The 144179-nt window shown below is 42.3% G+C and overlaps 4 protein-coding genes across 5 annotated transcripts in view; 1 reads left to right on the forward strand and 3 right to left on the reverse strand.

Moving 5' to 3' along the window:
• Nucleotides 1–12973: 12973 nt before the first annotated feature.
• On the reverse strand, nucleotides 12974–51952 carry LOC139381932 (beta-1,3-N-acetylglucosaminyltransferase radical fringe-like). Its single transcript, XM_071125805.1, has 10 exons — nucleotides 51548–51952; nucleotides 50823–50972; nucleotides 49491–50107; nucleotides 25064–25112; nucleotides 24782–24884; nucleotides 20821–20974; nucleotides 20606–20691; nucleotides 17666–17831; nucleotides 17475–17560; nucleotides 12974–17173 (listed from the first exon to the last, which is right to left on the reverse strand). Exons 3-10 carry the CDS (start codon nucleotides 50004–50006, stop codon nucleotides 17107–17109), a joined length of 1227 nt encoding a protein of 408 aa, XP_070981906.1. The 5' UTR covers nucleotides 50007–50107; nucleotides 50823–50972; nucleotides 51548–51952; the 3' UTR covers nucleotides 12974–17106.
• Nucleotides 51953–52577: 625 nt separating this feature from the next.
• LOC139381931 (COP9 signalosome complex subunit 1-like) lies at nucleotides 52578–71387 on the forward strand. Its single transcript, XM_071125803.1, has 14 exons — nucleotides 52578–52661; nucleotides 55981–56073; nucleotides 56265–56446; nucleotides 56564–56731; nucleotides 57212–57347; nucleotides 57701–57778; nucleotides 57893–57953; nucleotides 63696–63781; nucleotides 64132–64226; nucleotides 64322–64427; nucleotides 64667–64747; nucleotides 65853–65990; nucleotides 67153–67287; nucleotides 70257–71387. The coding sequence occupies exons 1-14, from the start codon at nucleotides 52629–52631 to the stop codon at nucleotides 70329–70331; spliced, it is 1467 nt and encodes a 488-aa protein (XP_070981904.1). The 5' UTR covers nucleotides 52578–52628; the 3' UTR covers nucleotides 70332–71387.
• Nucleotides 71388–93805: 22418 nt separating this feature from the next.
• On the reverse strand, nucleotides 93806–95119 carry LOC139381156 (galanin receptor 2a-like). The gene has a single exon (XM_071124506.1). It carries the CDS (start codon nucleotides 95117–95119, stop codon nucleotides 93806–93808), a length of 1314 nt encoding a protein of 437 aa, XP_070980607.1.
• A 46997-nt stretch (nucleotides 95120–142116) lies between these two features.
• Nucleotides 142117–144179, reverse strand: part of LOC139381950 (fatty acid synthase-like) — a 42970-nt gene continuing 40907 nt past the window's right edge. For both annotated transcript variants that reach the window (XM_071125831.1, XM_071125832.1), the window contains one exon: nucleotides 142117–144138. In XM_071125831.1, the coding sequence (XP_070981932.1) occupies nucleotides 144001–144138 (138 nt within the window). In that variant the 3' untranslated portion in view covers nucleotides 142117–144000. The remainder of the gene's footprint in view (nucleotides 144139–144179) is intronic.

Genomic DNA, 144179 nt, shown 5'->3' on the forward strand with positions numbered 1-144179 from the left:
CATGCTGTTTAATCAACTTCTTGATATGCCACGTCTGTCAGGCTGATGGATTATCTTGACAAAGGAGAAATGCTCACTAAGAGGGATGTAAAACAAATTTGTGCAAAACAAATTGAGAGAAATACACTTTTTGTGCGTATGGAACATTTCTGGGATCTTTATTTTAGCTCATAAAACATGAGACCCATGCCTTACATGTTGCGTTTATATTTTTGTTCAGTATATATTTGCTGATACCCCACAGTCAAATTTTGGAAGTTGTAGATCAGCTAGCTACATAAACCACGCTACTCTGAAAACACGCGTTCTCCAATTTTGGTTACAACATTTAAATTAGGCAAGAGAATATAGTTTTACCATTTGGTGTGTTAATTAAAATGAGAGTTGATATCACCATATTAATAATGAATCCAAGTTTTTTCCATTGGGGATGGGACCAGTAACTTTATGATAAACCTTTATCAATGTAGAAGCAACAGTCATTTTCATACTTTGGTCACCATACTTTGATCTAGTTTTACTCAAATATCATCCAATTTCATGAAAAACATGATTTTGACTGTACATGACCTTGAAAATGGCAGAAGAATGGTGAAAGTCCTCAACGGCAATGTCCATGCTAAAACGGGCTGTATCTCTTAGAATATAAATGTTGATCTATGATCAGGTCCCCCACCTGTTTTATTCATTATTCAGGCTAAACTGATCCTAGATCAGCAATCCTACTCTGACATGTTTTGTGAATACGAGCAATCGTCTCACTAATCACGTCTTTATCCAGTTATAAAAGAAATCACTACAGCTTTTATGGAAACAGGAAGTTTCGGTACAATTTTATAAATGTGTTTTGTGTGGTGTTTATTCTATATCAGAGCAAGGTCATTGTGATTATAAAGTCATCAGAGCTGCAGCTGAACATTGTATTCTGGAAAACACTCAGTTTATAATTTTTGATTAAAACTAAACCGCTATTCATTAAATACGAATACTGAACTTGTTTTTATGTGGACTCCGCAACGTGGTAAACTTTTCACAGCTAGGACCACTACAGTGGCTTGCAAAAGTATTCACCCCCTTGGCATTTTTCCTATTTTGTTGCCTTACAACCTGGAATTAAAATAGATTTTTTGGGGGGGGTGTATCATTTGATTTACACAACATGCCTACCACTTTGAAGATGCAAATGTTGTTTTATTGCGAAACACAAATAAGATAAAAAAAATTACAAAAATTGAGCGTGCATAACTATTTACCCCCCTCAAAGTCAATACTTTGTAGATCCACTTTTTGCAGCAATTACAGATGCAAGTCTCTTGGGGTATGTCTCTATAAGCTTGGCACATTTAGCCACTGGGATTTTTTCCCATTCTTCAAGGCAAAACTGCTCCAGCTCCTTCAAGTTGGATGTGTTCCGCTAGTGTAATGCAATCTTTAAGTCATACAACAGATTCTCAATTGGATTGAGGTCTGGGCTTTGACTAGGCCATTCCAAGACATTTAAATGGTTCCCCTTAAACCATTTGAGTGTTGCTTTAGCAGTATGCCTAGGGTCATTGTCCTGCTGGACGGTGAACCCCTGTCCCAGTCTAGAATCTCTGGGAGACTGAAACAGGTTTCCCTCAAGAATTTCCCTGTATTTAGCGCCATCCATCATTCCTTCAATTCTGACCAGCTTCTCAGTCCCTGCCGATGAAAAACAACCCCACAGCATGATGCTGCCACTACCATGATTCACTGTGGGGATGGTGTTCTCGGGGTGATGAGAGGTGTTGGGTTTGCGCCAAACATAGCGTTTTCCTTGATGGCCAAAAAGCTAAATTTTAGTCTCATCTATCCAGAGTACCTTCTTCCATATGTTTCGGGAGTCTCCCACATGCCTTTTGGCGAACACCAAACATGTTTGCTTATTTTTTTCTTTAAGCAATGGCTTTTTTTCTGGCCCTCTTCCATAAAGCCCAGCTCTGTGGAGTGTATGGCTTAAAATGGTCCTATGGATAGATACTCCAATCTCCGCTGTGGAGCTCCTTCAAGGTTATCTTTGGTCTCTTTGTTGCCTCTCTGATTAATGCCCTCCTTGCCTGATCTGTGAGTTTTGGTGGACGGCCCTCTTTTGGCAGGTTTGTTGTTTAATAATGGATTTAATGATGCTCCGTGGGATGTTCAAAGTTTCTGATATTTTTTTATAACCCAACCCTGATTTGTACTTCTCCACAACTTTGCCTGTTTAGAGAGCTCCTTGGTCTTCATGGTGCTGCTTGCTTAGTGGTGCCCCTTGCTTAATGGTGTAGCATACTCTGTGGCCTTTCAGAACAGGTGTGTGTATATATACTGAGATCATGTGACAGATCATGTGATACTTAGACTGCACACAGGTGGACTTTATTTAACTAATTATGTGACTTCTGAAGGTAATTGGCTGCACCAGATCTTTTTAGGGGCTTAATAGCAAAGGGGATGAATACATACGCACGCACAACTTTTCCATTTGACTTTTTTTTTCTTGTTTTTAAACAAGTAATATTTTTCATTTCCCTTCACCAATTTGGAATATTTTGTGTATGTCCATTACATGAAATCCAAATAAAAATCTATTTAAATTACAGGTTGTAATGCAACAAAATATGAACAAGGGGGATGAATGCTTTTCCAAGGCACTATATTTGTTGTCCCGGAGTCCCGCATAATAGACAGGTTGAAGCCTTCTTGACCGTGAGGCTAAGCTGCTAGCCATCAATCTAACGAAGTTGGTAGCAGATGAGTTTTGCAATGGAGTCATCTTTGTCTGGAGAAATAAATTAACGGTTCCTGCGCTGTAGGAGCAGTATATACTACGCTTTGTTTAGGGACAAACCGGATCACTCAGAGTTCCAATGCGGCAATTGTTTACCTGCCGAGGATCTTAGGCTTGAGGTGGCTTCCTTGATTACGCAGGTCACCAGCCTATGAAAGAAACTGGGGAAAAAGCAGAGTGGAATATTTACATTTTCTATGCCGGTGGCTGGATGGAGTTTGAGCTTGTTGGATGCATCTCTGCCTTGTTGTTTGTCATTATCCGACTGGCCTGTGTTGCCTGGAGCTCCCCCATCTGATAGTTGAGTCGAAGGAGCACAGCAAGAGGAGCAAGGCAATCAACGATGGTCGCATGTCACAAGCCGTGGAAGCCGAAGACAGTGGCCTCCCGCAAAACAGTCTACACTCCCACCGAGAGGTCAGGGGGCGGATACAAACAAATAGTTTTGCCGTCCTGGAGCCTGATCTTCCTGCACCTTCGTCTCTGGGGGTGCCTGTGTCTGCAGCCGCAGTGCCTTCTACTACGATTTTGAAGTCGACGTAGACAACCTTCCATCCCTTCTCTGAATTGAGCGGGACCTCTCCATCTGTCGGAAGCCTGCACCAGGCACCGGGAGCAAAGGGCTCAAGTTATCCTGCCTCTCGCCCGTCCATAAAGGGTTCTCTGACATTATCGATCATAGTCTGCTTCTGGACATTTTTTTATGTGTTATGGCTTTACACCCACTGCTATATTGTGGATAAAGAGTTACAGTGCCCTCCACTAATTTTGCCACCCTTGGTAAATATGAGCTAAACGGGCTGTGAAATTATTATTTTTTATCCTCTTGGTCTTTCATTCAAAATATACACAAAAATCAAATGTACTGTATTTGTGCCACAATCATTGGCACTCGTTAATTCAGTACTCTGTGAAACCTCCTGCCAAGGTAACAGCTCTGAGTCTTCTCCTATAATGCGTAATGAGGTTGGAGAACAAATGACAAGGGATCTGAGACCATTCCTCCATACAGAATCTCTCCTGATCCTTCAGATTCCGAGGTCCACTGTTGTGGACTCTTTTCTTCAGCTCATGCCACAGATTTTCTATGGGGTTTAGATCAGGAGACTGGGATGGCCAGGGCAAAACCTTTATTCTGTGGTCAGTGAAACATTTTTGTGTTGATTTTGAGGTGTGCTTTGGATCATTGTCCTGCTGGAAGATCCAACCATGGCCCAGTTTAAGCTTCCTAGCAGAGGCAGTCAGGTTTTGATTTAATATCTGCTGGTACTTGATGGAGTCCATGATACCTTGTACTGCTGTTCAGTCGTGTGGTCAGGTGCCACAAAATGGGACTTTGCAATTGGCTCAGAACAGGGCAGCACGGCTGGCCCTTGGATGTACACAGAGAGCTAATATTAATAATATGCATATCGATCTCTCCTGGCTGAAGTGGGGAGTGATTGGCTTCATCACTACTTGTATTTATGAAAGGTATTGACATGTTGAATGCATCGAGCTGTCTGTTTGAACTACTGGCACACAGCTCGGACACCCATGCATACCCCACAAGACATACCAGAAGAGGTCTCTTCACAGTCCCCAAGTCCAGAATAGACTATGGTAGGCACACAGTGCGACAAAGAGCCATGACTACATGGAACTCTATTCCACATCAAGTTTATTTTTGTTAAAAAAATATTTAACCTTTTCTTAACTAGGCAAGTCAGTTAATGATAAAATAATGTATATGTTTAGAGATAATGATTAAATAATTCTACCCTGAAACTTAACCATTAGGGATTATAGTTATGTAGCATATATAAGGAATAATTAAACTATTAAACATACGTCCAACTAGGTTGGACTGGGAGGGAGATAAATGTGTGTGTATGTGTGTGTGAACCGCTCTCTTGAGATCATGCCACAGCATCTCAATCAGGTTGAGGTCAGGACTCTGACTGGCATATTTCCTTCTGTTGAATCCGTTCTGTTGTTGATTTACTTCTGTGTTTTGGGTTGTTGTCCTGTTGCATCACCCAACTTCTGTTGAGCTTCAATTGGCAGACAGATAGCCTAACATTCTCCTGCAAAATGTCTTGATAAACTTGGGAATTAATTTTTCCGTCGATGATAGCAAGCTGTCCAGGACCTGAACAGCAAAGTGTCTGGAGTATCTCACACGCGGCCTGATATTTGTCCTGGTTCTGGTGTGTCTCTGAGTTATATTTTCAGGCAGTGGGGCTGCTTCCATATCAGCAGCGTGTTGTTCACCACCTGCTTGGATGGCAGGTTCGGTCGATGGTCCCCAGTCATCCTCATCCATGTTTGTTTGGTAGTCGTTCGGGGGGGATGCTGAGTTGTTAAATCACTGGATTAATGTCTTTTCTGTTTCTGCTGTATTTTTTACTGTTCAATAGTACTTCATACTGAGTTGATCAGTGCATATGTCCAGCGTCCAAGTGCTGGCTGAGTTGTTGGGTGGAGAGGAACCCTTACTGTTTTTCCTTGGGTGTTGTTGGGCATGTCACAGGCATGTGTGTCATAGGTGGTGTTTTGCTTTCAGCCCTTTGGCTTGTTTTCTTGGAATTACATGGGGTTTGAGCAGTTTCTTCATGGTGGGTAGGATTGTGTGCATCTGGACATGAGTCGCTGTACAGGAGAACTGTTAAGTCCCTCTGTTGGAGTATTCCGCCATGCCAACACTGTTTTCCATGGGTCCATCCATCGCAGCCTTTTTAAGGAGCGTTTTGGCAATTTTCACCGCTGATTCCGCTTTTCAATTGCTTTGGCTGTGATACGGTGATGACGTCACTTGTTTAAAGTTCCACTCATCAGCAAATGTTTCAGTCCATTCTGGAGGGTTGGCCATTATCAGAAACAACCGTGTGGACAACGCCATGTCTGCTGAACTGCTTTTTGCAGCATTCAATGATGGTGTCTGATGTGGTGTCAGTCAGCTCGTCGAGCTCCCAGTTATAATCGACCATGATGAGGTGGTTGCTTTTGTTGACTGTAGGTAAGTCCATCCCGATCTTGGACCATGGGAGTGGAAGGATTTGGTGGGGGACGAGTGTCTCCTTTTGTTGTCTCTTCTGGATGGAGTTGCATGTTGTGCATATGCTGATAAAGATCTTTATGTCCTCCGTAATCAATGGCCAGAAAATAGCATTCTGAGACTGGACTCTATGCCTGAGTGGCCTGAGTGTATTTTGTGTAGAAAGTCAGCACGTAACATGTTAGGGATGAAGACCCTGTTTCCTTTCTACGATGAGCTCCTCTTTGTACGTCCGTTTCAGTGTGTGACTCACAGCCTGTTTGGTTCCAGGCCAACCGTTGTTGATTGTGAGTACAGAGCCTGAAACAGTGGGTCCTGGGAACAGTGTGCTTTGATTGACTCCATTGTCTTAGTTGAGATGTTGACATCACTGGTGTGACCCACTTGTTCCAGGTCTGTTGTGGCTAAACTGGGGTGGCAGGGTAGCCTAGTGGTTAGAGCGTTGGACTAGTAACCAAAAGGTTGCAAGATCAAATCCCCGAGCTGACAAGGTTGAAATCTGTCTTTCTGCCTTTGAACAAGGCTGTTCCTAGGCTGTCATTGTAAAAAATAATTTGTTCTTAACTGACTTGCCTAGTTAAATAACATTTAAAAAAAGACTCTGTGGCTGGTGTTTACATTTGTCTGTGCTCTGTGGTTGATTGAGCTGTACTGGACAGGAAGTCAGCTACAGGTACTTCTTTGCCAAGTTTGTATTGCACGTGGTATTGGTATCTTTGTAACCTTAGCAGCATTCTCTGCAGTCGCTTAGGTGCTGTGAGTTGGGATTTCTTAAAAATTGGCGTTTGTGGTCGCTGTGTATTGTGATGAACTCTCTGCCATGCAGGTACTGGTCAAACTTATCACATGCAAAAAAATGGAGAGATATTCTTTCTCAATCTGTGCATATCTGAGTCAATGCTCTGAAGGCAAATGCAACAGGTTGTCCTTTCTGTAGAAGGGCTGCCCCCAAACCTGTCTCACTGGCATCACACTGCAGTATAACTGCATCATTCAGATCACAGTATTTGAGCACTGGGTGTTGTGTGACTAACTGTTTGGTAGTCTCAACTGCTGCGTCATGCTGTGGTAGCCATGTTGATTCAATGTCCTTGTTAGTCTTCTAAGCGGCTCACACACATCAGATAGGCAGGGCATGAACTTTGCAGAACGGTGTACCCATGCTCCGACTGGCTGTTATTTTCTCTGGGTCAGGGCAAAGGCCCTCTGTTGTGAGAAGATGACCCATGTATGTCACACTAGGTAGCTTTAACCAGAGTTTATTTTTGTTCAGCTTCAGGTAGACATCTCTTGCTCTCTGAAGGAGCGCTGTGAGGTTTCTGTCATGATCTGCCATCGCTTCTTCGTGTGTGTCACCACATCTATAGGGTAGAATGGCATCTGTGATCACATTCACTCCTTTAAGTCCCTGTAGTTCTTCACACTGTTTGCGCTGGTATTCTCCAGCTGCTGGCTTGATTCCAAATGGCATTCTCAGCCATCTATACATTCCTATAGGTGTCCAGAAATGTTTTAGATAGCTGCTCACTTAATCAAGTTTGATTTGTCAATATCCATCTTTGGCATCGAGTACTGAGAATACCCTTGCGTTGGACCCTGTCTGAGTCTGTAATACCAACATGTTCAAAGCAACATGCTGCTACTTAATTATTTGTTACTTTTATTTGTTATTCTTTTTTGGGGTATTTTTGTCTTAAAACTGCATTGTTGGTTAAGGGCTTGTAAGTAAGCATTTCACTGTTGTATTCGGCGCATGTGACAAATACAATTTGATTTGATATCTCTGGTAGAATCTCTTCTATTGTGGGCATCCCCATAGCGACCGTACGTACATATCCCAACCAGAAGTCATGGATGACTAGCGCCCTGTAGTACTCACGATGGTAGCCATGAAATGCTTTGAAAGGCTGGTCATGGCTCACATCAACACCATCATCCCGGAAACCCTAGACCCACTCCAATTCTTATACCGCCCCAACAGATTCACAGATGATGCAACCTCAATCGCACTCCATACTGCCCTTTCTCACCTGGACACAAGGAACACCGATGTGAGAACGTTGTTCATTAACTACAGCTCAGCGTTCAACACCATAGTGCCCACAAAGCTCATCACTAAGCTAAGGACCCTGGGACTAAACACCTCCCTCTGCAACTGGATCATGGACCTCCTGACGGGCCACCACTAGGTGGTAAGGGTAGGCAACGACACATCTGGCACACTGATCCTCAACAACGGGGCCCTTCAGGGCTGCATGCTTAGTCCCCTCCTGTACTCCCTGTTCACTCATGACTGAGTGGCCTAGCACGACTCCAATACCATCATTAAGTTTGTTGACGATACAACAGTGGTAGGCCTGATCACCGACAATGATGAGACAGCCTATAGGGAGGAAGTCAGAGATCTGGCAGTGTGGTGCCAGGACAACAACTTCTCCCTCAATATGAGCAAGACAAAGGAGATGATTGTGGACTACAGGAAAAGAAGGGCCGAACAGGCCCCCATTAACATTGATGGGGCTATAGTGGAGCGGGTCGAGAGTTTCAAGTTCCTTGGTATCCACATCACCAACAAACTATCATGGTCCAAATACATCAAGACAGTCGTGAAGAGGGCATGACTTCCTGCCATCCAGGACCTACAGTTGAAGTCAGAAGTTTACATGCACCTTTGCCAAATACATTTCAACTCAGTTTTTCACAATTCCTGACATTTAATCCAAGTAAAAATCCCTGTTTTAGGTCGGTTAGGATCACCACTTTATTTTAAGAATGTGAAATGTCAGAATAATTGTAGAGAATTATTGTAGAGAATTATTTATTTCAGCTATTCTTTATTTCAGCACATTCCCAGTGGGTCAGAAGTTTACATACACTCAATTCGTATTTGGTAGCATTGCATTGCCTTTAAAATTGTTTAACTTGGGTCAAACGTTTCGGGTAGCCTTCCACAAGCTTCCCACAATAAGTTGGGTGAATTTTGGCCCATTCCTCCTGACAGAGCTGGTGTAACTGAGTCAGGTTTGTAGGCCTCTCCACGCTTTTTCAGTTCTGCCCATAAATTTTCTATAGGATTGAGGTCAGGGCTTTCAGATGGCCACTCCAATACCTTGACTTTGTTGTCCTTAAGCCATTTTGCCACAACTTTAGAAGTATGCTTGGGGTCATTGTCCATTTGGAAGACCCATTTGCGACCAAGCTTTAACTTCCTGACTGATGTCTTGAGGTGTTGCTTCAATAAATCTGCATAATGTTCCTCCTCATGATGCCATCTATTTTGTGACGTGCACCAGTCCCTCCTGCAGCAAAGCACCCCCACAACATGATGCTGTCACCCCCGTGCTTCACGGTTGGGATGGTGTCTTCGGCTTGCAAGCCTCCCCCTTTTTCCTCCAAACGTAACAATGGTCATTAAAGCCAAACAGTTCTATTTTTGTTTCATCAGACCAGAGGACATTTCTCCAAAAAGTATGATCTTTGTCCTCATGTGCAGTTACAAACCATAGTCTGACTTTTGTATGGCGGTTTTGGAGCAGTGGCTTCTTCCTTGCTGAGCGGACTTTCAGATTATTTCGATATAGGACTCGTTTTACTGTGGATATAGATACTTTTGTACCCGTTTCTTCCAGCATCTTCACAAGGTCCTTTGCTGTTGTTCTGTGATTGATTTGCACTTTTCGCACTAAAGTACATTCATCTCTAGGAGACAGAACACATCTCCTTCCTGAGCGGTATGACGGTTGCGTGGTCCCACGGTGTTTATACTTGCCTACGATTGTTTGAACAGATGTACGTTGTACCTTCAGGTGTTTGGAAAGGTCTTGGCTCATTTCTTTAGATTTTCCCATAATGTCAAGCAAAGAGGCACTGAGTTTGAAGATAGGCCTTGAAATACATCCACAGGTACACTTCCAATTGACTCAAATTATGTTAATTAGCCTATCAGAAGCTTCTAAAGCCATGCTATAACTTTCTAGAATTTTCCAAGCTGTTTAAAGGCACAGTCAACTTAGTGTATGTAAACTTCTGACCCAGTGGAATTGTGATACAGTGTGAAATAATCTGTCTGTAAACAATTTTTGGAAACATTTATTGTGTCATGCACAAAGTTTGAGTTTGAGTTTATTTTATTTTTACAGGGACAGTGCACATTAATCAACGTTTCAGTAAAAGTGCCGGTTTTAGCCAGCAGGCTAATTTTCAACCGCAGTCCCTGGTTAGGTTATTAAAAACAATTACAATATAGACAATAGCAACATAGGACAAGCAATACATAGCATATAGACAGAGCAACATAGGACAAGCATGACGTAGCATACAGACATAGCAACATAGAACAAAAAGCAGCAAGACAAAATTTATAAAAGCAACAGTGTTTCCACACCTCACAAGCTACAGACAACAGACAACATGGAAAGCGGCAACACACAGCTAGGAACCATTTTCACAAATCTGATTGATTTGAAGTAGATGAAGTAGATGTCCTAACCAACTTGCCAAAACTATAGATTGTTAACAAGAAATTTGTGAGTTTTAATGACTCCAACCTAAGTGTATGTAAACTTCCGACTACAAATGCACAGTATATACTAGACAGTATCAGAGGAAGGCCCAAAAATGTGTCAAAGACTCCAGTCACCCAAGTTATAGACTGTTCTCTCTGATACCGCACAGCAAGCAGTACCAGAGTGCCAAGTCTTGGTCCAAAAGGCTCCTTAACAGCTTCTACCCCCAAGCTATAAGACTGCTGAACAATTAATCAAATGGACACCGAGACTATTTACATTGACCCCCCTTTGTTTTTACACTGCTGCTACTCGCTGTTTATTATCTAAGCATAGTCACTTTACTCCTACCTACATGTACAAATTACCTTGACTAGCCAGCACAGTGACTCGGTACCTGTACCCCCTGTATATAGCCTTGTTATTGTTATGTTATTTTATTGTGGTACTTTTTATAAAAAATTTTACTTTATCTTATTTAGTAAATGTTTTCATAACTCTATTTCTTGAACTGCATTGTTGGTTAAAGGGGTTGTAAGTAAGCATTTCACAGTAAGGTACCTGTACCTGTTGTATTCGTTGCATGTGACAAATAAAATTAGATTTGAACTGGATGTGCAATCTCATTAAGGCTTTGTTGAGTGCACTGTGGGTCATGCATATTCATGGTTTATCAGGTTTTTCAGTGACAACCATGTTGGTGATCCACGGTGTTGTCTCTGACTTTCGTCATGATGTCTGCATTGTCCATTGAATGTATGGCCTTTGTGATCCTTTCCTTCAGTAAAATAGGTATCTGTCTACTTCTAGGTGTAGCTCTCCAGGAAGGCAGCCGAGTCCATCGAACACTTCCTTGTCCTTGGAGATGATCTCCTCAGTTGTCATGATGACCTCAGTGGATGTGGTGCTTGGGGTGTCGACGTGATGTAACACATGGCTGTGGTTCACATGTAGTAGGCTGAGTCTTTCACACGTGTCAGCTGACAGCAGAGGAAGCTGGGATGTCTCCATGACCTAAAATTTGATGTTACATTTTTTACATCATGATCTGCTTTGAGATTGCGTTCTCCTGTTGGCTTTATCAGTGTGCCTTCATATAGTTTGAGTGGAGCTTTCCTGGGTAGGAGAACTGGATTGTTATCTTGCATGACTCGCTGGAGGTCCCCATAGTTGATGACATTCATTGTTGATCCTGTGTCTAGTTGCCATGTAATTGTATGGCTGGGGTCAAATGTCAATGGCTCATCACTGCGTGGAGCTAGCTTAAAGTTAATGAACCATTTTTCTGCCTTGTCTTCCACAGAATTATCCTGTGAGACTTTTCATCTGTTGTTTAGTCATCTGACTCATTCTTCCTCTAATAGATTGAGTTTAGGTTTGTGTTGTGCTTGTTTACACATTCTGGCTAAGTGGTTTTGTTTGCCACATGATTTACAGGTGACACCATATGCTGGGCACAGCAATAACATGCCAAGTCATTTGGCATTCTATTTTTATTTATCTCCTGTAAACTCTGTCTGTTATATGTTTGGCGTTTTGATTCGGAATGTTGCTCACAGGAGGTATAATGTACAGTCTCTGGTTCACCTCCACCAATTTTCCTGATTTGCCTTTGTGCTAGTTCACTTGAACTACACGTCAATGGCTTTGTTCAGTGTGAGTGTCGATTCTCTGAACATTCGCAATCGTGCAACTTTATCTTTAGTGCCTATGACAAGCCTGTCACGAACTAGTTCCTCTTGTAATGCGCAAAACTTACGTCTGCTAGCTTCCTCAGATTTTGCAATGTACTGCTCTGATGTTTCACACTGACTTTGTTGACAAGCATTAAATCACGTTCCTGGATGGCGCAAACTGTTTCTGTAGCGCCTCTTTCATTTTTACCGGGTCAGTTTTCTCTGCTTCGGGCATATGAAGATGCCGCTGTAAGAGATGTCATTCCTTTCCCATCACAGTTAGCAGAGTTACTATGCAGACTTTGTATTCCTTTTTGTCCAGACTGGCAGCTATCTCATAGTTTTCCCGTTGCGCTGGAAAGAATGTCCAGTTATTGTATGAATCGCCTTGAATCATGCCTTGAATCATGCCCATAGGCTCTGGTACTGGAATTAGCTAGTTGGCACGTCCCTTCCTACTGTGCATTTATCCCTGTGTTGTTTTGATATTTTGATTCGTCAAGGATATACCTATGTGGTTCTGACACCATGTTTTGTATGGTGTTTAGTCTATACAAGAGCAAGGTAATGTTGATTATAAAGTCTTTATGCTTAACTTGGCTCAATAGTACTATATAGTATCACATTCAGATATACATAACAGCAGCGTCATCTATTGGCTTGGCGACATCTCGTAAGAAAATGCAGACAGATCATTTGTTTGTTCGACATGATGGGATCTTTTTTTCTGTCAAATTAATTATGTGAAAATGGTGGTGGAAACGCATTAATGTGCAATTACTGATATACTAACCATCATAAAAGTACATTTGGAAGTCACAAAATGATATTGTGTTTAGTCCTCCACGTTAGACTCAGCTGTTGGCAAGAGTGCATGTGTCAATACCAGAGTGGGCGCACTCGCTATAGAACGCAACATCTTTTGAGAGAAAACCATAGAAAATACAACAGAAGCCCATTTTACTTGTATTTTTTATTCGGTACACGTGTAACTGCAAAATGTATTTTGATGTAAACATCTCTGGTGGGAAATTGTGCATATTTCTTTATGCCGATTTTAGAATATTCACATGAAAATCTGTCGTCAATTGGATGGAAACATAGCTCGTGAGAGAGAAATTACTACCCCAGTGCATAAAGCAATTATCTCAGAGTAATCGTCCACTCTGCTGAAAATGAGGTTGTATTGATGGCAGTTTGTGATAGGGTAAAGTGGAGTGTGACGTAATCAGGCATACATCTAATGCCATCTGGACAATTATGTTCCAGTCAAACATTACATAGGCCTCAATGCATTAACTCAGTTTTTCCCAACTCCAGTTCTCAAGAACCCCCAACAGCACACATTTTTGTTGTCGCCCTGGACAAACACACTTGAATCCCTCAATGAATTGAATCAAGTTTCAATGTCACATGCACAAGTACAGTGAAATGCCTTTCTTTCAAGCGCTAAACCCAACAATGCAGTAATTAATAAATGTAATACAAAAAAATTACATAAGGTAAAACAAAAACACAAACAAATAAGAACATGAGAAAGTAAGTAAGCATACTATAAACAGGGCCAGTTCCAGTACCATATTTACAATGTGCAGGGATATTGGTGTGATAGAGGTAGATATGTATAGAGGTAAGGCTTGATGGTTAGTTGACAAGTGGAATCATGTGTTTGTCAGAGCTAAAATGTGAATGTGTACTGTTGGGAAACACTGGATTAGCTCACTGACAAACTTTATGGGCCAAGAACATGTTGTTCCAAAGGGTGAGAACCAAGCTGATTATGCTACCTCAAACAGATCTGCCTCTTTCATTAGTTCTTTCTGTAATAAGAACAGTAAGTACACCAGCATTGTTCCACTGTCCTGTTGTGCATCACTGTGTATGTACTTGAGATTGTCTTAATAATTATGATAAAAACAACTATGAATCTGAAGCAAAGGGACGAGAGAGAGTAGTGGTGTTGTTTTGTAATGCTGCAAAACATGCTTTATTCAACACAAAACAATACATCAACGGTAAAAAGGAGGACAAAAGATGAGGAAAAATCACATCCTGACTGGAGTCTGAGTCAGACTCCTATCTCCCTCTCTGACACTGACCTGCAGCGGGGAAAGAGATTCTGGTTTTGGATTCTAGTGTTTTTGTGCAAAAAGGGAGAACGTGAGCCATCAGGAAAAGACATGTACTTCCAGCTCAAGCTCACACATTACAACACTACCGTAACTTTTAATACACAGAAATATTATACACAGGAATTGAGATGAGTGCAAAACCTGTCTTTTTGACAGAGAAATAACTTGTAACATGCATTGTGGGAAACACTTAGAGGCAACAACAAATATCTCATGAATGATCTTTAAGATAGTGTGCTCATGTTCAGAGTCTGTTTTGGTTACGGCAGGGCTGTGTGTGTGTGTGTGGTGCACACATTTTTATTCATACAGTACGATCACAGTTTCATTTGTTTAAAACATTTGTCATGTGCATTTCCAAAGTCTAGTTGACTGAAACATAAGGCACTGGCATCATCTTTGGCTATAAGACGTTAAAATCATTCTGACTGAGTAGTTAGGTTGCACACACACATGTACAGACACCAGTTTGAAACCTCTTCTGGTAAGAAATTAACTTCAGGACATGAGGGGCACATCAAGGGTTGTCTAAAGTGAACCTCAATATGCTGCTAACAGTATGGCTTCCTCCACTGTCCCTGTCCCCATACCAGGGGACTAGTGATCCTCTGCTCGCAAACACACGTTTGACCTATACAAAAGGATCATTTCAAGCAAGCTGTGGAGTGAGCTTCTTGACTCCGTTAAACAATCACAAACGGCTCTCAGGCATTACCAAATGTAACACTGATATCAGATATTCACCTCTGATGATTTCTGGTCATCAGCCCTCATAATAAAACACCAGTCCAGTAAATTTTTGGGACCAAAAAGCAAATACATTTACATTTCACCATGTTCAGCTTCTTAAGGTACCTTTTCAACAATCTAAATACATTAATACTTCTTCAAAGATACAGTGGGGCAAAAAAGTATTTAGTCAGCCACCAATTGTGCAAGTTCTCCCACTTAAAAAGATGAGAGGCCTGTAATTATCATCAGAGGTACACTTCAACTGACAGATAAAATGAGAAAAAAAAAATACAGAAAATCACATTGTAGGATTTTTAATGAATTTATTTGCAAATTATGGTGGGAAATAAACTTTTGTTATTGACCAAATACATATCTCAATACTTTGTTATATACCATTTGTTGGCAATGACAGAGGTCAAACGTTTTCTGTAAGTCTTCACAAGGTTTTCACACACTGTTGCTGGTATTTTGGCCCATTCCTCCTTGCAGATCTCCTCTAGAGCAGTGATGTTTTGGGGCTGTTGCTGGGCAACACGGACTTTCAACTCCCTCCAAAGATTTTATATGGGGTTGAGATCTGGAGACTGGCTAGGCCACTCCAGGACCTGGAAATGCTTCTTACGAAGCCACTCCTTCGTTGCCCGGGTGGTGTGTTTGGGATCATTGTCATGCTGAAAGACCCAGCCACGTTTCATCTTCAATGCCCTTGCTGATGGAAGGAGATTTTTACTCAAAATCTTACGATACATGGCCCCATTCATTCTTTCCTTTACACGGATCAGTCGTCCTGGTCCCTTTGCAGAAAAACAGCCCCAAAGCATGATGTTTCCACCCCCATGCTTCACAGTAGGTATGGTGTTCTTTGGATGCAACTCAGCATTCTTTGTCCTCCAAACACGACGAGTTGAGTTTTTACCAAAAAGTTATATTTTGGTTTAATCTGACCATATGACATTCTCCCAATCTTCTTCTGGATCATCCAAATGTTCTCTAGCAAACTTCAGACGGACCTGGACATGTACTGGCTTAAGCAGGGGGACACGTCTGGCACTGCAGGATTTGAGTCCCTGGCGGCGTAGTGTGTTACTGATGGTAGGCTTTGTTACTTTGGTCCCAGCTCTCTGCAGGTCATTCACTAGGTCCCCCCGTGTGGTTCTGGGATTTTTTCTCATCGTTCTTGTGATCATTTTGACCCCACGGGGTGAGATCTTGTGTGGAGCCCCAGATCGAGGGAGATTATCAGTGGTCTTGTATGTCTTCCATTTCCTAATAATTGCTCCCACAGTTGATTTCTTCAAACCAAGCTGCTTACCTATTGCAGATTCAGTCTTCCCAGCCTGGTGCAGGTCTACAATTTTGTTTCTGGTGTCCTTTGACAGGTCTTTGGTCTTGGCCATAGTGGAGTTTGGAGTGTGACTGTTTGAGGTTGTGGACAGATGTCTTTTATACTGATAAGTTCAAACAGGTGCCATTAATACAGATAACGAGTGGAGGACAGAGGAGCCTCTTCAAGAAGAAGTTACATGTCTGTGAGAGCCAGAAATCTTGCTTGTTTGTAGGTGACCAAATACTTATTTTCCACCATAATTTGCAAATAAATTCATTAAAAATCCTACAATGTGATTTTCTGGATTTTGTTTCTAATTTTGTCTGTCATAGTTGAAGTGTACCTATGATGAAAATTACAGGCCTCTCTCATCTTTTTAAGTGGGAGAACTTGCACAATTGGTGGCTGACTAAATACTTTTTTGCCCCACTGTATATCTGGACCACAATAGTATTTTTGGGATTCAAAGCTACAACAAAAGCAATGAGTGGTGAATCATCGCTATGCCAACAGCCAACAGTGGCAACTTCCTGTGTTGACTGGAGGGTACACTAGTGATAATAAAGAGTAGTGGGGTGTTTCTTCATCATCCCACCATGACCAAAGCGATCCTCATCTTCTCTCGCCTCATGTCCTCTCAAAGACCCACAGACGTCTAGCCATTTGATCTGAGTGAAGTGGTTCTGTAGGGTTAGCCTGGGTGCCAGTGAACCTGTTTGGCCTTGTCATAATTTTGCCATGGCAATGATATTGCTAGCATACACAGGGACACCAGTCAACCAGGCCGGTAGGAAGTATTGTAGATATGCTGTACTGTAGTGGTCATCAATGGTGACCCATACTAGGACACCAGTCAACCAGGCCGGTAGGAAGTATTGTAGATATGCTGTACTGTAGTGGTCATCAATGGTGACCCAAACTAGGACACCAGTCAGTTTCTGGGTAGAGGAGGCAGTGGACAGTCTTAAACCTAGAGAGAGAGACCGAGAGGGCAGACGGAGGGAGAGAGGAGAGATGGAGGCAGAAAGAGATTGAGGGGAGGGAGAAAGAGCGAGAGAGGCCAGATGGAAGTAGAGAGAGGGGATACGGAGGGGGGGAGAGAGGGAAATGGTAAGACAAAGAAAAGTGTTGGTGGAGAGAGAGGGGATAACCATTTACATGTCACTCACAATTCAGCAGAGGTTAAGCAAACCAGTGTCATGTAATTTTCTAGTGCCTGACAATGTTGGGTAAATGTTGGATGGATGTTGGGAGAATGTTTGTCTGTTTACCGTGACGGGTCCTCCACCAGAGAGAAGGCTCCTCCAATGCTGATCACATTCCTCCTGTTCTCCAAACCTCCGTAGCTCAAAGTGACCTAGACACAGACACACAATTTTTCTTTGATAGCTGAAATCAATTGGGATCTGTTGTATTTCTTTCTCTCTCAGTCTCCCTCTATTTCTCTCCTCCCCACCCCTACCTGCTCCAGCACGGTGTCTGTGGGAAGCCTCTGCAGGTTCTCCAGGTGAGAGTGGAAGAGGTGTGTGTGTGTCAGTGTCACCTCCAACAGCGCCTCGATGATGTAACCCATGGTGCAGTCGTCAGGGAGACGGATCTTCTCCGCCGTGCTGATGAAGTTGCCCAGACTGGGGGGAGGAGGAGGGGAGAGGATGAGAGGAAAAGAAAGGAGAGAGAAGAAGAGGTAGAGTGAACTGCTCAAAACAGTTTGGCATTATAGCTTAAAGGAAAGATTCCCCCATTTTGAATGTTCTCGTATTTGTGTATCTCTGAGTGATGTTCTATCGATTCCCGAGGTCTTTTCATGTGTACTGTATCTCTACAGTATATGTAGCAACGGTTTTAACAACAATTCTAATGAATGCAACAGTTGGAAACTACCCAACAGGGGGGTAAAAATATGACAAAACCAGGTATACCAAGAAAGTTGCTTTGGAGGAAATGTTTTGAGAGTCAGACACAGATGCTGAGGGCGACCTGGACCAAGATGACTGACTCGGCAGAAAAAAAGGTAGAAGGATTGGAGTCCGTTTTATATCTGTAGGTAGATTATTTTGTAAACTTTCTATACTATATGTATTTAGTATGCTTTATATAGTTGTGGTCTTGTTCTTTGTATTTACAGTATAGCTGTGTCCAGTCCTGTGTATCCTATATTCTGTCTATCATTCCAAAGTACTTACATATTTTATATACACTACCGCTCAAAAGTTTGGGGTCACTTAGAAATGTCCTTGTTTTTGAAAGAAAAGCAATTTTTTTGTCCATTAAAATAACTTCAAATTGGTCAGAAATACAGTGTACACATTGCTGATTTTGTAAATTTTTATAATTTTTTATTTTACCTTTATTTAACTGGGCAAGTCAGTTAAGAACAAATTCTTATTTTCAATGACGGTCTAGGAACAGTGGGTTAACTGCCTTGTTCAGGGGCAGAACGACAGATTTTTACCTTGTCAGCTCGGGGATTCCATCTTGCGACCTTTCGGTTACAAGTCCAACGCTCTAACCACTAGGCTACCTGCCGCCACAAAATGACTATTGTAGCTGGAAATGGCAGATTTTTTAATGGAATATCTACATAGGCGTACAGAGGCCCATTATCAGCAACCATCACTCCTGTGTTCCAACGGCATGTTGTGTTAGCTAATCCAAGTTTATAATTTTAAAAGGCTAATTGATCATTAGAAAACCCTTTTGCAATTATGTTAGCACAGCTGAAAACTGTTGTTATGATTAAAGAAGCAATAAAACTTGCCTTCTTTAGACTAGTTGAGTATCTGGAGCATCAGCATTTGTGGGTTCGAGTACAGGCTCAAAATGGTCAGAAACAAAGACATTTCTTCTGAAACTCATCAGTCTATTCTTGTTCTGAGAAAGGAAGGCTATTCCATGCAAGAAATTGCCAAGAAACTGAAAATCTCGTACAACACTGTGTACTACTCCCTTCACGGAACAGCGCAAACTGGCCCAAACCAGAATAGAAAGAGGAATGGGAGGCCCCAGTGCACAACTGAGCAAGAGGACAAGTACATTAGACTGTCTAATTTGAGAAACGTATGCCTCACAAGTCCTCAACTGGCAGCTTCATAAATAGTACCCACAAAACACCAGTCTCAATGCCAACAAGAGGCGACTCCGGGATGCTGGCCTTCTAGGCTGCTAAAAGTTGTATATATTCTGTGTAACCAAATTCTCATGGCCTTTGTTACTTTGTTTCTAAAGGTAGGCTACCTGTGTCCCACTGTTTGCTTTCTATATGCTAGTATATGGCTTTTACATAACAGTATTGTTGTTTTGTATAGGCCTTTGTAACTGTGTCCTGTTTGTGCAATATAATTCAAATGAGTTTTCCACTAGGAGGCAGGGGAGTACTGTGCCCACCCACTGGGGAGCCAGTCCCTGCCAGGCCCACCCAAACAGAGTGAACAAAAACACCACATTATTGATGGCTGATGCCTCCCTCCCCACTATTTGCATTGTGTCTGCATGTGTTTCACACCTCTGTCTGAGGCACTTTCCAGACAACGTCCAAATAATCTTATTCATTATGATCTAAAAAGATCAGCACTCCTACTCAGAAATGCTTTGTGGACAGAGGTGAGCTTGCTGCACTCACCTGGCCAGTTGTGAAGGGCCAGTCTACAATCCCCCTGGCCAGCTATGTCCAGTGGGGAGGGGAGCCTACTGGAGAAGTTAGACATTTAGAGTTAGTCTCTGAGATGCCACAAGTCACCAGCAGGGAATGTGTAACACAGTTTAGGCTGGGTGTTATCTTTTAGTATATTGCTTTTATATTAGAATAATGCAGTTTTGTAAAATTTGTCAAGTGCAATATTGATCCTATTATATTCCTGCATTTTATTCCCCATAGAGAAGATGATGATGTTTGGGAGGTTGAAAGGACACTTGGATGTTCCCTGACACCACCACAATGTTTGGAAGAAGTTGATATTGTAGAAATTGTGTTTTTATACCTCTTACTAAAACATCTGTAAAGTTAGAGCTGTTGTTTCTATAAATCACATTTGTTTCCCAGAAGTGTTTGACTTGTTGTGGAAGGCATCTGATGAGTTTCCAACTCTATTCATCAATCATCTACTTACAGCTTGTCCATGAAAGATCACATTAAAAAACACTAAAAAAAACAGTTACTTTGTGTGTGCTTGATCTTCTGTGATCTGAACTGTGCCATTCCTATGTTCTGACCATGTCCTTATCAGATGTGATACCAAGTTCAATGCATGTCCTTATTTAACTGCTCCTTAAAATCAGTTACTTTTGGGTGTGTCTATTTAGGCAGAAATCTACATTTTTGCCTTTACATTTAATTAACCTTGAACAGCCACAATAATATGTGCATCTGAAGAACATTGAAAAACGTTGAACTGTTAAAACTCACCTAGCCCATGGACTCATCTTGAGGGCCAGACCACGACTGATACAGAACCCTGCTCCTCCTGTAGCAAACCAGAACTTCACTGACACCTGGGAGAAGAAAACAAGGGTCAGAGAGAACAAGAGAAGGTTAGAGAGAGACAGGAAGGGAGGTATAGACAGAACGACAGATGGAGGGATGGAGAAAGAGACAAACAGACTGACACTGGATGTACTCACAGATCCGTCACTCTTGACCCTCTCTGCGGCCTCTATGGGGTGGTCGAGGCTGGGCCGGCCCAGATAAACATCCTGCGTATGGTGGTAGGAGGACAGCAGCTTCAGCAGACTGGGTACAATCACATAGTTATCATCATCCATATGGCAGAACCACCTGGGGGGGGTAGATGCAAGCTATTACATAAACAGTTATACAAGTGTTACTGAGAAGTTGTTGATGGTGTTCATCAAGTAACAAATACAGGACATGGGACTGGAAGAAATGTGTCCATCTTTTCAAATAATGCCTGTGATTAGCAGAGGTATGTGGAGACATATAGTCCTATTAATCTGTTGACCTCCTTAACCAACCACACAGAGAATCTAAGATATACACTACATGACCAAAAGTATGTGGACACCTGTTTGTCGAACATCTCATTGCAAAATCATGGGCATTAATATGGTTAGTCCCCCCTTTGCTTCTATAACAGCCTCCACTCTTCTGGGAAGGCTTTCCATTAGATTGTAAAACATTGCTGCGGGGACTTCCATTCAGCCAAAAGATCATTAGAGCACGGATGTTGGGCGATTGGGCCTGGCTCACAGTCGGTGTTACAATTCATCCTAAAGGTGTTTGACGGGGTTGAGGTCAGGGCTCTGTGCGGGTAAAGTTCTTCCACACCTATTTGTATGGACCTCGCATTGCATTGTCATGCTGAAACAGGAAAGGGCCTTCCCCAAACTGTTGTCACAAAGTTGGAAGTCTAGAACAGCACAGAATGTCATTGTATGCTATAGCGTTAACATTTCCCTTCACTGGAACTAAGGGGCCTAGTCCAAACCATGAAAAACAGCCCCCAGACCATTATTCCTCCTCCACCAAACTCTACAGTTGGCAATATGCATTGGGGCAGGTAGTGTTCTCCTGTCATCCGCTAAACCCAGTTTCCACTGCTCCAGAATCCAATGGCGTCAAGCTTTACATCACTCCAGCCGACGCTTGGCATTGCGCATGGTGAACTTAGGCTTGTGTGCAGCTGCTCGGCCATTGAAACCCATTTCATGAAGCTGCTAACAAACAATTATTGTGCTGACGCTGCTTCCAGAAGCAGTTTGGAACACAGTAGAGTGTTGCAACCGAGGACAGACAAATGTTATGCATTAAGCACTACAGCACTTGGCAGTCCTGTTCTGTGAGCTTGTGTGGCCTACCACTTTGCGGCTGATCCGTTGTTGCTCCTAGACGTTTCCACTTCACAATAACAGCACGTACAGTTGACCGGGGAAGCTCTAGCAGGGCAGAAATTTGACGAACTGACTTGTTAGAAAGGTGGCATCCTATGATGGTGCCATGTTGAAAATCACTGAGCTCCTCAGTATGGCCATTCTACTGCCAATGTTTGTCAATGGAGATTGCATGGCTGTGTGCTCTATTTTATACACCTGTCAGCAACGGATCTGGCTGAAATATCCAAATCAACTAATTTGCAGGGGTGTCCACATACTTTTCTATATACAGTACCAGTCAAAGGTTTGGAAACACCAACTCATTCAAGGGTTTTTCTTTAGTTTTGCTATTTTGTACAGTTTAGAAATAGTGAAGACAAACCCTATTAAATAACATAATTGAAATCATGTAGTAACCAAAAAAGTGTTAAATAAAAATATATTTTATATTTGAGATTCTTCAAAGTAGCCAGCCATCCTTTGCCTTTGACAGCTTTGGACACTCTCGGCATTCTCTCAACCAGCTTTACCTTTAATGCTTTTCCAACAGTCTTGGAGTTCCCACATTTGATTTGATATGCTGAGCACTTGGCTGCTTTTCCTTCACTCTGCAGTCCAACTCATCCCAAACCATCTCAATTGGGTTGAGGTCAGGTTATTGTGGAGGCCAGGTCATCTGATGCAGCACTCCATCACTCTCCTTCTTGGTCAAATAGCTCTTCACAGCCTGGAGGTGTGTTGGGTCATTGTCCTGTTGAAAAACAAATTATAGTCCCACTAAGCGCAAACCAGATGGAATGGCGTGTCGCTGCAGAATGCTGTGGTAGCCATGCTGGTTAAGTGTGTTTTGAATTCTTAATACAATCACAGACAGTGTCACCAGCAAAGCAACCCCACACCATCACACCACCTCCTCCATGCTTCATGATTTCATGATGGGAACCACACGTGGAGATCATCCGTACTCAGCGTCTCACAAAGACACAGTGGTTAGAACCAAAATTCTCATATTTGGACTCATCAGACCAAAGGACAGATTTCCACCAGTCTAATGTCCATTACTCATGTTTGTTGGCCCAAGTCTCTTCTTATTATTGGTGTCCTTTAGTAGTGGTTTCTTTGCAGCAATTCAATCACGAAGGCCTGATTCACACTCTCCTCTGAACAGTTGATGTTGAGATGTGTCTGTTGCTTGAACTCTGTGAAGCATTTATTTGGGCTGCAATTTCTGAGGCTGGTAACTCTAATGAACTTATCCTCTGCAGCAGAGGTAACTCTGGGTCTCCCTTTCCTGTGGCAGTCCTCATGAGAGCCAGTTTCATCATAGTGCTTGATGGTTTTTGTGTTTGCACTTGAAGAAACTTTCAAATTTGTTCAAATTTTGCAGATTGACTGACCTTCATGTCTTAAAGTAATGATGGACTGTAATTTCTCTTTGCTTGTTTGAGCTGTTCTTGCCATAATATGGACTTGGTCTTTTACCAAATAGGGCTATCGTCTTTATTCCAACCCTACCTCGTCACAACACAACTGATTGGCTCAAATGCATTGAGAAGTAAAGAAAATCCACATATTAACTTTTATCAAGGCACACCTGTTAATTGAAATGAATTCCAGGTGACTACCTCATAAAGCTGGTTGAGAGAATGCCAAGAGTGGGCAAAGCTGTCATCAAGGCAAAGGGTGGATACTTTGAAGAAATACATTTTGATTTGCTTAACATTTTTTTAGTTACTACATTATTCCATATGTGTTAATTCATAGTTTGATGTCTTCACTATTATTCTATAATGTAGAAAATAGTCGAAATAAAGAAAAACCCTGGAATGAGTAGGTGTGTCCAAACTGAAAATAGGCCTTTTCTCAGCATTAAAGAAAGAGACGTATTTCTTTACAGTCTCCTGAAACTGGGGGGGGGGCTCAGTACTCTTGACAAAGGCAGCAGGGTTGAAGGTCCAATGCAGCCGTTTCCCAATATTAAATCTTACTGTGATTGTTCTCAATTCAAATCGTCAAAAGGAAACAAGAATAGCTTCTTACCAAGGAGCCATTTCTCAAGCAAGAATGTTTCTAGGACTGTCTGGAAGTGGTCAGAGTGGGGAGAGGAAAACTGAAGTTGTTATTGGCGGCAGGTAGCCTAGTGGTTAGAGCATTGGGCCAGTAACCGAAAGGTTGCTTGATCGAATCCCCGAGCTGACAAGGTAAAAATCTGTCGTTCTGCCCCTGAACAAGGCACTGTTCCTAGGCCGTCATTGAAAACAAGAATTTGTTCTTTAACTAATCTACTGCCTGGAATGTCACCAATCAGGCCAAAACTCCATCTCTCCAAAACAAGCTGAAACTTCAGGTGGTCTTTTCAAACAACTCATCATTTTACAATTCAACAGTATTATTCCAACCTCATAGTATGGAAATACATGTCATGTTTTGACTGCAATGGGGTTTAAACACAGAGCAAGTGGGACTTCGTAAACATGAACTTCCTCTGAATTGGCTTCTTATTGGCCAATTATAATAAATAACTTAATCTATAGTTAAGTTCTTAGCATGTAATGTGATGGGAAATAACAGGTGTAGCAGACATGGCTACTCATGATCACGTGATGAGGTAGCCTCGCCTGCGAGATCAAAATCAGTGTCACCAATTTCCTCTTGGTGTTATGGTCAAGACCTGGGTTTCTCCCGTGGGAGACCTGTGTTCAAATCCCACCGGTTACACAGGCAGTAAGGTAAAGTGTGACTGAACACTCACTTCCTCTGTGACTCGATGAACTTGTCGTATTCCACAGACATCTTACAGCACAGGGCCTGCCGTGTGTGTGCTGCTGAACAGTTGGTGTTGATGATGTTAGCCCCTGACAGAGAGAATAAGAAAGGGTGTTGAGACAGTTATAATGGAGTATCAAATACACATATTCCTGATAACATATTATGAGCCTCTCTAAGAACATCAATCACAAAGTTACAGTGACACAATAATTGCTCTCCTATTTGTACTTCCATTGTCCACCTTTGGAAGAGTGTATTGTCTTACCTGCTCTCCTCCTCAGCTCCTGATCCTCCCCATCTGTGAATATAAAGGTCTTAAGGACACAAACACAGAGAAAGAGAGATGGTGTTAAAGGAACTCAATATAAAGGTCTTGAGGACACAGCCATAGACAGACAGACACAGACGTAACGGAACTCAAACGTGCAACCTGAATTTGGACAGAAACACCTGGAAAGGATTTTTACTGCTAAAGACTGCCGAGGACTACCCAGCAACACAACAACCAGCAGGTAAAGACTGCCAAGGACTACCCAGCAACACAACAACCAGCAGGTAAAGACTGCCAAGGACTACCCAGCAACACAACAACCAGGAGGTAAAGACTGCCAAGGACTACCCAGCAACACAACAACCAGCAGGTAACGACTGCCAAGGACTACCCAGCAACACAACAACCAGCAGGTAACGACTGCCAAGGACTACCCAGCAACACAACAACCAGTAGGTAAAGACTGCCAAGGACTACCCAGCAACACAACAACCAGCAGGCAACGACTGCCAAGGACTACCCAGCAACACAACAACCAGCAGGTAACGACTGCCAAGGACTACCCAGCAACACAACAACCAGTAGGTAAAGACTGCCAAGGACTACCCAGCAACACAACAACCAGCAGGTAAAGACTGCCAAGGACTACCCAGCAACACAACAACCAGCAGGTAAAGACTGCCAAGGACTACCCAGCAACCAGGAGGTAAAGACTGCCAAGGACTACCCAGCAACCAGGAGGTAAAGACTGCCAAGGACCACCCAGCAACACAACAACCAGCAGGTAAAGACGGCTAAGGACTACCCAACAACCAGGAGGTAAAGACTGCCAAGGACTACCCAGCAACACAACAACCAGCAGGTAAAGACTGCCAAGGACTACCCAGCAACACAACAACCAGCAGGTAAAGACTGCCAAGGGCTACCCAGCAACACAACAACCAGCAGGTAAAGACTGCCAAGGACTACCCAGCAACACAACAACCAGCAGGTAAAGACTGCCAATGACTACCCAGCAACACAACAACCAGCAGGTAAAGACTGCCAAGGACTACCCAGCAACACAACAACCAGGAGGTAAAGACTGCCAAGGACCTACAGCAACACAACAACCAGCAGGTAAAGACTGCAAAGGACTACCCAGCAACCAGGAGGTAAAGACTGCCAAGGACTACCCAGAAACCAGGAGGTAAAGACTGCCAAGGACCAACCAGCAACACAACAACCAGCAGGTAAAGACGGCTAAGGACTACCCAACAACCAGGAGGTAAAGACTGCCAAGGACTACCCAGCAACACAACAACCAGCAGGTAACGACTGCCAAGGACTACCCAGCAACACAACAACCAGCAGGTAACGACTGCCAAGGACTACCCAGCAACACAACAACCAGTAGGTAAAGACTGCCAAGGACTACCTAGCAACACAACAACCAGCAGGTAAAGACTGCCAAGGACTACCCAGCAACACAACAACCAGCAGGTAAAGACTGCCAAGGACTACCCAGCAACCAGGAGGTAAAGACTGCCAAGGACTACCCAGCAACCATGAGGTAAAGACTGCCAAGGACTACCCAGCAACACAACAACCAGCAGGTAAAGACTGCCAAGGACTACCCAGCAACCAGGAGGTAAAGACTGCCAAGGACTACCCTGCAACCAGGAGGCAAAGACTGCCAAGGACTACCCAGCAACACAACAACCAGCAGGTAAAGACGGCTAAGGACTACCCAGCAAAACAACAACCAGGAGGTAAAGACTGCCAAGGACTACCCAGCAACACAACAACCAGCAGGTAACGACTGCCAAGGACTACCCAGCAACACAACAACCAGCAGGTAACGACTGCCAAGGACTACCCAGCAACACAACAATCAGGAGGTAAAGACTGCCAAGGACTAACCAGCAACACAACAACCAGGAGGTAAAGACTGCCAAGGACTACCCAGCAACACAACAACCAGTAGGTAAAGACTGCCAAGGACTACCCAGCAACACAACAACCAGCAGGTAAAGACTGCCAAGGACTACCCAGCAACCAGGAGGTAAAGACTGCCAAGGACTACCCAGCAGCACAACAACCAGTAGGTAAAGACTGCCAAGGACTACCCAGCAACACAACAACCAGTAGGTAAAGACAGCCAAGGACTACCCAGCAACCAGGAGGTAAAGACTGCCAAGGACCACCCAGCAACACAACAACCAGCAGGTAAAGACGGCTAAGGACTACCCAACAACCAGGAGGTAAAGACTGCCAAGGACTACCCAGCAACACAACAACCAGCAGGTAAAGACTGCCAAGGACTACCCAGCAACACAACAACCAGCAGGTAAAGACTGCCAAGGGCTACCCAGCAACACAACAACCAGCAGGTAAAGACTGCCAAGGACTACCCAGCAACACAACAACCAGCAGGTAAAGACTGCCAATGACTACCCAGCAACACAACAACCAGCAGGTAAAGACTGCCAAGGACTACCCAGCAACACAACAACCAGGAGGTAAAGACTGCCAAGGACCTACAGCAACACAACAACCAGCAGGTAAAGACTGCAAAGGACTACCCAGCAACCAGGAGGTAAAGACTGCCAAGGACTACCCAGAAACCAGGAGGTAAAGACTGCCAAGGACCAACCAGCAACACAACAACCAGCAGGTAAAGACGGCTAAGGACTACCCAACAACCAGGAGGTAAAGACTGCCAAGGACTACCCAGCAACACAACAACCAGCAGGTAACGACTGCCAAGGACTACCCAGCAACACAACAACCAGCAGGTAACGACTGCCAAGGACTACCCAGCAACACAACAACCAGTAGGTAAAGACTGCCAAGGACTACCTAGCAACACAACAACCAGCAGGTAAAGACTGCCAAGGACTACCCAGCAACACAACAACCAGCAGGTAAAGACTGCCAAGGACTACCCAGCAACCAGGAGGTAAAGACTGCCAAGGACTACCCAGCAACCATGAGGTAAAGACTGCCAAGGACTACCTAGCAACACAACAACCAGCAGGTAAAGACTGCCAAGGACTACCCAGCAACACAACAACCAGCAGGTAAAGACTGCCAAGGACTACCCAGCAACCAGGAGGTAAAGACTGCCAAGGACTACCCTGCAACCAGGAGGCAAAGACTGCCAAGGACTACCCAGCAACACAACAACCAGCAGGTAAAGACGGCTAAGGACTACCCAGCAAAACAACAACCAGGAGGTAAAGACTGCCAAGGACTACCCAGCAACACAACAACCAGCAGGTAACGACTGCCAAGGACTACCCAGCAACACAACAACCAGCAGGTAACGACTGCCAAGGACTACCCAGCAACACAACAATCAGGAGGTAAAGACTGCCAAGGACTAACCAGCAACACAACAACCAGGAGGTAAAGACTGCCAAGGACTACCCAGCAACACAACAACCAGTAGGTAAAGACTGCCAAGGACTACCCAGCAACACAACAACCAGCAGGTAAAGACTGCCAAGGACTACCCAGCAACCAGGAGGTAAAGACTGCCAAGGACTACCCAGCAGCACAACAACCAGTAGGTAAAGACAGCCATGGACTACCCAGCAACACAACAACCAGCAGGTAAAGACTGCCAAGGACTACCCAGCAACGAGCAGAAAAAGCACAGCAAAAACCTAAATACCGCCCAACCTACAACTATTTGAGTAGATTTCCAATCTGTAGCTACTTCCCAGGCCGAGAATTAATTGAACGATGTTACAATAATCTCTAGAGATTTTACTATAAGATACGGTATTTTACTATATGAAGGCTCAAATGCTTAGTTAGGACAGATGTCCCGGCAGCAAATTCAATTTACACGGAGGTGTGAAGTGAGAGGTGTGAATTTCCTTGAATACAACAATGGCAGCAGAGCACCACAGCCTCCTCAACCCAAATTAACAGGCCTCACACTCCTATGCAGAGGCCACATCCCTATGCAGAGGCAATCAAAGTACAGTTCACCCCAGAATGTTAAAATTATCCTGTATGTAAAAAGTACAAATAGAAGCTCCACAAGGAATATCCAGAGACACTATTTGCTAAACAACCTCATCTTCCACACCGACCAGTCCCCTGGCACGGCACAGGGCCATAAGAACACACTACCCCTCTGTCAGGAGAGAGGGTATTAATTCAGGGTGGAAACTCAGAATACTGGACATTGAGGACACCGAGACAGCCTGTTTCAACATGTACACGTCTGGAACAGTTATGGTGCAGGGAAACCTCATACCGTTTCAGCAGGACTTTCACAGGATTAAAGAGAGAGAACAGCAGGAGAAGCTCAATTGTGGTGACGAACCCACCATCCTGAGCGAGTCGAATCACACCCACTCAGCCCCACAGACGAGCAGCCCCAAGAGGAGAGCTAAAACATGCAAGCTGAGGTCAACCACTCAGATTTTTTTTAAATTTTTACATAACTTAAAAAAACATAAGCCTATGCAACATTAACCAATTAAAACAAGTTCTGTAGCAATATCACTGCATATTGGCTATGCTTGAACTGCCATGCCTATGTTTCTTTTAGGAGATAGTGGTCAGCTTAAGATATTTTGATTGACCGTTCTGGTTGCCTAGTGATGGACTTAAATCCTGCTTCAGAAGTTCTTTACAGACAAGTAAAATGTCAGTTAATATCACAAGAGAAGGTTTTGTGTCGGCATTTAAAAAAACAAAACAGAACAGACAGACAAACAAACATGCCGTAGCTGAGGCGCTTTCAAGGGGCCACATTCCATTATGTCTGAAAACCGTAATTGATACAGGCTACCGGTAGCCTACTGTAATTTCATACGATGCTAAAATGAGGGTCACAATTCCAGCAGCTGTCACACGCTGGGTCTGTACATAGTCAATGGTAGGCTTCAATAGGACTCATACAGTAGGTACACCAGACTATAGCTCATCTTTTGGCAGTAGTGCTGGAGACTACTTTATCACTGACCATAACCCAGAGACTCAGAGCGTTCACGGCCAAGCAACTGACACACCTATCAGACCACAGCAAAATCACAACCCACCAAAAAACTATTGGCCAACAACAAATCCAATCCCTCCTAGACAACTTCCTGGACAAAATGTTTCCCTGCTATAGTGAAGGAGTAAACTTAGCAGTAGGAAGCCTGAACAGTATATTTAACATATCACATTTAAATATTCAGCAGAAAACCTAAGAAAACTAACAACAATTAAAAATGGTTTGATGAAGAATGCATCAAACAAAAAATTGAGAAAACTATCCAACAAACTACCCAGAAAAACATAGCTTAGTCCTTCATTATGGTGAAGCACTAGAACAGTCCAGAAATACACTATGAAAAAAGAAGGACCAGCATGACAGATAACAGCTCAATGTGACTGAAGAATCCATAGAATCAAATCACTCATGTGAAGAAAAAAAACTACGAAGTGCTACCTATCCAAAATGGAGATGTACGGATAAACCCCTTCTCCAACCCTTTCAGCCACATAACAAAGAACCAAGAACAAAAGCATATAAATGATAATTTACTAAACTTAGAATCAGTTATTAAAGACTACGAAAACAAACTGGTTTCTCTAGTTACATTGAATGAGTTACAGGACAAAATACAAACCCTCCAACCCCAAAAGTCCTGTGGTGTTGATGGTAACCTAAACAAAATGAGAAAATAGAGACCACAAATTCAAATGGGCTATTCTTAAACTCTTCAACATTATCCTCAGCTCTGGCATCTTCTCCAATATTTGAACCAAGGTCTGGTCACCCCAATGAGGAAATGTTGGAGGATGCTGTTGATGATACTGCAAAGGATTATTCCGAGATTGGAATCTGTATCAACTGCACTGTCATTATTGGGATCAAATTTGTCTCAACTTTTGTTTGGAATTTGTGGTCTGTATATTTTCCTATTTAATTTAGGTTACCATCAACACCACAGGCCTTTTTGGGTTGGAGAGTTTGTATTTTGTCTTGTTGCTCATCCAATGTAATTACTGAGTTGGGTTATCTTTTGAGTTGATTATTTTTTGTTCATCATCCTGTTTATTTGTTTTTGTAAAAACTGTGTTGGTACACACAGGAAACTGTTGAGTGTCAAAAACCCAGCAGCGTTGCAGTTCTTGACACATTCAAACCAGTGCGCCTGGCACCTACTACCATACCCCATTCAAAGGCACTTAAATATTTTGTCTTGTCCATTCACCCTCTGAATGACACACATACACAATCCATGTCTCAATTGTCTCAAGGATTAAAATCCTTCAATAACCTGTCTCTTCCCCTTCATCTACACTGACCTCAATAAGGGATAATAGCTTTCACCTGCTCAGTCTGTCATGTTTTGTACACTCAGTGTATATCAATGAATTGGCAAGGGCACAAGAGCAGTCCTCAGCATCTGGCCTCACCCTACTGGACTCGGAAATCACATGTCTACTGTTTGCAGATGATCTGGTGCTTCTGTCCCCAACCAAGGAGGACCTACAGCAGCACCTAGATCTTCTGTACAGATTCTGTCAGACCTGGGCCCTGAAAGTAAATCTCAGTAAGACAAAAATAATGGTGTTCCAAAGAAGGTCCAGTGGCCAGGACCACAAACACAAATTATATCGAGACACCGTTGCCCTAGAGCACACAAAGAATTATACCTACCTCAACACCACAGGTAACTGTGAACGATCTAAGAGACAAGGCAAGAAGGGCCTTCTTCTATGCCATCACAAGGAACATAAAACTCAACATCCCAATTAGGAACTGGCAAAAAAATGACTTCAATCAGTTATAGAACCCATTGCCCTTTATGGTTGTGAGGTCTGGGGTCCGCTCACCAACCAATAATTCACAAAATAGGAAAAACACCCAATTGAGACTCTACATGGAGAATATACAAAAAATATACTTTGTGTACAGAATTAGGACTCTATGCCCCCTTGTTATCAAAATCCAGAAAAGTCGTTAAATTCTACAACCAGGAAGAAAGTCCCAAACCTTCCATAACAAAGCCATCACCTACAGAGAGATGAACCTAGAGAACAGTCCCCTCAGCCATCTGGTTTTGGGGCTCAGTTCTAGGGCTCACAAAAACAAACAGACCCCACAGAGCCCCAGGACAGCAACATAATTACACCCAACCAAATCATGAGAAAACAAAAAGACAACTATTTTACAAACTGGAAAGGGTCAACTAAAATAACAAAGAAAACATGAATGCTATTTGGCCCTAAACAGACAGTACACAGTGGCAGAATACCTGACCACTGTGACTGACACACAATTAAAAAATCCTTGATGTACAGACTCAGTGAGCATAGCCTTGCTCTTGAGAGAGGTCGCCGTAGGCAGACCTGGCTCAAGAGAAGACAGGATATGTGTCCACTGTCCACAAAATGAGGTGGAAACTGAGCTGCACTTCCTGACCTCCTACCAAATGTATGACCACATTACAGACACACTTCCCACAGATCCACAAAGAATTTGAAAACAAATCAAACACTAATAAATTCCCATATCTGTTTGGTTAAATACCACAATGTGCAATCACAACAGCACGATCTATGGCCTGTTGCAATGAGGAAAGGGCAACTACTGGAGCACAAACAACACTATAAATACCGCCAATATCTATCTGTTTATCTTCCCCCACAAATCGTACTACAGCTATTTGCACATTGCTAAAACACTGTATATAGCTGATAATAGAACACTTGAAATGGCTATATTTTTCAACCTTTTAGAGAGAGAGAGAGGAGAGGGGGTGAGAGAGGAGAAATGTGGCTTGCACAACCATGTCCTAGACCTGCTGATTCATGGATCAAACAATAACCAGACTATTCTAAGTCAGACAACACTGGCCCCTTTCTCTCTATCTTTCCTTTACCCTGCTCACCTCAACCATGGCTTTCTCTCTCTCTCTCTCTCTCTCTCCTTTACCCTGCTCACCTCAACCATGGCTTTCTCTCTCTCTCTCTCCTTTACCCTGCTCGCCTCAACCATGGCTTTCTCTCTCGCTCTCCTTTACCCTGATAGAGAGAGAAAGCCATGGTTGAGGCTATCAGGGTAAAGGAGAGAGAGAGAGAAAGCCTTGGTTGAGGCGAGCAGGGTAAAGGAGAGAGAGAGAGAGAAAGCCATGGTTGAGGTGAGCAGGGTAAAGGAGAGAGAGGGAGAGAGAGAAAGCCATGGTTGAGGCGAGCAGGGTAAAGGAGAGAGAGAGAGAGAAAGCCATGGTTGAGGTGAGCAGGGTAAAGGAGAGAGAGAGAGAGAGAAAGCCATGGTTGAGGTGAGCAGGGTAAAGGAGAGAGAGGGAGAGAGAGAGAAAGCCATGGTTGAGGCTATCAGGGTAAAGGAGAGCGAGAGAGAAAGCCATGGTTGAGGCGAGCAGGGTAAAGGAGAGAGAGAGAGAGAGAAAGCCATGGTTGAGGCTCTCTCTCCTTTACCCTGCTCACCTCAACCATGGCTTTCTCTCTCTCTCTCTCCTTTACCCTGCTCGCCTCAACCATGGCTTTCTCTCTCGCTCTCCTTTACCCTGATAGCCTCAACCATGGCTTTCTCTCTCTCTCTCTCTCCTTTACCCTGCTAGCCTCAACCATGGCTTTCTCTCTCTCCTTTACCCTGCTAGCCTCAACCATGGCTTTCTCTCTCTCTCTCCTTTACCCTGCTCGCCTCAGCCTTGGCTTTCTCTCTCTCCTTTACCCTGCTAGCCTCAACCATGGCTTTCTCTCTCTCTCTCCTTTACCCTGCTCGCCTCAACCATGGCTTTCTCTCTCTCTCTCCTTTACCCTGCTCGCCTCAACCATGGCTTTCTCTCTCTCTCTGCTTTACCCTGCTAGCCTCAACCATGGCTTTCTCGCTCTCCTTTACCCTGCTCGCCTCAACCATGGCTTTCTCTCTCTCCTTTACCCTGCTCGCCTCAACCATGGCTTTCTCTCTTTCTCTCCTTTACCCTGCTTGATTCAACCATGGTTCCTCTTTCCTTTCCTCCTCCCTCTCTCTCCTTATTGTCTCTTACCCCTTCCTACTGTCATTTATTCTTCCCTCCCTCCCCTCAGTCATCCTCCCTCCATCCTGTCCCTCATCCCCCCATGATTCAGTTGTCTCATCCCTGCCTCGGCCCAGAGGCATGCCCTCTTTTTCTTCTGTGCCCTGGGAGACGCCGGGCATTCCTGCCAGAAAACTACACAGGACACCACAGGCATGTGACACACACACACACACACAAACAAATAGCCTACCAGGCAGAGCCAGGCCATGCCAGGCAAACAAATGGATTTCACCATGAGGACAATGGGGGTTTTAAAACAGTTAAAAGTTTAATGGCTGTCATAGGAAAAAAACTGAAGATGGATCAACAGTGGAGTTACTCCACAATACTAACCTAATTGACAGAGTGACCGGAAGAAAGCCTGTACAGAATACAATGACTCCAAAAGATGCATCCTGTTTGCAACAAGGCACTAAAGTAATACTGAAAAAAAAAGTAAAAGCAATTCACTTTTTGTCCTGATACAAATGTTATGTTTGGGGCAAATCCAATACAACACATTACTGAGTACCACTCTCCATATTTTCAAGCATAGTGGTGGCTGAATCATGTTATGGGTATGCTTGTAATCGTTAAGGACTGGGGAGTTAGCAAGAATACAGTGACTATTCCCACATAAAATTGAAATACTTTTTTAAAGCTATCATTATGGGGTATTGTGTGGAGATGGGTGATATACATTTATTTTTTTAAATCCTTTCTGAATTCAGGCTGTAATAAAATGTGGAATAAGGGGTATGAATACTTTCTGAAGGCACTGTACATTGTCTGACAGGCTGTTGAAACAACGCACATGCACGCACCCACACACACACACACACACACACACACACGACAAAAGTGATAACATCTTGTATAAACATTTCAAAATACCATGGTTCTACTCTAGTTGTTTAAAAGTTGCTTTACCGTGCAGGTGAAGGCTTCCAATCCCTTCATTCTACAGTAACTTTCATCCTTCCCTCAAGTCCTTTTCCACCAACTTTATTATGAACACTGTAGAAGGATTCCTAGAAGAAGTTTCCACATTTGAAAGACCCAGAGAGTAAAGCTGTGACTCAGTGTGGTTCCATTTCTCTCATTTCTTCAGAGAAACCCTCCCACTTATACAGAGACAAGGTTAGCCTTGAGATTGTGTTCACTCAGCAAGATAGGGCCTGAAGAGAAATGGCTGCTCTCTCATACGGTTTTAACAGGCCCAAATAAACACAGCAGGCATCCTTTAAATGCTCTAGGTAGATATTGCCCATAGTCACAGATCTAGGATCAGCTTACCCACCATAAATTCTAACTTTAACCATTAGTGAGGAGAAACACAAAACAGACCTTAGATCAGTGTCTTGTAGCAACTTCATACTACTCCATAAACCCTGCATGAGCCAGACTGACTGTTTGAAAGCTCCATTCCATCGAACCTCAGACACCAATCAGAGCCCTGTCCCTCTATAGATCCCACTACTCTTCAAACCATCTGGGTTTCCTAACAGTAAAACAACTGAAGAGTCTGACACATCCACATGATCTACAAATTAGTAGAACAACCCAGCTGCTGCTCTTAACAGATGCTCCTAAAATTGTCTGTTGAGTGGCTCAACCTTGTTGACCTAAAGCCTATGAGAGCTACAACAGTCTGAGCCAACAGTTAAAATTATAGGTAGGTTGTCACACTTGGACAACAAGACTTTTAGTCAATAGTTGTGCAGGTGGTTAGTAGACTGTAGACACACATTGGGCCTTTGGCACAACGCAGTCTTTGAACAGTCATCTTCTGGGCTGTCCCAAATGGCATCCCTATGGTCCTGGTCAAAAGTAGTGCACTATAAAGGGAATAGGGTGCCATTTGGGACACACTGCTGGAGCAGCCTGGGAGGTAGAACATTTTTATGTCAACACAAAAAAAGCTGGTTAGAAACGGTGGTCCAACATCTGCGACGTTAGTTACTGAGCAAATTGGGCCAGTGTGTTTGGTCCTGTTAATGTGCAGCTGAACACTGGAACTCTTTGTGTTGTAGGGCCTCACTGCTGATCTGTTTTATAGGCTCAGAACAGACCGGTGATATTAACCACAGTCACATTCTCTCTCTGACTCAAATGGTACCCTATTTCCTATATAGCGCACATGTAGTACATCAGGGTCCATACGGTGCTATTTGGGACGCACATCAGTTTCTGGTTGGTCCCTAAACTTCAGTGGCTGAGCTAACCCCCCTGCTGTTTACTCAAGCAGTGCAAAGGTGTGCTGGCATAAAAAAGTTGCATAGGTGTGAGGCAGAGTACTTTATGTGCGTTTCAAGATGCGTTTCAAGATGCAGTGTGTTTAAAGTATTCTGAGTGTGAAATAACCATAAGTGTGAAAGTGTTTTAATGTGACTATGTTGGCTATGGAAAGAGTATGAAGTAGCCCTTCACTCCTTTCTCTTCAAGTTAATCAAAACTGACAAATGGGAACCCATTCCAACTTTAAACACACTATTTGACACATGGGAATCTTTCATTAAGGGAAAACTTCAGGATCTACCCCATGACACAGTTCAGGATCTACCCCATGACACAGTTCAGGATCTACCCCATGACACAGTTCTGGATCTACCCCATGACACAGTTCTGGATCTACCCCATGACACAGTTCAGGATCTACCCCATGACACAGTTCAGGATCTACCCCATGACACAGTTCAGGATCTACCCCATGACACAGTTCAGGATCTACCCCATGACACAGTTCTGGTCCTACCCCATGACACAGTTCTGGTCCTACTCCATGACACAGTTCTGTTCCTACCCCATGACACAGTTCTGTTCCTACCCCATGACACAGTTCTGTTCCTACCCCATGACACAGTTCTGGTCCTACCCCATGACACAGTTCTGGTCCTACCCCATGACACAGTTCTGGTCCTACTCCATGACACAGTTCTGGTCCTACTCCATGACACAGTTATGTTCCTACCCCATGACACAGTTCTGTTCCTACCCCATGACACAGTTCTGGTCCTACCCCATGACACAGTTCTGGTCCTACTCCATGACACAGTTCTGGTCCTACCCCATGACACAGTTCTGGTCCTACCCCATGACACAGTTCTGGTCCTACCCCATGACACAGTTCTGGTCCTACCCCATGACACAGTTCTGGTCCTACCCCATGACACAGTTCTGTTCCTACCCCATGACACAGTTCTGGTCCTACCCCATGACACAGTTCTGGTCCTACCCCATGACACAGTTCTGGTCCTACCCCATGACACAGTTCTGGTCCTACTCCATGACACAGTTCTCCCCAGCTGTGCTCTTTAGCCTGTTGACATACACACCTATGCAACCTACATGTACAAATGACCTTGACTAACCTGCACCCCTGCACATTTACTCAGTAGCGGGACCCTTGTATATAGCCTCGTTATTGTTATGTAATTCTACTGTGTCACTTTTACTTTATTTAGTAAATATTTTCTTAACTATTTATTGAACTGCACTGTTGGATAAGGGCTTGTATAAGTAAGCACTTCACAGTTGTATTCCTGTTGTATTCGGCGCATGTGACAAATACAATTTGATACAGTACCAGTCAAAAGTTTTAGAACACCTACTCATTCAAGGGTTTTTCTTAATTTGTACTATTTTCTACATTGTAGAATAATAGTGAAGACATCAAAACCATGAAATAACACATATGGAATCATGTAGTAACCAAAAAAGTGTTAACCAATTCAAAATATATTTTATATTTCAGATTCTTCAAAGTAGCCACCCTTTGCCTTGATGACAGCTTTGCACACTCTTGGCATTCTCTCAACCAGCTTCACCTGGAATGCTTTTCCAACAAGGAGTTCCCACATATGCCGAGCACTTGTTGGCTGCTTTTCCTCCACTCTGCGGTCCAACTCATCCCAAACCATCTCAATTGGGTTTAGGTCAGGTGATTGTGGAGGCCAGATCATTTGATGCAGCCTCCTATAGATCCCTGGCTGGGGACCGCTGATATATAATATATTCTACAGCCTCCTATAGATCCCTGGGTTGGGACTGGGGAGCCCCTGTGTTTGGAGAGGGATTACACCAGAGAATTCTCCCCCTTTCTCCCTCCCTTGTTATTCACCCTGACTTATCCACTAAACACATTTCTCCTGACCCCCAGCCCCTGCTCATTCTTCCTGCTCCTATCCCAACCCCTTTACCTAAAGACATGTCCCCTCTCCCCAACCGGCCCAGCACCCTCTCCCCCTTCCTTCCCAGTTCACCCACCCAACCCTTCTCCCACAGATTCCCAATGCACCCCTGCCATCTAAAGGGGAGGTGGGGGTGGTGGAGGAGGAGGGGGGCAGATTCCTGTAGAGTGAACGAACAAACACAGCAGTGTGTTCCTCCTACTCATGTCTCCTGCTCTCCTCTAGTTGCTCAGGAACTTCCTCCCTCTGGGAACCCTGGGTCTACCACCACACACACACATGCTTCCCAACCCTACTGAGACACCCAGGGCATACAACCAGCAGCTGCCATGCCTTTACACCACATACACAAGCTGTCATGTGCTTAACCATTCCATATCCCCTGCCAGCCATGGTTCCACACACACACACACACACACACACACACACACACACACACACACACACACACACCAGATCCTATGGCCACTGAGCCACCGTTCAGTAGAACATCCGTCCTTCTATACCATCTCTACTCAGACATCTGTTCTGTCCTTCTATACCATCTCTACTACTGTCTACTCCAACATCTGTTCCGTCCTTCTATACCATCTCTACTACTGTCTACTCCAACATCTGTTCCGTCCTTCTATACCATCTCTACTACTGTCTACTCCAACATCTGTTCCGTCCTTCTATACCATCTCTACTACTGTCTACTCCAACATCTGTTCCGTCCTTCTATACCATCTCTACTACTGTCTACTCCAACATCTGTTCCGTCCTTCTATACCATCTCTACTACTGTCTACTCCAACATCTGTTCCGTCTTTCTATACCATCTCTACTACTGTCTACTCCAACATCTGTTCCGTCCTTCTATACCATCTCTACTACTGCCTACTCCAACATCTGTTCCGTCCTTCTATACCATCTCTACCCATCTCTACTACTGTCTACTCCAACATCTGTTCCGTCCTTCTATACCACCTCTACTACTGTCTACTCCAACATCTGTTCTGTCCTTCTGTACCACCTCTACTCCAACATCTGTTCCGTCCTTCTATACCATCTCTACTACTGCCTACTCCAACATCTGTTCCGTCCTTCTATACCATCTCTACCCATCTCTACTACTGTCTACTCCAACATCTGTTCCGTCCTTCTATACCACCTCTACTACTGTCTACTCCAACATCTGTTCTGTCCTTCTGTACCATCTCTACTCCAACATCTGTTCTGTCCTTCTGTACCATCATGTGGTTTGCTAGAAGAGTTATAGAACCAGATCCAAAGAGTCAATTGATTCCAAATGACCTCTATGCTCTTGACGCGCTTATTTTCATTCTGAACCACATGAGCTGATACTCTTGGCAATGGGCAAGTCCATGTCAACAGAATTACGCTGGCTATTTTTCACTTAAAAATGTATGCCAAACAAAAATAATAAAATAATAAAATAATAGAGGCTATATGATATGTTCTACATGATATGTTCAATATGATACGGTATGTTCTATATGATGTGTTCTATATAATACAGTATGTTCTAAATGATACAGTATGTTCTATATGATACAGTATGTTCTATATGATGTGTTCTATATAATACAGTATGTTCTAAATTATACAGTATGTTCTATATGATGTGTTCTATATAATACAGTATGTTCTAAATGATATAGAACATACTGTATCATATATTCTATATGATACAGTATGTTCTATGTGATATGTTCTATATTATACAGTATGTTCTATATGATTTCTTCTATATAATACATTGTTCTAAATGATACAGTATGTTCTTTATAATACAGTATGTTCTTTATAATACAGTATGTTCTATATTCTACATGATATGTTCTATATGATACAGTATGTTCTTTATAATACCGTATGTTCTATGTTCTATATAATACAGTATGTTCTAAATGATACAGTATGCTCTTTATAATACAGTATGTGCTATATGATACGTTATAAATGATGTGTTCTATATGATCCAGTATGTTCTATATGTTCTATATGCTACAATATGATATGTTCTATATGATACAGTGTGTTCTATATGATACAGTATGTTCTTTATAATACAGTATGTTCTATAATCTATATGATGTGTTCTATATGATACGTTATAAATGATGTGTTCTATATGATCCAGTATGTTCTATATGTTCTATATGCTACAATATGATATGTTCTATATGATACAGTATGTTCTTTATAATACAGTATGTTCTATATTCTATATGATATGTTCTATATGATATAGTATGTTCTATATGATACAGTATGCTCTTTATAATACAGTATGTTCTATATGATATGTTCTGTATGATACAGTATGTTCTATATGGTATGTTCTATATGATAGTATGTTCTATATGACATGTTCTATATGATACAGCATGTTCTATATATGTTCTATATGATACAGCATGTTCTATATATGTTCTATATGACATGTTCTATATGATACAGCATGTTCTATATGATATGTTCTATATGCTACAATATGATACAGCATGTTCTATATGATACAGTGTGTTCTATATAATATGTTCTATATGACACAGTATGTTCTATATGATTTGTTCATATGATATGCTCTATATAATAAAGTGTGTTCTATATGATGTGTTTTATATAATACAGTGTTCTATATGTGTTCTATATGATACAGTGTGTTCTATATGATACAGTATGTTCTATATGATATGCTCTATATAATACAGTGTGTTCTATATGATACAGTATGTTCTATATGATGTGTTCTATATGATACAGTGTGTTCTATATGATACAGTATGTTATATATGATATGCTCTATATGATACAGTGTGTTCTATATTATATGCTCTATATGATAGTGTGTTCTATATGATGTGTTCTATATGATACAGTGTGTTCTATATGATGTGTTCTATATGATACAGTGTGTTCTATATGATGTGTTCTATATGATACAGTATGTGTTCTATATGATACAGTGTGTTCTATATGATATGTTCTATATGATACAGTATGTTCTATATGATGTGTTCTATATGATACAGTGTGTTCTATATGATGTGTTCTATATGATACAGTATGTGTTCTATATGATACAGTGTGTTCTATATGATATGTTCTATATGATACAGTATGTTCTATATGATACAGTGTGTTCTATATGATACAGTGTGTTCTATATGATATGCTCTATATAATACAGTGTGTTCTATATGATACAGTATGTGTTCTATATGATACAGTATGTTCTATATGATGTGTTCTATATGATACAGTATGTGTTCAATATGATACAGTGTGTTCTATATGATGTGTTCTATATGATACAGTGTGTTCTATATGATATGCTCTATATAATACAGTGTGTTCTATATGATACAGTATGTGTTATATATGATACAGTATGTTCTATATGATGTGTTCTATATGATACAGTATGTGTTCTATATGATACAGTGTGTTCTATATGATGTGTTCTATATGATACAGTGTGTTCTATATGATATGCTCTATATAATACAGTGTGTTCTATATGATACAGTGTGTTCTATATGATGTGTTCTATATGATAGTGTGTTCTATATGATTTGTTAATATGATACAGTATGTATGTTCTATATGATTTGTTCATATGATATGCTCTATATAATACAGTGTGTTCTATATGATACAGTAAGTTCTATATGATGTGTTCTATATGATACAGTGTGTTCTATATGATACAGTATGTTCTATATGATGTGTTCTATATGATACAGTGTGTTCTATATGATATGCTCTATATGATACAGTGTGTTCTATATGATATGCTCTATATGATACAGTGTGTTCTATATTATATGCTCTATATGATAGTGTGTTCTATATGATGTGTTCTATATGATACAGTGTGTTCTATATGATGTGTTCTATATGATACAGTATGTGTTCTATATGATACAGTGTGTTCTATATGATATGTTCTATATGATACAGTATGTTCTATATGATGTGTTCTATATGATACAGTGTGTTCTATATGATGTGTTCTATATGATACAGTATGTGTTCTATATGATACAGTGTGTTCTATATGATATGTTCTATATGATACAGTATGTTCTATATGATACAGTGTGTTCTATATGATACAGTGTGTTCTATATGATATGCTCTATATAATACAGTGTGTTCTATATGATACAGTATGTGTTCTATATGATACAGTATGTTCTATATGATGTGTTCTATATGATACAGTATGTGTTCAATATGATACAGTGTGTTCTATATGATGTGTTCTATATGATACAGTGTGTTCTATATGATATGCTCTATATAATACAGTGTGTTCTATATGATACAGTATGTGTTATATATGATACAGTATGTTCTATATGATGTGTTCTATATGATACAGTATGTGTTCTATATGATACAGTGTGTTCTATATGATGTGTTCTATATGATACAGTGTGTTCTATATGATATGCTCTATATAATACAGTGTGTTCTATATGATACAGTGTGTTCTATATGATGTGTTCTATATGATAGTGTGTTCTATATGATTTGTTAATATGATACAGTATGTATGTTCTATATGATTTGTTCATATGATATGCTCTATATAATACAGTGTGTTCTATATGATACAGTAAGTTCTATATGATGTGTTCTATATGATACAGTGTGTTCTATATGATACAGTATGTTCTATATGATGTGTTCTATATGATACAGTGTGTTCTATATGATATGCTCTATATGATACAGTGTGTTCTATATGATATGCTCTATATGATACAGTGTGTTCTATATGATGTGTTCTATATGATACAGTGTGTTCTATATGATGTGTTCTATATGATACAGTATGTGTTCTATATGATACAGTGTGTTCTATATGATGTGTTCTATATGATACAGTGTGTTCTATATGATATGCTCTATATAATGCAGTGTGTTCTATATGATACAGTGTGTTCTATATGATGTGTTCTATATGATACAGTATGTGTTCTATATGATAGTGTGTTCTATATGATTTGTTCATATGATATGCTCTATATAATACAGTGTGTTCTATATGATATATGATACAGTATGTATGTTCTATATGATTTGTTTATATGATATGCTCTATATATATATATAATACAGTATGTTCTATATATGTGTGTGTTCTATATGATACAGTATGTATGTTCTATATGATATGCTCTATATAATACAGTATGTTCTATATATGTGTTCTATATGATTTGTTCATATGATAGTGTGTTCTATATGATGTGCTCTATTTAATACAGTGTGTTCTATAGGATGTGTTCTATATGATACAGTATGTTCTATATTATATGTTCTACATTATGTGTTTTATGATGTGTTCACTATGATACAGTAGGTTCTATAATATAGTGTTTTATACGTGGTATTTTTTTAATGTAACCTTTATATGATATGCTCTATATAATACAGTGTGTTCTATATGATACAGTATGTTCTATATGATGTGTTCTATATGATACAGTGTGTTCTATATGATACAGTATGTTATATATGATATGCTCTATATTATACAGTGTGTTCTATATTATATGCTCTATATGATACAGTGTGTTCTATATGATGTGTTCTATATGATACAGTGTGTTCTATATGATGTGTTCTATATGATACAGTGTGTTCTATATGATGTGTTCTATATGATACAGTATGTGTTCTATATGATACAGTGTGTTCTATATGATATGTTCTATATGATACAGTATGTTCTATATGATGTGTTCTATATGATACAGTGTGTTCTATATGATGTGTTCTATATGATACAGTATGTGTTCTATATGATACAGTGTGTTCTATATGATATGTTCTATATGATACAGTATGTTCTATATGATACAGTGTGTTCTATATGATACAGTGTGTTCTATATGATATGCTCTATATAATACAGTGTGTTCTATATGATACAGTATGTGTTCTATATGATACAGTATGTTCTATATGATGTGTTCTATATGATACAGTATGTGTTCAATATGATACAGTGTGTTCTATATGATGTGTTTTATATGATACAGTGTGTTCTATATGATATGCTCTATATAATACAGTGTGTTCTATATGATACAGTATGTGTTCTATATGATACAGTATGTGTTCTATATGATGTGTTCTATATGATACAGTGTGTTCTATATGATATGCTCTATATAATACAGTGTGTTCTATATGATACAGTGTGTTCTATATGATGTGTTCTATATGATAGTGTGTTCTATATGATTTGTTAATATGATACAGTATGTATGTTCTATATGATTTGTTCATATGATATGCTCTATATAATACAGTGTGTTCTATATGATACAGTAAGTTCTATATGATGTGTTCTATATGATACAGTGTGTTCTATATGATACAGTATGTTCTATATGATGTGTTCTATATGATACAGTGTGTTCTATATGATATGCTCTATATGATACAGTGTGTTCTATATGATATGCTCTATATGATACAGTGTGTTCTATATGATGTGTTCTATATGATACAGTGTGTTCTATATGATGTGTTCTATATGATACAGTATGTGTTCTATATGATACAGTGTGTTCTATATGATGTGTTCTATATGATACAGTGTGTTCTATATGATATGCTCTATATAATGCAGTGTGTTCTATATGATACAGTGTGTTCTATATGATGTGTTCTATATGATACAGTATGTGTTCTATATGATAGTGTGTTCTATATGATTTGTTCATATGATATGCTCTATATAATACAGTGTGTTCTATATGATATATGATACAGTATGTATGTTCTATATGATATGCTCTATATAATACAGTATGTTCTATATATGTGTGTGTTCTATATGATACAGTATGTATGTTCTATATGATGTGCTCTATTTAATACAGTGTGTTCTATAGGATGTGTTCTATATGATACAGTATGTTCTATATTATATGTTCTACATTATGTGTTTTATGATGTGTTCTCTATGATACAGTAGGTTCTATAATATAGTGTTTTATACGTGGTATTTTTTTAATGTAACCTTTATTTAACTAGGTAAGTCAGTTAAGAACAAATTCTTATTTTCAATGACGACCTAGGAACAGTGGGTTAACTGTTTTGTTCTGGGGCAGAACGACAGATTTTTTATCTCGTCAGCTCGGGGATTCGATCTTGCAACCTTTCGGTTACTAGTCCAAAGCTCAAACCATTAGGCTACCTGCCGACCCATGATACAGTATATTCCATATGATGTGTTCTATATGATACAGTATGTTCTATATAATATCATCTATATGGTAGAGTATGTTCTATATGATATGTTCTATATGACGATTTCTATATGATACAGTATGTTCTATATGATACAGTATGTTCTTTATGATACGCCATATTTTACAGTTCAGGTCAGAAGTCTGCATACACTTAGGTTGGAGTCATTAAAACTAGTTTTTCAACCACTCCACAAATGTCTTGTTAACAAACTATATTTTTGGCAAGTCGGTTAGGAGATCTACGTTGTGCATGACACAAGTAATTTTTCCAACAATTATTTAACTTATAATTCACTGTATCACAATTCAAGGGGGTCAGAAGTTTACATACACTAAATTGACGGTGCCTTTAAACAGCATGGACATAACCTGAAAGGCCGCTCAGCAAGGAAGAAGACACTACTCCAAAACCGCCATAAAATAGCCAGACTACGGTTTGCAACTGCACATGGGGACAAAGATCGTACTTTTGGAGAAATATCCTCTGGTCTGATGAAACAAAAATAGAACTGTTTGGCCATAATGACCATTATGTTTGGAGGAAAAAGGGTGAGGCTTGCAAGCCAAAGAACACCATCCCAATTGTGAAGCATGGGGTTGGCAGCATCATGTTGTGGGGGTGCTTTGCTGCAGGAGGGACTGATGCACTTCACAAAATAGATGGCATCATGAGGTAGGAAAATGATGTATTGAGATGTTGCTTCAATATATCTACATCAATCGGGAAGTTAAAGCTTGGTCACAAATGGGTCTTCTAATTGGACAATGACTCCAAGCATACTTCCAAAGTTGTGGCAAAATGGCTTAAGGACAACAAAGTCAAGGTATTGGAGTGTCCATCAGAAAGGCCTGACCTCAATCCTATAGAAAATGTGTAGGCAGAACTGAAAAAGTGTGTGTGAGCAAGGAGGCCTACAAACCTGACTCAGTTACACCAGCTCTGTCAGGAGGAATGGGCCAAAATTCACCCAACTTATTGTGGGAAGCTTGTGGAAGGCTACCCGAAACGTTTGACCCAAGTTAAACTATTTAAAGGCAATGCTACCAAATACGAATTGAGTGTATGTAAACTTCTGACCCACTGGGAATGTGAAGAAGGAAATAAAAGCTTAAATAAATCACTCCCTCTACTATTATTCTGACATTTCACATTCTTAAAATAAAGTGGTGATCCTAACTGACCTAAGACAGGGCATTTTTACTAGGATTAAATGTCAGGAAGTATGAAAAACTGAGTTTAAATGTATTTGGCTAAGGTGCATGTAAACTTCCGACTTCAACCTGTATATGATACAGCCACAACTGTCATGATTGAGTCTTTGAATGAAGAGAATGAGATAAAACTGTCCAGTTTGAGTGGTTTTTGCAGCTCGTTCCAGTCGAGAGCTGCAGTGAACTGAAAAGACAAGCAATCCAGGGATGTGTGTGCTTTGGGAACCTTTAACAGAATGTGACTGATAGAACCGGTATTGGATGTGGAGGATGAGGGCTGCAGTAGATATTTCAGCTAGGGGGGAGTGAGGCCTAAGAGGGTTTTATAAATAAGCATCAACCAATGGGTCTTGCGAGATGACCAGTTTAAAGAGGAGTATAGAGTGCAGTGACAGTGTCTAGCCATACTCCCAAGTACTTGTATGAGGTGACAACCTCAAGCTCTAAACCCTCAGAGGTAGTAATAACACCTGTGGGAAGAGGGGCATTCTTCTTACCAAACCACATGACCTTTGTTTTGGAGGTGTTCAGGACAAGGCAGAGAAAGCTTGTTGGGCACTAAGAAAGCTTTGTTGTAGAGCGTTTTACACAAAATCCAGGGATGGGCCAGCTGAGTATAAGACTACCATCTGCATATAAATGTTTGAGAGAATATATATGATATATTCTATATTATAAACTGGGTGGTTCGAGCCCTGAAGGCTGATTGGCTGACAGCTGTGGTATATCAGACCGCATACCACGGGTATGACAATACATTTATTTTTACTGCTCTAATTACGTTGGTAACCAGTTTATAATAGCAATAAGGCAACTCGGGGGTTTGGGGTATATGGCCAATATCCAGGCACTCTGTGATGCGTTGTGCATAAGAACATCCCTTAGCCATGGTATATTGGCCATATACAGTGCCTTGCGAAAGTATTCGGCCCCCTTGAACTTTGCGACCTTTTGCCACATTTCAGGCTTCAAACATAAAGATATAAAACTGTATTTTTTTGTGAAGAATCAACAACAAGTGGGACACAATCATGAAGTGGAACGACATTTATTGGATATTTCAAACTTTTTTAACAAATCAAAAACTGAAAAATTGGGCGTGCAAAATTATTCAGCCCCCTTAAGTTAATACTTTGTAGCGCCACCTTTTGCTGCGATTACAGCTGTAAGTCGCTTGGGGTATGTCTCTATCAGTTTTGCACATCGAGAGACTGAAATGTTTTCCCATTCCTCCTTGCAAAACAGCTCGAGCTCAGTGAGGTTGGATGGAGAGCATTTGTGAACAGCAGTTTTCAGTTCTTTCCACAGATTCTCGATTGGATTCAGGTCTGGACTTTGACTTGGCCATTCTAACACCTGGATATGTTTATTTTTGAACCATTCCATTGTAGATTTTGCTTTATGTTTTGGATCATTGTCTTGTTGGAAGACAAATCTCCATCCCAGTCTCAGGTCTTTTGCAGACTCCATCAGGTTTTCTTCCAGAATGGTCCTGTATTTGGCTCCATCCATCTTCCCATCAATTTTAACCATCTTCCCTGTCCCTGCTGAAGAAAAGCAGGCCCAAACCATGATGCTGCCACCACCATGTTTGACAGTGGGGATGGTGTATTCAGCTGTGTTGCTTTTACGCCAAACATAACGTTTTGCATTGTTGCCAAAAAGTTCAATTTTGGTTTCATCTGACCAGAGCACCTTCTTCCACATGTTTGGTGTGTCTCCCAGGTGGCTTGTGGCAAACTTTAAACGACACTTTTTATGGATATCTTTAAGAAACGTCTTTCTTCTTGCCACTCTTCCATAAAGGCCAGATTTGTGCAATATACGACTGATTGTTGTCCTATGGACAGAGTCTCCCACCTCAGCTGTAGATCTCTGCAGTTCATCCAGAGAGATCATGGGCCTCTTGGCTGCATCTCTGATCAGTCTTCTCCTTGTATGAGCTGAAAGTTTAGAGGGACGGCCAGGTCTTGGTAGATTTGCAGTGGTCTGATACTCCTTCCATTTCAATATTATCGCTGGCACAGTGCTCCTTGGGATGTTTAAAGCTTGGGAAATGTTTTGGTATCCAAATCCGGCATTAAACTTCTTCACAACAGTATCTCGGACCTGCCTGGTGCGTTCCTTGTTCTTCATGATGCTCTCTGCGCTTTTAACGGACCTCTGAGACTATCACAGTGCAGGTGCATTTATACGGAGACTTGATTACACACAGGTGGATTGTATTTATCATCATTAGTCATTTAGGTCAACATTGGATCATTCAGAGATCCTCACTGAACTTCTGGAGAGAGTTTGCTGCACTGTAAGTAAAGGGGCTGAATAATTTTGCACGCCCAATTTTTCAATTTTTGATTTGTTAAAAAAGTTTGAAATATCCAATAAATGTCGTTCCACTTCATGATTGTGTCCCACTTGTTGATTCTTCACAAAAAAATACAGTTTTATATCTTTATGTTTGAAGCCTGAAATGTGGCAAAAGGTTGCAAAGTTCAAGGGGGCCGAATACTTTCGCAAGGCACTGTACCACACCCCCTCGTGCCTCATTGCTTAATTAATGATATGTTCTATATGAGACAGTATGTTCTATATGATATTTTAAGAGAGAGAAAGAGAAAGAGAGAAAGGTGTCCTGGAGGACTTTGTAACAGTACAAGACAAATCTACCCTGTGGACAAAATGTGTGTGTATGCCTATGTGTGTTCCTCCCTACCTGTTCTTTGGCTTTGGACACCCAGGTCTGGAACAGCAGATCCAATCTGGACTTGTGGTACTTCCTGGTGGTCTTCACCGCTATGAAAATGTCTTTCAGCTCCAGAGGGTTCCTGGGCCGAGACCCTCCAGCCCCCATCACACCCCCAGTTCTGTGGAGGAAGTCCCCGTCTGACCCTGTCTGAGAGTCTATATGCTTCCCAGCGCCCTGGGTGTCAGCTCGACGAGCTGTATACACCCAGTCCCCATCCACAGTCCTCTTGGTCTCTCTTGGTGTACTCTGCCCCATAGAGTCACCATCAATCCCATTATGCCCCACTGTCACTTTCCCCATATCTGCCTGGAGAGGAACCACCAGACGTCCAGGGTGCCGGGCAGGCTTGTTGTGGGCCCGGGGCCGGGGAAGGTCCCCCTGATGCTGTGAGGGCTGGAGGGTGGGGATGAGGAGCAACAGGGCACAGAGAGCCAGGGAGAACAGGAAGCAGAGCTTGCTGACACCCATTGAGGAGACATGCATCCTGATTGGCCACTGGAGGGGCCTGTCAGCCGCCAGCGCCAGCTTTGCTCCCCACACCGCCGTGTCCCATCTTTATGACCTCACACGGGAACCTGAAGAGACTTCGACACACAACATCATCATTATCATCATCACCCTCACCCCCAAGCCATTAGACTGATTCATAAAAATCGGCACCGGACAATTTACATTGACGACCCCTCCCCCTGTACACTGCTGCTACTCTATGTTTGTTTGCTACCTATGCATAGTCACTTCGCCCCCACCTACATGTACAGATTACCTCAACTAGTCTGTACCCCTGCACACTGACTCGGTACCGGTGCCCCCTGTATATAGCCTCGTTATTCTTATTCTGTTACTTTTTGTTATGGCCTACTTGGTAAATATTTTCTTATTTTTGAACTGCACTGTTGGTTAAGGACTTGTAATTAAGCATTTCACTGTAAAGTCTACACTTGTTGTATTCAGCGCATATGGCAAATGAAGGTTGATTTGATTTGATCATAAAATGACAGTGACACACTTGAGAACATAATCTAGCTGGAAACTGGCTCCTGCACTGGGTTTACTATAGCCTGGGTGACAGACAGACCAGACTGTTTCTACGTAAAAGGACCAAGTTTTCACTGTACAACTGTATAAATATTCTGTCCATCTCAAATGGCAGAAACTCTCTCTTCTGTCTGACGACTAACTTTTGCTGAATTGGCAAAGACAGGCATGTAGAGTCTGGAAGTTCTCCTCTTGGCACATCATCACTCACGCCCTGCAATTTGTCAGTTTATAAGTGTCACATTAAATAGCAAGACTTACCTTCAGTGTGTGAGCAATTTCCTGTTTGCTGCTATTTTCAGAGGGAATGATACTTCAACTGGTAACAGATGTCTGTTGTAGGAAGCAGAGGGATGAAATCCAACCCTTTTTTTCTTTACTAAAATTAGCCTCCTTAGAGAAATATGAGCTCTTAGCACATATAGATATGTGGATATAGCATGAAGGAGAAAGAATGGTTTATGAATTAGATATGAATCATTTACAGGATGGATGTAAATAAATAATCCTAATGCATAAAATAAATGTTAACTTGCCTAGTTTGGGATTATCTAAAACAGTCAAAAATAGAAATAGTTTTTTTCCTCTGAAGATTATGCATCGCAAATCTGGCAGATTGGGGCACTGCCAATAGAAACAGGTCTGACTGCTGTGGGCTTGGTGATTTAAAAAATGTATGAATGCAAAAACAATGCGATTTAGCAACATTATCGGCTCTTAAAAAGTCCATTTAAAGTTTAAAAAGATGTTTAGGAGTTGTTTTGTGTCCATTTCGTGCATGTAGGCTGTCCTACGGTAAACAAGAGAGGCAAGAGTCTGTGGTCTAATAAATTATTTTGAATTAGGCTACATTATATGAAAATGTAGCACTTCCTAATCGATATTGTGGCAATAATGTACAATAACCCTAAGTATGCCGATTTACTTAAAACGCGTATTCTGTGATGAAGAAAATAGCTACATTGTAGGCCTAATAACTTACTTACATGGAAAGAAAATAAACCACATGGCTGTGGATTTACATCTTGTACATTTTGTAAAACAAAACACCAGGGAACTGGTCACCAATAATGAATTAAGTGAGCAGAATCTGACCAAAGAAGAGATAAATAAAGGTTTCCGGGCGCTTTTAATCCTCTTCAACGATCGTCTCTTTTTTGTCTCATCGTCTTGATTTTGATTCGATCGGTCTCAAACTTTAACCATCGCTTTCAGCAGCTCGCTTATACGACCGCGATTCAAAGTAGCCAAGCTGTGCACTCCGCAAGTCAAATGCAAGTGAATTAAACAACATCATGTGTTTCCATTGCGATTATAAACGGTTTATGTTTCTCCGATTCCTCTCAAACCACCTATTAACTTCCTCTCCAAAATAAAAATCATCTGAAACTGAGCGCCCTCTGGCTGGTGATGCTGACCTGGCCCTTGCTACAATATGTAACTTTTTGGGAGAATCGAACACATTCACATAGAAATATGAGTTATAGATATTTCATTCATATTGAAAGCACGTATAGGAAGCGGTACTTCTGTTCTATGTGTGCTACTTCTTTGCTTCCCGTGCTGAAGTTTCGTTTTGTGTCTTTTACATTCGGTTTTACACGCCAGCTTCAAACAGATGAATATACAATATTATTGGTTATGGAAATATACATCCCACAGCGGTTTAGATCGTACACTGATTCTCTATCCAATGACTGCTTGTTTTGTCACAAACTGAAATTAGGCGAAGCGAACTATCAGGATTTTTGCAACCAGGAAATGGCGGATCGATTTCCGCATAATGAATCTGTCCCTGTAGCATAGTAGCCTAAGGGTGTATTCATTACGCCAATTCTGTTGCAAAACTTTTCTTAAACGGAAGCAAACTGTTTGGAGAAATGATTACACCCCAGGCTACAGCTAGGCTACCTATCAGTTTTCGACCATGTCGAGTTTCATCTTTTTTTCGTCTGCATCCGACACATCTGGAGCGGAGCAGACGTCGTTACGTAACGATCCCTGCTGTGAACCCATGCGCCGGATGTGATAACCGCTGTTGATGCAGAACGACAGCAACGGGAAAAGATGCCGTTGCCTGTGCAAGTATTCAACTTTCAGGTAATTAATAATCGATTTTAATGCATTTTTACCCAGCAACGGTGTGGCGGGGATGCACGTGGAGAAGGCTGTGCCCGCGTTTACTTTGGAGCGAGGAAAATTCGATAAGCACGAGAGCCTCCTTGCAATGATCAATTGAGTAGCTAGTTAGGGCCGCTAGCCGTACTGGCAAGCTAGGCTAACTTTCGCAAGTTCATATAGCTAAATATACAGCGTTATATTTCCATTCATTGTTATTCCATACCAACTAAGTGTTAGAATGATCTACTCGTTTTTGAGAAAGGTGCCTATGCATTTCAGGAAGCTGTTCGCTGGTAATTTATGGCTTCAGTTCAGACACTTGACAGTCATGGGGTATTTAACTAGCTAGCTAAGTCAGCTAGTAGTTTAGCAAGCCCTTTTTTAAATTTTACATTGTGTCTCCAATGTAAATATCCAGTAGGACATGCGCGATCTGGCCACTGTGGGAGTGTAACGTTAGTGTATGACTATTGATTACCTTGTTAACCTGGTTGCAGACTAGGGCTGACCCCTCGATTGTTTGGTCAATAGGCTGTTGGTCGACCGTGATCTCTTTTAGTCAACTCGACTTTTGGTCGAGCAGCAGCAGCAGCAAAAAAATATATATATACATACATACATACAGTACCAGTCAAAAGTTTGGACACACCTCATTCCAGGATTTTTCTTTACTTGTACTATTTTCTACATTGTAGAATAATAGTGAAGACATCACAACTATGAAATAACACATATGGAATCATGTAGTAACCAAAAAAGTTAAACAAATCCAAATATATTTTATATTTGAGATTCTTCAAAGTAGCCACCCTTTGCCTTTGACAGCTTTGCACACTCTTGGGATTCTCTCAACCAGCTTCACCTGGAATGCTTTTCCAGCAGTCTTGAAGGAGTTCCCACCTATGCAGAACACTTGTTGGCTGCTCTTCCTTCACTCTGCAGTCCAACTCATCCCAAACCATCTCAATTGGGTGATTGTGGAGGCCAGGTCATATGATACAGCAATCCATCACGCTCCTTGATCAGCCTGGAGGTGTGTTTTGAGTCAGTCTTGTTGAAAAACAAATGATAGTCCCACTAAGCGCAAACCAGATGGGATGGCGTATTGCTGCAAAATACTGTGGTAGCCATGCTGGTTAAATATGCCTTGAATTTTAAATAAATCACAGACAGTGTCACCAGCAAAGCACCATCACACTTCCTCCTCTGTGCTTCACGGTGGGCATTACACATGCGGCGATCATCCGTTCACCTACTCTGTGTCACAAAGACATGGCGGTTGGAACCAAAATTCTCAAATTTGGACTAATCAGACAAAGGGACAGATTTCCACCGGTCTAATGTCCATTGCTCGTGTTTCTTGCCCCAAACAAGTCTCTTCTTCTTATTGGTGTCCTTTAGTGGTCTTTGCAGCAATTTGACCATGAAGGCCTGATTCATGCAGTCCTCTGAACAAACAGTTGATGTTGAGATGTCTGTTAAACTATGTGAAGCATTTATTTGGGCTGCAATCTGAGGTGTAGTTAACTCTAATGAACTTATCTTCTGCAGCAGAGGTAACTCTGGGTCTTCCTTTCCTGTGGCGGTCCTCTTGCGAGCCAGTTTCTTCATAGTGCTTGATGGTTTTTGCAAAATTTTCCCCATGGACTGACCTTCATGTCTTAAAGTAATGATACAATGTCATTTCTATTTGCTTGTTTGAGCTGTTCTTGTCATAATATGGACTTGGTCTTTCACCAGATAGGGCTTTCTTCTGTATACCACCCCTACCCTGTCACAACACAACTGATTGGCTCAAACGCATTAAGAAGGAAAGAAATTCCACAAATTAACTTTGAACAAGGCACACCTGTTAACTGAAATGCATTCCAGGTGACTACCTCATGAAGCTGTTTGAGAGAATGCCAAGAGTGGGCAAAACTGTCATCAAGGCAAAGGGTGGCTACTTTGAAGAATCTAAAATATAATATATTTTGATTTGTTTAACACTTTTTTTGGTTACTACATGATTCCATGTGGTATATCATAGTTTTGGTGACTTCATTATTCTACAGTGTAGAAAAATGTCAAAAATAAAGAAAAACCCTTGTCCAAACATTTCACTGGTACTGTATATGTACAGAAATAAGACCGATCCTGCTTCTGTTGCCTGTTTGAGTGTTTGTTTAATAGCCTACTTATTCTGTGAGCACCAAGCCTGACTCAATGACATGTTAAGTAAACAAGTTCCCAAATTTTGTGAATTCTTTGCTTTGCTGTAATAAAGGCTTTTCACTTTTCTCTGGTATTATTTATAATTTAGTTAGTGTTTACACTGTTCCAAATGGTCGGAAAAATAATGCAAGTAGTAACACGCCTTTTACTTGTCCTCTTATTGTCATTTATATTATTATCATCATTTCTAATAAGTAATATCATTAGTAGGCTTAATATAGCAGCCTTGTATAACCACCATCAAGCTGTAGGCCAAAGAGTACATCCTGTTTAGTCTTAATACCGTAACTTACTTAGGCCTGTATTTCAATACTTTATATAGGCTACTGTATCATTTATTCATTCATGTCATCACACAGCATACGAAACATTCATGCTTTGAAATGCAATCAAGCATTCTAGTTTTAAAATAAAGCAAGCCTTGAATAATTAGCTTAAACAATAAACTGTTCCATTTTGGAAATTGCATTCATGAATGAATGCGACTGTTTTTAGTCTTTGCTGTAATAAAGGCTTCTCAAAAAAAATGTTACAACACACTCTCTGGTATGCTTATAATTTGTTTTGTTTACATTGTTCCAAACGGTCAGAAAAATGATATTGTAATCTAACCGCACCTGTTTGGAGCACCACATTGGAACACATAATATGTAAGCAGTGCCTGCTCCTTACCTTGAATTTTTTGATCTCCAGTATTTTCCACAACTAGTGAAATTTATTCCACACATCTGACTTCCCCATTTACCTCATTAGCAACCAGTAAACATACCCCTGTTTCAAGTTTGTCTTGTCCTCTGCTTCCATTTTGCTGTTCCCAACACGATAAACACTGGTGGTGACTGCAGCAGGGAGGAAAGAGTGACAACAGGTGCTAGTCACACAGTCACTCGCTGTCTTTTAAAAAAAAAACAGAGCAACAAGTCTGAGCCCAGATGGGCACAATCAAATCAATTGCTTATCGGACTCCCTCTAGGTCAACCAATATTTTGTTTAGCCGGGGACAGGCCTATTGCAGTCAGTATTCCCCTTGTTGATTGTTCCACACTGTTATATGACACTTCAGTGTATGTCCTCTCTTCTTCAGGGGGTTGTGGAGCCCATGCAGATAGATGCTGACCCACAAGAGGACCAGCACAATGCACCAGATGTCAACTATGTGGTGGAAAACCCCACACTGGTATGAATCTATCCAGGGTTTTCCCCTATTAATTTTCTAAAAGCCCACTTGTTTCCTGTAGACTGGACTCCAATACCACACAAATTACACATTCTACTGAGATCAAATTAATCTATAGAATCGGTATGTGTAATATTGAGTGAAAAATCTCACTCACTGAGGTGTGTGTGTCTCTGTCTTTCTCTCTCTAGGACCTGGAGCAGTATGCGTCCAGCTACAGTGGTCTGATGCGCATTGAGAGGCTGCAGTTCATAGCAGAGCACTGTCCCCAGCTCCGGGCAGAAGCCTTGAAGATGGCCCTGTCCTTCATCCACAGGACCTTCAACGTTGACGTGTACGAGGAGATCCACCGCAAACTCACAGAGGCCACCAGGTACGTGTAGCTGTCGCTCGGGCCTAGCTTAGCCTGTTGTTGGAAAGTGTCTTCAGTTGTTTTCGTTGAGTGTTTGATTCATTTGAGGTGTGTGTGTGTGTGTGTGTGTGTGTTCAGAGAGGTCCAGGTGGCTACAGATGCCGTTGTGGAGGGCGGGGCAGTCGATCCCCCTCCTCTAGACACAGCGTGGGCTGAGTCGACCAGGAAAAAAGCCCTGCTCAAACTGGAGAAACTGGACACTGACCTGAAGAACTACAAAGGCAACTCCATCAAAGAGAGCATCAGGTGGATTGGAGAAGCTACGATTGTTAGCACCAAGTAGATAATAAACCCGATTTGAATAATCCTCACCTCCAAGAGGATCGGCCTGAGTAAGGTGCTGGATTGATTTTTAAATATTGATCACTTAGAAGTAATCACTGAGTAGTTGACAAGTAGTACTCGTTTTTAATGTAAGGTAATTTGCAATGAAAAGTTGTAAAGTTCATTTGTAGATCAGTCATTCTGCATAGTGTTTTGTTCAGGCCAAAGGGGGAGAAACAGACATTTTCCGTTCCTGCCTATATTTGACATTTCAGTCATTTTGCATATGTTCTAATCCAGAGTGATTTACAGGAGCAATTAGGGTTAAGTGCTACGTTCGAGTGCACATCGACAGATTTTCCACCTAGTTGGTTACTGGCCCGACGCCCTTAATGGCTAGGCTACCTTCCACCCCTCTGGTATTGACCCGAACCCTCTCCATGCTATTTATTTTCACTTCAGGCGGGGTCATGATGATCTTGGGGACCACTACTTGGACTGCGGTGACCTCAGCAACGCCCTCAAGTGCTACTCCAGAGCCCGAGACTACTGCACTAGCGCCAAGCATGTAATAAACATGTGTCTTAATGTCATCAAGGTATGTCACCATTATAGTTAGTGGTCAATGTTCTGATGTATTATTTTTTGTCCAGAGAGCAGAAGGGATATTTTTTTTAAGGGCGCCAATAGAGACGGCAGCCGAGCTTCTAGCCCCAAGGCAATTTCTTTTACAAGCATTTCGCTACACAGTTCGCTGCAATAACATCTGCTAACCACTGTATGTGACCAATATGATTTTATATTCCTCTCTCTTTCATTCTCTCTCCCTTACTCGCTTGAACTCTTGCTTTCTCTGTTATCTGATTAACTCCACTGACAAACACTAGAGGGCAGTCTTGAAATGTGTGTCCTGTAGGCTTTCTTACTGAAATGTGTGTTTTCATCTATCAGGTTAGCGTCTACCTCCAGAACTGGTCCCACGTCCTTAGTTATGTGAGCAAAGCTGAATCCACTCCAGAGATAGCAGAGGTAAGTTATTGGTTCCTCTGAGAGAGAAAGCTTAAGTCTTCTACTGTCTTCTAAAAGACAAACCCAGAAGTGTTCTTCTTTACTGAGGAAATATCTTTGTTCTTTTTGTTTCAGCAACGAGGGGAGAGAGATTGCCAGAGTCAGTCAGTCCTCACCAAATTAAAATGTGCTGCAGGTAATTCACTCTTTGTTGTGCTACAAAGAGATGTACAGAGCAAGGAGGGTTAGTGTATACTATTGATAAGCTATATTCAGTGGATAGGACAAACATCCATGCCTCCTGCCAAAGCTCTTAGGCCTACGTGTGCACACAGTGCCTTATGCTCATGGCACAGGATATGTGATTTATGACATCATGCTTCTGACACGATCCTATTTAGAAATATTGTTGTTAATTTAAAAGACGGATTGTTTTTGTTTAATTTGATTAATTAACTTATTAGAAAGATTTACCATCCATGGGTTTATGGTGAGGACATACATGGCTCAAATGCAATGCTATTTCTGTAGCAGTGCAAATGTGATCGCCAAGATGGTTCCATGATGTTTATAAAACATGACATTTATAGCAGTATAATGGTGAGTGGATATTCCCCCGCTCTCTGTATATTGGCACTTTATCCAGCTCCTGTGAAAAGTTTGGCTGTGCATAAAACCCTTCATAGTCTGCCTTTATGGTGTCTAAATACAGTTTCAGGCATTACCTTTTTAAAACAAGTAAAATATTTATTAGAATTTGATTATAATTGTACACTGTATTTTTTTAGGCCTTATCAATAGCCTAGTGAATTTAATCTTACTTATTGACTATGTTTACCATGTCCAGACTACAATTTACAACAGGCCCTTATATCAGTGTGAATGCAATTAGAACAATGTGGACTGCAAACATGTTCAAAATATTTTGCAAATATGGGGCAGGCTATTTAATGGACTAACATTTGAATTGGAGTTGATAACAACGCAATACATAAAAGACTGTAAATGCACAACTTGAAGCAACCACATATTTAGCCATGGAGCACTTTCTGATTGGCCACTGAGGGGCCAAACCTCGACACACCTACAACAACTTGTTTATTCATCAAAACCCAGCATTTTCGCACGACCGCCAGCTTACCTGCCCAGAATTCCGGTTGCAAAAATAGCAAAAATATTTGGGTATCTGTACTTCACTATTTACATTTCTGACAACTTTTACTCTTACTTTACTACATTCTTAAGTAAAATAATGTACTTTTTACTCCATACATTTTCCCTGACACCCAAAAATACTCATTACATTTTTAATGCTTAGCAGGATAGAAAAGTGTCCAATTCACATACTTATCAAGAGAACATCCCTGCCCATCCCTACTGCCTCTGATCTGGTGGACTCACTAAATACAAATGTTTCATTTGTAAATTATGTCTGACTGTTGGAATGTGCCCCTGGCTATCTGTAAATTTAAAACAAAAACTAAAAATTGTGCCTACGGTTTTCTTAATATAAGGAATTTGAAATTATTCATACTTTACTTTAATACTTAAGTATATTTTAGCAATTACATTTACTTTTGATACTTAAGTATATTTAAAACCAAATACTTTTATACTTTTACTCAATTAGTATTTTACTTGGTGACATTTACTTGAGTAATTTTCTATTCAGGTGTCTTTGCTTTTACTCAAGTATGACATTTGGGTACTTTTTCCACCACTGACCAAGTCCGATCCTAAGCTATTATGTCAACCTTAAAATGCTATTCTTTAAAAGCCCAATGCAACCATTTGTATATCAAATCATTTCTAGATAACAATGAAATACCTTACTGTAATAGTTTTCCATTTAAAATGGACAAAAATCGCTTGTTAGCAAAAAAAAAAGATTGCTCAGGCAAGAATTTTGCCAGGACTGTCTGAGGTAGGGAAGGGAACTTATACTGGGTGTTATTGGGAGAGAGCTCTTTATATATATATTTTGAACTCTATGTTTATTTGTATTTATTTTTTATTACATTTCAAATTACAATAATAGCAAATAGAAATAGGACATCACTACAAGTATATATTTTTCTTAAACATACAATAACATTAAAATAAAGCAAGTAAATAAAAATCACTACGTGTTTCAAAAGTTAAAGTACCTCAAATAAAATAAATATAATCAAGTCAGGGATTACAGTGGTATACACCTATGATAGAGTTGTAAGAATACGTAGATGTTTTGTTGTTATTGACTAATTCTGGAGATTTGACTAAATATTTGATTTCAAGTAAAAATATATTGCATTTCGGGACAGATATCAAATGTTTGTTTTTGTGTATGTAAAATTTACCAGAGAGAATGAAGAACATAATGACGAATTGAGTAGCTTTATTGTCATTTGAATAATAACACATTACAAATTCTATTTATTCACCAATTTACCGCCTGGTGGTGTCACCAGGCAAGCCGAAACTCCCGCCCATGCAAACAGGCTGATTAGAAGGTTCTCAAGAACCTTTCTCAGGAAATAACACTGATCTAATCTTTTCACACTTTTTAAAGTGTTAGTTTCATCAGCTGTTGCACAATTTTATACAAAACACAGGAAAAACTGGGCCTTTAACACAATATAATACTTATTTAATATGCCTTAATTTTAGGTCCTAGTTTTACCCTAATAAAGTGGCCTGAAACTAATGTCTTACAGGCCACAGCATGCCTGCAAGTCACATTATGCTGGTTTGCAAATTGATGTGTAATTCCTATTGAAATCCAGCCAGTGTGGGGATATCCAAACTTTGGCAAAAAATCACCCACAACCTGCATTCACAATGACTGCCAGGGTAGGCTAAGACTAAGATTTGAGACTACCTAAAGCATCTAAACTGGAGCAACCATTTCAGTAGTAAGTACTAAATTGGATTAGTTTAGAAATATGTCCTTTTTATATTTGAGAAGCATAAGATTAATTACTCAATCAATGTACACAAACATAGATATTGAAACAAGCAATTTGAAAAAATCTGCCTGCAAAACAGCATACTGGGAAATATGACAATGATGCGTGTGGTTTTGATTCAACTCTAGTATTAACAACAAAACTGGGGTTATTTTACACCAATGAGTGTTCATTTAACACACTGAAAAATCAACATGTAGGTAACAATGGCCAATTTGCTGTGTACAACAGTTGAAGTCGGAAATGTACATACACTTAGGTTGGAGTCATTAAAACTTGTTTTTCAACCACTCCACAAATTTCTTGTGAACAAACTATAGTTTTTGCAAATCGGTTAGGACATCTACTTTGTGCATGACACAAGTAATTTTTCCAACAATTGTTTACAGACAGATTATTTCACTTATAATTCACTGTATTACAATTCCAGTGGGTCAGAAGTTTACATACACTAAGTTGACTGTGCCTTTAAACAGCTTGGAAAATACCAGAAAAAGATGTCATGGCTTTAGAAGCTTCTGACAAGATAATTGACATAATTTGAGTCAATTGGAGGTGTACCTGTGGATGTATTTCAAGGCCTACCTTCAAACTCAGTGCCTCTTTGCTTGACATCATGGGAAAATCAAAAGAAATCAGCCAAGACCTCAGAATATTGTAGACCTCCACAAGTCTGGTTCATCCTTGGGAGCAATTTCCAAAAGCCTGAAGGTACCACGCTCATCTGTACAAACAATAGTACGCAAGTATAAACACCATGGGACCACTCAGCCGTCATACCGCTCAGGAAGGAGATGCATTCTGTCTCTTAGCAATGAACATACTTTGGTGCAAAAAGTGCAAATCAATCCCAAAACAACAGCAGAGGACCTTGTGAAGATGCTGGAGGAAACGGGTACAAAAGTATCTATATCCACAGTAAAACGAGTCCTATATCGACATAACTGAACGGCCGCTACGCAAGCAAGAAGACACTGCTCCAAAACCGCCATAAAATAGCCAGACTACGGCACATGGGGACAAAGATCGTACTTTTTGGAGAAATATCCTCTGGTCTGGTGAAACAAAAATAGAACTGTTTGGCCATAATGACCATTGTTATGTTTGGAGGAAAAAGGGGGAGGCTTGCAAGCCAAAGAACACCATCCCAACTGTGAAGCACGGAGGTGGCAGCATCATGTTGTGGGGGTGCTTTGCTGCAGGAGGAACTGATGCACTTCACAAAATAGATGGCATCATGAGGTAGGAAAATGATGTTGCTTCAATATATCTACATCTTAAGACATCAATCAGGAAGTTAAAGCTTGGTCACAAATGGGTCTTCCAAATGGACAATGACTCCAAGCATACTTCCAAAGTTGTGGGATCATTTTCGTCAACATCCGCTGAATTGCAGAGCGCCAAATTCAAATTAAATTACTAAAAATATTTAATTTTCATGAAATCACAAGTGCAATATAGCAAAACACAGTTTAGCTTGTTGTTAATCCACCTGGCGTGTCAGATTTCAAAAAGCTTTTCGGCGAAAGCTATCCAAGCGTTTATGTTAGGACATCTCTCTCAGCAGACAAAACATTACAAACAGCTAGCAGCAAAGTAGATTGCTTTTCTGACTTTCGTGACCAATCAAATGAATTTCTTGCCTTTGATGATCTTCGGATGTTTGCACTCACAAGACTCCCAGTTACACAATAAATGTTATTTTTGTTCCATAAAGATTATTTTTAAATCGCGTTATGTTCAGAAATCCACAGGCTCGAGCGGTCACGATGGGGCAGATGAAAATTCCAAATAGTATCCTTAAAGTTCGTAGAAACATGTCAAACGTTTTTTATAATCAATCCTCAGGTTGTTTTTACAATAAATAATCGTTAATATTTCAACCGGACCGTAGCTTTTTCAATAGGAGTGAGAGAGAAAATGTCTGCTCCAAGCCGGTCACGCATGCAAAACTCTGCTGGCACCCAGCCATCCAATGACGCGATGTGATCTTTCTCGCTAATTTTTCAGAATAAAAGCCTGAAACTATGTCTAAAGACTGTTCACACCATGTGGAAGCCATAGGAAAAGGAATCTGGTTGATATCCCTTTAATTGGAGGGAAAGCATGCAATGGAACAGAGAGGTTTCATCATGGTTGGATTTTCCTCAGGTTTTCGTCTGCAATATCAGTTCTGTTATACTCACAGACAATATTTTGACAGTGTTTTCTATCCTAATATGACAATTATATGCATATTCTAGATTCTGGGCCTCAGAAATAGGCAGTTTCATTTGGTTTAAGGACAACAAAGTCAAGGTATTGGAGTGGCCATCACAAAGGCCTGACCTCAATCCTATAGAAAATATGTGGGCAGAACTGAAAAAGCATGTGTGAGCAAGGAGGCCTACAAACTGACTCAGTTACACCAGCTCTGTCAGGAGGAATGGGCCATAATTCACCCAACTTATTGTGGGAAGCTTGTGGAAGGCTACCCGAAACGTTTGACCCAAGTTAAACTATTTAAAGGCAATGCTACCAAATACTAATTGAGTGTATGTAAACTTCTGACCCACTGGGAATGTGATGAGACATAAAAGCTGAAATAATTATTATTCCTACATTTCACATTCTTAAAATAAAGTGGTGATCCTAACTGACCTAAAACAGGGAATTTTTAATAGGATTAAATGTCAGGAATTGTGAAAAACAGAGTTTTTAAATGTATTTGGCTAAGGTGTATGTTAACTTCCAACTTCAACTGTAAGTGTTTTCACCCGTTCTCTAGAAGGTATAAAAACACTAACAGATGCCAACCTTCAACAAACACGCTAACAACAGATGCCAACCTTTAAAGGGTGCAGACGCTCATGCTAATACTTTGTTTAAATGAAAATGGATTAGTTTTAAACCGACTAATCCATTGTGCTTTTACCGGGTTTTCTCCCCAGTTTAATTTGACCTCTCGTTGTTGTTCCTCCTCCCCGTCTGTCTGTGGTTCTGTCCCCCAGGCCTAGCAGAGCTGGCCTCCAGAAAGTACAAACAAGCAGCCAAGTGCTTCCTGCTGGCCTCCTTCGACCACTGTGACTTCGCTGAGGTTAGTCTGCCTGTCTGTGACTTCACTGAGGCCTGTCGGCTTGCCTGTCTGTCGGCTTGCCTGTCTGCCTGTCTTTCTGTCTGTGTAGTATCTTAAAGGTGAAGTCTGTGACTTCCCTGAGTTGCCTTTTTAAAAGTGAACTCTGTACTTTCGCAGTCCCCTGTTACCAGAGAAAGTAAGAACATATTTAAAAAAACTAAATGTTGCTGTTGATGAATGGAGAGTTCTCCATAATGTGTTATTGTTTATCAACAATTGCTACTAGACAAATGCTAATTATTGTTTCTGTTGATGTTCCAATGTCCTGTACTTTATGGCGCTATTGATTGCGTGTGTGCGTGCGTCTCCAGCTCCTGTCCACCAGTAATGTAGCTGTGTATGGAGGGATGTGTGCCCTCGCCACCTTTGACAGACAGGAGCTGCAGAAAAACGTCATCTCAAGCAGGTGTGTACGCCTGTGTTCTGCTGTATAAACTGTGTGTGTTCATGTATCGTAATTGAGATGTCCAACAGTCTACCGTCATGTCTTTGTCGTCCCAGCTCCTTTAAATTATTCCTAGAGTTGGAACCTCAGGTCCGTGACATCATCTTTAAGTTCTACGAGTCAAAGTACGCTTCCTGTCTCAAAATGCTGGACGAGATCAAGGTGAGATTGATGTTTTAAAGATGTAAGATCAGTAATCAATACTAATGATGCATTGGTGTGAATACCACAAAACTGGTAGAGTAGAAGTTGGAAACGGGAATGAAACAAAGTAACTAAAGCAAGTAACATGATTTGATACGTTGAAAACAATGATGCGTTTTCATTATGTTGATGATGATGTTGATAACACGTGTTTGAAAGCTGTCCTAAATTCAGACTGCCACCCTCTTTTCTCTCAGGATAACCTGCTGTTAGACATGTACCTGGCCCCCCACGTACAGACGCTCTACACACTGATCAGGAACAGAGCTCTCATACAGGTGAGACAGATGGGACAGAAAAAAAATTCTCCAGTACTCCATATAATACTGAACATCACCATTGGGTATTCTGTTGTCTTCATTGAACACTCACAACTACGGTTGAGTTCTAATAATCAATTTGTCAATCAAGGGTTCCCCCATCGACTTAAATAATAGGCAATCATGCGTCTGGAGGGAAAGAATCAGATACAAAACTTCTCTCTCTGTCATACTTATAGCTCAGGCAGCGATCAAAACTACATTTAGCTGAGGATTCTGAATAACTCTGACCCCTAGCGGCAAACATCTACAGGGGATAAGTCCCAAACGGCACCCTATTCCCAATATGGTGCACTACTTTTGACCATAGCTCTAGGGTGTCAATTGGCTGCCACTTTGGACAACCAGGGTTAACTGTACCAGCAGGTAGTGGATGGACAACCAGGGTTAACTGGACCAGCAGGTAGTGGATGGACAACCAGGGTTAACTGGACCAGCAGGTAGTGGATGGACAACCAGGGTTAACTGGACCAGCTGGTAGTGGATGGACAACCAGGGTTAACTGGACCAGCAGGTAGTGGATGGACAACCAGGGTTATCTGGACCAGCTGGTAGTGGATGGACAACCAGGGTTAACTGGACCAGCAGGTAGTGGATGGACAACCAGGGTTAACTGGACCAGCAGGTAGTGGATGTACAACCAGGGTTAACTGGACCAGCAGGTAGTGGATGGACAACCAGGGTTAACTGGACCAGCAGGTAGTGGATGGCACCAAAATGGTGGTTCTGCTAATGTTATTTAATCTATGCACTAAATTAGTTCTACTTAACATCTTGGTGTGCCTTTTCTGTTTTACCACAGTGGGATGATTGTGTGAGTTACGCTGGTGTAATGTTATAAATATGTAGTCAAAAAATGAACATGAAACATTCAGCAGTTCCTGTCCCCTGCTCCCATGGCCAGTATTATTGGGTGTGTTTGCAGGAAGGTCTGCTCTAATCTATACTGTTGTTTTGTTTAGGTGTAGTGGGTATAGTGGTGTGGGTGAGGGGCATGTGTGTGCGTGCCGACAGTATCTCTGTACTTTTCATGCGGGTGTGTGTGTGTGTGTGTGTGTGTCAGTACTTCAGCCCGTACGTGTCTGCAGACATGACTAAGATGTCCCAGTCCTTCAACACCACAGTGTTATCTCTGGAGGATGAACTGACCCAGCTCATATTGGAGGGACTGATCAACGCACGTATAGACTCTCACAGCAAGGTAACACACACAGAAAGGTAACACACACACACCCATATAGACTCTCACAGCAAGGTAACACACACACACGTATAGACTCTCACAGCAAGGTAACACACACACACACATGTATAGACTCTCACAGCAAGGTAACACACACACACACACATGTATAGACTCTCACAGCAAGGTAACACACACACACACGTATAGACTCTCACAGCAAGGTAACACACACACACACGTATAGACTCACAGCAAGGTAACACACACACACATGTATAGACTCTCACAGCAAGGTAACACACACACACGTATAGACTCTCACAGCAAGAACACACACACACAAGTATATACTCTCATAGCAAGGTAACACATACGTATAGACTCTCACAGCAAGGTAATACACACACACACGTATAGACTCTCACAGCAAGGTAACACACACAGCAAGGTAACACACACACACGTCTAGACTCTCACATCAAGGTAACACACACACACACATGTATAGACTCTCACAGCAAGGTAACACACACACACACGTATAGACTCTCACAGCAAGGTAACACACACACACACGTATAGACTCTGACAGCAAGGTAACACACACACACACATATAGACTCTCACAGCAAGGTAACACACACACACGTATAGACTCTCACAGCAGGGTAACACACACACACATATAGACTCTCACATCAAGGTAACACACACATGTATAGACTCTCACAGCAAGGTAACACACACACACGTATAGACTCTCACAGCAAGGTAACACACACACACGTATAGACTCTCACAGCAAGGTAACACACACGTATAGACTCTCACAGCAAGGACACACACACACACACACACAAGTATATACTCTCATAGCAAGGTAACACACATACGTATAGACTCTCACAGCAAGGTAACCCACACTCAAGAGTCAAGACACATATCCACCCCCATCTCTCTCACACACACATGCACACAAAATGAGCTCAGATCACTCTTTCATTGTCTTGTAATGCAAGACTTGTAATGCAACATGGTATATTGATTTGACAGTGATCCAAATGGTTTGTCACATCACTCTTATCCCCAGCATGTCTCTCTCCTCCCTTCTCTCTTTGAGATGCCAAGCACGTTTCTCTACAGACAGACGATGAAGTACTCTCTTTCCTCATCTTAGATCCTGTATGCGCGGGATGTCGATCAGCGGAGCCACACGTTTGAGAAGTCAATCCACATGGGCAAAGAGTTCCAGAGGCGAGCCAAAGCCATGATCCTACGAGCTGCTGTGCTGCGCAACCAGATACACGTCAAGGTACCGCTGTGCATGGGATCTCCCAGGGGTTTTATGGCAGCCTTCTCTTTGCTCTTCTCCCTCTGGGATATGGACATCCCTCACAACAGCCTCAAACAGCCTCCCTTTCAGTGTTCAGTGTATCTCTCTTCTTTCGGTCTCTTTCCCATCTCTGCTTGTCTTCCTTTCATTTTCTCTCTCGTTGCCCTCTGGTCCACCCCGTCTTCTCTCCAGGCTGTCCCCCCCCTCTCCTCTCAGCCACCCACCACAGCTCATTTCCACACGTCAGGGGTTTTGAAATAAAATACCTTAGATTCAGTGGAGTCTCTATCCCTCTCCCCCACAGTCGCTCCAAAAATTTGCACAAGTTATAGTCAGTCACCTTCCATCGAGGCTGCTAGCTAAATATGCTAACGAGCGTTTTGTAAACGGATCTGAAATCCTTATTGTAATTTCTGCTCGGCATCAGACTAATTTTGTGCTTCTGTTGCACTTCTCCACTCTGAGAATTCACAAACGGACATTCTATCAGCTGCCGCCTGATGTACAGGATGAACAAGGGTTTAGTGCCATTTTCACTGCATAGGAACCATTTACCGGTGCTGCCTGTATATAGCTTTGTTATTATTATTCTTATGTTACTTTTAATTATCACTTTTTATTTTAGTCTACTTGGTAAATGTTATCTTAACTCCTCTTGAACTGCGCTGTTGGTTAAGGGCTTGGAGGTAAGCATTTCACTGTAAAATCTACACTTGTTGTATTCGGCGCATGTGACAAATACATTTTGATTTGGATTGCCTCAGATATATACTGTATTAAATCAATGGCAAAAATGTAGGCTATTTTGGGGCATAATCAATATTTATCTACTTAAATTGTAAATTATTAGGTGTATCACTTTGCGTCATCCTCAATTATGTAAATGCATTAAATCAACTTGGCTGTATTGTTTTTAAATTGGCAAATACGTTTAATCAAATTAAAATCACAACAAATGTAAGGTGTTTATAGAAACAACAAAAACAGCTCTGAGTGGAGGCTACGCCAGAGATGCAAAAGCAGCCTGCCGAGGGCTTAGCAGTCCACTGAATGGGGGCTACCCAGAGATGCAAAAGCAGCCTGCCGAGGGCTTAGCAGTCCACTGAATGGGGGCTACCCAGAGATGCAAAAGCAGCCTGCCGAGGGCATAGCAGTCCACTGAATGGGGGCTACCCAGAGATGCAAAAGCAGCCTGCCGAGGGCATAGCAGTCCACTGAATGGGGGCTACCCAGAGATGCAAAAGCAGCCTGCCGAGGGCTTAGCAGTCCACTGAATGGGGGCTACCCAGAGATGCAAAAGCAGCCTGCCGAGGGCATAGCAGTCCACTGAATGGGGGCTACCCAGAGATGCAAAAGCAGCCTGCCGAGGGCTTAGCAGTCCACTGAATGGGGGCTACCCAGAGATGCAAAAGCAGCCTGCCGAGGGCTTAGCAGTCCACTGAATGGGGGCTACCCAGAGATGCAAAAGCAGCCTGCCGAGGGCATAGCAGTCCACTGAATGGGGGCTACCCAGAGATGCAAATCACGTCTTGAACGGCAAACTGCACTCACTTGCTGGCGGTAGGGATTAATAGCCTTGGGCATAGCAACAGCGGAAAATAGCAAGCGCGGGTTAACTTTAAAAAATATATATATATCTGGGTAGCTACACTGAACAAAAATAAAAGTGCCACATGTAAAGTGTTGGTCCCATGTTTTATGACCTGAAATAAAAGATCCCAGACATTTTCCAGATGTACATAAACATTATTTTTCTATACTTTTGTGCAGAAATGTGTTTGCATCCCTGTTTGTGAGCATTTCTCCTTGCCAAGATAATCCAACCACCTGACATTTGTGGCATATCAAGTAGCCGATTAAACAGCATGATCATTACACAGGTGCACCTTGTGCTGGGAACAATAAAAGGCCAATCTATAATGTGCATTTTTGTCACACAATGTCACACAAACAGATGTCTCAAGTTTTGCTGAGAAGTATATCTGTCTGTAATAAAGCCCTTTTGTGGGGAAAGACTAATTCTGATTAACTGGGCCTGGCTCCCCAGTGGGTGGGCCTGGCTGCCAAGTGGGTGGGTCTATGCCTTCCCAGGCCGACTCATGGCTGCACCCCTGCCCAGTCATGTGAAATCAATAGATTAGGGCCTATTTACTTTTATTTCAATTGACTGATTTCCTTATGAACTGTAACTCAGTAAAATCTTAGAAATTGTTGCATGTTGCGTTTTATTTTTGTTCAGTATATTTTCTGCCGAATGTGTTGCACTAATGTATTTTCTGTGAAGGAAAACGCCCCTCATAACTGTATTATGAAAAAAAAAACACTGACTTTCAATATAAAACGCGACCCCTGTCAATACACAGCTGGACTCATCAGCTCCTGCGTTCTCCCGTTGTGCTATTTACAAACACGTGACTGGCTCAACTGTTCTGGGGAACTATGGAAAGCTTCATAATGTGACAGGTGAAATGAAGAACACAATCTGCTTTATCTCCTAACGTTTTGCCCAAGTTGACTGCAGGTATTTACTTAAAAAGTAGCTATTAATATGATTATTTTTTTGGGGGGGGAAACATCAAAGAAATAGTTTCAGCGGTTTTGACGGTATTGAAAAACCATCCCGTGGCTATTTCCAAATACCCAAGCCTAATAACCATGGTAGCCAAAATAATGGCTAATGATGAGATGTTTATTACTTAACTCAGGAACAACACCTCTGTGGAAGCACCTGCTTTCAATATACTTTGTATCCCTCATTTCCTCAAGTGTTTCTATTATTTTGGCAGTTAACTGTATGTGTTCTTACGTCTGAAAACTGGTACACATCAGCATGCAGGATGAGAATTAAGATATATTTTTCCCTACTTAGCTTATAGAGAACGTCCACCAGAACGTCCACCACTCAACCTTGTTTTTCCCTCCTTCTCTCCCTCTCGATCTCCCTCCAGTCTCCTCCCAGAGAGGGAAGCCAAGGCGAACTTAACTCTGCCAACAGCCAATCACGAATGAGCACCAACATGTGAACATTCCCCTGAGACCTCTGTCTTACAGGAAGTTACCATGTCAGTGGGTTCCGCCAGGGGGACCTAGCACCCCTCCACCCCATCCCTCCATCTCTGAGGCTCCTCCTCCGACTCAGTGCTGCATCTGCCTGCTGAAAGAAACATACAAACTGAAACGTCAACTTTCATAGCTTGCAACTCAAATGGCACCTTTTATTCAATATATAGTGCACCATGTTTGGCCCATAGAGCTCTGGTCAACCGTAGTGCACTATATAGTGAATAAGGGTGCCATTTTGGATGCAGCCTAGGACTTTGTTCATGTGAGAAGTGATCGTCTGTGTAGACTGAAGACTTGATGAGCAATCTCTGTGTTAATGTTATAGCGGGAAGGCTGCGTGTGTCTGTGTGTGTGGCGCTCTCTTCTTAGTAGTGTCCTCTTTTTGTCCTTTGTATGAGATGCACCTTTCTTCCCTCGCTTTCATTTTTCTTTCTGATGATGACAGACTTTGAATTCACCCACTGAAGATTAAACAGAACACACACATACCTAAGAACCAATGTCCACAAGATCTGATTTGAAAATAAATATGTATGATAATCAGAAGCTTGGTCAGGACATTTTTGTCTTCTCTCAATATGTGTTTTTTACAAGTTGCACAATAAGCCGATTTCACACACACACACACACAGACCCCTCCTTAACATTGTTTATTTATGACTACTAAATCACAGAATGCTGATACTAATAAAACATTATTTTTGAGGAAGATTGCAATGACTTTCAATGTTATGATTTGATTAGTTTTATTCGGATCCCCATAGTGACGCCTAGTCTTACTGGGGTCCGACATATAAAGAAAAAGACATTACAGTCAAAAGGCTTTACAATTTGCATACATTTAAAAAGCATGAACATGTAGTGAGTGTGCATCTATCAGTTGCCGGTGCTTAATTTGAGCCGAATCCCGCACTGTTTTGTTCTGGGACATATTTGGCTGGATCTGGTACCTCTTGGTTTGAAAAATAATTTAGACTTTCTGCAATGTAAAAATTCTAATAAAAGTGATCAAAGTTAATTTCGAGTAGCCTCTTTGTTAATTTGTTTTAAAAAATGCATATAAAAAAGTAGATTTTTCAGCCCGGGACTGCTATTTTAAGGCAGCGTTTCAAACTCAAAGTAGACAGCCATCGGCACTAAACCCTCAGCCCTTGAATGATGTTTTACATGGTCAAATCTGAATGTATCTCAAATGTCCCTTACCCAAGCAAAGGAGAGCGACGATCACAGAGGAAACGTCCTTGGTGGAAATCTTTGAAGTTGAGCTTAAAAAACAACCAACCTAAAGCTATTAATGTACCTTGTAAGTTAATGTAACTAGCTAGCATTCCTGTCAGGTAGCTAGCTACAGTTACCCATAGCTGGCTAGCTAGTTTTATAGTTTAGTCATTTATTCCAATACATTTCAGAATTCCAAAAAACATGTTTATGACCTAACCATGTTTTATAGGCTCCTCACTATGAGACTAAGCCAATTTGCCTAAGCTAAAATGAATGTCCATATATATATTTTTAATCAAGATAGTTTCATACTTTTTTATAACATGCCAAAAATGGAGCTAAATCGAGGGCCGAGGTATGGCGCCAAATACCTGCCAAAAGGTTGAACTTACAGTGGGGAGAACAAGTATTTGATACACTGCTGATTTTGCAGGTTTTCCTACTTACAAAGCATGTAGAGGTCTGTAATTGCTTTTATCATAGGTGCACTTCAACTGTGAGAGACGGAATCTAAAACAAAAATCCAGAAAATAACATTATGATTTTTAAGTAATTAATTTGCATTTTATTGCATGACATAAGTATTTGATCACCTACCAACAATTAAGAATTCCGGCTCTCACAGACCTGTTAGTTTTTCTTTTTCTCCACTCATTACCTGTATTAACTGCACCTGTTTGAACTCGTTACCTGTATAAAAGACACCTGTCCACACACTCAATCAAACAGACTCCAACCTCTCCACAATGGCCAGGACCAGAGAGCTGTGTAAGGACATCAGGGATAAAATTGTAGACCTGCACAAGGCTGGGATGGGCTACAGGACAATAGGCAAGCAGCTTGGTGAGAAGGCAACAACTGTTGGCGCAATTATTAGAAAATGGAAGAAGTTCAAGATGACGGTCAATCACCCTCGGTCTGGGGCTCCATGCAAGATCTCACCTCGTGGGGCATCAATGATCATGAGGAAGGTGAGGGATCAGCCCAGAACTGTACGGCAGGACCTGGTCAATGATCTGAAGAGAGCTGGGAACACAGTCTCAAAGAAAACCATTAGTAACACACTACGCCGTCATGGATTAAAATCCTGCAGCGCACGCAAGGTCCCCCTGCTCAAGCCAGTGCATGTCCAGGCCCGTCTGAAGTTTACCAATGACAATCTGGATGATCCAGGAATGGGAGAATGGGAGGAATGGGAGAAGGTCATGTGGTCTGATGAGTCAAAAATAGAGCTTTTTGGTCTAAACTCCACTCGCCGTGTTTGGAGAAAGAAGAAGGATGAGTACAACCCCAAGAACACCATCCCAACCGTGAAGCATGGAGGTGGAAACATCATTCTTTGGGGATGCTTTTCTGCAAAGGGGACAGGACGACTGCACCGTATTGAGGGGAGGATGGATGGGGCCATGTATCGCCTAGCCAGTCTCCAGACCTGAACCCAATAGAAAATCTTTGGAGGGAGCTGAAAGTCCGTATTGCCCAGCGACAGCCCCGAAACCTGAAGGATCTGGAGAAGGTCTGTATGGAGGAGTGGGCCAAAATACCTGCTGCAGTGTGTGCAAACCTGGTCAAGAACTACAGGAAACGTATGATCTCTGTAATTGCAAACAAAGGTTTCCGTACCAAATATTAAGTTCTGCTTTTCTGATGTATCAAATACGTATGTCATGCAATAAAATGCAAATTAATTACTTAAAAATCATACAATGTGATTTTCTGGGTTTTTGTTTTAGATTCCGTCTCTCACAGTTGAAGTGTACCTATGATAAATTACAGACCTCTACATGCTTTGTAAGTAGGAAACTTGCTCTCCCCACTGTAAATATCGTTGGGATTGTAAGAAAATCCATACGTAAATCGTTAGGATAGTAAGAAAAGCCATGCGTGAAACGTGAAAGTAAATGTGAAATTTCATCATAGCAGATGCCACATTACTAACAAAAGTTTGTAAGCATAGAAAAGTACAGAATAAAAAAGATCTGTAGCCGAGTAAAGGGAGACCTAAAATAAGAATTGAACATATAAATGTTCATTCATAGTCAACATAGGGTTTGTACATTTACAGATCTATTTTAACACTACGTTCCATGTTTCACACATGGCTTTTCTTACGATCCTAACAATTTACTTATGGATTTTCTTACGATCCTAACCATACGTATGTTCAACCTTTTGGCAGGTATCTGTCTCCATACCGAGGGGGAAAAGTTAGTGAATTGGACCTCGACTTAAGATGGCAATCAAACTGCATCCGGTTTCGTGGATTCCCCCGAGGGAAAGTGGCACAAGGGCCGAGGGGATAAAAATAACGTGTTTGGACTGCAGGCTGACATGCTGACCAGACCACTCGCATGTTTATTTTCTCCACCCACACTAGACGCAATCAGGACACGCAGGTTGAAATATCAAAATTAACTCTGAACCAACTTTATTAATTTGGGGACAGGTCAAAAAGCACTCAACATTTATGGCAATTTAGCTTGCTGTTGCTAGCTAATTTGTCCTTGGATATAAACATTGGGTTGCTATTTTACCTGAAACGCACAAGGTTCTCTACTCTGACAGGTAATCCACAGATAAAAGTGTAAACCGAGTTCGTTTCTAGTCAACTCTCCTCCTTCAGGCTTCTTCTTTGGACTGTATATGGCGATTGGCAACCAACTTTAAGGTGCCTTACCAATACCAACTGGACTGGAGTGTGGACCTCAGTTCATCTTTCAATCACCCACGTGGGTATATGCTCCTAAAAACCAATGAGGAGATGGGAGAGGCGGGACTTGCAGCTCGTCAAGCGTCCCAAATAGAACCAAGACCTATTTTAGCGCCTGGCTACGCTGACGCTCGTGAGCAGTGTGGGTGCAATGATTGAAGAACATGTATGTGTACATTTATTTTGCAACACTCATTCACGTGCCACTATCCATGTGGTCAGCATGTGACATGGTCAGCCTTGTTGATTTTATTGATCTCAGTTTGTCAGTGTCAAAGTAGCCTGTCATTTCGATCACTTGTGTGGTATTAAAAAACATTCTGCTAAAGTCTCCAGTCATTATTCAAAATTATGTAGAATTGCATGAAATACCAAAATGTAGATGGCTCCACTCTACTGCTCTATGCCACTATGCAAATGCAATGATTGTTAGATTCTGGGTTAAACTTGGAACATTGTTATACTCAGCAGTATAATATCTGAGGGGTGAAAGAGACTGGTTTTTATATCAGAAGTTAATGGTTATCTGTAGGAGCCAGATGGCTTTGGAATGTGTTGGGTGGACGGGAAGAAGTCACAGGATTGCTATAGGGGATATGAATGGACATCTGGATTAGGCACATGAGGGGTTGAGGTCAGGTCAGATCCCCTTAAGGGAGAAATGATGGTTTATTACCCTATTACTTCGTCTTCCTGTCAAACCTTAAAAGAAGTAAAGATTTGCGAGAAGGAAGAGTGCCTAAATTGGAGTATATATACTTGTGGTGGTGGAAACCTGTTTTGTCTGAATGCAGCTGTATTCACCCTCTGGTAAGCAATACACTTGGTTCAGCTTTCATAATGTCTGCTGAGTGGTTTACTCTGAGAATTACAACCTAACAGCATTCAATGCTTTATTATGAGAAAAAAAATTATCATGCGTTCTGGTACCTCAGAACTCCCCTGGTTGCCCCTTGCGTTCCCATACACACACCAAGTAGGTCACACGGAGAGAGATGTTGTGTTGTTTTATTTGTTATTTGAAACCAGATGTGCTGTTTTTTTGCGCTATAGAAGATGGGAGTTCCATGTACTCATGACTCTTTATAATACTATACGTTCCCTTGAATTTGATTTGGACCTGCGGACTGTGAAAGCGTTTATTTGTATTTTCCTTGTACAAGGTAATTAGATATAGATCAGGTCAAGAGTGGCCATACTTTAAGCAGAGGGCATGATGAAGACACTAATTCGATCTGATTTATTTTTCTTTTTGATTGTGATGTCATCTGATTCCTGCGCTTTGTTATATCTCCCACATCAAAACCTCTGACAACTGATGGTGTACACTTGTTTTCATTATTTAAATGTATGAGAGAGATATTGGGGGTACAACTTTACTCACAGGGGAAATTAGTATGCGTATGTTTGATCCAGTTATTTTGTCAGCATAGTTTATCGCTATTGGTATGTATCAGCAGGTGTATTGGTATAGCCTGGCTGACGCGACCCACATGGTTCACAGCGAGGGAGAGCTTTTCCCCCCAGGTATACTGAATACCAAAACAGATGGTAAAGGATTAGTTAGACTTGTTGGAAAATGACCAAGTTTACTTTTATAAATACTACATTTCAGTGTCTGTGAAAGCTTTGTATGTATGTGGGGGAGGTTTGTCTTTCTGTCTATCTGGTTGGTAGCCAGGCTATACCAATACACCTGCTCTTTCTGGTCTCTTTTCATCCCTCCCTTTTGTCTGTCTATTTGTCAGTCTTCTATCTCTCCCTCTACCTGTCCTTCTTAACCGATCTGTTTCTGACACAAATATCTGCAGAGTCGTAATAAAACATCTAGGGGACTGAGTTATTGACCTGTCCAAAACGACTACTGACCAACAAAATGTCTAGAAACTTAACTTTATGCTCTTGTCCTCCCAGGACATTCTTGATTTGTTTCGGATATGTCCTTTTCTTTCCAAACCACAGAGCCTTTTACAGGGTCAGGTCCATATTAATGACTCTCCTCAGACTCTCCTTCCAAACAGGGGAGAGGTCTAAAGATTAGTGTGGTTGTCAGAATCATTTATTTGTATTTCTTATTTAACCTTTATTTATCCAGGAAGTCCCATTTGAGGTCAGAATACCTCTTTTACAGGGGAGACGTCTAAGAGGATTACACGTCACCGATAGACTGTAAAACACAAATACTGGATTATATAAAAGCATAACCATTGTGTAATCTTTTCACGACAGCATAATTTATTGCATTTATAGTTTTTTGTTATTTTTGTGTGAGATGTGTATTTAGTATGTACTATTCACAGAGATGACAAAATATTAGGAACTTCCTAATATTGAGTAGCACCCCCTTTTGCCCTCAAAACATCCTCAATTCGTTGGAGCATGGACTCTACATGTTGTCGAAAGCATTCCACAGGTTTGTTGGCCGATGTTGACTCCAATGCTTTCCGCAGTTCTTGTTGACTGGATGTCCTTTGGGTGGTGGCACCTACTACCATACCCTGTTGACTTGCCCATTCACCCTCTGAATGGCACATATACACAATCCATATCTCAATTGTCTCTAGGCTTAAAAATCTTTCTTTAACCAGTCTTCTCCCCTTCATCTACACTGATTTGAAGTGGATTTAACTAGTGCCATCAATAAGGGATCATAGCATTCACCTGGATTCACCTAGTCAGAAGGGTTGGGTTCAATGCGGAAGACACATTTCAGTTGAATGCATTCAGTTGTCTAACTGACTAGGTATCCCCGTTTCCTTTTCAGTCTATGTGGCTCACAACCGGCCGTGATTGGGAGTCCCATAGGGCGGCACACAATTGGCCCAGTGTCGTCTGGGTTTGGCCAGGGTAGGCCTTCATTGTAAATAAGAATTTGTTCTTAACTGACTTGCATAGTAAAATAAAGGTTCAATAAAACATTTCATGGAAAGAGCAGGTGTCCCTAATGATTTGTCCACTCAGTGTATGTCCTGTTTGTTTTCAGTGCATTGATTGTTTGTCTCCCTCGTGTTTTGTTTTATTCAACAGGATCAAGGATACCCTGCAGCCTGCCTCTATGTTTTAACATCGTTTTTTAGCGGTCAGGTCAAGATATCTTATTTGTTACGGTGAGGTAGCATTGTTGAAATACAGAAACAAGTCTGATACCCAGGCTACAGTTTATCATTGCACTTCCTGATTTGGCCTTGTTTTGAAGATTGGATTGCTCATGAAATGCTACCGGCCTTGACTGAAGCCAGAGATCTGTATATAATAATGAGATGCTCATGTCTCCGCTCTAACAATAGGAGTCGTTGTCCCAAAGGCGGGAAGGCAGTCAACAAGCTTAACTCCAAAATAAGCCCATAGCAATGCAACAGAGCTTCTGATATACCTGTTAAAGTTTGGTCGCAAATGGGCCTTCCAAATGGACAATGACCCCAAGCATACTTCCAAATTTGTGGCAAAATGGCTTAAGGACAACAAAGTCAAGGTATCGGAGTGGCCATCATAAAGCCCTGACCTCAATCCATAGAAGATTTGTGGGCAGAACTGAAAAAGCGTGTGCAAGCAAGGAGGCCTACAAACCTGACTCAGTTACACCAGCTCTGTCAGGAGAAATGGGCCAGAATTCACCCAACTTATTGTGGGAAGCTTGTGGAAGGCTACCCGAAACGTTTGACCCAAGTTAAACAATTTAAAGGCAATGCTACCAAATACTAATTGAGTGTATGTAAATTTCTGACCCACTGGGAATGTGATTTAAGAAATAAAAGCTGAAATAAACAATTCTCTCTACTATTATTCTGACATTTCACATTCTTAAAATAAAGTGGTGATCCTAACTGACCTAAGACAGGGAATGTTTACTAGGATTAAATGTCAGGAATTGTGGAAAAACTGAGTTTAAATGTATTTGGCTAAGGTGTATGTAAACTTCCGACTTCAACTGTGTGTGCAAAGTTTTAGACTGATCGAATGAACCATTACATTTCTGTTCAAAATGTTGTATCGACTCCCCAAATGTGTCTTTATTAATAACTTTTCATGTTCAAAATTGTTTGTTCTCCTCACACAATAGCATTGGATTATTTGACTGTAATAGCTACTATAAATTGGACAGTGCAGTTAGATTAACAAGAATTTAATCTTTCTGCCAATATCAGATATGTCTATGTCAGTCGTGAAGAGGGCACGACAAAACCTATTCCCCCTCAGGAGACTGAAAAGATTTGGCACGGGTCCTCAGATTCTCAAAGGTTTTACAGCTGCACCATCGAGAGCAAAGACTCCAGCCACCCTAGTCATAGACTGTTCTCTCTGCTACTGCACGGCAAGCGGTACCGGAGTGCCAAATATTACTTTTATCTCTTGTTCCTATCTGTATTTTTAAACTACATTGTTGGTTAGTGGCTCGTAAGTAAGCATTTCACTGTAAGGTCTACCACACCTGTTGTATTTGGCGCAAGTGACTAATACAATTTGATTTGATATACTGGAAAGATGGGAACTATAAAAATAAATCTAAACTCTGCTTGCCACTGGGTCGGGCACACGTCTGAATATCTCAACCATTAGTTTGCCCAGAGTAGAAAATACATTTGCTGTTCTCGTATTCATGTAAGGTAGGCAGAATTATATATCATTTTTTCATAATTACGCCTGCTCTTATATTTTTGGGGCTTGAATTACTCCAGAGACCATGGGAAGCCAAATAGCAGATAAACCATTAACATCACATACAGCTGATATTTTAGCAATCAAACTTGTTCTGACCTGCCTTGAGAATAAAGCGTTAAAGAACTGATTGCTCCTCCCCGCCCACATTTTCAATTTGTTTGTTTTTTCCCTGAGCACTTCTCATGAATATGAGAGAACACAATATGCAGGCCAGTGTGGTGGAAAAAAATGTGGGCAGCACTCAGCTTCAACACCAGCATAATAATAAAGAACATAATGCTGGTTTCATTATTCTATGCATTGGTTTTATTAATGTGGAAACCTTCATAAAAAGTTCTGGGAAATGGGAGATAACTCTGAGAGATGGAGTTAGGTTTAAGATGGTCAACAACGTAAGTATAGCAGGACTTGTAGAAGAAGCTGTCTACTGGCTGGACAGTGAGGTGGACAAGGTAATACCATTAGTTGAAGCTGTATGAAAAAGACAGAAAGAGAGAGTGACGAGAGAGAGAGAGACTTGGAAAGACAGAGAAATAGACAGTCAGGGAAACTGCAGAAAAGAGATGGCCAGAAGAGAAAGAGAGAGCGAGAGCGAAAGAGTGTATGTGTGTGAGAGAGAGAGCAGACAGGTAATGAAAGCTGTGTGTTGGCATGCCAGGCCAGTTGAGTGTTTCACATCCAGCCCCATCTTCATTTTTCCAGCCTGAGAATAAATAGCATGATGAGAAGTCATAATGAGTCTAGTCAAATGTGCCAAGCTAGTCTTCTAGAAAAGACACACTTTGAATGCATTTAATCCAACTCACAAATCAAACATTGTTGCATGAGTATAATGAATCCCAATCACTAACCACTGTCTGTGTCCAGGGCGAGTAGGAGGAAGTATCCCCTGGAATCTGGATCTGAAGTCAGTGATGCATTTCCCCTCCTAATGGTTACGGTTAAGATTTGATGAAAGTAATCTGATCCTAGATTGTTTTGTACCTGCAGTATTCACCATGGAGAGAACACAGTGAGGAGGACCAAAGCTTTGATATCTTCCTTGTTAGCCTGGGTGCCATGTCTGGTTCTGCTCTAAAAAGCGTGTCTTTAGACAGGAAAAAATGTAGTGTTGTTGAATACAGAAATCGTCAGGTATCCAGACCCAGTAGTTATAAAAACTCTGGACCACCTTTACACACACAGAGACACATACAAAGCTCTCCCTCACCCTCCATTTGGCAAATCTGGCCATTATTCTATCCTCCTGATTCTGCGTACATGCAAAAATTAAAGCAGGAAGCACCAGTGACTAGATCAATAAAAAAGTGGTCAGATGAAGCAGATGCTAAGCTACAGGACTGTTTTGCTATCACAGACTGGAATATGTTCCGGGATTCCTCCGATGGCATTGAGGAGTACACCACATCATTCATTGGCTTCATCAATAAGTGCATCATTGACGTTGTCCGCACAGTGACCGTACGTACATACCCCAACCAGAAGCCATGGATTACAGGCAACATCTGCACTGAGCTAACGGCTAGAGCAGCTGCTTTCAAGGAGTGGGACTCTAACCCGGAAGCTTACAAGAAATCCCGCTATGCCCTCCGACGAACCATCAAACAGGCAAAGCATCAATACAGGACTAAGATCATGAAGAGGGCACAACAAAACCTATTCCCCCTCAGGAGGCTGAAAAGATTTGGCATGGGTCCTCAGATCCTCAAAAGATTCTACAGCTGCACCATCGAGAGCATCCTGACTGGTTGCTTCACTGCCTGGTATGGCAACTGCTCGGCCTCCGACCACAAGGCACTAACTACAGAGGGTAGTGCAAACGGCCCAGTAAATCAAGCTTTCTGCCATCCAGGACCTCTATACCAGGCGGTATCAGAGGAAGGCCCTAAAAATTGTCAAAGACTCTAGCCAACCTAGTCATAAACTGTTCTCTCTGCTACTGCACGGCAAGCGGTACTGGAGTGCCAAGTCCAAGAGGCTTCTAAACAGATTCTACCCCCAAGCCATAAGACTGCCGCGGTCATCCCCCTCTTCAAAGGGGGAGACACCCTGGACCCAAACTGTTACAGATTTATTTCCATCCTGCCCGGCCTATCTAAGGTCTTCGAAAGCCAAGTCAACAAACAGATCACTGACCATCTCGAATCCCACCGTACATTCTCCGTTGTACAATCCGGTTTCCGAGCTGGTCACGGGTGCACCTCAGCCACGCTCAAGGTACTAAACGATATCTTAACCGCCATCGATAAAAGACAGTACTGTGCAGCCTTCTTCATCAACCTGGCCAAGGCTTTCGACTCTGTCAACCAACATATTCTTATCGGCAGACTCAGTAGCCTCGGTTTTTCTAATGACTGCCTTGCCTGGTTCACCAACTACTTTGCAGACAGAGTTCAGTGTGTCAAATCGGAGGGCATGTTGTCCGGTCCTCTGGCATGCTCTATGGGGGTACCACAGGGTTCAATTCTCGGGCCGACTATTTTCTCTGTATATGTCAATGATGTTGCTCTTGCTGCGGGCGATTCCCTGATCCACTTCTACGCAGACGACACCATTCTGTATACTTCTGGCCCTTCCTTGGACACTGTGCTATCTAACCTCCAAACGAGCTTCAATGCCATACAACACTCCTTCCGTGGCCTCCAACTGCTCTTAAACGCTAGTAAAACCAAATGCATGCTTTTCAACCGTTCGCTGCCTGCACCCGCACGCCCGACTAGCATCACCACCCTGGATGGTTCCGACCTAGAATATGTGGACATCTATAAGTACCTAGGTGTCTGGCTAGACTGTAAACTCTCCTTCCAGACTCGTATCAAACATCTCCAATCCAAAATCAAATCTAGAGTCAGCTTTCTATTTCGCAACAAAGCCTCCTTCACTCACGCCGCCAAACTTACCCATGTAAAACTGACTATCCTACCGATCCACGACTTCGGCGATGTCATCTACAAAATAGCTTCCAATACTCTACTCAGCAAACTGGATGCAGTTTATCACAGTGCCATCCGTTTTGTTACTAAAGCACCTTTTACCACCCACCACTGCGACCTGTAAATCAAATCAAATCAAATCAAATTTTATTTGTCACATACACATGGTTAGCAGATGTTAATGCGAGTGTAGCGAAATGCTTGTGCTTCTAGTTCCGACAATGCAGTAATAACAAGTAATCTAACTAACAATTCCAAAACTACTGTCTTGTACACAGTGTGAGGGGATAAAGAATATGTACATAAGGATATATGAATGAGTGATGGTACAGAGCAGCATAGGCAAGATACAGTAGATGGTATCGGGTACAGTATGTACAAATGAGATGAGTATGTAAACAAAGTGGCATAGTATAGTATAAAGTGGCTAGTGATACATGTATTACATAAGGATACCGTCGATGATATAGAGTACAGTATATACGTATGCGTATGAGATGAATAATGTAGGGTAAGTAACATTTATATAAGGTAGCATTGTTTAAAGTGGCTAGTGATATATTTACATCATTTCCCATCAATTCCCATTATTAAAGTGGCTGGAGTTGAGTCAGTGTCAGTGTGTTGGCAGCAGCCACTCAGTGTTAGTGGTGGCTGTTTAACAGTCTGATGGCCTTGAGATAGAAGCTGTTTTTCAGTCTCTCGGTCCCAGCTTTGATGCACCTGTACTGACCTCGCCTTCTGGATGATAGCGGGGTGAACAGGCAGTGGCTCGGGTGGTTGATGTCCTTGATGATCTTTATGGCCTTCCTGTGACATCGGGTGGTGTAGGTGTCCTGGAGGGCAGGTAGTTTGCCCCCGGTGATGCGTTGTGCAGACCTCACTACCCTCTGGAGAGCCTTACGGTTGAGGGCGGTGCAGTTGCCATACCAGGCGGTGATACAGCCCGCCAGGATGCTCTCGATTGTGCATCTGTAGAAGTTTGTGAGTGCTTTTGGTGACAAGCCGAATTTCTTCAGCCTCCTGAGGTTGAAGAGGCGCTGCTGCGCCTTCTTCACGATGCTGTCTGTGTGAGTGGACCAATTCAGTTTGTCTGTGATGTGTATGCCGAGGAACTTAAAACTTGCTACCCTCTCCACTACTGTTCCATCGATGTGGATAGGGGGGTGTTCCCTCTGCTGTTTCCTGAAGTCCACAATCATCTCCTTAGTTTTGTTGACGTTGAGTGTGAGGTTGTTTTCCTGACACCACACTCCGAGGGCCCTCACCTCCTCCCTGTAGGCCGTCTCATCGTTGTTGGTAATCAAGCCTACCACTGTTGTGTCGTCCGCAAACTTGATGATTGAGTTGGAGGCGTGCGTGGCCACGCAGTCGTGGGTGAACAGGGAGTACAGGAGAGGGCTCAGAACGCAACCTTGTGGGGCCCCAGTGTTGAGGATCAGCGGGGAGGAGATGTTGTTGCCTACCCTCACCACCTGGGGGCGGCCCGTCAGGAAGTCCAGTACCCAGTTGCACAGGGCGGGGTCGAGACCCAGGGTCTCGAGCTTGATGACGAGCTTGGAGGGTACTATGGTGTTGAATGCCGAGCTGTAGTCGATGAACAGCATTCTCACATAGGTATTCCTCTTGTCCAGATGGGTTAGGGCAGTGTGCAGTGTGGTTGAGATTGCATCGTCTGTGGACCTATTTGGGCGGTAAGCAAATTGGAGTGGGTCTAGGGTGTCAGGTAGGGTGGAGGTGATATGGTCCTTGACTAGTCTCTCAAAGCACTTCATGATGACGGATGTGAGTGCTACGGGGCGGTAGTCATTTAGCTCAGTTACCTTAGCTTTCTTGGGAACAGGAACAATGGTGGCCCTCTTGAAGCATGTGGGAACAGCAGACTGGTATAGGGATTGATTGAATATGTCCGTAAACACACCGGCCAGCTGGTCTGCGCATGCTCTGAGGGCGCGGCTGGGGATGCCATCTGGGCCTGCAGCCTTGCGAGGGTTAACACGTTTAAATGTCTTACTCACCTCGGCTGCAGTGAAGGAGAGACCGCATGTTTTCGTTGCAGGCCGTGTCAGTGGCACTGTATTGTCCTCAAAGCGGGCAAAAAAGTTATTTAGTCTGCCTGGGAGCAAGACATCCTGGTCCGTGACTGGGCTGGGTTTCTTCCTGTAGTCCGTGATTGACTGTAGACCCTGCCACATGCCTCTTGTGTCTGAGCCGTTGAATTGAGATTCTACTTTGTCTCTGTACTGGCGCTTAGCTTGTTTGATAGCCTTGCGGAGGGAATAGCTGCACTGTTTGTATTCGGTCATGTTACCAGACACCTTGCCCTGATTAAAAGCAGTGGTTCGCGCTTTCAGTTTCACACGAATGCTGCCATCAATCCACGGTTTCTGGTTAGGGAATGTTTTAATCGTTGCTATGGGAACGACATCTTCAACGCACGTTCTAATGAACTCGCACACCGAATCAGCGTATTCGTCAATGTTGTTATCTGACGCAATACGAAACATCTCCCAGTCCACGTGATGGAAGCAGTCTTGGAGTGTGGAGTCAGCTTGGTCGGACCAGCGTTGGACAGACCTCAGCGTGGGAGCCTCTTGTTTTAGTTTCTGTCTGTAGGCAGGGATCAACAAAATGGAGTCGTGGTCAGCTTTTCCGAAAGGGGGGCGGGGCAGGGCCTTATATGCGTCGCGGAAGTTAGAGTAACAATGGTCCAAGGTCTTTCCTCCCCTGGTTGCGCAATCGATATGCTGATAAAATTTGGGGAGTCTTGTTTTCAGATTAGCCTTGTTAAAATCCCCAGCTACAATGAATGCAGCCTCCGGATAAATTGTTTCCAGTTTGCAGAGAGTTAAATAAAGTTTGTTCAGAGCCATCGATGTGTCTGCTTGGGGGGGGATATATACGGCTGTGATTATAATCGAAGAGAATTCTCTTGGTAGATAATGCGGTCTACATTTGATTGTGAGGAATTCTAAATCAGGTGAACAGAAGGATTTGAGTTCCTGTATGTTTCTTTCATCGCACCATGTCACGTTAGTCATAAGGCATACGCCCCCGCCCCTCTTTTTACCAGAAAGATGTTTTTTCCTGTCTGCGCGATGCGTGGAGAAACCTGTTGGCTGCACCGCTTCGGATTGCGTCTCTCCAGTAAGCCACGTTTCCGTGAAGCAAAGAACGTTACAGTCTCTGATGTCCCTCTGGAATGCTACCCTTGCTCGGATTTCATCAACCTTGTTGTCAAGAGACTGGACATTGGCAAGAAGAATGCTAGGGAGTGGTGCGCGCTGTGCCCGTCTCCGGAGTCTGACCAGAAGACCGCCTCGTTTCCCTCTCTTTCGGAGTCGTTTTTTTGGGTCGCTGCATAGGATCCACTCCGTTGTTCTGTTTGTAAGGCAGAACACAGGATCCGCGTCGCGAAAAACATATTCTTGGTCGTACTGATGGTGAGTTGATGCTGATCTTATATTCAGTAGTTCTTCTCGACTGTATGTAATGAAACCTAAGATGACCTGGGGTACTAATGTAAGAAATAACACGTAAAAAAACAAAAAACTGCATAGTTTCCTAGGAACGCGAAGCGAGGCGGCCATCTCTGTCGGCGCCGGCGCATCTCTGTCGGCGCCCTAGTCGACTGGCCCTCGCTACATATTCATCGCCAGACCCACTGGCTCCAGATCATCTACAAGTCTATGCTAGGTAAAGCTCTGCCTTATCTCAGTTCACTGGTCACGATGGCAACACCCACCCTTAGCATACGCTCCAGCAGGTGTATCTCACTGATCATCCCTAAAGCCATAATCTCATTTGGCCGCCTTTCCTTCCAGTTCTCTGCTGCCTGTGACTGGAACGAATTGCAAAAGATCGCTGAAGTTGGAGACTTTTATTTCCCTCACCAACTTTATACATCTGCTATCTGAGAAGCTAACCGATCGCTGCAGCTGTACATAGTCCATCCGTATTTAGCCCACCCAATTTACCTACCTCATCCCCATACTGTTTTTATTTTATATACTTTTCTGCTCTTTTGCACACCAGTATCTTTACCTGCACATGTTCATCTGATCATTTATCACTCCAGTGTTAATCTGCTACATTGTAATTATTCACTCCTATGGCCTATTTATTGCCTACCTCCTCATGCCTTTTGCACACAATGTATCTGGATTTTTTTTTCTACTATGTTATTGACTTGTTTATTGTTTATTGTTTAAGCCATGTGTAACTCTGTGTTGTTGTCTGATCACACTGCTATGCTTTATTTTGGCCAGGTCGCAGTTGTAAATGAGAACCTACCTGGTTAAATAAAGGTGAAATAAAAAAATACAATTAAAATAAACTCCTGAACAACTAATCAAATGGCTACCCAGACTATTTGCATTACCCCCCCAGCCCCCCTTCCCCCCTCTTTTACACTGCTGCTACTCTGTTGTTATCATCTATGCATAGTCACTTTAATAACGCTACCTACATGTATATATTACCTCAACTAACCGGTGCCCCTGCACACTGACTCTGTACCGGTATCCCCCTGTATATAGTCTCGCTATTTTACTGCTGCTCTTTAATTACTTCTTACTTCTATTTCTTATTCTTATACATATTTTTTTCAACTGCATCGTTGGTTAGGGGCTCGTAAGGAAGCATTTCACTTGTAAGGTCTACACTTGTTCTATTTGGCGCATGCGACTAATAAAATGTGATTTGATTTAATTATACTGTGTTGCAGGCCTATCATGTCACATCGTGGAGAATGTCATTTTTATATTTGTCCTTTTGTTTATCCAGACCAGTACTGCCATTGAGATATGAATCACATTTTTAAGGGAACAGTGGTATTAGGGAACTCTGGTATATCTCACATGCATTCATCAAAATAAAGTTATTCAAATGTCTTAATTGAAAGACCTACATGGCTATTTTAATCACGACTCCATTATCTCCATTAAGTTCACAGAAGACGCTGAGGCAGAGAAGCTTGAAGGGTTGTGAGAGACCATGAAGAATTCGTTAATGTACTCTGAGTTCCCTTCTCTCTCTTATGTCTCCGTCAAAACCATCACCGACAATTATCAGTAATTATACTAAGAGTATACTGGCTGGATGAATGGAGGCTGTAAAACCATAGCAACACGCTAGGCCTGCTTTTATTCACAGATTTAAAAAAACATTTAGTCACACTTTATTTGCAGAGTCCCATATAGATAATGTGTAGCAGTAGAGGCTGCTGAAGGGAGGGCAGCTCATAATAATGGCTGGAACGGAGTAAATGGAATGGCATCAAAGACATGGAAACCATTCCACTAATTCCAGCCATTACCACGAGCCCGTCCTCCCCAATTAAGGTGCCACCAGCCTCCTGTGATGTGTAGATGCTCAAATGTTCAACAAACTATCTACTGCAGCAGTTTGATGAATATAGGGTTAGGGTTAAGGTGATGGCTGGGGTTGTGGCTAGGTTTAGGGTTGAGCCAGGGTGTGGAAGACACTGGTCCTTATTTGTCTTTGAAGTTATTTTGATTTGCTCTCTATTTTCTGTCTCCCTAATTGTTTAATTGTAATTACTGCCCCCTTGTTAGTCACCATGGCAACCGAAACACTTGGAGTTGCTGCACCTGAGCCTGATGAGCTTAACTAGCTATGCTCACTCCCGGCTCCTGCTGTTGGTAAGAACATTGATGACTGGCTGTAGTAGTATTTAGTAGTGTTAGTTGCATTCAGTAGTATTAGTAGTATTTATTAGGATCCCCAATTAGCTGCTGCAGAGGCTACTCTACTTGGGGTCCAAACAGGAAGCAAAACAGAAGAAAAATAATACATGAAGCACTACATTACAATGTAGCAGACACTCCCATCCAGAGGGACCCACAGCTAGGGCATTCATCTCAATATAGCCAGGCGAGACAACCACATATCAGAGTTGTATCACAATCACGTATCACATACTCTCTCTTCCAATCAAATGTATTTGTCAGATGCTTTGTATACAACAGGTGTAGACTAACAGTGAAATGCTTACTTACGGGCCCTTCCCGACAACGCAGAGAGAAAAAACAACACAAGAATAAATACACAATGAGTCATGATAACTTGGCTATATACACGGGGTACCAGTACTGAGTCAATGTGCAGAGGTATGAGGTAATAAACAACATGCAACAATTTCAAAGATTTTACTGAGTTACAGTTCATACAAGGAAATCAGTCATTTTAAATAAATTCATTAGGCCCTAATATATGGCTTTCACATGACTGGGAATACAGATATGCATCTGTTGGTCACAGATATCTTAATAAAGGTAGGGGCGTGGATCAGAAAACCAGTCAGTATCTGGTATGTCCATCATTTGCCTCATGCAGTGCGACACATCTCTTTATCATAGAGTTTGATTGTGGCCGGTGGAATGTTGTCCTACGTTTCTTCAATGGTTATGCAAAGTTGCTGGATATTGCAGGAACTGGAACGCGCTGATGTACACGTTGATCCAGAGCATCCCAAACATGCTCAATGTCTGATGAGTATGCAGGCCATGGAAGAACTGAGACATTTTCAGCTTCCAGGAATTGTGTACAGATTCTTGTGACATGGGACCGTGAATTGTCATGCTGAAACATGAGGTGATGGCTGCCGATGAATGGCACGACAACGGACCTCAGGATCTCATCACTGTATCTCTGTGCATTCAAATTGCCATAGATAAAATGTAATTGTGTTCGTTATCCGTAGCTTATGCCTGTTGTGTAAACCCACAATTTCATCAGCTGTCCGGGTGGCTGGTCTCAGAAGATCCCGCAGGTGAAGAAGCCGGATGTAGAGGTCCTGGGCTGTCCTAGGTACACGTGATCTGTGGTTGTAAGGCCGGTTGAACGTACTGCCAAATTCTCTAAAACGACATTGGAGGCAGCTTATGGTGGAGAAACGAACATTCAATTCTGTGGCAACCGCTCTGCTGGACATTCCTGTAGTCAACATGCCAGATCCACTCTTCCTCAAAACTTGAGACATCTGTCGCATTGTGTTGTGTGACAAAACTACACATTTTAGAGTGGCCTTTAACACAAGTTGCAGCTGTGTAATGATCATGCTGTTTAATCAGATCCTTGATATGTCACACCTGTCAGGTGGATGGATTATCTTGGAAATTGAAAAATGCTCACTAACATGGGTGTAAAGAAATTTGTGCACAACATTTGAGGGAAATACACTTTTTGTGCATATGAAAAATATCCGGGATCTTTTATTTTAGCTCAAGAAATATGAGACCAACACTTTACATGTTGCATTTATATTTTTGTTCAGTGTATAAGAGCTTGCACCAACATGAGTTTTCAATTAATACAATTTGCCGTGGTAAACGAAGAAATGAAATACTTTATTTCAGTTGTAATGAATGATTGTCAAATAGTTTAATCTAAAATAGACTACAACACAATCATGATTTAGTTTCAAATGTCAAATGTGTAGCCTACAGTGTTTCCTTTTACCCTCTTGATCAGAAAGGGCCATGTTTTATTAAAGGTCCCAAACAGTCATTCCGATTCCCATGTAAAACAGCCTTTTGAGCGATTAAAATATCACCCATAATATTTTAGGGGGATAGAAATGCTAAAAATGTGAGGAAATATATATTTTCTCTCGTGGCTAACTACCAGGAAGTTTGAAAAGACAGGCTGAGTGCACATGGAGCTTATATTCATGAGCTCGGCTTGCCTGACAGCTCTTTGAAATGGCTATGTCAAGAAACTTGGATGCAGTGAACAGAGTAAAATTATCTCAAGCAAATTTGGTGATACACAAAAAGTCAACTCAAACAACATTAAAATTGCATCAATGATGTAAAAATGTTTATACATCTCCCGTTTGGCATGTCTTTTGTGACTCTGTTAACAGCATCACTGAGGGATGTGTTGATATGACAACTGCGTCAGAGTTTTGAACGACCCTCTGCCGCCTTTAGAATCATGCTGGCTGAAGACCTAGTTAGCCAGTAACTAGCTAACATTAGGTAAGAGAATATCATGTTACCATTGGTGTATTAAATGAATGTTAGGTAATGTCACCTTATCCCCCTAACCCCAACCCTCTTAAGGATCTGACCCTTTTTTCAATTTTCGCCTAAAATTATATATCCAAATTTAACTGCCTATAGCTCAGGACCTGAAGCAAGGATGTGCATATTCTTGATACCATTTGAAAGGAAACACTTTGAAGTTTGTGGAAATGTGAAATGAATGTAGGAGAATATAACACATTAGATCTGGTAAAAGATAAAACATGCGTTTTTCAATTTTGTATTTTTTTTCCATCTTTGAAATGCAAGAGAAAGGCCATAATATAATATTGCAGTTTAGGCGCAATTTAGATGTTGGCCACTAGATGACAGCGGTGTGTGTGCAAAGTTTCAGATTTATCCAGTGGAGCATTGCAATACCGCACAGTATCAAGTCTGCCCAAATGTGCTGAATTGGTCAATTTATACATTTTCAAGTACATAACTATAGAGAACATACAAAAAGGATATGGTAATACAACTTTTAAGTTGACACACTCCCAGGAATGTCATACATCATTAGCTTATACACAAACTTTCACACATCTAGATGACCGGACGGGGTGGGTGTGGAGCCAGAGAAATCAGGGGTTCAAACTGTAGAACCCAGTTCCTACATTTGAATATAAAAATATATTTTATTGAACAAAACTATGCTATATTTTATCTCTGGGACCATCAAGATGACAAATCAGATCAAGTTTACTGAATGTAAGTACATTATTTACCTTCAGAGGTGAATGTATCAAACCAGTTGCCGTGATAAAGGTTTTTTATTGTTGTGCACTCTTAAGCAATACCATGGTCTTTTTTCACTGTAATAGCTACTGTAAATTGGACTGTGCAGTTAGATTAACAAGAATTTAAGTTTTCTGCCCATATAAGACATGTCTATATCCTGGAAGGTTTGCTGTTACTTACAACTGTCATGCTAATCACATTAGCTCAACTGTTCCTTTATAGCGACACTGATCCCGTTTAAGAAAAGTAAAAGCATTCTTTTGTCGAACTTTCTTTATTGTGATAAAATATGATGGAAGGGCAAACAGGCTGACGGCAATTTATTAATGCGGACTTCAATAGTTCTAGCAGTTTTTATCCACACAAGATAGTTAAATGGAAACACCCTAGCAGGCAACTGTCGCATCTATTAGCTGGCTATAATCTGGTGCCCATTGATGGTTGAAATTAGCCCTGTAAATGTATCCATCGCCCTTTAAAGAAGCAAAATAAGTAACACTTTTCCAATATATCTAGTGATGTTGCTCCATGTTGTGTGTAGATAAATGTGGCCTCAGTAGGCAGGTTTCCATTGACCCACACATCAATTAGATTATTATGGACAAAGTATAGATTATTTTTATTTGTCAAACGGCAGCCAAGCATCGATGATCATGTCACCAGAATTGATTAGACCCTTGATATTTACTGGAAAGGGTAATCAAGCGTATCACCTTGCACTTTCACAACCCTGGGGAATTCATCATAATTTATTTAATCTGTTGCCTAATAAACTGCATGCTTTCCCGACGAGTCGTAGTGGGAGGACCTCAAACAATGTCATCATGTGACTCCAAGTTTACTTCCATATGATGGTTGTTATATCAATATTTTCGCATAAAAGCGTTTCCACCAACATTTCTCACATAATACATTTGACCGACACAAAAAGATTCCACCTTGTGTAGCGTATTTTGTTTTGTCGACATTTGGAAAGTTTACAGACAAATGTTCTGTTTCCATCGGGCCTGTCATGTTATCCGACATGTAGGCTACTTTACATGCACAAAAAGGTTGGAAACCTGGTTAATTAAGCCATTTTCCTGCCCCCCCCCCCCCCCCCCCCCTCCCCTTAATTCCTTAATTTTGTCACTAGAGAAATACTTTCAAGCTACTGGTCAACATGAGCTACCAAAATTATTATGAAGGGTGACAGGCCTTGCAATCCTGAAATATAATTTTGTCACGAGAGTCAAATACTTTCTATAGAACAAACTTCTCGTCAGGATAGGCAACCGACATTAATATTTAATGTATGTGTTATATTAAACATAGAGGAGGGAGTAAAATGTAGGCAAGCAATAAACACTTCAGAACAACTACTAGTCGAATAAGACATGGGAGAGATGACAAATATAGACTAATACATTTGAAACAAATAGCCAAACAGAAAACTGCAGACATTACCCGCAATCAAACCGCTATAAAAAAAATATTTAAAAAATTAAACGCAGCCGAATGTGATAATTGACAGCTGCCTTGAAGAACACAAATATATATATATAAAAAAAGCTTTCTGATACTAAGATCAGTGAAATGTAGGCTGAACTGACAACGGAGTGAAGAGCAGAAATCTCAACTAGCAAGAAAATTGCATCAATGAAGCATTGAGTGTGTGCGCGTTCACGCGAAGAGCGGGGATAATTCTGTCAGGGGGAAGATTTTCGGAACAACACCTGGCAAACGGAGACATAAAACAGATAGTGGGGGGAATACAGGCTGTTTCCAGTTTATTAATGCACAATTTGCCTAAATGGGAAATGGAAACAACCACTTCATTTTTATTCGACACTGTAGGTTTTTGTGAAAGTGTTTTTTTGTGTGACATCATTACGTCTATAGTTTTTTTTAATCGACACAAGATTGTTACATGGAAACGAACGGTAGCAGTTGTCGAATCTATTTTCTATGCGAACTTTCTACAACAACAAAATATCACTGGAAAAGTTCATGGGAATAACTGCAGATGGTAGGAGATTGGTTTTGGTGCCAGGGCTCCGCTATATGCGTCAACATGGGATTGTCGTTGGGCAGCGATAGACAACCACAGACCATGGATCGGGCCGTCTCACCAGTACCATTAATCCGGACATCGGGCTCCGTGTCCCGGCCGCCAGCGGGGCCACATCACACCTCGCGGCGGAGCCAACTCAACTCGTCACGGTGCCATTCAGCATGGAGCGATCCGTCTGCCAAGAGACCCGCGTCACAGCCTCGCCAGAGAAATAATGAATGGAGATATCCATCTAGACTCTAATCTAGACCCTCTACCGTCCTTTATGGAGGCAATTTGAATGGACTTGGAATAATTACTAGGAATATAAAAGATGATGATAGTAGGATAATAATAATCTCATTTAACACAATTATGGAAGCCATTTGAATGGATTTATAACTGCAGATTATGATGATAGTCATACAATATTAGCCTTATAATTGAAATAATGCATAATGGTTTCATTATAATTGACGAGATTTAAGTTTTGGATACAGCTCATTTTGTTCTTGACTTTGGAATGGAATGAGTTCTACTTCATAGGACTTAAATTACAAAAATAATAATACTATTTAAACAGGGAATAGGCTAGACATTGTAGCCCACACATACAGTATAAATGCGAACGTTATTTTAAATCACGAAATAAAGGCTACTAGCCTTTTGCACAAATATTTAATGAGATGCATGTCATTATTGTGTACACTCCATGAGAACAACATCAAATATCTTTCATTTGAAATTGGATTCAGTGAAACCAAATCCCCAAAGATCATTAGGTATAGGACCTCATGCTCATCATTTACATCGACCGTTTGATTAATCAACGGACCTGGAATCATGGGGCACACACTCCAACACACTCCATAATAAAGACGGCACCACACTTCATAATTAAAAGGGCAACACACTCTATAATCTCAGTTATGGCAAATATCTCCATTTGCTTCGGAGGTTCCGTTGGAAAACAGACACATTTTCACAGAATATCCTATTTTTAACTGTAGGACGAACGTTTTCCTGTCCATTGGACAAATAAGTATGTGATATACCACGTAGGCCAACATTTGATCCGTCTGTCTGTCAATCAGTCAAAAACAGTCTCACACACTGTCACAGACGATAGGCTCTTGCTTTTGATTAGTTTGTTGCCTGGATTGGCATATCTGCTCGATGCGCGCCTTTCTGCGCCGCGCTTCTCCGATTGCGCCCTGCTATAGGGCACGAGCTTGGGCACTGAGGTGCTGCCCATAGGCATAGAGGACTGCTGTGGCGACAGACTTAACAATGATGACAGTTTCTGTCTGTAGCTTTTCCTGAATCGTTTTGCAGACCTGTGTAAATTACCCACGAAGCAATAACAGAGCGGGTTGAGAGCGGAGTTGGTTAGACCCAGCCATAGCGCGAAGGGTCTCCCCTGTAGAATCCACTCGTGATATACATGGTTCACATCATCCTCCTCTTTCTCTAAAGATGAAGTCATGTTAAAGTCTAACCATATGTCCACTACATACAGAGGCAGCCAAGACAGGGTAAAAAGCACAACCAGCGACAGCACCATCTTGGCGATCCTTTTACGCACTTTCAGACGGGACAGTGATAGCGTAACGCCAAATGTATTCGAATCTTGCGTCCGTTTTTCGTCGTTGCCCCACAGCTTCCAGCCGGTCAGCACGCTGATGACCAGGTTAAACAGCACCGGGAATCCATAGAGAGAGCAGAAGAGCAGAAAGCTATATCTCTGTTTCAGTTTGACTTGGTTCCAGCTCTCCACGCACACAGTGAGGGTGATGTCCAGCAGCGACAGAGTTTGGGTGGTATTCATGAAGAGGAGCGGTATGCACAGCCCCGACGACACGATCCACACCACACAGATCATACACAGTATCCGCCGCCCGGTAAAAAAGGACCGGGCGTGTAGAGGGTTGTGCACGCTGTAGTAGCGGTTCAGACTGATCACGGCCAGGCTCAGGACGCTCGCAGACACCGACACAGCCTGAACGAACGGCACGGTACGGCACAGAAACTCCCCGAACACCCAGGCGTTGTAGACCTGGTGTCCCAGGTTAACTGGCATGCACACACACACCACCATCATGTCACACACCGCCAGATTGACCAGCAGTCTGCGGGTCGCTGACACCCCCGCCAGACCGGTCCTCTTTCGGGTGAGGACCAGAAGAGCCATGATGTTCCCTCCGAGCCCGGTGAGGAAGGACAGGGAGTACATAACCACCAACACGATGGTACTCGGTTCGTGTCCCGAAAATAAGAACAATTGCGGGTAGGGTTTGGTATCCTCCGGTAAACTCCAGTTGTTGTGCTCATGTTGAGGTCCCCCAAGTGAAATATTCGTAGAAAATAAACGTCCAAAATCTGAGTAAAAATTCGTTAGATTCATCTCCCGCTTGTTCTTACATCGTTTGCGCTGTGTGGAGTGCCCAAATCAGACGCGCACACAGGTGAGACAGAGAGCTGAGCTGAGCTGCGCGCAGCCCGTTTCCGTGGTGAGATGAGGATTTCACCAACACATCTTTGACGCCTTGTCGAAAGAGATCCTAATTATCTAATACCCATTGCGATTAACTGAAAAACAGGATACATTTCCCCCACTGAAGAAGTGCGGTCCTCCGCTGGAGCGAGCGCTGCAGTTCACTCGGACCCTGGTCAATGGAATATTTATCCGTGTGACTACAGGAAGCAAGAGCTGCGCTATCCCCCGCACGCACTCAGCCCTGGCCGCATCTCATTCCAAAAGTTGTCGCATCCTCTCTGTCTTCGTCCCCTCTCCTATATCGTACACAGGTATGGATAGATGACAGCTAACTCTTTTGACTGGATCCATTGACCTCACCTAAAATACTAATTCTGATCAGTGAAGGGAAAGTGAGTGGAAGAGGGCCGATGGGAGGTGGCAAGCTTTTGCAATGGAACGCTTCCAGAAATTAATAAAACCCTCATTCCGAATGAAGGGATAGGATTGAGTCTCTCTCTCTCTCTCTCTCTCTCTCTCTCTCTCTCTCTCTCTCTCAGACCGATGCGTTGCAGTAGCCCATCAACTTGTCCTATAATGTAGGCACCGGAAGTGACGCACATGCATATTTTACACTGTAGCTTGGTGATGATTGTGCTGAAAAAATATTTTCACACTTCACATCATCATGGGTGTTGAGCTATAAGATTTGGATGATATACAAGAAGAGGTAGGCTATAAGAATGCAATCAAACTAGTCTGCGCCATGGCAACCACTGAAATCTTAATGAAGTGTCTAGAGATTATGTTAGAGGGATGCTGTGCTACGCCATGCTTTCTTCATGCCCAAACTCTGGTCCGTCAATCACACTCACCACCATCATGTCACACCACCAGATTGACCAGCAGTCTGTGGGTTGTCGACACCCCCGCCAGACCGGTCCTCTTTCGGGTGAGGACCAGTTGAGCCATGATGTTCCCTCCGGGCCCCATGAGGAAGGACAGGGAGTACATAAATGTTTTAGGCCTACCCACACACCAGCAAGCCCACACAGGTGTGTAGAATCCACAACTGCTGTGCTTGGCAAGGCTCACTTGGAGTGGCGCTCTTCACCAGTGGTGGTGCTGAAGTTGCGGTCAGTGCTTTTCTTGCACTGAGTTGCGGTGATTTTCCAAGGTCCTGAAATCGGATCTCCAGGCACCATTTGAAAGGCAGGCACACAATTAAAGTTACCTAAGGTTGAGTCTCCATTTTACTTTGGCCTTGTCCCATAGACGGGACAAGATCACGAAAATGATGCGCAGGCATCAATGTTGCAGAAGGCCTGTTGTTATGATCATATAAATAGAATGAATAGAAGCTCAGAAGCTCTAACCCTGTCAATTGACTGGTAGAATCATGGTTACACTCGCAACGGATGTCTGGTATTGTGATGCAATCATTTCCAAGGTTATGTAGAATGTTCATTCAAATGATATTAACTGATGTGGCTCTTGCGATGGAATGTATTTTTTTGTAATGTCAGTTGAGTTAACTCAACAAATCACAGTACAGATTGAATGGTACACTTCCCGGTTTTACTTCCTGGCATTGGTACACTCAAAATGGCTACCAGTCTACCCATAGATGCGGTAAAGAGGTCAATGGAACTCGACCCAAACAATGGAATTGCTATGGAAACTCATGGGGAAAGATGCTGTGAGGGAAAGATCCCAAATCTCCTCATTCGCCCCCAGCTAAATTTGCCTACATTTAGGCTATTGTTTATTTCACGTTATGTTGTAAAAATCGTAGTATAATGCTTCTATGGATGTCAACCCCAATACATGTTCATGTCATCTTCACCAATCAACAGTATTGCAGTTAAAAATGACTTTGATTAACACCACAAATTCCTGTATGCTAGCTATGCTACCAGATTTTACAAACAGGAATTAGCATTTAGAAGTCACTTTTTATAAACCTGTAAAGGAACAACTTCTAAAATGTTATGCAGCGAAACAACCCAAAATATCAAAATTGGACTTTAGTAACCACATTGTGGGCCTGTTACAATACATATTTTAGATCAAATCGGATGTTAGATCAAATTGGTTGAATGTGCGCCAATCTGGTGTCCTTCTTCTGTCCCCCACGGTCTGCGTTAGACTGACATCTTTAATGCATATTTTATCATTGACCTGAAAGGGGCAAATCCAATACAACACATTACCGAGAACCACTCTCCATATTTTCAAGCATAGTGGTGGCTGCATCATGTTATGGGTATGCTTGTAATCGTTAAGGACTGGGGAGTTTTTCAAGATTAAAAATAAACGAAATGTAAACACAGGCAAACACAGGCAATGTCCTAGATGAAAACCTGGTTCAGTCTGCATTCCACTAGACACTGTGAGATGAATTCACCTTTCAGCAGGACACTTACCTAAAACACAAGGCCAAATCTACACTGGAGTTGGTTACCAAAAAGACAGTGAATGTTCCTGAGTGGCCGATTTATAGTTTTGTTTAAAATTTTCTTGAAAATCTATGTCAAAGAATGTTTGTCTCGCAATGATCAAGAACCAATTGAAAACAATAATGGGAAAATATGCACAATTCAGGTGCAGAAAGCTCTTAGAGACTTACCCAGAAAGACTCACATCTGTAATCACTGCCAAAGGTGGTGTTACAATGAATTGACTCAAGGATATTTCAGTATTTTATTTTCAATAAATTAGCATAAATGTCTTAAAAATATGTTTTCACTTTGCCATTATGGGTTATTGTGTGCAGATGGGTGAGATAAAAAAAATCTATTTAATCCATTTTGAATTCAGGCTTTAATGCAACAAAATGTGGAATAAGTCAAGGGGTATGAATAATTTCTGAAGGCACTGTATATATACTGAGGCTACACCGGGACTAGGGGGTGCAATAGCCATGTCACAAATCTGCGTAGCCCCAGTTAAGCCTCCTCAAGCATTTTAGTATTTTTTATATTTTTAAATAAAGAAATATGTAAAAGTTAATAACCAGACATTCTGTTCCCAATCCGATCCCTGGCTGTGTGCTCGTGCCGCCCGTGTACCCTATGACGTGTGTGTGTGTGTGGTGGGGGGGGGGGGGGGGTCTGATGTGTGTGCTCGCGCACGTTAGGCTACGTAATGTGAGCTAACTTCTAGCTAGCTAGTCGCCCATCTTGCCCCGTTGCGATGGGGCTGTTTTCTGAGTGCGGGTAGAAAATAAAAATCCAGACCCAGACCCTGTCTCCGAGGGGGCAAAAGAAGAAGAGGGAGATAAGAAAGATGAGTCAGAGAGAGAAACTAATGAGCCACGATGTGAGGGAACACCAGAGCAGGTTGTCGCTGCTAGCTGTTCCACAGCCACCGTTAGCTGCACTGTTAGCACAGCCACAACTCCCTCTGATTTAAGCCAGTCACCTATTGAAGAACCAAGGCGCCCTCTTCTTCGGCGTTATCCAGCCACAAAAGTTGAACAGCAGGATCGCTGTTTCAATCGTAGATGGTATGAGGATTACAAATGGCTGGAATATTCTATTTCAAAGGACTGTGCTTTCTGCTTTGCATGCCACCACTTTCAACGTCCAGGAAACCATGGTGGAGGGAAGGCGGCATTTACCCACGATGGCTACCAGAACTGTCAGAAGGAGAAAAGTTTGTTCAAGACGCACAACGCTAGTGTAGAGCATAAATATTCAATGACAGCGTGGAATGAGTGGACTATTCAGAAATAATTTGGCTCAACAATATGCAATGCTCTAAGTGATGGACATTTGAAAATAGTCTGAGAGAACAGAGAGTATATGAGAGCAGTTGTGGAGTCATTGTGTTACACTGAATACCAGGGACCTTCACAGAGAGTATATGAGAGCAGTCGTGGAGTCATTGTGTTACACTGAATACCAGGGACCTTCACAGAGAGTATATGAGAGCAGCTGTGGAGTCATTGTGTTACACTGAATACCAAGGACTTTCACAGAGAGTATATGAGAGCAGTCGTGGAGTCATTGCGTTACACTGAATACCAGGGACTTTCACAGAGAGTATATGAGAGCAGTCGTGGAGTCATTGTGTTACACTGAATACCAGGGACTTTCACAGAGAGTATATGAGAGCAGTCGTGGAGTCATTGTGTTACACTGAATACCAGGGACTTTCACAGAGAGTATATGAGAGCAGTTGTGGAGTCATTGTGTTACACTGAATACCAGGGACTTTCACAGAGAGTATATGAGAGCAGTTGTGGAGTCATTGTGTTACACTGAATACCAGGGACTTTCACAGAGAGTATATGAGAGCAGTCGTGGAGTCATTGTGTTACACTGAATACCAGGGACTTTCACAGAGAGTATATGAGAGCAGTTGTGGAGTCATTGCGTTACACTGAATACCAGGGACTTTCACAGAGTGGAGACAGAAGACGAACAGGGAAACTTCCTTGAACTTTTACAGGTCATAGGCAAATTTGACAAAACAGTTTGCACAGAAAATCTCATATTTTCCTAGATATGCTAAGTACACACATCATGATATACAGAATGAAATACTAGACATTATGGCAAATATGATTATGGATCAGATGAGTCGTGAATTACAAAAGGCCGAACTATTTGCATTGATGGTAAATGAGAGTAAGGACCTCAGTAAAACGGAACAAGTGTCTGTGGGGGTGCGTTAACGTAAAAAATTAGGAAGTTGTGGGGGAATTTCTTCATTTCACTCCAGCTGACGGATCAGATTATGAGTCCCCTTTCACTACGATCAAAGAGACTCTTAGTAAATGTAACATTGATCACACGGCCTGTATTGCTCAGTGTTATGACGGCGCGGCCATCATGTCCGGTGCTCACAACGAGGTCCAGGAGAAATTCAGAGAAGAGGCCTCTCAGGCAATCTACATTCATTGCCACGCACACCGTCTTAATCTTGTTTTGGTGGACTGTGTCAGAAACATGAAGCCAGCGGGGGATTTTTTTGTTATTGTGCAAGACATGTACAAGGTTTTCTCAGGCTTATTTGTCCATGCCCATTTCAAAGGCTAGGGGGCAGTGTCCTGAATTTCCGGATGACTGATGTGCCCAAAGTAAATGGCCTGTTACTCAGGCCCAGAAGCTAGGATATGCATATAATTGGTAGAAGTGGATAGAAAACACTCTGAAGTTTCTAAAACTGCTAAAGGAATGTCTGTGAGTATAACAAAACTGATATGGCAGGCAAAAACCAGAGGAAAATCCATCCAGAAATGTTTCTTTTTTTGAGGTCACAGGCCTTTTCAATGCTAGCCTATGGGATATACAAAAACATAGGACGCACATTGCAATTCCTATGGCTTCCACTAGATGTCAACAGTCTTTGGAATTTGGTTGAGGTTATTCCTTTGTGCAATGAAGAAGTAGGCCAACTAGGAACTGGGTACACTTTTGTGAGTTGCGCAAGACGTGAAAAGTGGCGCTGATTTGTTTTCATTCCTGTATTAAACACAGATTGCCCCGTCTACAATTTGATCGATTATTAACGTTTAAAAATACCTTGGTAATAACAATTCAGGGAACAGAGAGAGGCAAAAAACAAAAATTCTGAACAGTTAGTCCTCAGGGTTTTGCCTGCTACATAAGTTCTGTTATACTCACAGACATGATTCAAACAGTTTTAGAAACTTCAGAGTGTTTTATATCCAAATCTATGAATAATATGCATATCTTATAGTCTTGGCATGAGTAGCAGGAAGTTTAAATTGGGCACGCTATTTATCCAAAAGTGAAAATTCTGTCCCCTAGCCCCAAGAGGTTTTAAATGATGTAAGACATTTGTATCATTGCAACCTTAAAGGACATTAAGTCTCTCTCTGGATGAATTCCGAACATCCTCATTCTACCCTGTCATTGACCGACTGGTGAATGAAATGACCCAACGCTTTTCCACAGAAGCAGGTGCAGTTCTCATGGGAACGTCAGCCCTCAACCCCAAACATGACACATTCCTTGAAAAGAACAGCCTTGTGCCCATGGCACAGCACTATGGAATCAGAGAGGACAATCTGCTGGCTGAGGTGCACCAAGTGTGCCGGCTCATGGAAAGAAAAAAGAACAGGGCGAAACAGTTCGCAGCACACTGGAGTTCCTGTCCATGCTTAAACCTTACAAAGACTCCTTCGTGGATATCTATAATCTTTTACGCATATCTGTCACACTGCCAGTAACCGCAGTGTCATGTGATCACAGTTTTTCCTGCATGCGGTGTGTAACAACCTAGCTGAGAAACAGAATGGCAAACCCTCAACTCAGCAACCTTGCCTGCCTGTCCATACACATAGAAAGAACCAAGGCCCTAGATGTCCAGAAGATTATAGAATAATTTGCACTGAACCACAACAACAGACGTATCGTCCTTCTATTAAATAACACTTAGTGAGTAACTGAAAGGCATTTTATTTATTGACAGAACGCCTCTGTCTGGTGGTGGGAACATGATTAAATCTGATCTGGATCTGGATGGAACAAGAAGACACATGCATATTGTCGACCAGTCGGCCTATAAATATTACTGCAATAGAAATATAATCGCTAGGATTGTGATGATAGACGGCTTGTTTTACACCATGTGTGCACAGTCGACAGGCATAGGGTAAATGCACTTCTTGTTGTAGCTGCACTGTAGATATTATTAATTTAATTTCTGATGTTGTGATAGCCATTTCCTCCAAGACATTATTACCAATGTTGTTTGATTATGAACTTGTTGTCACATTTTGGATGTATTGTGTTGTTATTGCTGAAAGACTTCAGCACTGGACAGCACCCATGCAGTGCATGGGCGCTGTCCGGTGCAGAAGTCTTTCATCTTTGCACATGAAAGACGTTTTTGTCACTGCCTTGTGGCCACTTGTATTAGGCTTATAGCTATTTTGTTGAACATTCTTTGGCCAAATTCAATTAAAAACTACATTTTATTGAATGTGCTGTGTGCCATATCTGCTTTCATTGAAAAAACAAGAACTTCCTTATAACTTTGAAGTCATGAAAATTGACTATTTTCTTAGCACCCCCACGTATTGGCCAAGCTCCCACTTAGCACCGGGAGAGAAAAAATCCTGGCTCTCTGCCTGCTCTCAAAATTTGTGCATAAATTTGTTTACATCCCTGTTAGTGAGAATTTCTCCTTTGCCAAGATAATCCATCCACCTAACAGGTGGGGCATATCAAGAAGCTGATTAAACAGCATGATCATTACACAGGTGCATCTTGTGCTGGGGACAATTAAAGGCCACTTTAAAATGTGCAGTTTTGTCGATGGCAATTTTAATGCACAGAGATACCGTGACAAGATCCTGAGGTCCATTGTGGTACCATTCATCCGCCGTCATCACCACGTTTCAGCATGATAATTCGCTGCCACATGTCGCAAGGATCTGTACACAATTCCTGGAACTTCAAAACGTTCCAGTTCTTCCATGGCCTGCATACTCACCAGTCATGCCACCACCCATTGAGCATGTTTGGAATGCTCTGGTACGACAGCGTGTTCCAGTTCACGCCAATATCCAGCAACTTCGCACAGCCATTGAAGAGGAGTGGGACAACATTCCACAGGCCACATTCAACAGCCTGATCAACTCTATGTGAAGGAGATGTGTTACACTGTATGAGGCAAATGGTGGTCACACCAGATACGGACTGGTTTTCTGATCCACGCCCCTAATTTTTTTCAAAAGGTATCTGTGACCAACAGATGCTTATCCATATTCCCAGTCATGTACATTTATTTATTTCAATTGAGTGATTTCCTTATATGAATTGTAACTCAGTAAAATCTTTTACATTTTTGCATGTTAAGTTTATATTTTTGCTCAGTATAGTTAGTCTACAACATATAGACTACAGGCTTATCAGTTTTGGATCATCTAGTTATTATACAAATAAAAATCATCCTACAAATGTTTACATTTTTTAAATTATGATAGCATGATCTCCCGTTGCAACCGTTACATTCTAAACACACACCAAAACCAGAAATGGTGGCGAGTGGCGTGTAACAGGACGACAATAAAGAACAAATCTAGGTCTTATATTGTTTTCCTGTCTCTTATGCATGACTGGCATTTCTCTAGTACAATTATGCAGCTTTTTGGGGATAAAGCATGAAATTGGACACTGTCAGCCACCACTATGTTGTTAGGAATATCAGCTCTCTGGGTCATCTGGTTATAGTGTCACGTGTGCTCCCTCTCTGGCCTCTAGGTCACCAGGCTGCTCATTATGGCGCACACCTGTCACCATCGTTATGCGCACCTGCACGTCATCACTCACCATCACCTCCCTGATTACCTTCCCTATATATGTCACTCCTTTTGGTTCCTTCCCCAGGCGTTATTGTTTCTGTTCTAGAGTTTAGTCTTTGTGTTGTTCGTGGTTCTTGTTTTATGTTGCATTTATTTATTAAAACACTCACTCCCTGAACGTGCTTCTCGACTCTCAGCACACATCGCTACAGAATAACGCCTCACCTAAGGGAAGCATCAGCGAGTGGGTATTTTGTGTCAGGAGGCATGACGTCGGGTCCGGGAGCCGCTACAGTACTTCATGCCTCAGCCAGATCGCCAGGCTCCCCTGCCTCTGCCAGCTCGTAAGTCTGTCATGCCTCAGCCAGATCGCCAGGCTCCCCTGCCTCAGCCGTCTGTCAGGTTCCCACATCCCAGCCGGCGACAGGTTCCCGCGCATCAGCAGGGTTGACAGAATAATGCCTCACCTAAAGGAAGCATCAGCGAGTTGGTATTTTGTGTCAGGTGGCATGACGTCGGGTCCGGGAGCCGCTACAGTCCTTCATGCCTCAGCCAGATCGCCAGGCTCCCCTGCCTCTGCCAGCTCGTAAGTCTCTCATGCCTCAGCCAGATCACCAGGCTCCCCTGCCTCTGCCAGCTCGTAAGTCTCTCATGCCTCAGCCAGATCGTCAGGCTCCCCTGCCTCAGCCGTCTGTCAGGTTCCCACATCCCAGCCGGCGACAGGTTCCCGCGCATCAGCAGGGGTGACCGGTCCGCTCCTGATCCCCGGGATCATCCCATGGGTTGGCGTCCTGGACCCGAACGCGCCGGGGAAGGGGTACTGTCATGTTTGCTCTCTCTCCGGCGCTCTAGGTCGCCATGCTCCTGCGTCTCAGCCGGATTGACAGGTTTCCTGCGCCTCTGCAGAGGTGACCGGTCCGCTCCTGATCCCTGGGATCGTCTTTTGGTCAGCGTCCTGCGGCCGGAGCCTCGCATTGGGGAGGGGGTACTGTCACGTGTGCTCCCTCTCCGGCCTCTAGTTCACCATGCTGATGCTGTCCCCACGACACACCTCCACCTGGACATCAAGGGGGGCCCGGCGTATGCTGTCAGAACCCTACTGGACTACCCACTTGTGGGGGTCAGGTACAGTATCCGGTGGACTGGGAGGGGTATGGCCCAGAGGAGCGGTGTTGTGTTCCGGTGGAGGACATTCTGGACCCCAACATCATCCCTGATTTCCACCTTCGCCACCCGGACCGACCCGCTCCTCGTCCTCGGGGTTGTCTCCCTGGTCGGCGTCGTCCTGCGGCCAGGGCCGCATGTCAGAGGGGGGGTACTGTCACGTCTGCTCCTGCTCCTTCCCTTTGGCCTATGACATCGCCAGAGTACTACCCACTGGTCCTGGGATTTGTCGTTACGCACATCTGGCACTCATCATTATGCGCACCTGTTAATCATTATGATTCACACCTGGACTCCATTACCTTCATCTCCTCCCCTTTATATGTCAGTCTCCCATGTTCACTCACCAGTTGGTATTGTTATTGTGTATCGGCATTCTGCCTTATGTTGGTGTCGTGTTTTTGGTTTTGTTGTTTTATTAAAACATTTCCCCTGCACCTGCTTCCCGACTCATCGCCCCATCATTACATATGGCTAGGTTCATTTCCATCTGTGCTGCTTGTTTAAATGAGAGGTGTCTGATTGGAGCTTATCAAGGCTGATCCCACTGTGGTTCCTGGTTAATGGAGACGGTGGGGGTCAGTGTGTGTGGCTTAGGGGGTGCGTGTGTGTGTTTGAGTCTGTGTTTGCCTAGGCGTGAATCGGTATGTGTGTTTGTGCATTTTGGTGTGTGTGTGGATAATGTAAGATGCCGACCAGACATTAACTGTATAACCTTCCTCTTCAGACCATTGTTTGTTTAGAAATGGTTGCAGTGAGAGACACAATTACACAGTGAGTCATTACCAGTCTCTACACCACCCGCCCCCTTCCCCCCTACTCTTATTATGCATTTTAACCCCGCTGGCTGCATGCGATATGAGAGGGGGAAGTTATTATGCATTTTAACCCCACTGTCTGCAGGCGATGTGAGAGGGGGAAGTTATTATGCATTTTAACCCCGCTGTCTGCAGGCGATGTGAGAGGGGGAAGTTATTATGCATTTTAACCCCGCTGGGTACAAGCGATGTGAGAGGGGGAAGTTATTATGCATTTTAACCCCACTGTCTGCAGGCGATGTGAGAGGGGGAAGTTATTATGCATTTTAACCCCACTGTCTGCAGGCGATGTGAGAGGGGGAAGTTATTATGCATTTTAACCCCACTGGCTGCATGCGATATGAGAGGGGGAAGTTATTATGCATTTTAACCCCACTGGCTGCATGCGATGTGAGAGGGGGAAGTTATTATGCATTTTAACCCCACTGGCTGCATGCGATATGAGAGGGGGAAGTTATTATGCATTTTAACCCCACTGGCTGCATGCGATGTGAGAGGGGGAAGTTATTATGCATTTTAACCCCACTGGCTGCATGCGATATGAGAGGGGGAAGTTATTATGCATTTTAACCCCACTGGCTGCATGCGATGTGAGAGGGGGAAGTTATTATGCATTTTAACCCCACTGGCTGCATGCGATATGAGAGGGGGAAGTTATTATGCATCTTAACCCCACTGGCTGCAGGCGATGTGAGAGGGGGAAGTTATTATGCATTTTAACCCCACTGGCTGCAGGCGATATGAGAGGGGGAAGTTATTATGCATTTTAACCCCACTGTCTGCATGCGATGTGAGAGGGGGAAGTTATTATGGGCCACTGTCCTGGTCATCTAGTCATTCAGTGGGTTGGAATGGATTCACATAATCTTCAAAGATAACTAACTAGCTTCCCCCTTTTATCTGTGGATGAATTGTTGTAGAGAAAAGTAGAGTAGAGAAACACAATTTTGTATGACTCCAGGTCAAAATTCTACAAAGAACCAGCTAGACAGAGAACCATATGCATGTCAGGTAAAATAAGAAGCCAATTGATCTCTCAGGACAAACTGCTAGCAACAACTATCTAGCTAAACCTCAATGAATGTTTCACAGTTGATTTAGGATATTTTCTCTTTTAAATATTTTATTGAAGGTATTTATTTTTGTGGAAGACAAAACAATACATGCCATCTGGTGGTACACGAGCCACACAGCCATCTGGTGGTACACGAGCCACACAGCCATCTGGTGGTATACGAGCCACACAGCCATCTGGTGGTATACGAGCCACACAGCCATCTGGTGGTACACGAGCCACACAGCCATCTGGTGGTACACGAGCCACACAGCCATCTGGTGGTATACGAGCCACACAGCCATCTGGTGGTATACGAGCCACACAGCCATCTGGTGGTATACGAGCCACACAGCCATCTGGTGGCCACACGGGCCACACAGGTCACATGGGCCACACGATCCACACAAGCCACAAGCCATCTGGTGGTACAAAAGCCACACGGGCCACACAAGCCATTTGATGTTACAAAAGCCAAACAGGCCACACGAGCCACACGGGCCACACAAAGCACATGGGCCACACAAGCCACACGGGCCACACAAGCCACACGGGCCACACAGGCCATCTGGTGGTACAAAAGCCACACGGGCCACACAAAGCAGACAGGCCACACAGCCATCTGGAGGTACACGTGCCACACGAGCCACACGGGCCACACAGCCATCTGGTGGTACATGACCCACATGACCCAAATGAGCCACATGAGCCACACGGGACAAACGGGCCACACAGCATTTGTCACGATTTCCACCGAAGGTGACTACTCTTCCTGTTCGGGCGGCACTCGGTGGTCGTCGTCACCGGTCTACTAGCTGCCACTGATACCCTTTTCCTTTTCTGTTGGTTATGTCTGTATTGGTTTCACCTGTTTCTCGTTTGGGGTTTGGTTCAGGGCTGCTTAAAACTTCTATGCCGCCTGCTTTTGTGCGGGCTTGTTCTCTGTTCTGTTTGTGGATGGTTGTGTTTTTTAGTTTTAGTTTCGGTGTCCTGTTTTGGGTCTGTCATTATTTTCACCTGTTGTTGTTGGCATGACCTTACCTTACCGGAATAAATACTGTTTTTGCTAAACCTCTGCTCTCTGCGCCTGACTCCGCACCCACCACTCCTAGCTACGTGACAGCATTAGTAGACATCACATTCATACAATGCGAAACAAAACAACACTGACAACAAAAACAAAGAGCAATACAAGAAAAGCCAAGAGAATCATTTAACCTGTGTGTCATGATCACATCTGGTCGGGGTAGAAAAAATGATCTTGCATATAATTTGGTCATGGTGTAACCCTGAAATACAGTACAGACACACACATGCAGAGACCAATTCAGAAACATGTATTTTTATTTTACCAGGCAAGTCAGTTAAGAACAAATTCTTATTTTCAATGACGGCCAGTGGGTTAACTACCTAGTTCAGGGGCAGAAGGACAGATTTGTACCTTGTCAGCTCAGGGGTTTGAACTTGCAACCCTCCGGTTACTAGTGCAACACTCTAACCACTAGGCTACCCTGCTGCCCTAACATGCCCAAATCTTAACCAATAACGAAAGGGAGAATACATAAAAAGGAAGGATACATAGCCCGAACCCTGAATGCCCTACAGACAGACCACAGGAGGTTGATGGCACCTTAATTTGGGAGGACAGGCTTGTGGTAATGGCTGGAGCAGAATGAGTGGAATGGTATCAAATACGTCAAACACATTGTTTGATGCCATTTCATTTGCTCTGTTCCAGACATTAATGTAAACTGTCCTCCCCTCAGAAGCCTCCACTAAGACACACTCAAACACACACTCAAACACACAACAAACTCATACTGAGGCCATTTCAGAAACACGCACAAAACCTGATCAAAATAGACATGGAAATGGGAGGAGTGTCCAGAGGAAGGATATACAGAACGCCCTCCAACCCTGTGTAATTTTAATCCCAATTAGACAGTTCTTCTACCCAGGGTGCTAAGATAACTCTACCCATAGGACAGTTGAGACAGTGAGTAGACATGGCAGCTCTGGAGTATTTCCAGCAGAAATATGCTGATGAGATGACCAAGGGCATGGCCATCTGGTGTGTGTTAGGATGTTCAAGCTGAAACCATCTGCGCTATTACTTACTTAAACATGTCAGGGTATAGCAGGGTATGGCAGGGTACGGCAGGGTACGACAGGGTATGTCAGGGTACAGCAGGGTATGACAGGGTATGGCAGGTTATGGCAGGGTATGACAGGGTACATCAGGGTATGACAGGGTATGCCAGGGTACAGCAGGGTATGACAGGGTATGGCAGGGTACAGCAGGGTATGACAGGGTATGTCAGGGTTCAGCAGGGTATGGCAGGGTATGGCAGGTTATGGCAGTGTATGACAGGGTATGTTAGGGTATAGCAGGGTATGACAGGGTATGTCAGGGTACAGCAGGGTATGACAGGGTATGGTAGGGTACAGCAGGGTATGACAGGGTATGGCAGGGTATGGCATATGATATGGAAGGATGAGAGCAGGGGTGTGGGTACTTTAGATGTGTTCTGTAAAGCACTGCACCTGGATGCTGTTGAGGGAAATACCAGTCTGTATGAGTTACTGTCTGTATGAGTGATGTTGTGTGTGTTATTGTCTGTATAAGTTATGTTGTGTGAGTTATTGTCTGTAGGAGTGATGTTGTGTGAGTTACTGTCTATGAGTGATGTTTGATCAACTTGGGAGGTGAAATAAATATTGTTCTCAAGTTCATTTTGGAGTACATCTTTGCAACTGAATCCTGGACCGTGCAGTGCTCCTGACTGAATCCTGGACCATGCAGTGCACCTGACTGAATCCTGGACCAAGCAGTGGCTGGATCCTGGACCATGCAGTGCTCCTGACTGAATCCTGGACCATGCAGTGCACCTGACTGAATCCTGGACCAAGCAGTGGCTGGATCCTGGACCGTGCAGTGCTCCTGACTGAATCCTGGACCATGCAGTGCACCTGACTGAATCCTGGACCAAGCAGTGGCTGGATCCTGGACCATGCAGTGCTCCTGACTGAATACTGGACCGTGCAGGGCTGAATCATTGACCGAATAGTGCCTGGATCCTGGACCATGCAATGCTACCGACTGAATCCTGGACCATGCAGTGCTTCTGACTGAATCATTGACCAAACAGTGCCTGGATCCTGGACCATGCAGTGCTACCGACTGAATCCTGGACCATGCAGTGCTTCTGACTGAATCATTGACCAAACAGTGCCTGGATCCTGGACCATGCAGTGCTCCTGACTGAATACTGGACCGTGCAGGGCTGAATCATTGACCAAATAGTGCCTGGATCCTGGACCATGCAGTGCTACCGACTGAATCCTGGACCATGCAGTGCTTCTGACTGAATCATTGACCAAACAGTGCCTGGATCCTGGACCATGCAGTGCTCCTGACTGAATCCTGGACCATGCAGTGCTCCTGACATAATCCTGGATCATGCAGTGCTCCTGACTGAATCCTGGACTGTGCAGTGCTCCTGACTTAATCCTCGATCATGCAGTGCTCCTGGCTGAATCCTGGACCATACAGTGCTCCTGACTGGATCGTGGAACATGCAGTGCTCCTGACTGGATCCTGGACCATGCAGTGCTCCTGACTGAATCCTGGAACATGCTGTGCTCCTGAAGAAATTACACATTACATTCTAATTTGATTCGACCCGTGACCTCCCTGCCTATCATAACCCACCTGCTGTAGGCTACACTGTGTAACCCCATTCCAAGCTGTCACCAAGGCCTAATTAACTGAAGTACAGACATACTACAGAGTCATAGATTTACACCGTTTGGCAAACTCAGTTTGAAATGAATCCGGACCTAATGCGGATCAATCTGAATCCTGGTCTATGTATTTGAGGGAATTCGATTAATTGACCGATCTTATTCTATGGTTTAAATTCCAATGGAATTGTAATGAAACGTTTGGTTAATTTGGAGGGTGTGGAGTTAACCTCTGTTTGAACTCTTGGAATTGCTTTTCCTGTCTGGTGAACAACAGGTTCAGCAGGTGAATGGTTAATAAATATGCCACTCTAGCATGATAAAGGACCTGAGCTCCTTTCTCTCTCAGAGGCAACACAAACGTTGAAACACGAGATAGCCGGAGTGAGAGGGTCAGGTAAACACAAAGTAGAACCCACCATTAGAGACCTGGCCTTATCCCTGGGTGTACTTAATGTCAAACCAATCACCGTGACATCACCAGCCTGTTCTGGTGAGGCGTTTCTAATAACACAGACGCACACCTCACCAGAACAGACTGATGATGTCACAGTGACTGGGTTGACATTTACATTTGAGTCATTCAGCAGTCAAGTGTCAGTGCAGGAAAGGCAAAGATGCTTGTTTTTTTGTGTTTTTTCTTAAGGCCAGGTCACTACTGGCAGCTCACAGATTTATCTTTTAATGTAGCATGTTTTGTTACGCTCGTGGAAATGATCGGACCAAGGTGCAGCGTGGTAGGCGTAGATTTTGTCTTTATTAAAAATGAACACCTAAAAACAACAAAAAGGAAAACGAACGTAACGTTCGGTAGGCTACACAGAGATGTACAAAAACAACATCCCACAAAACTAAGGTGGCAAAACAGGCTGCTTAAGTATGATTCCCAATCAGAGACAACGATAGACAGCTGTCCCTGATTGAGAACCATACCCGGCCAAAACATAGAAATAAAGAACATAGAGTTTCCCACCCGAGTCACACCCTGACCAACCAAACAAAGAGAATAAAAGGATCTCTACGGTCAAGGCATGACATGTTTTGTGTTTTTGGTGTCCGATTTTTAAATGCTTTCTTAATTGCACTAATGGAAATGTGGATTCATATTTAGAGAATTCAGAATAATAATAGATTATGGTTTACCACAGGTTCTCTGTCCTTTTATTCCGGATAATCATGGGAACCTATTCAATCAAATCAAATGTCCATTCTAACAGCCCTAGACTGAGAGCTTTGTTCAAGTCTGTCTTAACTTTTTCTGTAAGCACAACCTTGTAGTGCAAATCTCAATTTCAAATGCCATTGGGCTCAATATAGCCAAACACCTGCTGTTAAGTGAAACACCAGTCAGACTTGGGATACGTTCTCTGAGGTAGTCTAATCTTAAAAGTCATTTTGGACACGATACAACTTAACAGGAACAACAAAAACTTTCTAGAGATTAGAAGCCAAATTATGTCTTCAGTTATAAGCAATTCTCTTCTGTAGTTTTCCTCATTAAGGCAGGTTTTTTGCAGAGAGCAGTTAAGGTTAAGAAACCCAATGGGAAGCCTGGTGCTATTTGTCTACCTACAATACCACTCAGGGACTGTCAATCAGAGACTGTCAATCAGAGACTGTCAATCATAGACTGAATGTACTTGATGTCTGAGAGAGAGAGAAGGAGAGAGAAAGAAGGAGCGAGAGAATGGGAGAGAAAATGAGAAAGAGGAGAGAGAGGAGAGAGAGAAAGAAAGAGGGAGAGAGAGAGAGAGAAATTGAATACTCTTCACCTCCTTCTCAAAACAAATTAGAGGAGAAGGTCAGAGGGGTGGGACCTCTGGATTTTTCGTCCAATGGGTTTTGAGAAGGAGGCAAGAAGTGAGGACACGATGACTATGCAATTGAGATTCTCCCTCTGTCCTCATTACCAAGACCTGGAGTTTTTCCTGTTTCTTTGACATGGTCAGAAAAAAAATCCTGGCCCTAGTTAAGACTCAGACCTCAGCAGTTTGAGGATTCATTGCAATAACAGCAGTTCCAAATCAGTGGTTCAACCATATTTTATTACTTCCATTTGGAAGATTGGACCTTTCCGAGGGAAATGGGCCTGGGCGATATCAGCGCTGTCATCTCAGTGATGAGCGGAAGATTCATCGTTCATGTTCTCATTGATTAGGCTGAGAAATCTGGTTCAGAATATTGAGAGCCGCCAATTGTAATGCTCAAGAGACCATATGTCCCCAATCATGGACAGGCCTACTGTCAGTGATGAATATGGACCTCTACCTACCTACTGTCAGTGATGAATATGGATCTCTACCTACCTACTGTCAGTGATATGTACTCTACCTACCTACTGTCAGTGATATGTACTCTACCTACCTACTGTCAGTGATAAATATGTACCTCTACCTACCTACTGTCAGTGATACTTCCCTATCTACCTACTGTCAGTGATAAATATGTACCTCTACCTACCTACTGTCAGTGATAAATATGTACCTCTACCTACTGTCAGTGATAAATATGTACCTCTATCTACCTACTGTCAGTGATATGTACTCTGCCTACCTACTGTCAGTGATAAATATGTAGCTCTACCTACAGTCAGTGATATGTACTCTGCCTACCTACTGTCAGTGATAAATATGTCCCTCTACCTACAGTGCCTTGCGAAAGTATTCGGCCCCCTGGACTTTGCGACCTTTTGCCACATTTCAGGCTTCAAACATAAAGATATAAAACTGTATTTTTTTGTGAAGAATCAACAACAAGTGGGACACAATCATGAAGTGGAATGACATTTTTTGGATATTTCAAACTTTTTTAACAAATCAAAAACTGAAAAATTGGGCGTGCAAAATTATTCAGCCCCCTTAAGTTAATACTGTGTAGCGCCACCTTTTGCTGCGATTACAGCTGTAAGTCGCTTGGGGTATGTCTCTATCAGTTTTGCACATCGAGAGACTGAATTTTTTTCCCATTCCTCCTTGCAAAACAGCTCGAGCTCAGTGAGGTTGGATGGAGAGCATTTGTGAACAGCAGTGTTCAGTTCTTTCCACAGATTCGATTGGATTCAGGTCTGGACTTTGACTTGGCCATTCTAACACCTGGATATGTTTATTTTTGAACCATTCCATTGTAGATTTTGCTTTATGTTTTGGATCATTGTCTTGTTGGAAGACAAATCTCCATCCCAGTCTCAGGTCTTTTGCAGACTCCATCAGGTTTTCTTCCAGAATGGTCCTGTATTTGGCTCCATCCATCTTCCCATCAATTTTAACCATCTTCCCTGTCCCTGCTGAAGAAAAGCAGGCCCAAACCATGATGCTGCCACCACCATGTTTGACAGTGGGGATGGTGTGTTCAGCTGTGTTGCTTTTACGCCAAACATAACGTTTTGCATTGTTGCCAAAAAGTTCAATTTTGGTTTCATCTGACCAGAGCACCTTCTTCCACATGTTTGGTGTGTCTCCCAGGTGGCTTGTGGCAAACTTTAAACGACACTTTTTATGGATATCTTTAAGAAATGTCTTTCTTCTTGCCACTCTTCCATAAAGGCCAGATTTGTGCAATATACGACTGATTGTTGTCCTATGGACAGAGTCTCCCACCTCAGCTGTAGATCTCTACAGTTCATCCAGAGTGATCATGGGCCTCTTGGCTGCATCTCTGATCAGTCTTCTCCTTGTATGAGCTGAAAGTTTAGAGGGACGGCCAGGTCTTGGTAGATTTGCAGTGGTCTGATACTCCTTCCATTTCAATATTATCGCTTGCACAGTGCTCCTTGGGATGTTTAAAGCTTGGGAAATCTTTTTGTATCCAAATCCGGCTTTAAACTTCTTCACAACAGTATCTCGGACCTGCCTGGTGTGTTCCTTGTTCTTCATGATGCTCTCTGCGCTTTTAACGGACCTCTGAGACTATCACAGTGCAGGTGCATTTATACGGAGACTTGATTACACACAGGTGGATTGTATTTATCATCATTAGTCATTTAGGTCAACATTGGATCATTCAGAGATCCTCACTGAACTTCTGGAGAGAGTTTGCTGCACTGAAAGTAAAGGGGCTGAATAATTTTGCACGCCCAATTTTTCAGTTTTTGATTTGTTAAAAACGTTTGAAATATCCAATAAATGTCGTTCCACTTCATGATTGTGTCCCACTTGTTGTTGATTCTTCACAAAAAAATACAGTTTTATATCTTTATGTTTGAAGCCTGAAATGTGGCAAAAGGTCGCAAAGTTCAAGAGGGCCGAATACTTTCGCAAGGCACTGTACTGTCAGTGATATGTACTCTGCCTACCTACTGTCAGTGATAAATATGTACTCTACCTACCTACTGTCAGTGATGAATATGTAGCTCTACCTACTGTCAGTGATATGTACTCTGCCTACCTACTGTCAGTGATAAATATGTAGCTCTACCTACTGTCAGTGATATGTACTCTGCCTACCTACTGTCAGTGATAAATATGTAGCTCTACCTACTGTCAGTGATATGTACTCTACCTACCTACTGTCAGTGATATGTACTCTGCCTACCTACTGTCAGTGATAAATATGTAGCTCTACCTACTGTCAGTGATATGTACTCTGCCTACCTACTGTCAGTGATAAATATGTAGCTCTACCTACTATCAGTGATATGTACTCTGCCTACCTACTGTCAGTGATAAATATGTAGCTCTACCTACTGTCAATGATATGTACTCTGCCTACCTACTGTCAGTGATAAATATGTAGCTCTACCTAGCTACTGTCAGTGATATGTACTCTGCCTACCTACTGTCAGTGATAAATATGTAGCTCTACCTACTGTCAGTGATATGTACTCTGCCTACCTACTGTCAGTGATAAATATGTAGCTCTACCTACTGTCAGTAATATGTACTCTGCCTACCTACTGTCAGTGATAAATATGTACCTCTACCTACCTACTGTCAGTGATATGTACTCTGCCTACCTACTGTCGGTGATATGTACTCTACCTACCTACTCTCAGTGATAAATATTTAGCTCTACCTACCTACTGTCAGTGATAAATATGTAGCTCTACCTACTGTCAGTGATATGTACTCTGCCTACCTACTGTCAGTGATATAATATGTACCTCTACCTACCTACTGTCAGTGATATGTACTCTACCTACCTACTGTCATTGATAAATATGTATCTCTACCTACCTACCTACTGTCAGTGATATAATATGTACCTCTACCTACCTACCTACTGTCAGTGATACATATGTAGCTCTACCTACTGTCAGTGATATGTACTCTGCCTACCTACTGTCAGTGATATAATATGTACCTCTACCTACCTACTGTCAGTGATATGTACTCTACCTACCTACTGTCAGTGATAAATATGTAGCTCTACCTACTGTCAGTGATATGTACTCTGCCTACCTACTGTCAGTGATATTATATATGTACCTCTACCTACCTACTGTCAGTGATATGTACTCTGCCAACCTACTGTCAGTGATAAATATGTAGCTCTACCTACTGTCAGTGATATGTACTCTGCCTACCTACTGTCAGTGATAAATATGTACCTCTACCTAGCTACTGTCAGTGATATGTACTCTGCCTACCTTCTGTCAGTGATAAATATGTAGCTCTACCTACTGTCAGTGATATGTACTCTGCCTACCTACTGTCAGTGATAAATATGTATCTCTACCTACCTACCTACTGTCAGTGATATGTACTCTACCTACCTACTGTCAGTGATATGTACTCTGCCTACCTACTGTCAGTGATATGTACTCTGCCTACCTACTGTCAGTGATAAATATGTAGCTCTACCTACTGTCAGTGATATGTACTCTGCCTACCTACTGTCAGTGATAAATATGTAGCTCTACCTACTGTCAGTGATATGTACTCTACCTACCTACTGTCAGTGATAAATATGTAGCTCTACCTACTGTCAGTGATATGTACTCTGCCTACCTACTGTCAGTGATAAATATGTAGCTCTACCTACTGTCAGTGATATGTACTCTACCTACCTACTGTCAGTGATATGTACTCTGCCTACCTACTGTCAGTGATAAATATGTAGCTCTACCTACTGTCAGTGATATGTACTCTGCCTACCTACTGTCAGTGATAAATATGTAGCTCTACCTACTATCAGTGATATGTACTCTGCCTACCTACTGTCAGTGATAAATATGTAGCTCTACCTACTGTCAATGATATGTACTCTGCCTACCTACTGTCAGTGATAAATATGTACCTCTACCTAGCTACTGTCAGTGATATGTACTCTGCCTACCTACTGTCAGTGATAAATATGTAGCTCTACCTACTGTCAGTGATATGTACTCTGCCTACCTACTGTCAGTGATAAATATGTAGCTCTACCTACTGTCAGTAATATGTACTCTGCCTACCTACTGTCAGTGATAAATATGTACCTCTACCTACCTACTGTCAGTGATATGTACTCTGCCTACCTACTGTCGGTGATATGTACTCTACCTACCTACTCTCAGTGATAAATATTTAGCTCTACCTACCTACTGTCAGTGATAAATATGTAGCTCTACCTACTGTCAGTGATAAATATGTATCTCTACCTACCTACTGTCAGTGATACATATGTACCTCTACCTACTGTCAGTGATATGTACTCTGCCTACCTACTGTCAGTGATATAATATGTACCTCTACCTACCTACTGTCAGTGATATGTACTCTACCTACCTACTGTCATTGATAAATATGTATCTCTACCTACCTACCTACTGTCAGTGATATAATATGTACCTCTACCTACCTACCTACTGTCAGTGATACATATGTACCTCTACCTACTGTCAGTGATATGTACTCTGCCTACCTACTGTCAGTGATATAATATGTACCTCTACCTACCTACTGTCAGTGATATGTACTCTGCCAACCTACTGTCAGTGATAAATATGTAGCTCTACCTACTGTCAGTGATATGTACTCTGCCTACCTACTGTCAGTGATAAATATGTACCTCTACCTAGCTACTGTCAGTGATATGTACTCTGCCGACCTACTGTCAGTGATAAATATGTAGCTCTACCTACTGTCAGTGATATGTACTCTGCCTACCTACTGTCAGTGATAAATATGTATCTCTACCTACCTACCTACTGTCAGTGATATGTACTCTACCTACCTACTGTCAGTGATATGTACTCTGCCTACCTACTGTCAGTGATATGTACTCTGCCTACCTACTGTCAGTGATATGTACTCTACCTACCTACTGTCAGTGATATGTACTCTACCTACCTACTGTCAGTGACATGTACTCTACCTACCTACTGTCAGTGATATGTACTCTACCTACCTACTGTCAGTGATATGTACTCTACCTACCTACTGTCAGTGATATGTACTCTACCTACCTACTGTCAGTGATATGTACTCTCCCTACCTACTGTCAGTGATACTTCCCTATCTACCTACTGTCAGTGATATGTACTCTACCTACCTACTGTCAGTGATATGTACTCTACCTTCCTACTGTCAGTGATATGTACTCTACCTACCTACTGTCAGTGATATGTACTCTGCCTATCTACTGTCAGTGATATGTACTCTACCTACCTACTGTCAGTGATATGTACTCTGCCTATCTACTGTCAGTGATATGTACTCTACCTACCTACTGTCAGTGATATGTCCCTCTACCTACCTACTGTCAGTGATAAATATGTACCTCTACCTTCCTACTGTCAGTGATAAATATATACCTCTACCTACCTACTGTCAGTGATAAATATGTACCTCTACCTTCCTACTGTCAGTGATAAATATGTACCTCTGCCTACCTACTGTCAGTGATAAATATGTACCTCTGCCTACCTGCTGTCAGTGATAAATATGTACCTCTACCTACTGTCAGTGATAAATATGTACCTCTACCTTCCTACTGTCAGTGATAAATATATACCTCTACCTACCTACTGTCAGTGATAAATATGTACCTCTACCTTCCTACTGTCAGTGATAAATATGTACCTCTGCCTACCTACTGTCAGTGATAAATATGTACCTCTGCCTACCTGCTGTCAGTGATAAATATGTACCTCTACCTACTGTCAGTGATATGTACCTCTGCCTACCTGCTGTCAGTGATAAATATGTACCTCTACCTACTGTCAGTGATATGTACTCTGCCGACCTACTGTCAGTGATAAATATGTAGCTCTACCTACTGTCAGTGATATGTACTCTGCCTACCTACTGTCAGTGATAAATATGTATCTCTACCTACCTACCTACTGTCAGTGATATGTACTCTACCTACCTACTGTCAGTGATATGTACTCTGCCTACCTACTGTCAGTGATATGTACTCTGCCTACCTACTGTCAGTGATATGTACTCTACCTACCTACTGTCAGTGATATGTACTCTACCTACCTACTGTCAGTGACATGTACTCTACCTACCTACTGTCAGTGATATGTACTCTACCTACCTACTGTCAGTGATATGTACTCTACCTACCTACTGTCAGTGATATGTACTCTACCTACCTACTGTCAGTGATATGTACTCTCCCTACCTACTGTCAGTGATACTTCCCTATCTACCTACTGTCAGTGATATGTACTCTACCTACCTACTGTCAGTGATATGTACTCTACCTTCCTACTGTCAGTGATATGTACTCTACCTACCTACTGTCAGTGATATGTACTCTGCCTATCTACTGTCAGTGATATGTACTCTACCTACCTACTGTCAGTGATATGTACTCTGCCTATCTACTGTCAGTGATATGTACTCTACCTACCTACTGTCAGTGATATGTCCCTCTACCTACCTACTGTCAGTGATAAATATGTACCTCTACCTTCCTACTGTCAGTGATAAATATATACCTCTACCTACCTACTGTCAGTGATAAATATGTACCTCTACCTTCCTACTGTCAGTGATAAATATGTACCTCTGCCTACCTACTGTCAGTGATAAATATGTACCTCTGCCTACCTGCTGTCAGTGATAAATATGTACCTCTACCTTCCTACTGACAGTGATGAATATGGACCTCTACCTACCTACTGTCAGTGATGAATATGGACCTCTATCTACCTACTGTCAGTGATGAATATGGACCTCTACCTACCTACTGTCAGTGATGAATATGGACCTCTACCTACATACTGTCAGTGATGAATATGGACCTCTACCTACCTACTGTCAGTGATAAATATGTACCTCTACCTACCTACTGTCAGTGATACTTCCCTATCTACCTACTGTCAGTGATGAATATGGACCTCTACCTACCTACTGTCAGTGATACTTCCCTATCTACCTACTGTCAGTGATGAATATGGACCTCTACCTACCTACTGTCAGTGATACTTCCCTATCTACATACTGTCAGTGATGAATATGGACCTCTACCTACCTACTGTCAGTGATACTTCCCTATCTACATACTGTCAGTGATGAATATGGACCTCTACCTACCTACTGTCAGTGATAAATATGTACCTCTACCTACCTACTGTCAGGGGACAAATATGTACCTCTACCTAAGTTCTGTCAGTGATAAATATGTACCTCTACCTACATACTGTCAGTGATAAACATTGTCATGACATCCCCTTTTTGGTGAGGATCATAGGCCCCCCTCTCTCTCTCCCATATCAGGTTTATGACGGTCGTAAATAACGAAACTCTTTTCCCCACTCAGCCAAAATGAAAGTCGATAATCCCTTTGTTACCACAGAGAAAGACTTTGCAGTACGGTAACCTCAAAAGGTTGAATAATGTAACAATATTTCTGTATTCCAATCAGTTGAAATTGTCCGTAGGTACATAAAGAACAATCATGTCAAATTCCTTACTGATTTGTAATGTAACTACCACAGCAGAACAACATAACTGTATCTCTGAATGTGGATATTTACCAGTTACCAGACATCTAAATGTTGTGGAACGTATATGATTAAATATGAAACTAATTATGAGAAGATTAAATGTGATGTTAGCCTTCTAAATGAGAGAATGGTTTTTCATATAAAGTTTTAACTAGTCAGTGACCACACCCACGTGAGCACAGACAATACGTCGGCGTCATAGAATGCCCCCTTTTTCCAGAAGTGTATAAAACCACCCGTGACAAAATTGACATTAGACCAGAGAGCATGGAGCGGTAGCTATATGTTGAAATTGCTGGAATTTAAATCTCTACAAACCAAGGAGACTGGAGGAGAATGAGAATGGTTCTACAATAGAGACCAATATATTTCTACAGAAGGAGCAAATCTTAGACACTGCTTTACCAGTCTGCAGCTGAAAATGTGCGTAAGACTAGGACGAGGATACCGACTACAGCAGAAGCATCTATTCTAACAGATCAACTCTAAGAACAATGCTACTCTGAAAGATCCATTCTCAAGAACATTTCCCTATGCAACAACCATCAGTACGCCTGATGTTTCCATAATAACAGAGCTACAAAGTTCATGGCGACCAGAGGAACGCAACCATAGACTTTGTCGACTCTCTCCAGCAGAAGGTCTGGCGATCACAGAGAGAGACACAAATGCATACTCTCCTAAATATGTAAATTGCCATTTCTTTTCGAATGAGCGGCTGTTCATGTTCAAAGTATTAGCATTTCCATGATTGTAGTTATCAACTGCATGTATGTGGGTCCACTCTGAGTTTCCCACTCTTGAGCTGTCCCCACCCCTTTCCCTTGTCTACCAAGCCGTCATATCGATTTCGTCCATCAGGGACTTTTCTTTGTATCATGTTAGTAACCACCATATGACCTATTGTGTGTGTGTGTTTATGTAATTCTGTTGTTATTTAGTTAGTAAATAAATAATTAAGCCAATTTGTACAGTGCTGATTCTCACAAACACAATAGCTCACTGGTTAACACTGTCGAACAAGCTCGGAATGAACACCCACAAGCTTACTATCATAGGCTTCGTTCAACTTACTTTTGCCTACTCACTGAAACAGGAATGGAAGAGCGGTTACCATTCAAACAAATGTTTCTGTTGAACATGTATCCCACCTTCATTACCTACTTGGGCCCTACAGCCCACATTGGCTTGCCTATCTTACTACTCAGAGAGCTTGCAAGCACAGATTTTGAGGCATCAAAACCCCAAGAGCCTTGACATCTCGGTTTTAAAGTTTGACCAGGACCACTCACTCCAGTTAGAGGGTGTATTATCAGGTATTGGAGCGTTGAGAGATGACGCACAATAACTGTTTCTACCATGAACCAAAACTCCAATAACCACCGCGGTCAAAATAACTGTAAAGTAAGTCGTCATCGACACAACTACCGCTACCGCTGTTCGCTACGTTCCTGCACTCAACCCATACCAATTGTCAGAGCACAAGGGTTAAAGGGCGATCAAAACATAGACCAATGTTTTCTAGAAGTTCTACTAAGTGAAGAACTAAAGCAAACACATTTTGAGATAAGGGAAAAAGATAAGTCACAAGGACTAGACAGGGAATTGCCGGACATAGGGGAGCAGAAAACAAATCTAGTTGTAAATTCCCCTATGAGAACAGTGTGGTTCAGACAGGCCCCTCGACGGGGATAACCTTAGAACACATCTAAGATAGTACTGAGGTGCAGTGGACGTTCTACCTACAAAACAAATGGAAAAAATAATAATTCCTTGCCACATGCTCTAATTATGTGTTCTGGTAGGATAACATTTCAGAATAAATTGATAGGACAACTGGTCCCCTTGAGTACCATTGACAATGCCAGCACAGTCAGTCCAGCCACAATCGGTCAAATTGCTATTGAGAATAGCGATAGAGGAGTTAGTAGTCACTCAGATTGCAACACGTGTAAGGGAATCTCCAGAACACTCTTCTGATGGTTAACACACATGCCACTAATAAATAGAACCCTTCATTCAGGAGGAAGGTTATTAGAAGTCATGAACCATGATCACACTGCATAGGACTGGTTCAGTGCTAAGAGAGTACTTCCATCGTGAGGTTAGCTCCTCCGTGGATAACATAGCTATGAAATAGACACCTTCATACCTATCACCAATAAAATGGTGTAAGACACATTGACGCGCAGTAAAACTACTACAGGTCCCCTTAACACATCTTGAGGTTGGCATCAATTCTTACTGACCTCCAGGCATTGACCTGGAAATTATCTGTTGACATCAGACTCATTCTGAACAGGTTGCAGCCTACCCAGATACTTTGTTTCTTTCCCTTGGTATGTGTGCTTGTGTAAGCACAAACACACATGTACAATGGAATATTTAATGAGGATTTATGGCCGGATCACTTAAGGGTCCGAACAAAATACCAGCCTTAGTAAAGTTTAACATTTACTCTGAGGCCTTTGACTCTACAGCTACAGTACTCACCAGTTTCTCCCCAGAGGTCCATAGGTCATCCCTGTAGACTGCCCAAAACTGGTGCCTTACAGCTGTAGACTTTTTATGTAGTTATCAACTTAGGATAGTGCCCTAAGCAACACGCCGCGAATTAGGAACGTCCTAGATGTGACGTTAGGCAATGACAATGATAGGGTCATTTTGCCAAGACCTTGGTCGTATATAGAATAGAGTACAATTAGATGATTAAGGTGTGATAACTACAGTGGCTTGCAAAAGTATTCACACCCCTTGGCATTTTTACTATTTTGTTGCCTTACAACCTGGAATTACATTTGATTTTTGGGCAGTTTGTATCATTAGATTTACACAACATGCCTACCACTTTGAAGATGCAAAATATGTTTTATTGTGAAACCAACAAGAAATCAGACACAAAAAAAGAAAACTTGAGCGTGCATAACTATTTCCGGAATACTTTTGCAAGGCACTGTACATGTTGAAATGGTTGGAATTACAATCTCTACAAACCAAGGAGATGGACGGTGTGAACTGGACATCACAAATGGTTAGACAAACGAGACCAATAGATTGCTACAGAAGGAACAAATCCTGTGTTTTTATGGTCTGCGCTCTAGTTCCCTGCAGCTCCCCCGGCGTATGGTCAACAGAGATGGTGTGAGCTGACAAATAAGTTAAAGACTGCATTACATAGACAATCATGTGTTTAACTAGGGATAGTTTAGGAGTAGAACAATTCCTCATTGTCTCAAAATCATCCTTGCATCTGGGAAACTAAGTCAGGGTGGGGTTAAGACAACAACCCACATGCAGATAACGACAGGACGAACCCAGAGTTGCTTATGATGCACTTTGGTCTGCATGGGGGGGGGGGGGGGGGGGGGGGGGGTTGAACCAACCAAGACTGAGCATTGTTAGTGTCAGCTATATATAGTACTCTGCATTTGTGTAAAGGTTAGGTTACTCGGTCCAACACTCAAGGGTGGGGGGGTCGACCAGCCTCATTATTGCAATAATTAATCAATTTTAAATAAAGATGATTGTTTGAAGAAATGACCAAATCTCTCTCAGCACTGAATTTCCACGACACATGGCAAAATGCTCAACTAGTAAGGTTCAAGACTTGCAGCCACTCCAATCTATCCCCTATACATTTTTACATTGATGGGCATACCCAGAATTACCATATAAATAACCATTTTCTGTTAGAGTGGACAAACAGCCCAGGTGATAATGGAGAGGGAGAGAGGGAGGTGAGAGAGAGACAGGAAGCAGAAACATCTCATGTACTGTACCTACTACTAGGTGCTCATGGTTAACACAATGACTAGGATGGAGTGAGGATGAGGAGGAGAGAGAGAGACAGGGAGCAGAAACATCTCATGTACTGTACCTACTGCTAGGTGCTCATGGTTAACACAATGACTAGGATGGAGTGAGGATGAGGAGGAGAGAGAGAAAGAGAAAAACAGAGACAGAAAGGGCATTGTTGTCATTGTATGTTTTGGAATACAGGGAAACTGAGTGAAAGATATTCAGGCTACACAGCAACCCATATACTTTTAAAGCTCTAGTACCCTCAAGCTCAAATCTGGTTCTGGAAGCCAGTCCCACTGCTTTTTAAATGTTTCCCCTCTAACCAGGGACTGAGTTAGACCTGGGACACTTGGTGGGTGCAAATAATGATCAGGTAGAACAGAAAACCAGCAGGCTCCGGACATTGTAGGGTAAGAGTTGAATACCCCTCCTCGAGTGAATCTAAGACATTTCTAACAATGGCACAAGACATGTGTCTTTTTAGACAAAAATAACACATTAAAACAACAACACAATAACAACTAAGCCATAAATACTGAAATGAGTGAAATAGCACAAATGTCACAGCTGTTGGCTTGGGCTACAACCTCAAAACTTGAAGAGCCAGAAATCCCAAGTCAACATGATGACTACAGAAATCACTGTGTTAATAGAGATTGCATCATCTGTGGATCTGTTGGGGCGGTATGCAAATTGGAGTGGGTCTAGGTTTTCCAGGATAATGGTGTTGATGTGAGACATGACCAGCCTTCAAAGCACTTCATGGCTACAGAAGTGAGTGCTACGGGTCGGTAGTCATTTAGGCAGGTTACGTTAGTGTTCTTGGGCACAGGGACTATGGTGGTCTGCTTGAAACATGTTGGTATTACAGACAGGGAGAGGTTGAAAATGTCAGTGAAGACACTTGCCAGTTTGTCAGCTTATGCTCGGAGTACACGTCCTGGTAATCCGTCTGAATGTTGACCTGTTTAAATGTCTTACTCACATCGGCTACAGAGAGCATGATCACACAGTCGTCCGGAACAGCTGATGCTCTCATGCATGTATCAGTGTTACTTGCCACGAAGCGAGCATAGATGTAATTTAGCTCATCTGGTAGGCTTGTGTCACTGGGCAGCTTGAGGCTGTGCTTGCCTTTGTGGTCTGTAATAGTTTGCAAGCCCTGCCACATCCGACTGGCGTGAGAGCCGGTGTAGTACGATTCGATCTTGGCCCTGTACTGAAGTTTTGCCTGTTTGATGGTTTGTCGGAGTGCATAGCAGGATTTCTTCTGGGTTAGAGTCCCGCTCCTTGAAGCAGCAGCTCTATAATGATGTAAATCAAGTGTTATCAAGTGTTAATAAAATGTTATGTAGCTGTGGCACTACTGTTGATATCTAAACTAGGTAGCTAGCTTCACACACTCTACTGGTGACCACATCTCAAGCCTCTCAAGCCATGCATGTTTGGATACCGGGCGTTCAGAACAACAATACTATTTTTTTGTTATATACCACCCAAAATGACACTTCACTTGGCTAGTGAGAGTACAAAGGGACATGTGCTTAGCACAGGTAGACTCCTGTCTATGGACGTGCCTGGTGTGTGTGTGTGCGTGGCGCATTTAGGTGTGTGTGTACGTGTCAATCTGCCCAGCTTCTCCCTTATTGCACACAAAAGGTGTGATATTGTCCTTGTGTTATAATGCAAGGGTCATCATATGAAATTGGAACCGTGCATCATGGCCAGCAGAAATAACTATAAGTAGTCTTCTGCCACTATTAGAGAAAATACAGGTTTCCCTTGAGTTTCTCTCTAGCCCTGTTTATACCTGCCATTTACACGCGTCCTTCATCCTGAACTTGTCCTGATCTTAACCTGATGTTGTCTGTTTACACTTATAAGTGTCACAATCACAATCAGATCACAATGCGTCTTTTAATCATCTACAGTTGTCTAAAAATCTGGGCACAATCAGCATGTGAACAAGATCAGGACGAAGGCCGCATGTTAGAACCACGTATAAACAGGGCTTCAGTGGCACTAAAAAATAAGCATCCACAAGAACTTTAATAAGTGCTTCTGCATTTGTTGTCTCCCCTGCAGGATTTGTTCTAAATTTCAACGAACTTAAGGGATTTGAAGAGAAACAGGTGTGTATCTACAGAGGCAACTTCAGCACACATTATTAACTGTCAGAAGGTAGACCAGGGACAGGATAGGGATTACTGGGAATCCAACATATTCCAGGAAGTGTGGTATCTTCATTTCCTACTTCATAAATCTTTACTGGTAAACTGTTAACCCCAAGGCATTTCTTACTCAAATAATTCTAGTAAGTTGAACTCAATGTCAAGGCTCAGGAAAAGACAAAGATGCAGACAGTTTCAAAGTAACTAACATTTATTACTTAAACAGGAGGACAGGCAAACGACAGGTCAAGGGCACGCAGAGGTCAGTAGTCCAGAGCAGAATCTGAACGGTACAGAACGGCAGGCAGAGGTCAGTAATCCAGGGTAGTATGGCAAGGTACAGAACGGCAGGCAGAGGTCAGTAATCCAGGGTAGTATGGCAAGGTACAGAACGGCAGGCAGAGGTCAGTAATCCAGGGTAGTATGGCAAGGTACAGAACGGCAGGCAGAGGTCAGTAATCCAGGGTAGTATGGCAAGGTACAGAACGGCAGGCAGAGGTCAGTAATCCAGGGTAGTATGGCAAGGTACAGAACGGCAGGCAGAGGTCAGTAATCCAGGGTAGTATGGCAAGGTACAGAACGGCAGGCAGAGGTCAGTAATCCAGGGTAGTATGGCAAGGTACAGAACGGCAGGCAGAGGTCAGTAATCCAGGGTAGTATGGCAAGGTACAGAACGGCAGGCAGAGGTCAGTAATCCAGGGTAGTATGGCAAGGTACAGAACGGCAGGCAGAGGTGCAGACAAGCACAAAGACAGGTGAAACAGATCAGGGTTTGACAATCAAAGTCAAAGAAAAGCCATTATTACTTCAAATGTTTATGTGGTTCTGACTCAAAACTAAATGAGAAGTCACACCAACTACATTATTTTAAAATATAATAACAGATAAACGTTTTACCCAGCATGCTTTACTGAAAGTATTTTTTTTTGAATAGTTTTTAATATCTGTGTTTTTTCAAGTACTTTGATTGATTAATTAATTAATCTTATGCTACACAAAGATACATAATATGAATTTTTCTAAACTAATCCAATCATTTAGTTAGATTCTTTTTAGCCCGTTACTGAAATGGTTGTTCCAGTTTAAATGGCTAGGTAGTCTCCTGTCAACATTCTTAATTCTGACAATGTTCCTAACCCTAACAGTCATTATGAATACAGGTTGTGGGTGAATAAAAATTCCAACTGTTGGACATTCTAATGCTGGCTTCCCATAGGAATTACACATCACAGCCAGCATAATGTGACTTGCAGGTAGGGTTGTAAAATTCTGGTAAAAATCCCATGTTTTCCAGAAATCTAGGTCAGAAGATTTCTGGGAAATTTACTGTAATTTGCAACTCTCACCATGAGTTTCAGGCCACTGTGTTAGGGTAAAGCTAGGCCTCAAAATAAGGTCTCATTAGGTATGTAATGTATTGTCATAAAAATTGTAATTATAATATTTACCTAGGAACTTGGTGAAGGCCACAGGACTGGAATGAACGAATTCAACAACCATGTCTATGTCACTAACAAACACAGTCATGGGTGGTAATTCTACAATTCACTTGAAAAGGCAAGGCACACTGGGAAATTGTAATGGAGGCGAGGCTTCCTAAAATTTTTCTAGCTCATACAACTCAAACTTGGACCCCCTACAGGGTCACAGTGACTCTATCGGTTTGAGTAATGACTACAACATCACTTTAGTAACTGTACTCTGATATTTTAAGTACAACAGGTTTCCTTCAAAGTTTTGAGTAATGACAGCACATTGGGGCTTACACTGTACCTCTACTTCCTGAAGATACACAGACACACTGACTCAAGTGAAAGTTTCTCTCACTCTCTGTGCTCTCTTTCTCTCACTCACTTTAGCTCTCACACAAACACACACACAAGCCTCCCCTACACACACACTCTATCAGTGTTGAGTGATGCCCCTCTCAAACCCCCAAACTCCATCCCAACCCACTCTTCCTGTGACGCCAGTCTGTTGCCCCATTGGCCCAGAACCCTGAACCAGAACTCTCAGATTTAGAGAGACTTCCACTTTGACAGGAGCAGATGAGTTAGAATCACACCATGGATGCAGACCAACCTTAATTAATTTTCCACTGTCTCGACACAGCCACTTGGAGGGGTAATTTACCACTCACAGATGGAAACCTGTCTTCGGGGAGGGAAGGGAGGAAGAGGGGAAGGAAGGAGGACGAGAGAGAAGGGTCGTTTTTCAGGAGAAAGGACGAGGCTCTGAGGAGTTGACTGGCGCTTCATTTCCACTTAAGGGGAAAAGTCATTTCTCTCTCGCCGTCCTCTGAGATGTGGCTCTTGTTAAATCCAAGGCTTTGTGGCTATATAGGACAACCTGTGTCTTGGCATTGAGGAAGATATTACCACAGAGCCCTTAAGCCATGACTGTGACAACAAGGATAGATGGAAGGAATGAGAGAAGGTGATGAGGGGACAGAGGATTCTGGAAGGAGAGTGAAAGGATGAAAGACAGGATAGGAGGGGAAGGAGAGGGAGAGGATAGTGGTTGGAGAAACAGATACACTTGAAAGGTGGGAGACAGAGAAAGCTAGACAAGAGAGGGAGAGAGAGAGAGAGAGAGAGAGGAGAGAGAGAGAGAGAGAGAGAGATATAATAATACTAATAGAAGAGAGCCAATGAGGGGGAGGAATCCAGGGGCCGGAGTAGTCTGTTGATGGTCTAGAAAAGGGCTCTAGGGTTGCCTTGGGTTTTATTGATGAGGTTGGAGTAGTAGACTGATTGGGGATGAGAGGGATTGGAAACAGGGATTTCCTTGCAAGGTTGAAATCCTTGTTGGATGTTAGTGCCAGGAGCACTAACTTACAATCTCTGAGAGTCAAGCAAACATCTATACTGTAGGACCTAAGTAATGTTACAGTTTTGATCTGAATCCCAGCCTCCCATAGAAGAAACCAACATCTTAACCATTAGGCCAAGAGGAAATTCTGAGGGTGTCACTGATTTAGCAGGCAAGTATAGAGTCAAAGTTTGCATCATCACAAAGTCTTTATTAACTGAGGACTGAACAGGAACAGGCAGAGGGGGGTAATCATTATGGCTACATTATTTAGTGGTTTGATACTGATCCATGCATCACAAAGCCTGAAGGTACGGCTACAGAAGGTAATGTCTCCATATTGCCAGGAAGACAGAATGACGGACAGAAATATTGTAGAAAACCCTTCGGGCTGCCCATTAGTACTTCTCAGTGTCCTCTCTTACCCTCTCTGGCCAAGATAAAGCAAAGCAGTTCGACACATACAACAACACAGAGCTACCATGGAATAAACATACAGTCAATAATACAGTAGAAGAAGGAAAAATATACAGTGAGTGCAAATGAGATAAGATAATCGAGGTGGCGAAGTAATTACAATATCGCAATTAAATGGAATGATAGATGTGCAGAAAATGAATGTGCAAGTAGAGATACTGGGGTGCAATGGAGCAAGGTAAATAAATAAATACAGTATGGGGATGAGGTAGTTGGATGGGCTGTTTACAGATAGGCTATGTACAGGTGCAGGGATCTGTGTGCTGCTCTGACAGCTGGTTCTTAAGCTAGTGAGGGAGATAAGAGTCTCCAGCTTCAGTGATTTTTGCATAAGCAAACAGGAAAACGCTCATCCAGAGGCGGCACTCCTAATAGCCGAGGACTTTAACGCAAGGAAAATATAATCTGTTTTAACCAATTTATACCAGCACGTTAAACGTGCAACCAGAATGAAAAACCAACTTTACTCCACACACAGAGTCACATACAAAGCTCTCCCTCGCCTTCCATTTGGCAAATCTGACCATAATTCTATCATCCTGATTCTTGATTAAAAGCAAAAACTAAAGCAGGAAGCACCAGTGACTCAGTCAATAAAAAAGTGGTCAGATGAAGCAGATGCTAAGCTACAGGCAAGTAACACTGATGAGAGCATTAGCTGTTCTGGAAGACTGTGTGATCACGCTCTCTGCAGGGAATGTGAGTAAGACATTTAAACAGGTTAACATTCACAAGGCCGCAGGGCCAGACGGATTAACAGGACGTGTACTTGCTGACCAACTGGCAAGTGTCTTCACTGACATTTTCAACCTCTCCCTGTCTGAGTCTGTAATAGCAACATGTTTCAAGAAGACCACCATAGTCCCTGTTCCCAAGAACACTAAGGTAACCTGCCTAGATGACTACCGACCCGTAGCACTCACGCCTGTAGCCATGAAGTGCTTTTGAAGGCTGGTCATGGCTCACATCAACACCATTACTGCAGAAAACCTAGACCCACTCCAATTTGCATACCGCCCCAACAGATCCACAGATGATTCAGTCTCTATTGCACTCCACATTGCCCTTTCACACCTGGACAACATGAACACCTATGTGAGAATGCTGTTCATTGACTACAGCTCAGTGTTCAACAACATAGTGCCCTGAAAGCTCAACACTAAGCTAAGGACCCTGGGACTAAACACCTTCCTCTGCAACTGGATCCTGGACTTCCTGATGGACCACCCCCAGGTGGTAAGGGTAGGTAACAATAGATCAGCCATGCTGATCCTCAACACGGGGGCCCCTCAGTGGTGCGTGTTCAGTCCCCTCTGACTCCAACACCATCATTAAGTTTGCAGATGACACAACAGTGGTAGGCCTGATCACTGACAACGATGAGACAGCCTATAGGGAGGAGGTCAGAGACCTAGCCGTGTGGTGCCAGGACAACAACCTCTCCCACAACGTGATCAAGACACAGGAGATGATGTGGACTACAGGAAAAGGAGGACCGAGCATTATCATTGTTGGGGCTGTAGTGGAGCAGGTTGAGAGTTTTAAGTTCCTTGGTCCAAGCACACCAAGACAGTCGTGAAGAGAGCATGACAAAACCTACAATATTCCCTCTCAGAGGACAGAAACGATTTGGCATGGTTCCTCAGATCCTCAGAAAGTCCAACAGCTGCACCATCGAGAGCATCTTGACTGGTTGCATCACTGCCTGGTATGGCAACCTCAAGGCACTCCAACCGCAAGGCACTACAGACAGTACTGCGTACGGCCCAGTACATCACTGGGTCCAAGCTTCCCGCCATCCAGGACCTCTATATACAGTATATGATTCCTGAACAGCTAGTCAAACGGCTACCCAGACTATTTGCATTACCCCCCCCCCCCCCCTTTTACGCTGCTGCTATTCTCTGTTTATTATCTATGCATAGTCCCCTTAACTCTACCTACATGTATATGTTGCCTCAATTACCTCAACAAACCAGTGCCCCCGCACATTGACTTTGTACGGGTAACCCCTGTATATAGCCCGCTATTGTTATTTTACTGCTGCTCTTAGGTTATTTGTTACTTTTATTTATTATTTTTTACTTATCGTTTTTTTTTCCTAAACACATATTTCTCGTAAAACTGCATTGTTGGTTAAGGGCTTGTAAATAAGCATTTCACGATATGTGCTAAATATAATTTTATTTTATTTTATTTGGACAAACCTGTCTCCTCACTTCCTTATCAGCGTTTAGTGTGTCTTTGACCATAAACCACTTACATTATTATCTTTCACCATTAATCCTTCCTGTTTGCTTTGTGTGTGTCTGTCTTGAGTGTGTTATTAAAAGCCTATCTTTGTCTCCTACTGGTCATTCTACGTCCTTTAACCAGGACGCTGGGCAAGTTGTACCTAGAATTTAAACCTGCACCTCTTTCAAGACCACAACCATTTGGTGACACTTTTTTCCATGGTCCTTCGAGCCGGATTCATGCAATTGTCCTGGACCAGTAGCGACAGGATGCAGTTAGTGCCATGACCCAGACAAGGTGCACAGGCCAGCTAAAAGGGAAAGACTGGGAAGTCCAGCAGATCGAGACCATGGAGGGGCCCCCCGTGTTCCCATACTGCCACATTGTTGCCGTCAGGGAACAGAACTTGGAGCTACTCAGGTGTCGAAAGCAGGAATACATGGCACTATGCAGGCACAGCGGTCCCAGCTCCCCCTTCTGTCCAGCACTCACCAACTCCACAACCTCCAACACCTGGCCTGCACCTCACATCCCAGAGTACCACAGGATTGACCAGCCGGATCCTATGTACCAGGTGGTTCAGCAGCCTTAAATGGCTTGGGTGCCACAGCAGCAGATACAAGCACCACCCAGCCAGTTCAGCCATCACCCGGACTCCAGCATGTCCAGTGGTCACCAGTGCCCCAGGAGGTGCTCCAGTCAGTGCTCTCCCCAGCTCCTTGACACATCAGATATCCACTCGGACCCCAGCTTCTCCAGCCAGCAATGCAGCCTCCAGTGAGCCAGCTTGCCCAGCAGCTGGCCTCAAGAGCTCCCATCGCCAGTCCTCGGGCCGGCCGACCAGTTGCCAGAGCTACTTCTTCGGGATCAGTGTCCCTTCATGGGGCTGTTTGAGGTAACGTAGGCTAATGCGATTAGCATGAGGTTGTAAGTAACATGAACATTTCCCAGGAAATAGACATATCTGATATTGGGAGAAATCTTAAATTCTTATTAATCTAACTGCACTGTCCAAATTACAGTAGCTATTACAGTGAAAGAATACCATGCTATTGTTTGAAAGAGCACAAAAGTTATTCATAAAGAAAATTAGGCACATTTGTGCAGCCGTGATACAACATTTACCGACCAACTGGCCGGTGTGTTTACGGACATATTCAATCAATCCCTATACCAGTCTGCTGTTCCCACATGCTTCAAGAGGGCCACCATTGTTCCTGTTCCCAAGAAAGCTAAGGTAACTGAGCTAAACGACTACCGCCCCGTAGCACTCACATCCGTCATCATGAAGTGCTTTGAGAGACTAGTCAAGGACCATATCACCTCCACCCTACCTGACACCCTAGACCCACTCCAATTTGCTTACCGCCCAAATAGGTCCACAGACGATGCAATCTCAACCACACTGCACACTGCCCTAACCCATCTGGACAAGAGGAATACCTATGTGAGAATGCTGTTCATCGACTACAGCTCAGCATTCAACACCATAGTACCCTCCAAGCTCGTCATCAAGTTCGAGACCCTGGGTCTCGACCCCGCCCTGTGCAACTGGGTACTGGACTTCCTGACGGGCCGCCCCCAGGTGGTGAGGGTAGGCAACAACATCTCCTCCCCGCTGATCCTCAACACTGTGGCCCCACAAGGGAGCGTTCTGAGCCCTCTCCTGTACTCCCTGTTCACCCACGACTGCGTGGCCACGCACGCCTCCAACTCAATCATCAAGTTTGCGGACGACACAACAGTGGTAGGCTTGATTACCAACAACGACGAGACGGCCTACAGGGAGGAGGTGAGGGCCCTCGGAGTGTGGTGTCAGGAAAATAACCTCACACTCAACGTCAACAAAACTAAGGAGATGATTGTGGACTTCAGGAAACAGCAGAGGGAACACCCCCCGATCCACATCGATGGAACAGTAGTGGAGAGGGTAGCAAGTTTCAAGTTCCTCGGCATACACATCACAGACCAACTGAATTGGTCCACTCACACAGGCAGCATCGTGAAGAAGGCGCAGCAGCGCCTCTTCAACCTCAGGAGGCTGAAGAAATTCGGCTTGTCACCAAAAGCACTCACAAACTTCTACAGATGCACAATCGAGAGCATCCTGGCGGGCTGTATCACCGCCTGGTATGGCAACTGCACCGCCCTCAACCGTAAGGCTCTCCAGAGGGTAGTGAGGTCTGCACAACGCATCACCGGGGGCAAACTACCTGCCCTCCAGGACACCTACACCACCCGATGTTACAGGAAGGCCATAAAGATCATCAAGGACATCAACCACCCGAGCCACTGCCTGTTCACCCCGCTATCATCCAGAAGGCGAGGTCAGTACAGGTGCATCAAAGCTGGGACCGAGAGACTGAAAAACAGCTTCTATCTCAAGGCCATCAGACTGTTAAACAGCCACCACTAACATTGAGTGGCTGCTGCCAACACACTGACAATGACACTGACTCACTCCAGCCACTTTAAAAATGGGAATTGATAGGAAATGATGTAAATATATCACTAGCCACTTTAAACAACGCTACCTTATATAATGTTACTTACCCTACATTATTCATCTCATATGCATATGTATATACTGTACTCTATATCATCGACTGCATCCTTATGTAATGCATGTATCACTAGCCACTTTATATTCTTTATCCCCTTACACTGTGTATAAGACAGTAGTTTTGGAATTGTTAGTTAGATTACTTGTTGGTTATTACTGCATTGTCGGAACTAGAAGCACAAGCATTTCGCTACACTCGCATTAACATCTGCTAACCATGTGTATGTGACAAATAACATTTGATTTGATTTGATTTGATTTTGAACAGAAATGAAATGGTTCATTGGATCAGTCTAACACTTTGCACATGCCATCTAGTGGCCAAAATCTAAATTGCACCTGGGCTGGAATAATACATTATGGCCTCTCTCTTGCATTTCAAAGATGATGGTACAAAAAATATAAAATAATGTTTTTTTTCCTTCTTTGTATTGTCTTTTACTAGATCTATTGTGTTATATTCTACTACATTCCTTTCACATTTCCATAAACTTCAACGTGTTTCCTTTCAAATGGTACCAATAATATGCATATCCTTGCTTCAGGGATATACAGGCAGTTAGATTTGGGTATGTCATTTTAGGCAAAAAATATTAAAAAGGGGCTAATGCTTAAGAGGTTTTAACCACGTCGTCCAAAGCTCTCCAGGCAACTGTTGTGACGTGAACCCCTGCCTTTTCTGATTATTCAGTACAATGCAATTTTTTTTATTTTTTTATTTACTAATTAACTAAATAATAACACAGAATACACATTTACATGAGACAAAGGTCCCTGGTGGACTGACATGCACAGCTGCAGACTGTCAAATGTTCTGGTCTAGTCTTTATCTTCTTCACTCGTGTTGAGAGTTTCAGAGTTTCTAAACATTTCAACGTGTGGTCAACGCTTCACACTTCTCTGGTCTGATAGGTGAGGTTATCTTCTCACCTCGTGTTGAGTCTTAGAGTTTCAACCATTCGTAATGTTCAGCTCACGCTGTCTGTCTGCTGGTCTGGTAGGTGAGGTTATCTCCTCACCTCGTGTTGTTTCTACGTTTCAGAGTTTCCAACCACGTTGTTCGTCTGCTGGTCTGATATGTTAATTCTTAGCGAGTTCTTTTAAGCACTCTAGTTGGAAAGGCGCTTCCATCACACTGACACAATCTTCTGACCTCATTAGGGGCGTGGCTTAGTTAACTTGTTGAGGATAGGGGGCAGTATTTTCACTTTGGATGAATTGCGTGCCCATAGTGAACTGCATCCTAATCTGTCCTAGATTGCTAATATATGCATATTATTATTACTATTGGATAGAAAACACTCTGAAGTTTCTAAAACTGTTTGAATTATGTCTGTGAGTATAACAGAACTCATAGGGCAGGCAATCTTCCAAACAAGAAGTGAAATTCTGAATGTGGGGCAACTTTGACATCATCGCCCCCTCCTTTCCCAACAAGATATGGATCTGGTAGCACTTCCTACGCCTTCCACTAGATGTCCTCATTCAGTAGAAAGTTGAATGGAGCATTTGCTGTGAACTTTGACCGAATGGGAGGGGAAATAGTCAGTGTCCCGACAGAATGCCATTTTCCTGTGGCGCATTTCTCTGTGGGTGCTACCGCCGTTCCATTTGGCTGCAGCTGAAAATGTATGATCCGGTTGGAACGTTATAGGATAGATATGATAATAACATCCTGAAGATTGATTCTCTACTTAGTTTGACCAGTTTATTCGACCTGGAATATATCTTTTTGAAGTTTTCGTGCGAGTTATCCTGGACCAGCAGTCCGTTTTTGGGCACGTGAGCTGAAAGTGATAGCAAATGCAGCTAATTGGACACTAGTACTGGATATTATGGAACAAAACAACGATTTATTGTGGAACTAGGACTCCTTGCACTACATTCTGATGAAAGATCAAAGGTAAGGGAATATTTATGTTGTAATTTCGTATTTCTGTTGACTCCAATGGCGGAGAAATACTGAGCGCTGTCTCAGATTATTGCAATGTTAGGCTTTTTCCGTAACGTTTTAAAAAAATCTGACACAGCGGTTGCATTAAGAACCAGTGTATTTTTAATTATATGTAGAACATGTATCTTTAGTCAAAGTTTATGAGTATTTCTGTTATCTGGCGTAGCTTTCTATAATTCCTCTGGATATTTTGGAGGCAGTTCTGAACATGGCGTCAATGTAAACCGAGATTTGTGGATATAAATATGCATATTATCGAACAAAACATAAATGTATTGTGTAATGTAACGGTTCTCTTCTTCCTCTTCCTCTGAAGAAGAGGTGTAGTAGGGATCGGACCAAGACGCAGCGTAGTTATCATTCATGGTTCTTTTAATAACGAAAACTATACATGAAATAGACTACAAAACAAGAAACATGAAAACCCGAAACAGTCCCGTGTGGTACAAACACTGACACAGGAGACAACCACCCACAAAACCCAACACAAAACAGGCTACCTAAATATGGTTCCCAATCAGAGACAATGACTAACACCTGCCTCTGATTGAGAACCATATCAGGCCAAACATAGAAATAGACAAACCAGACACACAACATAGAATGCCCACCCAGCCAGAAGAGGACTGGCCACCCCACATAGCCTGGTTCCTCTCTAGGTTTCTTCCTAGGTTTTGGCCTTTCTAGGGAGTTTTTCCTAGCCACCGTCAACTCTGGAATGCTTGATGTAATGCATTCTGGTAAATTGTATTCTTCTAGTACTTAATAGCATGGGTAGTGAATTACAGACAGCCCACAAAATGTTAGTACTACTTTCATTCTTTAAAACACATTTCAAATTAAATCAAATCATCAAATCAAATTTATTTATTTAGCCCTTCTTACATCAGCTGATGTCTCAAAGTGCTGTACAGAAACCCAGCCTAAAACCCCAAACAGCAAGCAATGCAGGTGTAATAGCACTGTGGCTAGGAAAAACTCCCTAAAAAGGCCAAAACCTAGGAAGAAACCTAGAAAGGAACCAGGCAATGAGGGGTGGCCAGTCCTCTTCTGGCTGTGCCGGGTGGAGATTATAACAGAACATGGCCAAGATGTTCAAATGTTCATAGATGCCCGGCAGTGTCAAATAATAATGATCACAGTAGTTGTCGAGGGTGCAGCAAGTCAGCACCTCAGGAGTAAATGTTAGTTGGCTTTTCATAGCTGATCATTCAGAGTATCTCTCCTGCTGTCTCTAGAGAGTTGAAAACAGCAGGTCTGGGACAGGTAGCACATCCGTTGAACAGGTTAGGGTTCCATAGCCACAGGCGGAACAGTTGAAACTGGAGCAGCAGCACGGCCAGGTGGACTGGGGACAGCAAGGAGTCATCAGCCCAGGTTGTCCTGAGGCATGGTCCTATCACCATGACATCGTCTACAAGTGTAATTGGGGATTTCTAAACAGTTTTTACCTATCAGGTGCATTCTCTTTCCATTGATCATCCATGAGATGGTTCTACAACTTGAATGGAGTCCACTTGTGGTAAATTCAATTGATTGGACATGATTTGGAAAGGCACACCCCTGTCTATATACAGTTCCACAGTTGACAGTGCATGTCAGAGTAAAAACCAAGCCATGAGGTCAAAAGAATTTCCCATAGAGCTCCAAGACAAGATTGTGTCGAGGCACAGATCTGAGGAAGGGCACCAAAACTTTTCTGCAGCATTGAAGGTCCCCATGAAGACAGTAGCCTCCATCATTCATAATATCTCTACGAATAGCCGCCTCCAAAGTCATTTTAGAGAATTCGGCAGTAGATCCAACCGGCCACACAACCCCAGATCACGTGTTATGGTATTTTATCGATGGCAATTTTAATGCACAGCAATACCGCAACAAGATCCTGAGGCCCATTGTCTGGCCATTCATCAGCCACAATCACCCCATGTTTCAGCATGACAATGCTCAGCACCATGTCGCAAGGATCTGTACACAATTCCTGGAAGCTGAAAATGTCCCAGTTCTTCCACGTCCTGCATCCTCACCAGACATGTCACCCATTGAGCATGTTTGGGATGCTCTGGATCGACATGTACGACAGCGTGTTCCAGTTCCTGCCAATATCCAGCAACTTCGCACAGCCATTGAACAACATTCCACAGGCCACAATCAACAGACTGATCAACTCTATGCAAAGGAGATGAGCTGCATGAGGCAAATGATGGTCACACCAGATACTGACTGCTTTTTTGATCCACGTCCCTACCTTTTTTTTGAAGGCATCATATCTGTATGACAGGAAGTAGAATTTAATTAACAAACCAATCCAAAGATTTTCAACTCGGTCATAAAACATGAACTTCTCATTACTTTGACACATATGGTACGGTGCCTTCGGAAAATATTCAGACCCCTTGACTTTTTCCACATTTTGTTAGCTTACAGACTTATTCTAAAATTGATTAAATTGTTTTTCCCCCCTCATCAATCTACACACAATACCGCATAACGTCAAAGGAAAAACAGGTTTTTAGAAATTTTTGCATTTGCAAATGTATTAAAAATAAAAAACGGAAATGTCACATTTACCTATGTATTCAGACCCTTTACTCAGTACTTTGTTGAAGCACCTTTGGCAGTGATTACAGCCTCGAGTCTTCTTGGGTATGACGCTACAAGCTTGGCACACCTGTATTTGGGGAGTTTCTCCCATTCTTCTCTGTAGATCCTCTTAAGCTCTGTCAGGCTGGATTGGGAGCGTTGCTGCACAGCTATTTTCAGGTATCTCCAGAGATGTTTAATCGGGTTCAAGTCCGGGCTCTGGCTGGGCAGCTCAAGGAAATTCAGAAACTTTTTCCAGACTTGTTCTTAGCTGTGTGCTTGGGGTCGTTGTCCTGTTTGAAGGTGAAACTTTGCCCCAGTCTGAGGACCTGAGTGTTCTGAAGCAGATTTTCAATGAGGATCTCTCTGTGCTTTGCTCCTTCATCCTTCCCTTGATCCTGAAGGTTAGTGTCTTTCCTGTAGGGAAGCTAATTATCCATCATTTATGACATTCCTGGGAGTGTGTAAACTATATTATTTTATTACCATGTTCTCTATAGTTATGTACTTGAAAATGTATCAATTGACCAATTCGGCACATTTGGCCAGACTTGATACAACATTTTGAACAGTAATGCAATGGTTAATTGGATCAGTCTAAAACTTTGCTGACATCTAGTGGCTAAAATCTAAATTGCGCCTAGAGTCCTAGGTCATATAATGGTCTTTCTCTTGCATTTCAAAGATGGAGAGAAAAAACATTGAAAACTCATGTTTTTGTCTTTGTATTATCTTTTACCAGATCTAATGTGTTATATTTTCCAACATTAATTTCACATTTCCACAAACTTTAAAGTGTTTCCTTTCAAATGTTATCAAGAATAGGCTACCTGGGGTGGTAGATACCCTAGTGGTTAGAGCACTGGACTAGTAACCAAAAGGTTGCAAGATCAAATCCCTGAGCTGACAAGGTAAAAATCTATTGTTCTGCCCCTGAACAAGGCAGTTAACCCACTGTTCCTAGGCCATCAATGAAAATAAGAATTTGTCCTTAACTGACTTGCCTAGTTAAATAAAGTAACATTTAAAAAAAAAATATCCTTGCTTCAGGTCCTGAGCTACAGGCAGTTAGATTTGGTTATGTCATTTTAGGTGAAAAAAGGGTCAGATCCTTAACATTCAATTCTCTGGCAACAACTCTGGTGGACATTTCTGCAGTCATCATGCCAATTGCACACTCCATCAAAACGTGAGACATCTGTGGTATTGTGCTGTGTGACAAAACTGCTAATTTTAGAGTGGCCTGTTATTGTCCCCAGCACAAGGTGCACCTATATAACGATCATACTGTTTAATCAGCTTTCTGACATGCCACACCTCTCCTTAACAAAGGAGAAATGACACCAGGGATGTAAACAAATGTGTGCACACAATTTGAGAGAAATACTTTTTTTTTGTGAGTAGTTCAGCTCATGAAACATGGGACCAGCACTTTACATGTTGCTTTTATATTTTTGTTGAGCATAAATTCAGAAATTGTAAATTGAGCACAACCCTGTGGAAAGACCAGGGTCTTAGTTGAAGATCACCTTTGTTAATGAATCTCCATTAAGAGAATCAGACCAACCTACCCACAGGGCACAGACGTCAACGTCTATTCTACGTTGTTCAACGTAATTTAATTGAACTGACGTGGAAACAACGTTGATTCAATCAGTACATATGCCCTTTCAAAACAAAGGAATGTTGATGCATGAGGGGGTGTTCATGAGAGAATAGAACAAGCCTGCCATCCAACAGTCTGCTCTGGTTCAACCCCAGATACTCATTAGCTCATTGACCTGTGCTGAAGATCTCTAATTTAATAAGTGAGATGAATTGACACAGGAAAGAGAGTGAGAGAGAGAAAGAGAGAGAGAAAGAAAGAGTGACTGAGAGAAGGAAATAAGTTTGAGAAAGCAAGAGAGGGAAAGAGGTAGAGAGAGAGAGTGAGAGTTAGAGACTAGATAGTGTGTTACAGAAATTGAGATAAAAAAGAGATGGATCTTTTACTGATCCTCTGTGAGATGACTTCTGCTGCTGTAGTCTCTAATAACCATTCAGCATAACATCATTACCTAGTCCTAGACCAGCAGGCATCCATCCACCCAACACAGATAGCATCATAAAACCAATATCTATCATTTATCATCATTGACAAAGAGCAATCCTAACATGCAGGCCTGTTGTAAACTTGTCCTCACTTCAACTTTGTGGCCGTGGATAGAAATAATTACTGTGCTCCTCTGCAAACCTTTTCTTCTCAACCTCTGATTTCCAGGGAAAGAAATTTGAGGTGATTAACACACGCCTCATTTTAAATTCCACCTGTCACAGGATAGGACAGATAGACAGCAGTTCATTGGCTTTATTCAGATGATGAACATCAACAGAGAGAGGACAGTCAGTGTATGTGCATTTAGATGTATATCTCTCCCTCTCTGTATCATAACAGCCTTTGAACATCCAAGGCTGTGGTTTAATCAGTCTGCCTCGCAGGGTGGTCCTTTTCTGAAAAACAATCTGTTGCTCCTCTATGAGTGTCCCAGCCCTACCTTCTTCCCAAATTACACCCTATTCCCTACATAGTGCACTGCTCTGGTCAATGTAGTGCACTATGTAGAGAATAGGGTTCCATTTGGGAAGCTTCCCTTGTGTCTGAGCACACCCTGTTGGACTGAAAGGCCAATCCAGTGGTCTTGTTTCTTATAATACATAATATTCCATTTAGCAGATGCTTTTAACCAACGTGACTAACAGTCATGTGTGCATGCATCTTATCACTCTCACATCATCTGTACTCAACCTCAAAGTAACACACACACACAAAACACCTCTCTGTCCACACTAACTTTAAAGGCAGAGGCAGACCTGTAGTGAACGTAGTAGCAGATGGCCCTCATAGTCGAATGCTGTGTGACTTTTTAGTGGTAACTTCTATATGACACAAACACATGACCAGCAAAGGAATAACACCCATTTAGAGACACAGGACATCTGATTGCATAAGGAATGTATGGTCAGTTATATGCAGGGATTGACATTAAGGTGTGAAAGGCCAGGAGTATGTCATGAATGCCCGAAGATTATAGACACTTGTGAAAAAAGCTGTTTACACACAAACATCATAACTTGTTTAAGTGAAAGACTGACAACTGTGAAGAACAAGAAAGATCAGGCTACAGGCAGTGGTTGGTTGTTTTCAGTGAAAAATGTCACCTGCCTAATGGGGCAACCACAGATCAGCCTGAACTTGCCCAGGGCAATAAAGTAACCCCTAATAAGTATTTGGTGCATAACAAGTTCTCTCATTATATTCCATGCCAACCTCTCAAATCTGTTGAATACACTACTTGCTGAGAACTATAATGTCCTTGTTAAGTTTACATAGAACAGACAGTGAGGCAGGATGTTAGTGATAGTTCTTTATTTGGACTAATACAATAAATACAACTAGAGGAGCACACCGTCAATTTCCTCCTCCTTTTTACTGCAGCCAATCACAGGGTTCAAATTACAGTCACCCGACTCTTCATAGACCTGATTAGAAGTCTCAGAAGTCAGGTCAGTCTGTTGCATTCTAGGATTGGACCCAAGATCTTAGAGGACCTTTAGGGGACAGCAAAGATCATGGGAGTCAAAAACAAGATAGAGGTCTAAAGTTGCCTCGTAACCACAGATGTACAATAGGATCAGATTACCCTCCCAACAGTCCTAACGGGAGGACAGTAAAATACCTGTTTCTGGACTAGTGGTTAGGGGTCAAGTCTACCTACTCCTCAACAAGGCCCGTTCTTCAGATCAATGACTCCACTTTACAAACTAAATGGAAGCTTGGACAAACTACTACTCTTTCAGTAAGACAGTCAAATCTGGTCATGTTCAGTGGGCACCAAAAATGAACGCTCATCTTCAGTTGCAAAGCATTTTGCTACGTTGTGCCCTAGTGAACACGACCATAGGTTTAGCAGGACATCACTTGTATGGCACTACCCAAATACTGGACTATTGCTCAATTTCCTTTCAAATAAGTGCCAAAGAGTTTTGAAGCATTGCAGGTTGACAGCAGTAATATTCAAATATTTAAAATGAGTCTTGTGTAACAATATTTCAGGAATGTTGGAAAATGTCTTCCCATTTAAGGAAAAGACAATGTTAATTCAGTAATCCATTGTAGTCACATAGAACATCATACATTTTTAAACAGCAGCAATTTAAATGACTTTTTTTTCTGTCAAAGAACCCGACATCATAAAACGTGAACTGTAGATATCTAATCAGTCCTCTTAAAAAGGTGTACTCACACAGGAAAGAAAACACACACAGATCTCAACCCAGAAGAATACTGTTGTTTTCAAAAGGTTCAGTTCTTAACTGGGAAGACATGGAGTCTAGGAAACAGCTGAATAGGTAATAAAGTCATTAACTTGATCAAATATGGCATCAGTCAAACACTTGATCCATTTCCTTGTAGCGACCGTAACACCTTTAGTTCTCAAGACGAGGAGTCTTATGCATGTCACTGTGTGAACCTACCTTAAGTAGACCAGTGTAACAATACTACAACAGTTACCATCTCTGCAAGGCAACAAAACACATCAAAATCTACTAAAATAGGGATCATAACTTAACTTCTGACCAAATCTGGTAAACAAACCCTGATGCAAAACAAACAGAATAAAACCTACCCAAACACAAGACAACCATGTAACAATGTCAACGTCACACTTGGTAACAGGTACAGTGCTTGAACAGGTGTTAGACATGTGAAAGAGACAGGAGGCTACGTCCAGGTGGAACAGACCTATGTCTGCATCATTAGGGCACTGCTAGGGTTTGGCATAAGATCTAACATGCAAATACACGCACAAACACACCATGAGTAGATAAAGCTGTGTGGGTGGACCCTTTTTATCATCAAGGTAACGACATACCGTTTAGCAGTATCATAACACAGCAGCTAGGTAGGTTATCTAGTCATTGGTCATTTGGTAACACAGCCAGGCTCACATGCTAGGCTAGCTATTGGGTTGAGCCAGCGTGTTTCCAGTTGTAGCAGGATTATCAGTATGGACATTTATTCTACCGTTCCAAACATGATAAAGAGACAGGGTAAAAAATAAATATAACATACAGCACGATTTGTTCCCATGGGAACATACCCTGTGCAGCGAGACGAGCTTTAATTGGTGGGGGATTGCGTACATTATATGTATTGATCAATGGGGTTTAGATTTGATGATAGGAGAAGTTGATGCTATTGGGGGAGAAGGCTGGGAATGGGCGGGACTGGTCTAACCCTCTCGGGCACTAATGCGTGGCTCGGCCAATGAGCTGTGGATGATGCTGCTGATAGACTCAACCCCCTCTCCTTCCAGGAAGCTGCGGTGGTCTCCCTCGATGACGTGAACCGACACCTTACCATCACACACCTGGGGAGAAACAAAACCAGTTATTATAGTTGTGTGTGTGT

The sequence above is a fragment of the Oncorhynchus clarkii genome, chromosome 23 (genome assembly GCF_045791955.1).
Source record: "Oncorhynchus clarkii lewisi isolate Uvic-CL-2024 chromosome 23, UVic_Ocla_1.0, whole genome shotgun sequence".
Lineage (NCBI taxonomy): Eukaryota > Metazoa > Chordata > Actinopteri > Salmoniformes > Salmonidae > Oncorhynchus > Oncorhynchus clarkii.

Excerpts from the sequence above, each read along its gene's own strand:
- LOC139381932 (XM_071125805.1), bottom strand. The coding sequence starts at position 50,006 with ATGCATGTCTCCTCAATGGGTGTCAGCAAGCTCTGCTTCCTGTTCTCC. Across the intron at positions 20,975-24,781 it reads TTCATCGAGTCACAGAGGAA|GTGGTTCTGCCATATGGATG; the intron begins GTGAGTGTTCAG and ends TACCCCCCCCAG. Across the intron at positions 20,692-20,820 it reads GGGTCAAGAGTGACGGATCT|GTGTCAGTGAAGTTCTGGTT; the intron begins GTGAGTACATCC and ends TTCTTCTCCCAG.
- LOC139381931 (XM_071125803.1), top strand. The coding sequence starts at position 52,629 with ATGCCGTTGCCTGTGCAAGTATTCAACTTTCAG. Across the intron at positions 57,779-57,892 it reads CCACTCCAGAGATAGCAGAG|CAACGAGGGGAGAGAGATTG; the intron begins GTAAGTTATTGG and ends TTTTTGTTTCAG. Across the intron at positions 64,748-65,852 it reads GGAACAGAGCTCTCATACAG|TACTTCAGCCCGTACGTGTC; the intron begins GTGAGACAGATG and ends TGTGTGTGTCAG.
- LOC139381156 (XM_071124506.1), bottom strand. The coding sequence starts at position 95,119 with ATGAATCTAACGAATTTTTACTCAGATTTTGGACGTTTATTTTCTACG.